The sequence below is a fragment of the Python bivittatus genome, unplaced genomic scaffold (assembly GCF_059951505.1).
Source record: "Python bivittatus isolate LINGU-HERP-01145 unplaced genomic scaffold, Pbiv_v1 ctg000840_np1212, whole genome shotgun sequence".
NCBI lineage: Eukaryota > Metazoa > Chordata > Lepidosauria > Squamata > Pythonidae > Python > Python bivittatus.
Genome location: NW_028277113.1, coordinates 24,814,108 through 24,925,532, shown reverse-complemented (window position 1 = coordinate 24,925,532; position 111,425 = coordinate 24,814,108). Strand labels below are relative to the sequence as shown.

General features: G+C 37.9%; 3 protein-coding genes across 9 annotated transcripts; 2 read left to right on the top strand and 1 right to left on the bottom strand.

Moving 5' to 3' along the window:
- The first annotated feature begins 1,013 nt into the window (after positions 1 to 1,013).
- On the top strand, positions 1,014 to 10,499 carry TIMM21 (translocase of inner mitochondrial membrane 21). The gene is made up of 6 exons (XM_007438668.3): positions 1,014 to 1,582; positions 5,889 to 5,951; positions 6,055 to 6,152; positions 6,842 to 6,915; positions 9,486 to 9,591; positions 9,974 to 10,499. Exons 1-6 carry the CDS (start codon positions 1,285 to 1,287, stop codon positions 10,064 to 10,066), a joined length of 732 nt encoding a protein of 243 aa, XP_007438730.1. The 5' UTR covers positions 1,014 to 1,284; the 3' UTR covers positions 10,067 to 10,499.
- Positions 10,500 to 27,981: 17,482 nt separating this feature from the next.
- Positions 27,982 to 48,869, bottom strand: CYB5A (cytochrome b5 type A). The gene is made up of 5 exons (XM_007440874.4): positions 48,578 to 48,869; positions 37,403 to 37,531; positions 36,455 to 36,484; positions 33,749 to 33,783; positions 27,982 to 32,896 (listed from the first exon to the last, which is right to left on the bottom strand). The coding sequence occupies exons 1-5, from the start codon at positions 48,725 to 48,727 to the stop codon at positions 32,818 to 32,820; spliced, it is 423 nt and encodes a 140-aa protein (XP_007440936.1). The 5' UTR covers positions 48,728 to 48,869; the 3' UTR covers positions 27,982 to 32,817.
- Positions 48,870 to 50,719: 1,850 nt separating this feature from the next.
- On the top strand, positions 50,720 to 86,284 carry CUNH18orf63 (chromosome unknown C18orf63 homolog). Of its 7 annotated transcripts, XM_088130772.1 has the most exons (13): positions 50,720 to 50,888; positions 57,837 to 57,915; positions 60,726 to 60,782; positions 62,830 to 62,941; positions 65,222 to 65,263; positions 66,273 to 66,349; positions 67,970 to 68,079; positions 69,283 to 69,379; positions 69,486 to 69,562; positions 73,662 to 73,845; positions 79,439 to 79,517; positions 79,632 to 80,431; positions 85,782 to 86,284. In XM_088130772.1, the coding sequence occupies exons 2-13, from the start codon at positions 57,910 to 57,912 to the stop codon at positions 85,839 to 85,841; spliced, it is 1,701 nt and encodes a 566-aa protein (XP_087986898.1). In that variant the 5' UTR covers positions 50,720 to 50,888; positions 57,837 to 57,909; the 3' UTR covers positions 85,842 to 86,284. The 7 variants fall into 7 exon arrangements, with proteins under 7 accessions (XP_087986898.1, XP_087986900.1, XP_087986899.1 ...); XM_088130774.1 differs by lacking the exon at positions 57,837 to 57,915; XM_088130773.1 differs by lacking the exon at positions 65,222 to 65,263.
- Positions 86,285 to 111,425: the final 25,141 nt, after the last annotated feature.

Sequence of the window (111,425 nt, the reverse complement as noted above, 5' to 3'; positions counted from 1 at the left end):
TCAAACATCAAAGGCCCTTTCAAGCAAAGGCTTGGAATTATGGTAATTGCATTTATATTTATCCCCAGTATCTAAAGAGAAACTAATAGAGGATTGATTATCCTGCTAACCCCCACAATGTCATCGCATTTCAGACTGTAGGCTGAAAAGTGTGGAACAATCATTTTCTGGTCTTTTGCTTGTCAAGCTTACAAGAAATTTGAATGAAAAGTAGCTGACAACTAAGGTTATACGTGAGAAAATGCTTTGTAAGTAGAACTGTTCAGTGATATCATTTTCCCACCTCATTGCAGTGAGAAGTCATGTAGTCCAATAGAACTGGAAGGGGGGGGGGGTCTTTATAAATGGTTCTGTACTTTGTATAGCAAATGCATCTTTACAGCAATTTAAGAGAATACTATCAAACCCAAGCTCTCCTTCCCAGAATGTGTTAATCAACTGCAGTTGAACTTGTAGGAGAAATACCTCCAATAATGGCTTCCTAATTTATGGGAGAAAGGTAACTGTTCTCATTAGTGACTTGAAAATCTCACAAAAGCCAGAGATATGACCGATAAATATTTCAAATGCCATTCATAGGATAAGATGCATTTTTCCAACGTGGTGCTTTCCAGCTGTGTTGGGCTTAAACGTACGACAATTTCCATTCAGTAAAAACTAGGTTGAATGCTTCGGGGTCCAGTTTGGGGAAAGTTGCGCTATGAAGCTACACCAATATGCCCGACACAGCGCTATTTGATGCTATTCTATGTTTTGAACTAAAAAAAAAAAAAAAAGAACGCACGCAGTTGGGATCTCACATTTTCTTCTTTTGCGTTAGCCGAAATGATCGAGCCCCGCCAAAGGCGCTTTCCCTATCGCTTGAGCCCGCGAACTGAAAGCCGGAGCTCTACTCCTATACTGTAATACGCTTTTAGCTCCATGGAGAAGGATGGCGCCTTGCATTCTGGGAATTGAAGTCCTTCGTTTGTTTCCTCTGAAAAGCAATGAACAGATAGTATCTCCTACAAACTACTGTTCCCACAACCGCTTGCAAACGTAAATGGCGTGGCGAGTGGCAAGTATCTGTGACTGAAAAGGTCGTGGCCGCCTTCGGTTTGTTCGGACTCCTTCAACAAGTGAAAGGTACAAAGGAAAACACGGCAATGTTCCGTTCAACGGCTGCGGGAACTTTGCACCGAGAGTAAACTGCGGGGCGATGCCTCCGGCTGCTTGCAGAGGACGCAAGAGGGCTGGAATAATTCCTGGTCTTTCCTTGGGGGCAAAAGCAGCTAGTAAATCATAATGCTTTCCGCTTTTATGCGAGGAATCTGCTGTAGTGACCAGATACTGAGGTCTCCGGTGAAGCAGGCGCTTGCACGACATAGGAAGGCCTTTCTAAGCACTTGGGCACGCTCCAGAGTAGGGCAAGGGCTGAGCCATGACCATGTCTTGAGCCCTGAGATAGGCTACGAGGGCATAAGGCGAAGCTTTTGGGTCCCGGTGAGTCCCCTGAGAGCCGAAAAATCCGAAAACAAGGGCTCGCAAGTGCCTGTGCAAAGAAGTCAAAAGGGAGACGCTTCTCTGTCAGCTGCTCAGAAAGGTAAGGAGGGAGACACTGCATTCACTGATTAAAACGCTTAGGGCAGTAAAACCGGTTCCCTAAAATGCTGCAGTTCTCCATGTTTCCGCTGTTATGAGAGGAATTTGTTACTCTGCGTGGAGAAAAATGTGGCCCACTGAATGTTTTAAAAGATAGGATCTAGAGTCCCTTGCTATGGACGGTGCTCTTTGGGCCTGGACAGCTTCAACATCTGAAGGGAAAAAAGGTGCCCGCTCCCTTGAAGAAACTCTCTTGCCTAATACTGTCTTAAAATTCTCAGCCTACAGGGCCAAATATGAGAATTACATGAGTGAACCTTCAGCAGTTCTGGAGGGCACTTGGTTGTAGCAAAATGTAGAAGAGGAACAGGGACCCCTTAGCCAGCCAGGCTTTGCAGAAGTACAAATCTTAATATCCTTCATCTTGCTGGCAGTTATAGTTCAGCAATTATGCTGGCTGGAACTAAGGTAAGCAACATCTCAAGGGCCAAAGGTGAAATATCTTGGCAGCCATAAGGCCTTTCTCCACTATTGAGTTGAAACATTTGGCAGAAAGCATAAAATTTACTGTCCCCACTACCTGTCTCTGTTCTATTTCAAGTCACCTTCGGCACCTGATTTACTTTCAGGGCAACAGGAAGCAGCCTTTGAGGTTGCTTTTGGATGGTGTCAGAATTAGGAGAGACACAGTAGTTTAGCCTAGTACAAAGGACAGTTTAAGGTCGATTCATTCTAAGGCTAGAGACAAGCTCTTACCTGTGCTCAGCTGCATTCGTTCTTGGTCATTCCCCAATGGCACTTCTGGTGTTTCATCTCACAGAGCTCCTCTGAAAAGTGAGGAATATTCCAGGTTCAGTGCATAATGAGAGGTCGCATTGGAGCAGTCCAGTCCAAGGCTATTGTCACATACCCATTCCAACCCAAGGCTAAGGCCTCAGTCAAATTGCCCACCAGATCCTCAGGAAAAAACCAAGTTCCATTGGTGTTTGGGGCGGACTGCTAATAGGTCTTGTCTCCCTGGCAGGGATAGGGCAACACCAGCAAGCTGGAAAGCAATCAGACCATGAGGACTGGTGGTAATGTCCTCCACTACCAGAACATGTTACAATTGCCCCGAGACAAAAAACAGATCTAATGTGTGACTCCCAGTGTGTGTTGAGTCCTTCATGGCTTGGGTGAAGTCTGTGGTGGCCCTGATAGCCATGAGTTCCTGACTTGCCCCAGACTTCATTTCATCTGGGACAGGTTGAAGTCACCAAGAACTGTTAGCCTTGGCAGTTCCACTGCTAACCCAGTGACAGAGTCCAGCAGTTCAGACAAGGATGTTACTGCACAGCAGGCAGGCTGGTATAGCAGCACCAAACCCAATTCCAGCCAGAGAGTCTCATATCCACTATCTGCAGAACAGAGCCTCTGATAACCATCAAGGTTTCCCAGTTAGCAATTGCCACCCAAGTTCTCCTTCCCTGGGATTGTGGCTATTGTTAGATTTGAAACCCAGATGGGAACATCCCCACCTGGGTCCACCCTGGTCTCAATAATGCATGCCAAGTCAGCTGTCTCATCCACAACCTAATCAATCTTGCATTCAGTAGCAACAACTAGAATCCAGGGCCACACAGAATCCAGTGACTTGGAATTGGGGTGAATACTGAGAAGTTGTTTCTTCCTCCTATTTAAGACAGCAGTGTTTCTTGGCATAAAGTTAACTATTATACTATGCTATGTATAATACAGTGGTATCCCTAGTTACGAACTTAATCTGTTCCGTGACTCTAGTTGCAACTCGAGTTGGTCTCAAGTCGAGGTAAAGTTTCCCATAAGGTTCAATGTAAATACGGTTAATCCGTTCCGCCCTCCGAATTTGGTCGCACCACGAGGCAAATTTCCCCATAAGGTTCAATGTAAATACGGCTAATCCGCCCTCCGAATTTGGTCGCACCCCAAGGTAAATTTCCCCCATAAGGTTCAATGTAAATACGGCTAAACAGTTCTGAAACATACGCATTTTATTTTTAAACCTCAAAAACCTTCCAAACGCCACAAAAACCTTCCAAACACCACAAAACACACCACAAGCCTCACCGAACGTCTCCTTGCTACCGCGATCTCGCCCACAGGAAGCCGCGACCGCGTGGCAGCAGGGAAAATGGCCGCGGATCCGGTTCGTAAGTAGAGGCGGAGTTCACAAGTAGAGGTAAACTTTTGGGGCCGGAGCTGGTCGTATCTTGAAAAATTCATAAGGAGGTGCGTTCGTAACTAGAGGTACCACTACTACAGTTACTACAGGAGGTGCGTTCGTAACTAGAGGTACCACTACTACAGTTACTACAGGTACCTCTAGTTACGAACGCGCCTCCTTACGAATTTTTCAAGATACGACCAGCTCCGGCCCCAAAAATTTACCTCTACCTGCGAACTCCGCCTCTACTTACGAACCGGATCCGCGGCCATTTTCCCTGCTGCCACGCGGTCGCGGCTTCCTGTGGGCGAGATCGCGGTAGCAAGGAGACATTCGGTGAGGCTTGTGGTGTGTTTTGTGGTGTTTGGAAGGTTTTTGTGGCATTTGGAAGGTTTTTGAGGTTTAAAAATAAAATGCGTATGTTTCAGAACTGTTTAGCCGTATTTACATTGAACCTTATGGGGAAATTTGCCTCGTGGTGCGACCAAATTCGGAGGGCGGAACAGATTAACCGTATTTACATTGAACCTTATGGGAAACTTTACCTCGACTTGAGACCAACTTGAGTTGCAACCAGAGTCACGGAACAGATTAAGTTAGTAACTAGAGGTACCACTGTATGTGTAAAATACAGCGCAATTGACTACCCAGTTTTATATTTATAGGTAGTCCCCAGGTAAGTCCCCGGTTTATGGGCAACCCATAGTTGAGAACGGAGCCTATTGTAGCAAAATTTGAGTTAAATACACAATTTGTGTTAAATACACAATGGTACAAGTTAATTACACAATACAATAATACTGTCCCAGCTTACATACAAATTCAACTTAAGGACAGACCTTGGTGTATTGCATTTTATTGTGGTTTTTACCTGCTGTCAGATACTTTATTTTCTTTTTGTTTTTGAGCTTGTCTATGACTGTAATAAAGTATCTCTCTATATATACAAGAAGCTTTTTGGTAGTCAGGTTTAGCTTAGTGTGTTTACCTCTCTTTTGAAAAAGTGAAGTGAAAAACACAATTGAGGCTTGAGGTTAGACATTCAACCAGTCAAAAAGAATATGGTCAAATATTGGCCAAGCCATGCCAAATTTTTAAAGAATGTAAGCGAAGAATAATGGCAATAATGTTTTATTTATGCTATTTTTAAGACTGCTATTATCTTTGTTCTGGGATAAGCATTTTCTTTTTATTTCTGGTCAAAAAGATTTGACATAGTGAAACCTTGGTCCAACAGAAGAAAAGAAAAGTGTCCATCTTGTCTCTGCCATGTAGTCAGTCATTTTAAGAACTGAAGGAAAGGTAGAAGATAGAAATTGGCAGAGATTCAGTCAAAACTAGTCCAAAAGATTTTGCTGCCCTGAGTGGAACAGTAAAAGTCTTTCTGCAGTACCACCAACTCATTCAAAGGCTGAAAATCTTACAGGTACTCTCATTCTACCTGGTAGAAAGGACATGGTAATACTAAATAACTAAGAATGTGCTTTCCTTTTGTGGTATTTAAAATATGTTGCTGGACTTGAGATGAGTGGTAAAAGAATAAAATAGTCCAGTGACTGTCAACCAGAAGATGGAATCCATCACTGCCACAGCACAATGTACATAGTCATAGTCTGAACTGGAACTTTCTGTATTGATCTCAGAGTAGCACTTCTCAAGGAATTCTGAAATAACCAGTTGTGTTATCTTTGAGCATCTGTTCATTGTTTGATAATGTTCATTAAATAACCATAATAACAAATTAACCTAGAACAGTATCCAGTAATCAAGAATAAACAACCATAGGAAGCTTCTGATCAAAAATCCATCCAAAATAAATATATATTTTTTACATTCTTGTGAACAGAAAGCAAAGAGGAACCTCTTCCTCTCCTCTAGTTTATTAACAAGGCTACACTAAAATCTTAAGACATAAGGAATAAAACAGCTGTAGAAGGTAGCACGTGTGATAGAACTAACATAATAATATTTTAATGTTTTCCTTACTGTTCTCAAGACAAAAGCTGTTACATGTGTTATGATTCTAAGAAGAAGCTGTAAGATGCATTAATTTTAGACATTGCGCTTTTTTATCTGGTATTTTACAGCTGCTATTTTTTTTTCCTCTCTCTTTTTCCTTTTTCAGTGAAAGAGGCTGGAAGAGATTTCACCTATTTAATAGTGGTGGTCATTGGAATCGGTGTGACAGGTGATTGAAACAGGAAAAAAATATTTCTAGCTTACAAGTGCTTTACTATTGGCATTTTTAGAAGATTTTTGATTCATTGGCATCTGGTTTTCTTCTCCTTCAGGTGGGTTATTCTATGTGATTTTTAGGGAGTTATTCTCTTCTTCCAGTCCCAGTAAAATCTATGGAGATGCCTTGGAGAAATGCAGAGCTCACCCTGAGGTTTGTTTCCAAATTTCAATGAAAAAGATGTTCATTAAAGAAAGAACTGTTCTTAATATTGAAAAAATCATTTTCTTCGATAGATCCTCAGAATCAGTGCAATTTGGTTTTGCTCATTATAAAGTGAAATATAGTTTTCTTGAAAAGAGAGCTGATTCTGAGCATCTGAAAGTATAATTGGCCAATCCTTCTTCAGTTATACATGCTGCCAAACCAGGAACATCTTATCATAGCATTATCACAGTTATGTATAATCTATCTAAAATAAGCCACAGGAGGTGGAGAGAGAGTATCTGTACCAACTGCTCCACTGAGTTCTTTTTTTCATGAGTTGATGTTTTCAGTATTCTTCATAAATTCTAGCATGGCTATATATCAGTCAGCATCAAACACAAGGAAACCCAAATTTTATATCAAAAAAATTACAAAGGGAAGACCACAGTATTATTTAATGTAGTGACAGATAATGTCAGACCAGCTGATCCACCACATGAAGCTTTTCCCCATGCCCAAAAGAACCATGCCTCCTCCCCATTTTGCTAAAAATTTGAGATCAGTGTAGAAAGAGGATGTAAATTATGTCTGACAGGGGAGATTATATAGCATTCATAGTTATACTGATAGAACTACTCACTAGTGCTCAATAGAAGACGGACCACTAAGCATACTGTCTTGTTGTAACTAATTAGGTAGTAGGTGTTTTTGGCGAACCCATAAAAGGCTATGGTGAAGCTACACGCCGTGGGAGAAGACAGCTAGTCAGGTACCTGTCAATGCAACCCTGATATTTTTGTAAAGTGTTTTCTTCTATGGTTGTTACTGTCTTCGAACCTTTTACATTATTTAGCTTACTTGATCCTTCTTGTATTTCATTTAAAAAAAAGTAACATAGTCTAACCTAAATTTAAAAGTCCAGCTTTACTCCTAACAAATGGAGAAGTAATTAATAACAATCAAAGCTTTTGGTTGATTCTTAGCATTAGAATTAGTATTAATTCTATTAATTAGAATTAATTAGTATTAATTATTGTCCTCATCAGTTCATGCTGGATATACCTCTTATATCATTATTATATTGGAGGGGGATTCAGTCCTTACAGAATTGTAAGGGAAGTAGCAAATAGAATTCATTACAGTTTTTAAAAAATCAGTATAATGAAGTTGCTTACAAAAGTGCAAATGGATTTCTCATAAATACAGTCCACAGTATCCAAGATACATCTTTCAGATTCTAAATTCACAACCAAATCAGAGCACATTAGTTTGTCTTTACCAAGGAAATACCATATGAAGCAAGCTATTGTGTGAATTATGGTTTGGCAAGCTGGGTATCAGAGATAAAATCAAAATTGTACAAATATCTTAGAGAAAGGACAGTGTGAAAGAACATGGGCCACCAATTCCACTGCTTAAGCTCACACACGCTAATACATATAGCAAAGGGGTATTATGAAATGTGTCCATTTATAGAGCAGAAGAAAGAACATTAATCAGGCCAACCTAAACACCCAACAGTATTTCAGCATGAAATATTGAGTAGTTTAGAGGTAGGAATAAGTCCTTTCTTAGGAAATCCTTCATAGGAACAACTGGGAATCAGTTAAATAAATAATTGATAAATAAATAAATCAAAGTCTTTCTGTAGAACCATGTCTTATATTTATTTAGTGAATCTTTTAGCATTCCTGTACCTGAACAATGAGAGATTCAGAGGAAAAGCTGCAAAAAGCTGCTTCTTCAGTATCATTTTCCATGCAGATTTAAATGTATTAGCCAGGATTAACTGAGCCAAACCTAACAAGAAAAGACAATTTCTTCATTAGTTAAAAGCTGATGAAAAGAAACCATATCCACATGGGTACTGAAAAAGTCCTCACATCTTGGTGTATTGCCATATTAAAGACACATCCTGACCAGTAGCAGGCATTTAGACCTTTATACTGCATCCTGCCACAAGGTGGCATTTCAGAGAAATAGACTAGAAGACAACAGGCACAATGAATTCATGAATTTCCACTGGCTAAAACAAATGAAATAGCTTGTCTTACTTTTCTTGGTAACTTCCTATTACTATTAGAATCTTGCAGGAAACCATTTCAGAACTGTGAAAAGCCAAGCTTTGTTTCTTTTTCCCAGCGTAGAAATCATGTTTTGTTTTTCTTTTCTTTCTCCTTAAGCATATTTTTTTCAAGAATCCAATTTTGTTTTAAAGAAGTAATTTAGAATATAAATCATATTCATAGGATGTATATAATGACTAGGCAAACAATTTTCTAAGTATCTTAAACCTTAAACTTGTGTCATACTTGAAAGGCAGCTCCATGTTTATGACAACAGTGGAATGAAGCATTTTTTTATGCCAGTGTTTCTCAACCTTGGCAACTTTAACATGTGTGGACTTCAAATCTCAGAATTCCCCAACCAGCATGGTGGCTGGGAAATTCTGGGAGTTGAAGTCCACACATCTTAAAGTTGTCAAGGTTGAGAAACACTGGGTTATGCTATAGCTGAAGGGCAGTGAGAGTGTCATTTTCAGTGTGAAGGCATGGAAGATTGCCTGGCAGGACCATTTGTCAGTTTATTTATATCCAAGTCAGAAAGATACCATATACCAATAGCAAGCACGTTTTGTAATCTGTTAACTGTAAAAATGCAGCAATGTGTATGGATCCTCTGTGCCACAGTGATAGCTGCTATTAGATAGAAGCTAGCATTTACTGTAGAAGGAGCTCCATAATACCTTTGGATACTTGAGCTTCTGGCTTTAGTCCAATGTTCACTTGATTGGATTAACTTCCCCTAAATACATTTGATGAAATTTGCTTCTGAATAAACTTGTTGGAATCAGACATCAATGATCTTTTATCCAAATATTTTATCTGATTGTGTGGATGGATTGGGTAATCAAAACCATGACCCTGAGTAGATTAGGTACTGTATAAGCAGATTTAATTACTCTCTGGAAGTAAGATAATGTTTATGGTTGCACAGAGATCCAAAGTTCATATAATAAATGGGTATACTGTATGTAATAAAATAAAATCTAGGAAACTGGCACTATTCAACAAATAGTTCAAAATTTTCCTATCCCTACTTCTTCACAGTACCTCAGAACACACTGATACCTCACTGCTGTAGTATTGCTCACTCCTTATCTTTGAAGGATTTTGTTCACTGTGTTTCCCATCTTCTCCGTTAATTGTTTACCACTGGCTGCATCTTACATTTAATTTTGAAGTATCAGTTGCTTTACCCAAAAATTGCACATGTACAGTTTAAAGAACTGTCTGTTTTCTTAGCTTGCAAAAATATTTCTTTTATGTTTTTCGTCAGCCATATTGAGTATGTAAAAGATGGATTGAAATACATGCGTCTAAAATTCTACATTGAGGGATCTGAAAAAGGAAAACAAGGAACTGTTCATCTTGAAGTCAAAAAGGTACAAAAACTTCATTAAAATATATAGACTATCATTTAATGCAGAGGTGGAAAACCTCCAGCTTGGCATTCCCACACTCTTTCTCAGAGTTGTGTACCATGCAGGCTGGGACATGACAGCATCATTTTGTGCATTAGAGCAAGTTTGCCTGTGGAGAAGAAGCCAGGGAATGTGAGAATTGCTCCTTTTAAAAAAAAAGGGACTGTGAGTGACCAGGATTTTAGAAAGGGACTTTTAGTCCCTGCAGTCCCACATCTCAGATGACCTCACATGTAAGGATTCAGCCTTTGAGTCGAATTTAGTTCCACATCTCTGATTTAATACTTAAATTACCCACCTCTTCCCTTCTCTTTTTCTTTTTTAACCCCTCTTTTTTTAACAGAGTCCTGAAAGTGGAAAATATGAATATCGTTATATATTTGTGGATATTGATGGCTATCCTAGAAGAACAATAATTGTTGAAGACAAAAGATAGTGGATAGTGGATTGAAAGTTTTTCATTGCCGGGATATTTGCTGATAATATGCAGTGGATAACAATAGAATAAACATTGAGGTAGCAAGCCATACAGTATCTTTACAAATTGTCCATGTAATTCAGTGAAACCAGTGGACCTATATATAATGCTGTTACATAAATACTGGAAATAGAGAATTATGGGAATAATAGAAAATGCAACTAATTTTGATACTTTTATGTGGAATTGGCAGGAAGTTCTACTGTAGCAAATGTGTGATTCATCAAAGATTGTTAATGAGTGAATCAGTTTTTATATACATGTATCCACAAGCAAACATGCATCCATAACCTTCTAAATTTTTGGAATGAATATTTCTGTTTAAACTTGGATTTCATACCAATATTATAATAAAAAAGCCTAAAATATATAAAGTAGCGTTGTTACTTTTTTTTAACAGAGTTGGTGTGCATATGAAGATATGTATTTTCCCTGTCAAACATAAATTTAGAATATCAAGTAGCAAAATATATTAGAATATGTAGCTCCACTGAATAACTTCTCATTTGGTTTTGTTTCTTTTCTTGATGAGAGGAGTGGGGTTGAAATTAGCATATTGATTATTGTTTTTGCATATAGATCTCATATAGACTATTGAAATGCAGTCTATATGGGGCTACCCTTAAAGAGTATCTGGAAGCTACAGCTGGTGCAAAATGCAGCCGCATGGGCAATTTTGGGTGCCCCAAGGATGGCACATGTAACATCTTTGCTGCAGGAAAGCGCCAGTTTGCTTCCAGGTCCAATTCAAGGTATTGGTTATCACCTCTAAAGCCCTACATGGCACGGGACCAGGCTACCTGAGGGACCGTCTCATCCCCATTATGTCGACCCATCCCATCTGGTCAGGCAGAGAAGGTATGTTATGGACCCTGTCTATGAAAGAATGTTGTTTAGCAGGGCCCAGAAGGAGAGCCTTCTCTGCCATTGCCCCCACTCTATGGAACACTCTTCCCCCAGAGGTGAGGTGGGCCACCACTCTCCCAGCCTTCCAGAAAGGTGTGAAGACCTGGCTCTGCCAACTTGAGTTGGGCGAGACGGGTTCTAACCAACCCTAGGGGGGTGGGCTGGGACCTTGAACACACTCCCCAAGTCTAATAATTTTTAGTTAACATCAGTTCCTTGGAAGCTATTTATTTTTATATAGGAATCTTCTTGTATTTTAATGTATTTTAATTAATATTTATCCTTTTTACTGTAAACCACCCATAGTCGCTCTACAGTGAGATGGTTGGTGACAAATTTGAAATATAAATAAATAAATATACCAGAAAAGCAGTCAATTGTGAAACAGTGCCTTTTCAAATCATACTCATGGCCATAATCCACATTTGCTGAATCTTCAGCATCAGGAACATGAATGATCTTATGAAATAAACTATCATACAACAGGTTTATATCTACCTAAACAACAGTATTTACCCTATTTAACATCACAATGTTGACTATGTAACAATAATGACAGCATAAAACTAGCTGAGGGTGAGACAGTATCTCTTGGATCAGTCATGTTGGCAGTCCCAATCAGGTGGCACTAAGAGAATAGCATCCTATTGTGACATTTTAGTTAAGCCAGGTTACCTACTAATGTTACTGAGAGCCGACCAATTCAGTTGCTGAAGCATTGCCATTGCTCTGAATACACAAACGTTCCCTCTTTTTCAGATTTTTGTCCCAATTTCCCCTTTTTTACACTGCTGAAAATTTTAGCAAAAGTCATTCCAACCTTCTGTTCAGTTGTAACAAAGTCTCTTATATTCTATGTTTTTCTAAGAGCAGAGGAATACTTAGCAGTAATCAAACAATACTGTAGTTGTTTGGCTTGACTGAAGATGGTGCCATCTGGTGGTTTTACGGGAAATTGCACCAGTTAATTCCTTTCTAATTCATTCTTGTCCATTGTTTATTTACAGGTAGGTCTTGATTAATGCAGTTAATGAATCCCACAAATGGTCACTTTATTTGAATTTGCATTATTTGAAGTGAACTTTCTATGGAAAATATGGTAATAGGTTTCAGCTTGATGGAAATAGGCAATGAAAATTTTTAAACATAAATTTTTATAAGTATATTCATGAAATATTACAGTAAAGGATAAAAATATACTTATAATTTAAAGCTGTGGTTAACAAAGTCACAGAGTAGTTGTAGAAAGTAAAATAAAAACAAAAAAGTTCTAAATATTATTCCTAAAGGTAAGCTTACACTGATGAAAACATCTTTATTGTCTCAAAATATTTTAGCAGCGTAGACTGAACTCTGTGCAGTTTTTTTTAATCTTCATACATATGCTGAGAGACGCAGAGTGCTTTATCTACATCTTGGTGAATTTGCATGCTTTGATTGAGGTTAGGGTCAGCATCCATGGTTTTTTGTTTCATGACTTCTACAGCTCGAAAGATTACTTAAGATCCCACGAGAGTGAGCTTCTTCAGTTGCACATTACTGTTTTCCTCTGATGGAATCCTCCTTTTCTCCGTTTTGCACACACAAAGATTAGCAGTGTCTAAAACCCCAAGCACAACTGCACATGCACTAGCCTCACATTAACTGAATTTTGGATCACATTAAACACGGCCTGGTTATCAATTTACAGTTCACATTAAATTGGGTATCTCATACTTGAACTCGTGCTAATTGTGACCTACCTGTATATGGTACTACAGTACTGCTTGAATTCTAAACTTCCATAGCTACTTAATAACTTTATAATATTCAAATACACATTCTGTGTAGTCATCATCTCCTTGTGTAAAGTTCTTCTTTCTGGATATTCTGTTAAAAGGGAGGATATTCTTTGCTACTTCCTCCTGCCTATAGTTCCAAGTGCTGTATTTTCCAAGTATCCCTCTAGGGCAGTGTTTTGCAATCTTAGCAACTTTAGGATATGTGGACTTCAACTCCCAGAATTCCCCAGCTAGCATGGGGGAGATCAACCATGAACATCACATCCCTTCCCCTATGGAAATTCTCCATTTATAGCTATCCTGGGTTTTACAGCAGTTCCTCTGTTGCTGAAATACGTTTTTTGTTTGCTCTGTTCAGAGAAATAATCAGGTAAGGAGGTTAAAATAGTGGTATTCCACATCACTTCTATTACATAAAAAATTAGTTGGCCAACAAAACTCATAAACTTTTTCTCCACTGTTTTAACTCAGTAGGGACCAATGCAGTAACTGAGGCTGCATCCAGGCAGAGGAATTAAAATATGTTGTTCAGCTTTGCCATCTTTTCCACCTGAACTGATTTTTATTTTATTTACTTGGGGGGGAGGTAGAAAATGACATCTGATCTCCCCATAAAATATAGTCAGTGTGACAGGTAATTAAAAGCTGTGTTCTAGAGGCACATTTTGACTTAGCTTTTTTTTAAAAAGCAATTATAAATGGCATAGTTCTGCAGCTGGCATAAATTAAACTCTTTTTTGAAAAAATAATTGGAATCTGGTTTAAAGTACAGTTATACCCAAGGTGAATCTGGGGTAACATATGGAGGGAAAAATGTGCCTCAATATGAAAGGAAGGAAGGAAGGAAGGAAGGAAGGAAGGAAGGAAGGAAGGAAGGAAGGAAGGAAGGAAGGAAGGAAGGAAGGAAGGAAGGAAGGAAAGGTTTGTCCTTTTAAATTAGATAATTACAAATTTAACACTTGCCATATTTCTCTGATCTGTTCACAATCTTGTTTTGCAATATGGCATTGTTGTCACATTTAGAAGCCTGCGTTTTCCCCCAAGTCTCAGAGCAGCTTGCTAGCTGCAAAGTCAATTTATTAGAATAAAACACAGTCGAGCAGGCTTCACTAGAAGTCTCAGCAATTGTTTTCTTAGGCTGCATTATGCCTTTTCCTTCTTGCCTATTGACTTCATGTACTGGAATAAAGAATATAATTCCACATGCTGAAATTTGTCATATGCACAATTTGGGATATACAGTAAGTTGCTAATTTGCAGGCAAGCTACAGAACCATAGGAAGGCCTTTTAAAAAACAAACTACTTTGCAAAATATAAAATAGCAATACAGAAAGTAACTTTGCCAACTGACCACTTTGGCAAGAATAACTAGAAACTGCTGCTTAAATTTAACCTTCCACAAAGGAGATCATACTCAATCCCCAAGTAAGCTGCAAATGTCTTCATAGATTCCCAAGACTGGCAATTATGAACAGAGCAGCACATGGAACCAATAGAGGATAGAACAAATTTAGTTTGCGGAAACAATCTTTCACTTAAATTGGAGGTGTCTTTTGTTTTAGTCAATTCTTTCTTGTACATCTTTCTTCCTTTGCCTCCTGCAAGACATCTAGATTGGAAAAAGATTATTTGGGGCTGTTTGATAAAGAGAACAATTTCAGAAAGAGGATCACATTAAAGACTGCTGTCTTAAAACTCCCAGCATTTTTGTTTCATATTAGACTCTCTAAAATATGCCATCTACCAATGTTTTGGGATTTAGTTTGGGAAACAAGTAATTCTTCATGTACATCTGTACAGCCAGATGGAAGCCATTTTGGACTGAAGCTGTAATGCCAAGCTATAAAAACAGAATACCATTTCAAGAGATTGGATCTAATGTAGCTTTATTCGTTCATAAAGCAAGAAAACCTGCCACCTCAGCATGTATTCCTAATTCTACTAATATATGATCTAATATGATAATTGCAAAATATGATTTCATTACTAAATCTGCTGCCAGGAAACCCACAATAGAATTAATTAGTTCCATTTTGTTGGCATCTGTTTCATATATATATTATGTTTCTGTATTTTTAAAAAGCAGCAACCATGTTTTGTTGTAAAAGACTGCACAATTCTCAGAACTGTCATTGGGAGAGTAACAGATATCAGTAACTCAGCTACACAGTTTAACATAGCTAATGCATTTGTATCCATTGAACAAATCCATAGGCTAATGCATTTGTACTTTATTTTAAAAATAAAAATCTTAGGACACACAGCATTTACCTAACTTTGAAGAGAAGCAATATTCAGATAAGTTTTGTTATCAATGGAGTTGTCAAAAGGCACTTTGGTGTCACCACGATTTCTATTTCCTTATCCCTCCAAAGCAATTTTTAAATGATTGCTGAACATCTTCACTTACGATAACTCATAGCTTGAAGCTTTGATTGCACCTTAACCCTTGCCAGAAAAAGAGGGGACTACAATATGGAGGAGATGTGAAGCTCTTCAGACAACTGAAACAGGAGCTAGGAGGAGGGGTGAAGCAAGAGTTTCTTCCAACAGGGGAATGGATCACATCCAACTTTGCCCAGTGTTTCCAGCTGAAACTCATTTTTAGGGCAGTTCGTCTTCCACCATAGCTGAGCCAGAAGAAAATCAGCTCATTTTGGAAAGATAGAATGCATAACGTTTCAAGAGAGCTGAGACAAAGTGTGAGTGGTGCAGACCTCATGTGGAAGCGCAATGAGAGGGGCTGGTATCATGCAGCACTGTACTGTACTTTGCAGTGGCCAATGCAGAAAGTAACATGCAGATAGTTGCAGAATTATGAATAAATGCATCTTTGCAAATGACAGTTTGGATTAGTTTTGTTGTGGGAATAGAAGGAAGAGAATCTACTCAAGGGGGGGGGGGGCTCAGTCACACATCATTCCTAGGTAGAAAACAATGTACAGTTAGTTAACTAGCATACTTAAAGTCTACCTGGATAACATTTTCAGTGCCATTCTTCCATCAAATTTCTGTCCCATAGGCTAAAGTATTCTGTTGGAGTAGGGAGCGGTCCCATTTTGTGTTTATTTTTGTTACATTTTTATTTCCTTTAACTTTATGAAACACTGGCTAACCAACGTATTCTTACCCTCTAGCATAAAGATATAGGTTTGTTTGTTTGTTTGTTATATTTATAGAGCCACCCACCTCACAGAGTGTGACTCTGGGCGGTGTACAATAAAAAGCAAATCATAGAAAAACCTAACATTCTGCAATTAAAAAACATTCTACAATTCCGATTCTTGTCTAGACTACCATATGTGTTTGGGTGGGGAACACTTAAGGGTTGTTTCTTCAGACAATTGCTTTGCAAAATTGCAGGCAGAGGCCATACAATAAATATTTCCTTCCATGATCTTGAGCATTGTGGCTTGAGTACATATGAACTAATATCTTTTTCTAGGATTATAGCAATGGGCGTGTTTTGATTTTGTTATCTATTTATTTAGACAGTAAAGCCAAAATCAAAACCTACATCTTTGTTAACTACTGTTTTTGTTTTGTACCTGTGAGACAATAGATATTTGGGTAAGAATAGGAAAGGCTTCATATACAAAACTCTTTAGTTGATTCTAGTATGCTTCTAGATTGAGAGCTACATTGACAGCACTATCAAAGGCAAAGTGATCCCTGGGATCTTGTATTCCATAGCGGGCTCCTCAGGAGTAAAAGTGGCAGGAGCAACTTACAGGGACAACCTGCAATCTTTCCTGCTAGCTTCCCCATTGATTTTGCTTGTGGGAAGCCAGCGGGGAATGTCGCAAATGGTGATCACGTGATGTGGCTCGCTGTGACATCATAGGTGAGCTGGCCACCTAAGCACCCGGATCATGATCACATGACCATGGGGACATTGCAATGACTGGAACTTTGAGGACTGGTTGTAAGTCCATTTTTTTAGCACCACCGTGACTTTGAACTGTCGCTGAATGAATGGATGTAAGCCGAGGACTACCTGTACACAGAAGCAAGAGAGTCACATACATAGATTAGAAAGGAATGTAAGGGCAAATGTTACACTCATGGCAACAGAGATAAGGTATGCCAATTAAAACATGAGAAATTTGGCTATTCCTTGTTAGGAAAGTAAAACTTGAAAATTCTAGAACTAGACATGTACAGACTAGTTGTTTACGCCTGACTATAAAATGGTTTTTCACCCATTGCAAAGGGCTGGCTGCACTCAGTGCCAAATGCTTTGGCCTTGTGTGCTAAATAAAACTTGAATTCTGAATTACGATGTCTGGCATTTTGACCTGAGCGAGGAATGAACAAAAGGGAAGAAATTCTTCTAACAGTCTTTTAAAATGCTTTTTAAGGTAGCCAATAAATAAATAAATAAATAAAAGTATTCACTGCATTATTTTCTGGGTATTTTTTGTTGTCTTATTCTGATTCATTGTATACCATCCAGCAGCTTAACTGATTGGCATGGATCACAAATATAAATAAATAAATTGTTGGAAACATTCAATTACAACTGCACTTGAAATGCATCCAAAACTGTACCTCTCCCATCAATATTACACCCGTAGTTGCACTTTCAGCATCCTTTCACTTTATTCTCATTGTAATCTAGGCCAAATTCTCTCAAGATTCATGACAGCTGTCAGAATGCTGGGGAGAAAAAGATATAAAATAAATCTTAAGCAGTAACAAAAAGCATGGCCTAGTCTGTTTCCCCTCCCGTACCTGCAGCCATCTGATCGATAGAAGCCATTTCGGCAAGAAAACATATTTCACTGTTTCTACTACATTTTAATAGCACCTTTCTTTTGCAAGAAGGGCATGCTGATGGACTGTCAGATCTCCTGATAAGAAAGTCCATCATGCATTTTTGGTGTTCCATTTAGGACAAATTTCAACACTTTGCCTGGAGACCCTTACACATGAGAATTAATCATAACAACTCTTACAGGATATTGTCTACCTTAATTAATTTTATTTATTGTTCAAACAAACATATTGGGAGGAAATGTATTTTGACACTGTCATTAATCTCTAAAGTTGGCTAGCTGGACTCAGATTACTCTTCTGGTATCCATGCATCAGTATTCAGCCAAATTGCAATTAGTTCATCCTTTTAATGATTCTTCCCCATTCAGGAACATTTAGGTTCCATATATGGTACTTCTTTCTATTTATGTAAGACAAAAGAACTAGAAGAACTAACAACTGTATTTATGGGATGTATGTATGTATGATTGTTATTGTGCTAAAGTTTTCCAATTATTACAACAGAATATAAAGCTAGAATTAATATTGAAATAAGTAATTAAATCAATAGTTAAAAACCTATTTAAAAGTGTGTTTTCAGGCCTTTCTAAATGCCAAGAACAGTTCACTCAATTTGACAGGAGGCATATTGTTGGAATAAAATGCTTGCTTATCAGAAACTTGATTCAGGCTTCTGCAGTGTGGCCAGGCCAGTGGCCAGCACACGAACCAGAAACCTAGGATGAGGGAAGGTACCAGATAATAAAAGCACCTAAAAGCACGATAAGGCGATCACTGCTTGAGAAATACCTGATGCCACGTAAGCAAGTAGGGAAACGTATAACCATGACAGGCTATACAGGAAACATAGAATAAACCAATAGTGTTGCTTAAAGCTGTTGCATGACTATAAAAGGCTATATGCCCCCACAACCTGCCCCCACCACCTGCTTCCTGACTTGTAATACCCAATAAAAGAGTAGTTCAGAACACGCTCTGGGCTCACTCACCTCGAGGAAAACCTGCGTGTTTGTCTTCACTCTCGCCTGTCGAGACCCCATGAGTGGCCCACCCTGATGCGGACAGCAAAACCGCATTGTGGTGACCCCGACGTGATCGCGTGATTTCACGAGGTGCGTCTCGGACCGTCCTTACTTATCCGCTCGAGGGGAGCTGTGCACTCGTCCCGTCTGAAACACGGCTGGATATTCGTAAGTATGGGCGGAAAATTCTCTCAACAACAGACAGCGCATCTGAAGGAATTGAGGGAATTAACCGAATCTTCCTCTAAAATTTCTTCAAACGGAGGCAAAACCCTCCACCGTTTGAAAAACAAAGAATTAATTGGCCTTTTGTCTTACATTTGGCAACAATGTCCATCATACCCTGAAAAAGGGTCACTGAAAATATCCACATGGACAAAATTGGGGGAATACTTCCACGCGGCCCCTAGGGCCCCGGTCCAAATTCTGACCTCATGGCGTGTGGTCATGGAATGCTTAATGATTCACCATAAATTCGACAACCAAATGCCGGCAGAACCCATACCACCCCCGTATGATTCTGTTAAAAATTCTCCGGCCACTTTACTTCCCATGTCGGCAGGTTCTGGGTGCCTTGATCCAGCCAATGGTCCCACGGCTCCCATGGCTCCAAGTCCCCCCCTGACTATAAAACCTCAAAGGGGGGGTCACATAATCAGAGCTATGCAGACTGCTCAGCAGTCAGGTCAACTCTCTGCTGAGGATCTTGAAGCGTGTGCAATGTTTCCGGTGACCTGGGTGGTGCCCGCCGGAGCTGCTGCGGGCACTCCCGGCCAGCCGGTGCATACGCACATAGATTACAAACAAATCAAAGAGATTAAAAGTGCTGTTAGAGATTATGGCCTGCAGTCGCGTTATGTTATGGGCTTGCTTACTTCGCTTTCTACTGCTGCTGTGGAAATGCTGCTTGCAGATTGGCAGTCGCTTTTTGGCATGATTTTAACCCCTGCTTAATATGTAATTTGGAATTCGGAGTACGGCAAACAGGCTGCCGTTGCCATAAATGCTGGACTCCCTCAAAATGTTACTGCTGACGATGTCCTGGGGACTGGCACCATCAGCACTATCGCACAACAGCAAAACTCCGATAGAGCTGCTTTTCCTATTATTAAAAATTGTGCCTTAGCAGCCTTACGAAAGGTTGCTGACAATCAGGGCAAACCTTTGCAAACCTTTTCTAAAATAATTCAATCGCCTACAGAAGACTATTCTTCCTTTATTAGTCGCCTTCAAGTTGCATTAGAATGCCAAATTGACAACGTAGATGCTAGAGGTGAACTGTGTATGAAATTGGCTTATGAAAACGCTAATTCGGACTGTCAAAAGGTGCTCCAGCCCATAGCTAACAAACCTGGCATCACCCTGGCTGATTTTCTCCAAGCATGTCGTATTGTCGGAACCACCAGCCACAAAATGGCTGCGCTGGCCTCCGCCATTACCACAACCTTGCTTCCGCCTTCTTCTTCCTCCCTCACGCCACAAGACGCACTTCCTGTGTCACGCCCTGCCGGACCCAAATTATTTCCTCCATTTATCAAGCCTACTTATCCCCCTCTATCGAACCAACTCTTCTATCTTTGTTTCTGTCCTTACAACACCTCATTTCTCAAAGGACTCATTCTTTCCCTGTTGCACACATTCGTAGCCACCAACCGTTCCCTGGTATCCTCCAGGAAGGGAATAGCGTGGCCGACGCTGCGGCTGCGGCTGCATCCTCCTCCCCACTCATTTTTGCCTTTTCCTCTCCCACTCCGTGGGAAAGTCATTCCTATTTCCACCAGAATAAAAAGGCGCTCATCAAGCAGTTCAAAATTTCTGCTACAGAGGCCACTGCAATTTTACAGCAATGCCCCACCTGTAGCAAACAAGCGCACTCTGTGCCCATGGGAGTTAACCCCAGGGGGACAGAGTGCAACCAAATTTGGCAAATGGATGTTACCCAATATGCTTCTTTTTCCCCATGGAAGTACTTACACGTTTCCATTGACACTTACTCGGGGTTCATCATGGCCACCCCTCAAAGGGGCGAAGCCTCTAAACACATTATTAATCATTGTATTCGAACCTTTGCAACGCTGGGACGCCCAAAAGAACTTAAAACAGACAATGGGCCTGGCTATACAGGCAGTGCTTTTGCCGCCTTTTGCCAGAAATGGGGAATCACACACAAATTCGGCATACCATACAACAGCAAAGGTCAAGCCATAATTGAAAGAGCAAATCAGACCTTAAAACATGCTCTTGACAGATATATAGAAACAAAGGGGAAAGGGCCCCTAGCCTCCCAGCGGTGCAAGACATTCTCAACCTTTGCCTCTATACTCTTAACTTTCTCAACTTGACCGGACTACCTGCCACTTCTGCTGCTTGTCGTCACTTTGCCTCACAACCTGCCGCTGACCACCAACAACCACTTGTCTACTATCGTTGCCTGCCAGACCCCGCCTGGAGAGGGCCTGCACAACTCATCACCTGGGGTCGAGGTTACGCGGCCATTCAGCTTCCCGATAAGGTTCTGTGGGTCCCTGGTCGCTGCGTCCGTCCTTGTCATCTCCCGCTTTCGCCGGACGCCCAAGACGCCCCTCCTCCTCCCCACATAAGAGGCCTTACTGGTGTCACTCCGGAAGCTGACCCTCAACGTACGGCCGAGGAAGAGGACAGCAGGGACAACAGAAGGTAGACCAAGGGAAGGGCCTCAGTCAAAATGTCACATCTGCCTCAATTGGGAAGAATACTGTGGTTCCCGGTTGCCCTTCAGCTACTGAGCGTTGCCCTCTGCGCACCTAACTATGCGCAGCACAATCCCCATCAACCCCAGAACCTAACGTGGGCGGTATTGGACGCACACGCAGACATCCTGAACTCCACTTCATCTATGGCGGTGCCGGGGTCCTGGTTTCCTGACCTGTACTTTGACTTTGGTGTGATGATGGACACCACCACTTCTCCCAACAGACCGGGTATGGTTAGCCACAGATGGATCAAGAGATGGCCCCTTTATGTCTGCCCCGGCCATGTCAGGGCAACAACATACCGGAAGAAGTGTGGTGGGGAAAACGATTACTTTTGTGCGGACTGGAGCTGCGTCTCCACGGGAGAAATAACATGGAACCCCCCTTTCAGAGGTGATCTTATTACGCTCAGACGGACTGGTGGGAATGTACGATGTGAGCAAAACCAATTTGGAACATATGTTAATTGTAATCCGGTTAAAATCTCTTTCACCGCTGAGGGAAAACGACACACGGGGTGGCAGTCAGGGGTCACTTGGGGAGGCCGGGTTCATGATAAAACCGGGGAGCCGGGGAATATTTTTACTATACGCCTAACACAAACCCCCATAGAACCCCCGGTACCGGTGGGCCCCAAGACAATACCAGCCAACCGCAGGGAGCCACCCCCACAACCCACAGATGGTTGACCACCCTGATAGGTACCATAGCAGGACCACTGATATTGCTACTCCTTGCATGTACATTTGGCCCCTGCATTCTATCTCGCCTAACAAAATTTGTGGAAACTAAAATAGGTGCCTTGGAAAATATGGTACTGGAACGCCACCATTACCAACCAATACGGTCTGGAGAAAATATGGAAAAAGCATCCCTCCGCATATTAGACTCTGACGAAGAGTTGGAATCCACCAGTTTTACTTTTAAAACAAAAACGGAGGAGATGTTGGAATAAAATGCTTGCTTATCAGAAACTTGATTCAGGCTTCTGCAGTGTGGCCAGGCCAGTGGCCAGCACACGAACCAGAAACCTAGGATGAGGGAAGGTACCAGATAATAAAAGCACCTAAAAGCACGATAAGGCGATCACTGCTTGAGAAATACCTGATGCCACGTAAGCAAGTAGGGAAACGTATAACCATGACAGGCTATACAGGAAACATAGAATAAACCAATAGTGTTGCTTAAAGCTGTTGCATGACTATAAAAGGCTATATGCCCCCACAACCTGCCCCCACCACCTGCTTCCTGACTTGTAATACCCAATAAAAGAGTAGTTCAGAACACGCTCTGGGCTCACTCACCTCGAGGAAAACCTGCGTGTTTGTCTTCACTCTCGCCTGTCGAGACCCCATGAGTGGCCCACCCTGATGCGGACAGCAAAACCGCAGCATATAAATTAGATTTTAATTTAATATAATTTCTACATTTGTCATATCCCTAGCCATTTTGGTCTTGGTTGGAAGGAAAGGCAGGGTGTAAGTCAAATTATCCTAATACTGGGATGAGGACAGGGCATAACAGGATTCAGCTTAATGGCCCTAGAACGTTGATTGGGAAAAATTACAGTTGTGTGTGTAGGCGCACACGTCTTAGTACATGATAGAACATTCTTAAGCTAGAATTAAGAACAGGATGACATCAACATGCAATGTTTTGAAACTGTTGGGATAGAGCGGGATGAACCAAGATTTATATACCAAATTAAATATTAAAAGGGAAAATACTATCCTCAGAACTCCATTTAAAAATCAAAGTCTATTTTAATTACAGCTGATATTAAAATAAGAAAGCACTATAAATATTTAATGATAGACAGAAACATTTGGTTAATTTTTAAAAATTTCAGACTGAAAAATCCCAAGGAGTCTCAGCACTGTTACTTTCATCAAATACATTCTGTATTTCATGAACATTTAATCAGAACTCATTATTTATGTATTTTGATGCACACCTGTTCCCACACAACATATGGTAATACAGATGCTTACACAATATCTTCAGTTAACTGGAAAGTATTTCAAAATTAATGGAAGAAGCAAGTATGCAGCTGAAGTCCTTGGTGCAAATCAGCAGCTAGCACCAACCGTGATACTCTTAGTTCCTTACAAGTAAGGAACCAATCTGCAGCCCTCCAAGGATAAACAGCATTTCCCATCACTCCTTATCATTGGGTCTACTGCCTAAGGCTTCTGGGAGTTTGAGTTCCCCAACTTCCAGTGTGACCTGTTAGCCATCCCTGGGCAAACACAAAAACCTAGCCACAGCAAGAATAAAATATATTATGGATTAAAACTGGGAGCAATAACATTTAAGTATTTTGTATTTTAAAAAATGAAGAAGTATCTCAATTTCTGGCAAATGACACTGTACTTTTCAACTGGGAGAGTGTACCAGTTCTGCCATACTGTCTTAAGAAAAGATCCTGTCTCTTGTGTTCACTGTACAAATGTCCCAAGGTCCATGGCATGTCTATGTTTCTGTATGTCTGTGAAATGTCAAGATGGTGCCTGCAATAACATGATTGCAGCCACACCCTTTTTTATGTATGCCTGCTAAAATTTGCCAATGATTACAACAGAATATAAAGCTAGAAGTAATATTGAAATAAATAAATCAATAATTAAAAACCTGTTTAAAAGTGTGTTTTGAGGCCTTTCTATGCATGTAAAAAGGGGTTGTGGCTTCAGTCACACAGCTGTGGACAACAGCTCAACTTTTTTGACATACATGCTGGCTGGGAAATTCTGGGAGTTTAAGTCCACACATTTTAAACTTGCCAAGATAGGGAAACGCTGTCATAGAGTAACCTGGGTCCTTCCAGGCTGAGAACTGCTATCTCTACCAATCCAGTGTTGTTATGTGGTTTTGTCTCTGTCAGAGGTTTCTGAGAAAACGTGTCTCAGTATAAAAGATGGATATGCTTAGAGGTGGTTGGGGAACACATGAAAATAAGGAGTGGAGATGCGTTTATTTTGGATTATTCTTATTTCACTACTTCTGTATTTCTTGCTTCAAATGAAGAGCCATTTTTCCCTCCCAACAAGTCTGCATCTCTCTCCCATGCCTTTTGTTTTAATCATGTTTGCACAGAAAAGATATAAAGCCCAGGTGGCAGTAAATAAAGTAAAATCAAGCTGGGAAATTGTGGCAGCAGATTGATAAATCATAGAAAAGAATAGGCCAGAATAGTGAAGCCTACAAACCACCTGTTGTTGAGGTGTGGAGACAGCAATGAATTGTTTTTTTATAGCTGCAGATCAGAAAAACAAACCATCATAGAACAAAGCAATGGCAGAGTTTACATTAATGTTTAACAATATATTCCGTTCTAACAAGAAATATAAAGTATGGTATTAAATTACCTGACTAGTATTAGAACAGCCAGTTTAAAATTCTTAGGCCAGATCTGCCTCCTAAAGCAAAATCATACTTCTTTATCTGCATTGTGGCATGATAAAATATGTTGCTAAAAGTTAACTGTGAAGAAAAAAAAGCAAGGAATCTTTACCTATATGTCTGATAGATCCTACTGAGAAGATATCTCATATATGCTCCAAAAAGGGAAAGATGCCTCTTGAGAGGAAAGACACTTTTTCCTCCTGCAAATTCATTAGCATCATAAAGCACCATTATCTCTCAGCCCACCCTACTTCATAAGGTTCGTGTAAGGGTAAAATATTGGTAAATTATGCCAATTTCAGTACATAATTGCACAGTTGAGTATGAGCATGGACGAAAGCAGAGGTTCCCAACTGGGGAACAGGGGCTGCTAGGTACTCTTGAATTTCCAGAAATTGTTGTGGCATGGTGACAGAAGACAGTCACAAAACTGTTTCCCAACCTGTAGCCCTGGATTACTGATTTCTACAGCTTTCCTCACTCAGCTTAATCCCCACACTTTGTCTTCCTCCTCACCCAGGTAGACCTATTTCATCTCATTTTTTCTTCTTGTCTGTATTCTTTAGAACATGATATCCTTATCCATCCCATCAGCCCCATTTCCACCCCCCACTCTCCCTTCTTACTTTTCCTAATAAAAGCCTAGTATAATGAAAGGCATTATTCATATACTTCTAAAATAATATATATAAAAAAAGATCCTTAATGTCAGTGTAGAATAGCAAAGGCCCCACAACAGCCATTTTCTTTAAATTACAGCAACATACTTTCAAAACATCAGATACTCTAGAGGATTTCTGGTATACTGTATCACCAGGTACAATAATCCCAAATTCATTCTCTAAATAAGGACTTAGAGACTGGCTGGCTGCCACGGCAGGACCAAGGGAAGAAAAATATTGTATTCCTTATCTTGGTTTTCTAGACTGAAAATGAAGCCTCTGAAACTGTTGCAACTCCAGCCATCTTCTCAATTCAGATTCTGAAAGCTGATGCTAGGCTAACCTACTGAGAAACTCCCACATTTAATTCCTTTGATCTGATTTCGCTATTGATTGTATAATTGTAATTATGACAAGTATTCTTACAAGTGCTTACCTTCACTGGCACTTAAGCTTGATTATTCATAATTAGACTTTTGGATCGGGCTGTAAATTTTCTCTGACCGTGAGCTCTGATACTGTGTTCTTGGTTATGAGTTTACACGACACAGAGGTCTGTAACAGATATGAACATATTATGAAACTGTTTTGAACTGTGAGTGTATTTTGCTGTGGCGTTTAATCTAATTAATGCAAGGCCATCCTCTGTGTGGTCAAGAAAACCACGTAGCAGCTAAAATGTTTGCTTCTTTGCAGTACAGAAACCACAGATTTAGAACGAACAGAGTTTCTTCTTACAAAGTTAGACAATCTGGTGTTCTCCAGATGCTTTAGCCTTAAATTCTCCACAGCCCCAATTGCTCTAGCATGGCCAACAAGAAGGAATTGTCGATGATGGCACCAGGTTACCTAGTCCTGCCTTATTCTATAAGTATCGTATTCGAGCAAATCTAATCAATTAGGAGCTGGTGTTATTCAATTTTCTTCCTCATGAAATGGCCAAGCATTTAGTCATTTGTAGGACAGAAGTGTTCTTAACAACACAAACAAATGAATAATCTATTATTAATGTAACCTCTTTCTCATTATTTATGATGCTTTTTAAAACTAGTTTCTCAGCCAATAGTATTCTTTTATAAGCAGAATCACTCTTTCAGTATGAGACTTCTATTATCAGGCTATTTTTTCAACGGCGGGGTGATGAATTTTATTCTGCAATTATTGCCAGGAGATACTTGAAAATATTGTTAAAAATCTATCTAGAGTTCAAAAAAATTCTGAAAAAGAACTGGCCTCTTTTGAGATTGTCTGAATTTTTGCATTTTTTTAAATCACTAAATGTTTTCAAAGCTTCATATGGCTTTAATGTGTTGTAGATTAAGTGCTATGTATGCATTTCCATGAGCTCCAAAGTACTTTTCTGGACTGAAAGCAAAGCAGGGCCTAGCTCTACTAACTAAAGTGTCCCATCTTTGTTCTATCATCATTTCAGGATGTCCAAATATTCTGAAGTTCTGGAAAAATGTTTAATAAGAATAAGCATCCAAAAATCAAAGGCCTAAGTTTCAGTAGACCATCTAGAAACACATGGTCACAAAAGACACATATTTTTTTAAAAATGCAAGATTATGCAGAACACCTAAATGAAAAACCAAATTCCAGCCCTTCAACCTCATTTGTAAAAATGGAAGTGATGAACTGTGAGAATATGCATACATCCAGGCTGTCCTATAGCTTAGGCAAGGAATAATTTTATGTATACATGTGAAACAAATATTATAAACATATTTGAAATTTAACCATGACTATAGTAACTATACTGTAGCCTTCTCCAAGCTAATACTTTTGTCTGATTTACCAACTATGACCTTACCTGACAGACAATCTTACAACAGCCATTCATGCTCTGGTAATTTCCTGGTTCAATTATCACAATGTGTCGTATAGGGTTGCCATGAAACAGTCCAGAAACTTTAGTTCAAAACAGAGCAGCTATTCTGGTCACTGGAACCAGCTGATATGAACATACAATGCCAGTTTTCACCATTTATGCTGGCTGTAAGTCCAGCTCTGGATTCAAGTCCAAGGTGCTATTTTTGATCTTTAGAGCCCTAAACAGTTTGGACCAGGTTATCTGAAGGAACATGTTCTCCTAAATGTACCTATCTGGACCTTAAGACCTTCTGATGGGGTCCTCCTCCAGATCTCCTCTACAAGGGAGCGAGTTTTTTTCTGTGGTGGCACCCCATTTATGGAAATCGTTCCTCAGAGAGGCTTGACTGGCATCCACTTTAGCATCATTTTGACACCAGGTGAAGACTTTTCTATTTTCCCAGGCATTGCTGATTGGTTTTTAATTGTATTTTAATTCATATTGTTTTAGTTTTGAATGACCACCATATACAGTAGCTGCTTAATTTATATAATATTTTTATTGTGTACTTCATTTGATTTTATTGTATATGCTTTTTTCAAATTGTATTTTTAATGTCTTTTACTGTAAACAACCCAGATACTGGGTAGTTTAAAATCTGTAAGAAATTTATATATGAATAAATAAATAAAAAGGTTAGACGCCATATAAAAAGTAAATGCTAGAGAAGAAGCCCAAAGCTCATAGTTCAGCAAGGAGGTAAAGCACACCAAAGATGTTTCTGTAAAATTTTATCAAAAAACAGCCTTATATAGTTTTATTATTGTTATAGTTTGCACTTACTATATGCAATTAGAAAACAGATAAACATTTATAGCAAAATACTCCAACTTCATAGACATACCTAATATGGGCTACTGTTTTGGACTAGTTGATATATTTAAATTCTGAGAAATGTGAACCTTTCCAAACAAATAATGTTTGTCTTGATTTCTATGCAGGGCGTAGCAATCAATTTGGCAATAGTTGCTCTAAAAACTTGCTTCTATTATGAAGTTTTGAAAACACTAGATGCAATGTTACAATGCTATTAAACTCAGGAGAACAAAACAGGTTTGGCTAGTAACCATGCCAAAGACATAATCCAAGTAAAAATATTTCCCAGTAAGAATCAAGTGATAGTTTACTCATAAACTGCAGACGTATTGGATATTTACCATGTACACAGAAAAATGTCATTCAGCAACTGATTATTAAACAAGGTAAGATAAACAAAAACAGTTCAATTGCAGATGCTGGAAGCTGTTTCTCAACAACTTTCTTTAAAAAAAAATTGTGTTTACCAACATCTCAGGCTATTCTGTGGATACATTACTTTTAATGGATTTTATAACTGTATTATACAATATGGAAAATATATTGGGAGCAAAAGGCCAAGAATGCCAAAAAAGCCAGTTCCAACAGCCATCTCACACTAAGCATGAGAAACAGGAATCAAGGTGTCCATGAAGGATGGAAAAGGCAGGAGAAAGAAGTGTCAGGTTTAAATAGCAGAGGGCGTGAAGGGCTACACCAGTTACACTTGCCAAAACAACATAATCAAATATTTGTACAAGTTCTCCCAAATTGTTCTCAGAAACAGAAATCTAGAATGATTTGAGTAGAGAAAAAGAGACTCATATTCCATTACAATCTGATGAAGAGAACTATTGCTTAGACTAGCCTCAGTTGCCCCAATGATTCTAGTCTCCTATCATTCTCGCCATACATAGCCAATGGATGGGAAAATGGAAATTGTAGGTTTAGTATCTATGAATTCAGGTTTGGAAAGGTTGGCTTAGCACCATCATGTTGATCTTGCTAAAATGGTAATAATCATTGTTTTGAGGTTCCTCTGTTGCTATATATAAAATAATTTAAAAAGAAAGGCTGAACTTTTCCACTGAAAAATGGGGGGGGGGGGAGGTGGTACCAAGAGTAACAGCTGCATTTTGCTTTAGAAACAGGAATGTTTTCCAGATATATGCATTAAGAGATCAATTCAGTGATAGTATATCAACACTGTCTATTCCTTTTCTGGCAAATTTCACATGTGATTTGGAGACAGTGATATCATATCTATTTTTTTTAATGTAAAATCACATAGTATAGCATGCAGAAAGTGACTTTCTCTCAAATATTTTTCTTAGTCAAAATAACTTTAAAGTTAATTTTACTAATAGATGTGCATACACTTTTGAAAAAACTGTTAGAATTATCTTCAACGAGAAATCTGTTAAAAACATTCAGTGAAGAAAATTTCTAGGAATACAAGATGTTAAAAAGATTGATTTCTCTGAAGACAGCACAGTAGTGTTCATTTTTTTTCATTGCAAGTTCAGCTCTTATTCCCTTTTTAAAGCAATAACTAGAAAGGTTTCCAATCTGATTGCTATTGCTTATTTAATAATAGTGACTAGTTCCTGTGTCTATGTAATATTCTGGATTCAGCAGTCTTGTCTTATTTAAATCAATTAAAATGCTCAATTTCTTTTTATTCTTTTCTTATATAAGAGAAGAGTAATGATCAGAGGGGCAGTGAAGCTGTACAGGTGGCCTACTCTCACAAAGTTATAATCAGCTCCCACAGCCCAAGGGAAAGCCTACAAGTGTACGTTTATTCAGTTCCTGGAATTCTCCATATTTAAAACTCAGTAACTTCTGAATCACTTTTCCTCCAGCAGCACTGAACAAAACTATAAAAACTTAGGTATGGAACCATCAGCACACATCTGGATTTTAATTAAAAACGTTTTCATATTAGAGCATTATGCATCTTTTTCAGAGCACTGTATTGTACTCAACTTAAGGTCAATGGAGTTCATAAAAGTTTCATTTTCACAGAAACGGCCACCTTGAACATTTAAGTCCTATTAGATCACAGGAGACTGAAGGACACACACTATGTCTCTTCTTGTTTCCAAAAACTATTTAACCCTTCTATTAAATTAGCTAAAGCCTTCACCTCTTCTTAAAATTGGCAATTAATAGATAATATACATTCTTGCTCCAAAGAGTAATGATCTTAATAGAATGCACGTTTTAATTTTTTTTCCAGCAAATCTTTCATAATTCTTAAGTTAATATGTTGACTGGTAACTGAAACAGTATTTAAGGTACTAAATTTCCAAAATATCCTTTGAATAGTCAACTTGACACTTGCTGTGGCAGTGGTACAAGTGTCATCAAAAGATAACCCAGAGGCTTTGGCCCTCCATTTAGGAAGTTTTATTGCATCTGTATGTGGAAATGATCTAACATAGTTCTTTCCCCAGGTATATTCTCCTACCTTCTACACCAATTTTAAACCCACCTGCATTACGTTCAGTACAGCCTGATATTGATTAACCTACCACATTTAGATAATACACAAAAAACAAGTTTTATTTGCTCTACTATCTGAGGTAGAGATTAAACAAATAATTTTAAAAATGGCAAGTGGCAGAACACCAGGATTGGATGAATTCCCTATATAGTATAAAACATATATAGATTTTTTGGTCCCAAAACTTATATGAATTGTATGATGAGATATTTGATAAGGGAATTTTATTAGTGGCATTTAATCAGGCTTATATTACAGTTATACCAAAAGCAGGTAAAGATCACACTCAGTGTGCTAATTATTGTTCAGTCTCATTAATTAATGTTGATACAAAGATCTTAACAGCAGCGTTAGCAAACTGATTACAGCAAGTGATACTGCTCATTATTAAGAATGATCTAGCAGGGTTTATAAAAACTAGGCAAGCAGCAGATAACATTAGGTTGTAGATTTAATAGACTTGAATAAAAACACAATGTTATTAATTACTTTATAAACAGAGATAAAACTGGCAAATGGTCCTATGATAAGTATCAATATTTTTATATTTTCTTCCATTTCACCAAGGGAGCATAAATAAGCACTGGAAATCACATACCGTATTTTTCCGTCAATAAGATCCCCCATGTACAAGACAACCCCCACTTTTCTAACCCAAAATTAAGAAATCAATATTTTAAAGATAGTGCAGAACACATTTTTATTTAGTAATTAGTTAACATTTGCCTGATACACTCGGTGGGAGGAGGTCCAAACCATCTCTCTGCAGCTCTATTTCCATGCTCTTTTGCATAACTGATTCCATTCAATCACGAGTGAAACTGCCGATAGCTTGTCTCTGCAAACAGCCTTCCTCTAATTGGTTTGTCAGCATCAGCTGATGTCAGTTACATCAGGCTCGTGATTGGAGGAAGTCTGTTTGCAGACTCAAGCTATTTCACTTGTGATTGGAGGCTAGCAATAGGAGGAAGCCTTTTTGCAGAGACAAAGGATGGGCAGTTTTGCAACCGCATGGTTCTCTCCTCGGCTGACTTCCTTGAATAAGACGCCCTTCAATTTCTAGCGTAAAGATTTTAGAAAAAAGTATTGTCTTATAGTCGGAAAAATATGGTATTTGGTTTCAGTGCTAAATTCTGCAAGCAGGCAGACCTTATAGGAATCCTATGTACCATGAGTTACATAGATATATAAACTCTAATTAACGTAGTCCTACCATCCTTCTCTTGGGTTTATATTTAAATAGGTAACTGAAATCCATACCCAGGTTAACTTAGAACAGATTTTCCAACCTTCTGGCTGACAACACAATTAAGATAGAACGGTACTTCTATTTTTTCATGTTATAGAGATAGAAGAAAATGTTTTATTTCTTACTTACGTATAAATGTTAAAGGGAGAATATCCTGTTAGTTTATACTTGTACAACAATTTAATAAATCAGTGATCCATAATACAGCCAAGAACCATACAGCACAGCTGATAAGCATTTCAAGATGAAGTTATTTAGATTTAGATTTGACCTTGATTTTTGTTACCTATGACTTTTAAGATATATATTATTCTCTATCAGCCAAATGTTATTTTCTCTTTTTTTCTTGTGAAGTTCAATAGATCTTATAAAATAAAGCAATGGAGACCATTGCAAATTTTGTGCCTATTATAGATCCTCCATATCTCAAATCAGTTTGAAGGATAATTAATATTTTATTTTACGCAATGAGATATTTGGACCCATAGCAATATCCTTATTAACAAAAATGAAATTTATTTTTAGTGTTTCTCATTCTCATACTGAAAATTCTTTGTAAAAAGATACAATTATAAAAGAAAGAAAATGTATCAGAATATAAGTGATGGCAAAGACAAGAAAATTTGTACAGACGCAAATTTCCACCTGCTTGTTTTTGTAAAAGAAGTCTAAAGAACTCATTAAAAAAAATCAGGCAAGTTTTAAATATTAAGAAATGGCAGACTATATAAGTGTGAGCAGCATTGTAGCATCATGTGGTTATCTGACAGACATGAAGAAATAAAAGCAAAAAAATATTAGCATTTGAAAAAAAAATAGAAAAAGGCAACATTATGTAGGACGCTACTAAAACAATTTTATTCTGGATTTCTGATAAAAAGACGATTGCTTTTTTTTAAAGTTGGTTTTAAGATACTGTCCTGATGTGGAGCCATTAGGTATATATTTCATTTTCTTGCCCAAAACAGCATGTCCCATTTTGTTTCTTAACACTGTGTTTACTCAGACATGTAGAAACGGTACATAAGGGCCACAATGATTGCTGCTATTGCTGGAATCACCCAGTTGGTCCATGAGCTGGAAAAAAACAACAACATTATTTTCATACAGTAGCCACTAGCTACTAAATGTTTCAGAAGATAAATTCATTTACTGTATTTTCAATAAAGCAACTCTGGCTTGATATCACGCTCCTAGGTAAGCACTGAGACAATCTGTTTAGTAATAAGATAAATGCCTTATGCAATGATTAGTGAGTAAGTACAAGACTTTGTATGTGTGCCCCAAGACAGACCTACACTGATCCTATCTTCAGCTGAACTCTATCACTGGTGGAAATGAAATCCAAAATAATAGTTTTGTTTTTTAAGTTAAAAGTGATCACAAAAATATTATTCTTGCTTATAGCCAGACTTAGAGATGTCTTCTGCTTAACAGTCTCTGAGCTGTCCAGGCACAAATTCAATAAATTCCTCCATACTCCTACAACTGTATATCTCTCAAAACATATCCCACATATCTAGAAGATTCCAAAGGAATTAGTAAAAGCTTCAGGAGGAATAATCAATATTCATCCCTGGATTGCAGCCATAAAGGATACTTAAAGCATAAGTACCGGCTAGCTTACTATGAGTATGATGATACTATCACTTGTCTGAAGATGTTCTAAAGTAATCAAAGAACCATATTCTATAGGAACTAACTTGCTTTTATAACATAATAAAAGTATTCATAATTAAGCTAAGAATTTTTTTTAAGATAAATTATTACAAGCAATTATTATAGGTAATTTTGCTATTGTTACTGTTAGCAAAAAGCAATTCTGCACACCCATTATTACCCCAATCTAGTCTTAGCAGAACTCATGCTGGATTATAAAAAGTATTAAAACACAGTACTATCAAATTGCAAGTTGAATAAAAATTGTACCTGGAACTAGATTCAACAGTGGTAATGTAAGGGCCCTGAAAGACAAAGACATTTAATTGCAGACTTTGAATGATTTTTGAGCTTCCCCTTCTTACTAGAAAAATAGCTCATGTAACGACTGACTTGTTCTGCTTGGCTTCTTCAAATTATCACAGATTTACTACTGTACCTTGCTCCTACCTATTTTAAGTTATCATTAATTATTGGTGCTCCCTTGCTAGTTCATTCTGATTCACTGAATTCTAGAGCATATTAAATGGGATCCAAACTCCACACAAACAAACTAATCTTATAAATTATACTGTGTTTTTAGGAGTTCCATTTGAAGCATTTTCACCTATAAAATTGGTCACACAATTCTCTATACATTTAATTTGGTTGCTAAAAACATGAAATTGTCTCTTGGTTTAAAAATCAAACTCTAGAATAAGAAGACAGAGCAGATAAATGACAAACATTAGGTACTTCATGTACATTCAGAAGACAAAATAGTACTCTAATAATCTCTCATTGTCTTTCAGAATGGAAAAAGTTGGAAGAGGCACTGCAAAGAATGCTTGCCAATAAATATTACTTATCCAACTTTGAATACAAAGCTTTCATGTTCACTAGGAGCAAACCAACCAAAACAGCTACCCACTTTTGCTCATAAAATGTAGATAATGAAACAGAATCTTTTTTTCTGTATACATGAATATTTCAGAAACTATTCAGTATTGATTGGTGATGACCATCTTGCTGCTGGAAATTGAGGAATGTGTACATTAATTCAAATAGTTTGGGCTTGCCCACTATAACCATATTTTGGTTTGAGATCCCAGTTTTCAACTGATGCATATGTTTTTCTTGGTTGTATTCCCAATATTTGGATTTTATTAAGGCATCAGGAATTATGGATCTTCATGCAAACCTGTTAGCCAAATAAATCATCCAACATTGGAAATATCAATTTATACCTGACTGCAAGAGTGAACTGCTGATATATGCTGTTTGCTGACAGATGAATTACTAGTATTTTTTTTTTTATCAGAGACATGGAAGAAGACTTTTGAAGAAGTGGTCCATGATAGAAATTCAGGATTTTCCCCCTTATCCTTTAGTTTTACATTATAATGGACTACTTATATCATTAATTGTTAATTCAGATTATACAGTTTGTATTTTGTATATTATTAAAAAGTTAATTTGATAATGCTGCAAATAAAATGCAGTTATTGCCTTGATATCACTATTATTTTTGGTTAGTTGGCTTAATAACACCCCCCCTCGAAAAAACTATTGCCAATTCAGCTCACATTTTTTTGACATATGCCCAAGCACCTTTTTCTGTGATAAAACTGAAGTTCTGTTGTTACTTTAAGCTTACCTTAACAACAAGACTTTAGTAAAATGCATCTTAATATGCACAATAATTTTTCTACACTTTGCATAATATTGCTTACTCCAAAAGGGTATAGTCCAATGAGCAGCTGACTCTACGTGCACTCATTTTTACTGAAACACATTAGCTATTCTAATACAGGCAATCCCCAGTTTAAGAACAAGTTCCGTTCCCAAGGTTTGTCCTTAAGTCGAATTTGTATGTAAACTGGAACAGTATTATTGTATAATATTGTATAAGTAGTATTGTGCAATGAACTTGAACCAATTATACCAATGACAACATGGTATAGTATGTCATGTGTTGTTCATCTGAGGTTGTATTTACCTACTTTTGAGAACTGCTAAGGACCAGATGATTTTTATTATGTCCGGATACGTAAAACCATAGAACTCAAAGAGGGTGTACTTCCTTTTTCACACAACTGTATATCTAACTTGAATCACTGTGTATTTAACTCAAATTTTGCTACAATAGGTTCCATTCTTAACTATGGGTCATCCTTAAACTGGGCATTGTTAACCTGGGAATTACCTGTACTTATCTACCTGGTGTAATTTAGGGGGAAATAGCTTTGACTATATCACCACTCCAAGATTTAGAAGAGGACAGAAACAGGGAGACCGTGAATTCCAGTCCCACCTTAAGCACAAAGCCACTCCAGTGACCTTGGGCCAGTCACTTTCTCTCAGCCCTAGAAAGCAGGCAATGGCAAGCCACTTCTGAAAAACATTGCCAAGAAAATTTCAGGGACCAGTCCAAGCAGTTACCAGAAGTCAAAAAATGTTCTGGATTCAGAAACTTTAGGGTTCTATCTATAGTATCTCCAAATAAAATGTGGTATAGTCTCTGAGGGTACCCTGCTCAAGGTTCTATAAGGCTAATAGACCAATTGTGATTAATCATACATCATCAGATAATACAAGACTGACTAACTGACTGAGACATGTATTATTTTGGAAGGTATAAAGCCATTCATACTGTTTAGCAATCTGGTAACTATCCTACAGAATTTATTAAATTTTTTTTAGAAACTAATTCCACCAGTATAATGAATAGCCAATCCCCCCTCCCCAACATACAGGATACTCCTGCTAAAAATTTTATGCATTCCGCCATCCCCCCCAGCAAAAAAACCCAGATAAACAGATATTGCAGTAGAAAATCTTTTGACTGGGCTGGAGATAAATCAAAAGTACAGTTCTGTCACCCTCCCAAAAACCTGGGGTTCCCATAAGAGAACATAGCTATAATTATATTTGATTAAATTTTATTTTAAAATGTTATGATGAATGGAATTTGAAATTTGAAAGAGAAATACTTACTGTTGGTTTTTGAACTTTTTCCCAATCATCCTGAAAGATACAAAACATTTTATTTTGTTACAAATTAATATTTAATCCATTCATGAATCACTTTTGGTTAACTCTTCAAGAGATAAATCATTATCTGTTCCTCAGACATATAAGCAATTAGACAAGTGTTTACAACATAGCAATGAACACGGTACAGCACAGTTCGAATTACAGCAATAGCAGAATGATTTGGGAGGTGGGATTAAAAGAATCAACAAAAGCAGCAAGAACAGATGTATTATTTTGGAAGGTATAAAGTCCCATTATATTACTGAGATATCATTACAGGTAGTCCTCATTTAACTACCACAATAGGGACTGGAAATTCTTCATTAAGCGGGGTAGTCACTAAGAGAGGCATCACGTGACTGCACCCAATTTTATGACATTTTTTGCAGTGGTCATTAAGCGAATCACGTGGTTGTTAAGGAAATCATGCAGTTGTTAAGCGAATCACACAGTTCCCCATTGTTGGAAGCTGGCTGGGAAGGTCACAAATAGCAAGCACGTGACCCCAGGAGGCTGCAACCACTGTAAGTGCAAGCTGGTTGCCAAGCACCCGGATCGCGATCATGTGACCATGGAGACACTGCGATGGTCATAACTGTGAAGATCGGTTGTAAGTAGCTTTTTTTCAGCACCACTGTAACTTTGAATGGTTGCTAAATGAATGGTTAAGTGAGGACTACCTGCATAATCAAGGCTGTCAACATTAATTCTTGAACAGAATCATATACCAAAGCTGTATTTTATCCAAGTGAACCATTAATTACGAGGAGGGCCCATTTACAAAGAATACAGAATGGGAAAATTAAAATATACATCAGGTTTACATACGTTAATAATTTTATTTACAATTTCATTTTATTAAAATATGAAAACTATAGGAACGTGAATGTCCATGCTTTTTGTACTTACTGGATGAAGTTCCCCTATAATAAATGATTCTGACAACGTCCTGGCATCTGTAGAATGCCCAACATCTTCAAAACTTTCTGTTGCATCTCCACCTGCTTGTTCCCTTAGGACTTCTTCACCACCAGGATGCTGTTAGTAGAAGAAAGTATGGGGATGTCTGCGTATATACTTTAATATCATTAAGAATTGCTGTAACTTGCAATTTGCAAACTCAAATATTGTGAACATACATTTAGCATTCTAGTATTTTTAATGTACAATCTGAAAATAAAGTTCATTTTTTCCTGTTCGCTAATCAACTTTTATCTTTTTCATAGTTCAATAACATAGTATTATAACTCCTATAATTAAATAAAGTAAAATGCCCATCTAACCAAGCCATTATTTAGTCTCCAGACTTATTTATTTGATTTATGTCCACTGCAGTCAAGAAGACTCTTGGTGGTTTACAATGTATCTATAAACAGTACAATAAAATCTCCACAGTACAATAAATAAAAATACCAATAAAAGCAACTAAAGCAACACAATAAAACATCCATAATACACAAATAAAACAAAATGAAGATAAGCAGACAGCAGTTAATATATAAGCAATTACAGAACAAATAAAATCAATCACAATGCTTCATACTCCTAATGCTCTATGGAATAATTCTGTTTTTAATAGCTTGTAGAAAACCAACAATTGGAAGCTGATAACATTTTCAGGGTGAAGTTACTCTAGAGCACAGGCAAAACAACAGAAGAAAAGCAGTTCCTGCATGCTTCTGTCCCCTTTACATCAGAGAAATGAGAAACCATTAACTAATATGCTTTAGGAAAATCTGCTAAATCCAAACTGGTTGTTGAAGATGGTCCTGCAAGAACCTCAGTACCAAGCCAAGTAGGGCTTTAAATGTTAAAACTAACACTTTGAACTGCACTTGAAAGCATATGAAGATGTGAGACTCAGAGCACAGATGTCACATACTCATGTTGACCTGTACCAGCAAACAAATGGATGCTGCATTGTGGACCAACAGAAATGTCCAGGTGATTTTCAAAGGCAGCCCCATATAAAGTGCAAATAAAATAATAAATAAAACAAAACAAAATGTAGCTGAAATATTCACAAAGAAACCATTAAGCAACTACTACGGTACGATCCACTGTCTATTTCCAGAATTTATCAAAAACACATTTGCTCATAACAATATTCCTGGGAGGAAATCAAAATTGCATGTTCACAACAGCTCAACAGAAAAAAAAAAGTCTTGCCTTTGCAGATATAGATCTGCATAAAAGTGGGCAGCCATAACCTCAGGTTTGGAATTACCGTATTTTTCCGACTATAAGACGATACTTTTTTCTAAAATCCTTACCCTAAAAATTGAAGGGCGTCTTATTCAAGGAAGTCAGCCGAGGAGAGAACCGCGCAAAACTGCCCATACTTTGTTTCTGCAGAGAGGCTTCCTCCTATTGCTAGCCTCCAATCACGAGTGAAATAGCTTGTCTCCCAAACAGACTTCCTCCAATCACGAGCCTGATGTAACTGATGTCAGCTGATGCTGACAAACCAATTAGAGGAAGGCTGTTTGCAGAGACAAGCTGTCGACAGTTTCACTCGTGATTGAATGGAATCAGTTATGCAAAAGAGCATGGAAATAGAGCTGCAGAGAGACGGTTTGGACCTCCTCCCACCGAGTGTATCAGGTAAATGTTAACTAATTACTAAATAAAAATGTGTTCTGCACTATCTTTAAAATATTGATTTCTTAATTTTGGGTTGGAAAAGTGGGGGTCATCTTGTACATTGTCGGAAAAATACGGTATGTTCCTATTTTGTATGAAGACTATTTAAGTGCAAATATATTTGAGTTGCTATGTAAGACTTAGAAACCAGTTTCTTAGGGCAGAAATTTTAACAACCAACACTAATCCAGCTGCACAGTCAAAAAGAGCAAGGCAAAAAAGTGTATTAAACTGTGCAAAGAGTAAGAAAAAGCTTCACTGAAATTAAGCCAATGGGTGAAAGGCAGCCCAACATTATAACCAATACAAGTATCTCTACATTCCACCATAGTCTAATATCACCAGCTGGCTTGGTTGTTTTCTTGAATATCAGCAAAGTGAAATCAAAATGTCGTACCCTGATATCACAAAATTGATCATTCATGAGCTTTTAGCCAAATCATTACAGAAACCTTTGGAGACAAAGTCCCATTTCCTTATGCAAAAACCAGCCAACTGCATGCCCTAGATTTTCACCTACAGGCAGTCCTCAGTTAACGACAGTAATTTGGACCATAATTTCCATCACTAAGTGATGCAGTCGTAAAGCGCAATGTCACGTGACTGCATTGCTTACTGATGGAAATCCTGGCAGTCCCCATTGCCATTGTTAACCAAATCCCACCTGTCATTAGGTGAGGCCCACCCCGATCCAAGCCATTCCCAGCTTGGTCCCTCCTAGCCCTGAGCCTAGGTAAACCCAAGGCTTCTGTTCAGATGCCAGCCAGGGCCTCCATCTGCGCCCCATGCAGGGCCTCCATTCATGCGCTGCCCAGAGCCTTCTTTCGCAAAAGAAGCCCAGTGCACAAAAGAAGACCCCAACTAGAAGGGTCCTTTTTTCATGCTAGCGCAGCCAGGGCCTTCTTTCACGCACAGGCTTTTTCGTGAAAGAAAGCCCTCGGCAAGGCATGAACAGAGGCTGTGGTTGGCGTGTGAATGGAGGCTCTGGGTGGGGCATGAGAGAAGCCCTGGATGCACTGGCATGAAAGAAGGCAGTGCAAAAGGCCTCAGCTGGTACAGTAGTAGTACAAGGTGCGGTGGGCATGGGCAGGGACAGGCAATGGGGGCAGCAGGCAGCCAAAAGATAGTCGTAAATGCAGGTGGGTCCAAGTGGGCCTGAATTTTGTTCACGTGGGTGCTGCAATGGCCGGAACTTTGAGGACTGGTAGTAAGTCCCTTCGTTCAGCACTGTCGTAACTTCAGTTACTGAACAAATGAATGTTAAGCAAGGACTACCTGTATTTACTTTAATAAACCAGAATTTACTGAAAATTGGTTTGGGGGAGAGTGATGAAACCTGGGAGAGAGCCATATTCTTTTCTAACAAAGTTTCCCCAAGTACCTATAAACTAGCAATAGGGCACTCATGTAAATGATCCAGTCTGGAAATAAAAATGAATTTTATTTAATGAGCCAAAAAAGACAGATGCAATAGTTAATCTAGAAGCTTATAAATGCTTTGCAATGGTATTTATGCTTTTTTTTTAAGTCTTGAATTTCACACACCTCAACTTTATGCAGAACTTGTTCACTGAAATCTTATTTTGTATCAATTTCATGCAAAATGTATACTCTGATTAGGGTTACATTTATATTTTAAATACTAGAAAAACAAGAAGACAACAAATTTTAAATCTGTTTTTAAAAAGAAAGAAGTCTTACCAGGATAACCGGAATGCCCCCAGGGTTCAATAACAGAATAAGGGTGCTTTATGAACAGCAAATGGGCACTGCAGGGCTGTAACGTGGCCCATGGGCTGCTGAACAATTCTGTAAGTTACATAGGTATTTTTTCTTATGGTCACTGACCAGCCAACATAATGGTATAGATAATAGAGCAATAACACATACTCTGACATTAATTTATTAACCTTCACCGAATTTATTACTATAAAAAATGGATCCCTTCCAGTCAAGGTTCAGGCCAGGATATGGGACCAATACAGCACTGATCGCACTCTTGGATGATCTCTGGCGGGAGTAGGACAGGGATGGTACTTGCCCCAATCCTGCTGGCCTTTCGCAAAGCATTAAAAACCTGGCTTTGCCATCTAGCCTGGGGCCCTGAGAGTATGAGTGAGCCCATTTCATGGTTAATTTGAGTGTGGGGTGTTATGAGTGTTCTCAGCTGCTATTTTATGCTATTTATGTTGTTTTTTAATTTTGGTTGTTTTTACTCTGTTTTTAATTGTTAGCCACCCAGAATCATATATAGGAGATGGACAGCCATAAAAATGTATTAAATAAAGTAACATTTAGTGAAATGGATGCATTCCTGTCAAAGAATAAATGATTCAGATCTGAATGCCCTAAGAATTTTGTTATTAAAGGAGTTAAGAGGTGAAAGCAGATATCCCTGTAAAATTGACAATATAAAATAACATGAACTGTGGTTTCAATACCTTCATCACCACAAGGACAAAGTCTCCCCTCCATTACCTTTATGGGGAAACCATTAAAGTGGGCTAAGGATAAGGACCTTCTGAATTATATCAAACTACAATTTGATACAAATATTGGGCTATTTTCTGGCATTGTTTTTTCTAGATCATAACAGGCAACTGGAGGACAACCTAGAATATATTCAAAGTTTGTTTGTTTGTTCATCTGAATTATAGCCTTCCTTTTGCTCCAATAATTCTAAGCCTGCATGACCAATGGCCATAATGATTCTTAGTTCTGGAAAATGTAGTATAACATATGAAAACTGTAGAGTAAAACCTTAATATAGGCATGTATCACAGTTTAAAAACTATCCTTATTCATCTCTCATGGAATCCCACCTGCACTGCACATCTCAGCTCCCTCCCCTTGCCCATCAAAAAAACTATTCAGTTCTGAATATTGCTCTAATCCAACTTTCAAATATAGATAATCTGCCAGCATAAAACAAAAATGAAGCTTTCAAACTTTACTGTTCAAAGAATTAACAGTACATGAAACCCACAGCAACATTCTATAAAATCCAAAAAGTTATTTTTGTTGCTTAACGGTAATTAAAATATGTGAATTTTCCAAGGTTATTTCCAAGGTTAATACTTGGGTTGAGAAAGCATACAATGCTTATGCACAATGACTAAGCAAAAGTGTACAGATTAAAGATTATGCCTGGTCATCAATTCAAAAAAGGTTAAGGGAGTGCATCCAAAGAAATTACACAAGACTGACATGCAAATACAACTGACATTCTGCCCTTGAATCACTTCTGATAATTACACAGTCAAGAGAATGGGGCAACAGTGTTAAAGGTAAAAAACAATTCAACGTTTTAAGATTTACTCTTACAACTGAATCCAGAAAAAAGGTTAGATAGTAAAGTTTATTTAAACATTTCAGAGCCCAGAGTCATGAATGCCAAACATTCAATATTTTAACATAGTTTCGTAGCAGCTACTGCATTAATAAACGCAGGCTTTTATTTTAAATTTTTATTTTATTTAATAAAAGCCTGAAAAACAAACTGGGAACATTTTTGCTCCATATCATAGATGTAATTTTCCTACACAGAGAATTTTTAGAAAAAATCCACTCATTAATGGATCTAAAATTAATTCAATTATGTAATCTCTTGGTCAGTCTACACATAAAAGGTGAAACGTGTACTGTGCTGTCAGATTGAACTTGCAGACAATATCAAAGGTTAGTAGGGTTAGCTTAGGCATTCAGTAGGCTTTAGAGAGAAATGACTGGGGCTGAATTTAGAAACACACAAGTAGAAAAAGTGTAGACTTTTGCCCTCCTTTAGGACTATATGCCAGCTTTCCCAAACTGTACGCCTTCCAAATGTATTGGTTGCAGTATGGCAAAGCAAGATCTATGGCATAACTGTATTTTCCATGGGAAAAAAAATTAAGCCATTAAAAACAGCCACATGTGTAAATTATCATGCAAAATGAAAAAGCAACATTTATTTTCTTTATTCTGCTCAAAATATTTTCTACATGTTATGCTCTGGAGTTCAAAGCACTCACTACATATACTTAGAGATAAGCAAGTATTTCTCTTCATAAGGTAAATTCTATTTTCAAAATTAATACAAACTTGAGCTTATCCATTCATTCCGTACCACACTAGAGAATTGTACCACTAATGGTAGTGATAAGAATAACAATTCCATGGTTTTTAAGAGCAATAAGAAACTGGAATCTGTTCTCACTCAGCCAGACAGATTGCACTTCCTTGTAGTGCCATCAAGATATGTAGGACAATAACTGCCAGAACTCCCCTGCCACCTTGGAAGGCACCAGATTAGAAAACCAAGTCTAACACATTGTTCAGAAAGAAATTGATACCGGGTACAAAAGCTGCCTTTTGGGAGCAGCCCCCCCCCACTCCTTAAGCAGTTCCAAAGATTTTGCCAACTTGTTGTTTTTAACTAGACAGAATGGGAAAACTGATTAAATATATGAGAAGTAAATGAATCAACTGTACTTAATTAAAGATTAAATTTCCCCAAGCCCACCCTCACTTTGGAATGCAACTGCTAACTGAAGAACCAAATGCAACCCTTGGCCTAAAAACACTTGCACATTCCAGCTTCAAGGCATGGTTTGCAAGGCAGTACATGCTTTGGAAATTATTTAGAAGAAATGTGTTAGCCCTCATACTGGAGCAGAATCTCTTAGCTGTTTATTAAAAACAAAGACAAAAAAATCCTGACTTTCACACTTCTACATCAGCCTGAAAAAAGGAGGCCATTGTTTTAGGAGTTGTATTAATTTTGAAGAGTGGATTCCTTAAAGTACCAATACCTTTCTCTCAGGCTCTTGGAAAAGCCAGAAAAAGGTTGACCCACTTTAATAAACAGCAGAGATGTGCTGTGCTCATCTAAGATTTGAAGCATTTTCTCTTAGTCGGTTTCAAAATGTTCATAGTCCTAATGATTTGCTTAAATTATTAAAGTAACTACAAAGGCTGAGTTCAGATAATATACTAAATAAAAACCAAACAAAAATGTAGATTACAGCCAATCGACAAATGTATTACCATAGTTTTTTTCTTTACAGCATTTATATACTGCCAATTTCAGTGACTCCTGGCAGTTTCCCAAAAAAGGTAACATAACATCCATTAATACATACATACATACATACATACATAAACAAACCGTACTGCCAACCCAATCCTAGTGTCCAATAAAGGATTTCATATTGCTTCTCAAGTTAATATGTTTTGAAATACAGTCCAAAGGAGAAAAGAGGACTTATAAACGAGAACAAAAATCCTGGATTTAAATGCAGAAATGACTTTTTTTGAGAGGCCTGCTAATATATATATATATAAGCCATAAGTAAGAGGATGCAGCCTTGTAAATTTTAATATGACAAAAGGAGCAAATGACTAAAGATACTGGGGATTAAACATATTTAAATGTATTTAACATAATTTAATTTTAATTGCATTTACTGTAAATTAAAATTAAACTAAGTTTTTGTCCTTGATCTTTTTGGAACATGATTATTGACATTTTTCAAAGGCCAAATGTACTCTTATATTGTATGACAGAATCTGAAAGCCAGCAACATGGCATCTAGTTCATTCCAATTCTGCATACCTTTTCCTCAAATTCAGCCTGCTTGTCCCAACTTTTTCCCCACATATATTTATTTCCTTATGCTGAATAACAGAGATTTCAAAGGTAAATATTTCTCTTTGGCAACTATGTTTCTTAAAAAAAAAAAAATCCAAAGCACTGAGTTAATACTGTATCATCTAAAATCTGCATGTAAATTAAACAGGAATGCCAATAGTTTCCAAAGATGCTGTTCTCTGAAAATTCTATTCTACCTAGATTTGTCTGGATAAATTTCAGTATATTAGCTGTACTCATAGGTCTGGAATAATAGACTGGCTATTGCTCCACACAACTTGATATACCCAAAAATGTACTTGTGCATTTACAATTGGATCTGGGGGAGATGGCGGCATACTAAATCAATCAATCAATCAATCAATCAATCAATCAATCAATCAATCTGCAGTCTTTAAAACAAGTTTATTATTCCAATCTTTCTTAACAATACCATTAAACTGATCAATCCCAGAATGTTATATTCTATGTTATATTCTATTTAGCCTGGCCCAAACATACCCTAACATATCCTAACCATATGCTTCTTCCCCCAGCCCAGATAAACTGAACAGAATTTTAAATGTCCAGAATAGGGTCCTTGAGTAGCGGCACCATAAGTATGCAGCAGGCTAACCTAATCTTGTAACTAACCCTACTAATATTATCCCTCAGCCCAGAAGATAAGGGACTGAGAACCATTATTCATCATGGCTTCAATTTACATGAATGAAAATACAGTACTTCACACCTCTCATTATTATACAAGCTAACCTGGCAACATCCTTATATTATTCTCATAATTGGAAAAGTATTTTTTACTTATTTTTATGAATAATTGTTTCTGCTTTTGTATCAAGACTATATTTCACATTTTCCAGAGAATTCAATGTGTTTTTAGAAAAATATCTAATAGATATAATACACTCAACTACTGAAAAGTTGAACAATTTAATTTAAAAAAACCTTACCTACAAGAATTCAAAATTTAATGTCCTGGGTTGAATACCTCTCAGTCCAAGATTAAAGCAAATGGGATTAGTTTCAACATAATATTTTCACTACTGTGAAACCTATCTTGATTAGATTCTGAAATACGATAGGAATTGTGTAAATTGTTATGTATAAGTATTAGGTAAGCAACATGTACAGTGCCATTGGCTTATTGATCTTACATATCTTAAGTCTCTACTTTTATTGCAATTTGATAGGTGAAAGGGTACACAAACAAGTTTTAGTAGCTCTAATGCATTTGCTCATACCTGGTAAACAGAAGAACAAGTCTATATTCATTTGCTGTTTAGAATCTACTATTTGTCAAGAAATACAAATAGCAATATTTCCAGAAGTCAGGTGTCTGTCAAATATACTCCTTCTACTTCACAAACTCTAATAGTTTGGGTATTAAGAATACTTAATATGGTTTTTCTATGGAGAGGTAAGAAAGCCAGTTTGGTCTAGTAGTTAAAGCACTGGATTAGATATAACTAGATTCTAGCCATGGAAGCTAGTTGGGTGACCTTGAGCCAGTCACTTTCTCTCACTCCTAGGAAGAAGGTAATGGCAAACAATTTCCAAAAATGTTGTCAAGAAAACTGCATGGACTTGTAGTCACCCATGTAGCCACCATGAATCAAAACTGACTTGAAAGATTTTTTTTTTTTTAATGCAGAAGTAAAGAGCGTATGATAACACCAGCAGTTTCTGCAAAAAGATCTTGTGCTATCTTTGGAAGCATTTCATCAATTTAGTGAATATCTGACTCAATAGAATAGTTAAGACTTTTCACAAAATTGCTAACCTAAGTAAAGAATGAAATCTGTTAATGTTCAACAACTATTTGTATAGTAGTTTGTCACTTAGCTGTACTTTTTTCTAGAACCATAGTTCTTAGTGTGCAAGACCTCAAATATTTGTACAGGTAATGCGTTACCAAGGATTAACCATAATTGTTAAAGTACAGTGTAAGCCTTATTAAAAATGTGTTTAAATGGAATGCACAAGATCAGCACTACCATGCATTTTTTTTTTAATCCATTCAATTGTGTCCAATTCCCAGAGACTGCCTTGGCAAGGTTTTTCAGAAGTGGTTTGCCACTGCCTCTTCCTAGGGCTGAGAGAAAGTGACTGGCCCAAGGTCTCCCAGGTGGCTTTGTGCCTAGGTGGGACTAGAACCCACAGTCTCCCAGTTTCTAGCCTGATGCCTTAACCACTACACCAAACTGGCTCTCTACCATGTGTATTAAGGCTATATAATATTTCAGATTCAGCTCCAAATAAGCACTTCAGAATACATGGGATGCACAAAACCGTGTGCAACTTTTAAAGCAGCCATGTCTGTTCTCAGAACCACACAACAGCTTCAGTTTTAAGCAAATAACACTACTTAAAAATATGATCACTGAAGGACCTATCTTTTCAAAAAAATATATATTTCATATTACAAAAACAGAATATCTAGATTTATTAAGCTAACATCACAATTACCAGTCATTAACTATCAGACACATTACTTTTATACACTTAAAGTGAATAATATATTGATATATATATTGTATTTATTTATTTAAAAGACTTATATGGCTGCCCATGTTAACATATGACTCTGGGCAACTATCAATAATTTAAAGTAACAAAATAACAAATAAGCAAAGTAGCTATAACAACCATCAAGATATCTATATTTACATATAGATATTTATGACTAAGTTTTCTTATTTGGCACATTCAAACAAGATGGTTTAGTGGCAAGCATACCCATTCATGACTGATGGTTTCTCCCTTACAGTGATACTGCAAACCATCTATGATTTGTTTTTATATGTTTATATTGTCTGATTGTAAAACAGATGGGCAAAACAGATGTAAAACCATATTTTAACCATGATTTACTGATAAGCATAATGGATTGTGTTCATTCAACACAGTGAGCTATGAGACATGATTTGCAAATCCCAAGGAGTGGGCGCATGCAACATGGTAAACTAAATCACATTTTTGCTTACTTTGATGTATGAACCACTCAGACCACAACAAACCAGAGAGGGAAAACATGGTTTCAGAATTCCTTCCCTGGTTTAAAACAAGCCATAATGCCATATGCAGATGTTGAAGCAACCTAAAAAAGGTTGATTATTTGTATTCACTATGCTTGGGTTGAGGAATCCTAAAACTGGTTAATGGATAAACCAAAATTAGCTGAGGCTACACTGTCTGAATATATGACTTTAATGCCTGGGTGTCAGATGGCTTTTAAAACATATAAGAAAACTACCAGTGGTCTGATATGTGCTGACACTTGCTGCTAAAATAATGGTTGTAAAAAAAAAACCAAAAAAAAAACCTCTCATGCATTTTGACCTCTGCATGCTTTGTTTATGCTTTAAGGAAAATATCAGATAGCTCACATTTGCCTTACCCCAACATATGTAGCTTATCTCATTATTAGGCAGTAGGTAGCACAATGATAATCAAAGTATTTACAGATTATATCTGCAGATATTACTGCAAAATGATGACTAACTCGTTAATCTTTCATCATTACAAGGAACACAGCAGAAAGCACATTGATACATTATTTTAAGCAGCCACCACTAAACTGATGTAAGTTTCCTAATTGAAGTTAAAGGTAACGGCTTGATCTTTGGACCCTGGCATAAGCACAGACAAAGCACGCCAGCTCTTAGCGAACGCCACTTTTCAGTAAGCATGCAGAATCCTGAAAACCTCCCGAACTTAATCAGTTCCAACGTTAATTATCTCCTGCAACTTTAGCAGCACATAATAGCAGCCAGCAATCCCCCTCCCCTGATCTTCCAGCTCTATGCACTCACTTCCTCTAAAAACTTTGTGAGATCGTATATACGGCGGTGTATAATAATCCAAGTACTCTGGCTATGATTTTGCTTCTGGACTTCCTCGAGCTTGTAATAGCGACCCCGCCACGTTTCTTTCTCGGACTTGTCGCCGCTGGACTTCGTCATCGCCGCTTCGTTCGGTCCTTTTTCGCCTTTGCAAGACTGCAAGCAGATTTCCACGTGAAGCAGCAGCAGCAGCAGCAGCAGCAGCAGCAGCAGCAGAAGCGAGAGTGGCGGAACTGAAACGCACAACTCTGACCTAAGTGTCTCTCACCTTCTAACGCAAGCGCAGATAAAGTCTTTACGTAAACAACCCCTAATCTGAACGCACCACCCTCTGCTTGACGGCGGAGGGGGGGAAGAGAAATCGCCTTTGCCGGCCTCTTATTGGTTGGCTGAGTGTTGCTGGGTTGGCTTTCTGAAGCAATTCCGAGATTCCAAGAAGCTCTGCTTTCTTACGACAGAACGTGAGGTGTGGGGGGGAATCAACAAAAGTAACATAGAGATAAAACCGTAAAGACCTACACAACAGGCAGACTGATACAGGAAACGGAAAATGGTCCCACGGTGATGCGTAATATAAAGTGTACCATCAGATGTTACTTCAACTTTCGGCTTATTTCTTATTAAATGACATTGTTAGGTTGTTTCCTATAGTTGCAAAATGTTTTTCACGTTTGATATCATAATATTTATGGAAAGTTGTTCAATGAATATTTATGGTAAACTGGGGATTAAAGTACTGAACTGTAAATGCAACTGCATCAAAGGAACTAGCATTGCCCGCAAAAGCTCATCGCTAATAAAGTAATTTTTACTGAGATGTGGGATCCTTTGTATTATTTCTGTCCGGGGTCTAATTTAGCTGTTCAAAGTTAGTGCACAGTTTAGTGGTTTAAACTGGCAAATCCTTTCTCATAAATCACTGTAACTTTTGTGCCTAAGTTGAATACCTATATAGCAAACTCATACAAATATTGTATAAACACCTAAAGAATTTACTGTTATCTCTGTATGATGCTTTCCAACACATACATTTATATGACAAATATTTCACTATGGTCAGAGTCTCCATGGATAAGCAATAATTTTTTAAAATCAATTATTCGCCTGCAGTTTCCTGATACATTTACTGCAGTGTAAATTGTGATTTTGATATGTGGATGAACTGTCACAGCACAAAGACAAGTAATGACTTGGGCTTAATATCCTCTCAAATAAAAAACTTTTTAAAGCAGCAAATTCCCAGATAACAGACTTCATTTTCAAAAATAATAATAAATCAGACAAAACATTCTGGCATAAAAAATAAAACACAAAAAGGAGCAATATCTGGCTTCACTGGGTATTTTTAATGTATTCAGTTTCAATTCCACTTTTTACTGATAAAGCTATCCAAAGTGGGCTAGGTGAATGAAATGGGATGAGTGTGATTTAAAACCTGAAGTGTAGCTTCATTGTGGTATAGCAGAATCGTCTTTACAGTTTCAAACTGGGGACAAATTTGTGACAACTTACCACAATTAATAAAAGTGTTGAAAGTGTTTGCTCAACTTGTAGGTAGGTATTTGCTTTGTTTAGCCATGCATTTGAACTGTATAGGACACACACATACAATTTTGAACTAGTATAATCCCACTTTTTATGTACCTACAGAGAAACGATGAGATTTTTCTGAAATCCTGATAATGCAGTTACTATGAACAAGCTGAAAAATTAGTGGACTGCAAAGAAAAAAAATACAAAAATCAAAAATAGCCGCACTGATCTATTAGGAAAACAAAATTTGTTACAGTTGGGCAGTGTGTTAGGGAATAAAGTTCAAAATAAATCTTTGAATAATATCTGCCATATCAGTCAGGAATTCATAAATCAGAGATTGCAGAAGTAAAAATTCTAGAGTTTTAGGGAGGTGTTTTATATCTCCACGTGGCACCAAAGCCGCCTCTCCAGCAGTTCAAAAACGGTCCGTGATCTACGCCTGGATGAGAATTAAAATCTTTTTAAACGCTCAGTCATTTTTTTCCCCCTACAAATGTGAAAGAAAAAACTCGCGTGACCCCGCCTTCTGCCCTTCGTTCCAGTGCGCCTTATCACGTGCTGTCGAATTTTGGACGGGCGAAATCCGGGGCTGCGTTGCAAGCGAGCTCTGACCTCTTACCCACCTTCCCGCGGCCACGGAATTGCACCATAGATACTTTTCTAAATCACCTCTCGCTTTGCTAAATCAGCCGTGCGTACTTTTCCTCTCTACGCTATCGAGCGCTTTAGGCATTCACTGAAAACGGCAAGTGCAGGGAAACAAAAGGACGGTGTGCGCAAAAAGGGGGAAAGGGTTAAGATTTGTAACTGGGAGAAGCCCACCTTTTTCTGTCAGCAAGTCAGATTGACGACTTGCCCCGCGAGGTTTGCTCTTTCTCTCGCTGCCCCCTTCTCTTTTCACTCCTACCGCTGCTTTTCTGCCTTTACTGTGCACCTTCATTGTGTGCCATTCCAAGCATAGGCCTTCCTGCCCCCTCACTAGATTTTCCCGCGCTTTTTAGATAACCTGCTTCGCGTTCACAAATTTTAAACAAGGATTTTGGAGCTGGAGATATCCTACAAGTAATTGCATACTTGCAAAATTCCTAATTGAGATTATTCTTCAGTGGCAGTTTTCCTACCATAAGGTGGTTTTCAGACAGTTATGACTCATCCATCAAAGTGAGATGGATTACACAAGTTTCATACAGAACATGTCCCTCTAGTCAAACTAGGCTAGTTAGGCAAATGATGTCATATTTAGTGGAAAATATTTATGAGATTACAGTGCCAAGTTCCCAAAAGTACATCATTTGCTTTTTCTGCACTAAAGATTGAGTGTGATGATACAAAGCAGAAGGAGCGTTTTGTTGCTGTTGTATCTGTGGTGACTCGGCCACATTAAAATGGGACGTTACTGAATTTTCCTCTAGTCAACAAATATAATTTAAAGAAAAAATGTTCCCAGCCTATCTTGCAGGAAGAGAAACGAGCTGTGGTTTAATTCCTGTTTTTCAGGTTTCTCCCAAGCTTTCTGTCAGTCTTAGGCCTGAAGACAAAAAGAGTTAACTGTAAAACAGCAGTTCTAAGGTTACCATATTTTGTAATAATCATTGTTGATTGTAAAAAAAAGAATGAGTGCTTTTCATCAAGTTTTTCTCTCACACCCTTGAGAAAAAAGATTATTTCTGGCATTCTAAGAGTTCTGCCATTTTGGCTTTTTTAGGGGAAAACATCTGTGTAATAACCTCTGCAAATACAGGTGGTCCTTGAGTTATGATCGCAATTGGGACTGGGATTGCTATCACTAAGTGATACAGTTGTAAAGTGCAATGTCATGTGACCGCATCCCAATTGTTGTTGTAACCTAAGATGTGTGAGTCCTTAAGCAGGAAGTGGAGGGAGTCCCAGGTTAGTGAGGGAGGCCCTGGGAGGCCGGGTGCAGGCCATGCAGGAGTTGGAGGAGGGGGTCCTCAGTATGGCATGAGCTCAGAAAGACCTGTGATTGAAGGTGCTGGGTGCATGTGATTGCAGGGAGGCTGGGGAAAGAGGGTGTGGGGTGCATGTGTGCAAGTGCAAGGAAGCTAAGGAAAGAGGGCACAGGGTGCATGAGATTTCAGGGAAGCCGTGAAAAGAGGTTGCGAGGTACGTGCATGTGTGTGCGATTGCAGGGAGGTCAGAGAAAACAGGCATGGACTATATGTATGCATGTGTGCCATTGCAGAGAGGTCATAGAAAGAAGGCGTAGGGTGCATGCAATCGCAGGGAGGCCTTAGAGGGCACGGGTGTGTGCATGTGTGTGTGCGAGTGCGGGGAGGCGGGGAGGGGAAGAGGGCGCAGGGTATGTGCATGTGTGTGTGTGATCACAGGGAGGCCTGGAAAAGAGGGAGTGGGGTACGTGTGAGTGAAGAAAGGCCAGTGGGGAGACAACCCAGCAACTTGCAACCTTCCTTGATGGCTTCCCATTGACTTTGCTTGGGGGGAGCTGGCAGGGAAGAGTGCAAATGGCGATCACATTACTGCGGAACTCTGCAACTGGTCATAAGCGCAAGCTGGTTGCCAGGCACCTGAATTTTGTTCACGTGACCGCGGGGGCACTGCAATGGCCAAAACTTCTAGGACAGATCATAAGTCCCTTTATTAAGCACCATCATAACTTTGAATAGTCGCTGAACAAATGGTCATAACTTGAGGACTACCTGTAGAAGTTATTATTGTTAATCTGTAACTCAAAGTGTAGTAACATTGACAACAGAAGTATTTAATCATTTTTATTTATTTATTACTTTAGCTTATGTTTTAGTTCACTTCCTATAGGATTACCAGACATCAAGCAAAAGGAGGACATGTTCTTTTTGTCTCCATGTCCTCCATCCAGCAGGCATAGCTTTAAAATCAAATATTGTCCAGTTTTTTAAATATCTAACAATATATTTTCTCCTTGGTTCGGTGCTTCCCTAATAAGTGCTACTGGCAAGTTAACAAGATCAGATTTGTGACCTTAATTAGTTGATTAGTGCCTTCCAGCCATTGGCATTGCTGCCTGAAATTTGCAAGACCTTAATCAATTACATGCTGAAGGCTTTTGTTTCCTAAGAGGTTCAAGCTCATTTCTGTGATTGCAAAACCAGTCTTTCTGCTGCTGGACAAAAGTACAGGTAGTCCCTTGGCTTATGTCCATTCGTTCAGTGACCATTCAGAGTTGCAGCAGTGCTGAAAAATTGGATGTATGACTGGTTCCCGAAGTTTATTTATTTATTTATCAAATTTATATCTATATTTATATAATTCTGGCCATCGCAGCACTGCCTTTGGTCACATGATCGCAATCTGGGTGCTCAGGTGCCTGGCTCGCAATTACAACATTGTGGGAAGCCACGGTCACGTGACTGCCATTTGCAACCTTTCCTGCTGGCTTCCCACAAGCAAGTCAATGGGGAAGCTGGCGGGGAAGGTGCAAGTCACTCCAGCAAGTCGCTCCCACCTATAGCACCCCCCCATCTGCCTGCAGCCTCCACCGGCATTCCCAGGTCCTCTCCGGCCTCCATCACGTGATCGAAATTTGGGCGCTTCTTAACCCATGGGCATTTACCACCATCACAGTGATCACCATTTGTGTGCTTCACAACTGGCTTCCAACAAGTAGAGTCAATGGAAAAGCTGGCAGTAAAATCACAAGTTGAGGTCATGTGATGTCTTGCGTAACAACCACAGCGGAACTGACGTAAGTCCGGCACAGTCATGTGATGTCTCACTTAACAACTGTGTCACTTAGCAATGGAGTTGCTGGTCCCAATTGTGATCATTAAGTGAAGACTACCTGTACCTGCACAGTACAGGTAGCCCTCATTTATGACAGCAATTGGGACCAGAATTTCTGTTGCTAAGTGATATGGTTGTAAAGCATGACTGCATCACTTCGCAACAGCAATCCCTGCAGTCCCAGTTACCATTGTTAATCAAATCCCATGGTTGTTAGGCAAGGCAACTTCCTGCTGGCTTCCCACAACCAGGTCAGTGGAGAAGCCAGCAGGATGTTGCAAGTCCCAGGTGGCTTGCAAACAGGCTGGCAGGCAGGCAACCGGCTGCTGGAGTGGGGAGGGCGTGATGGGGTGCATGAGGGGTGCGAGGGAAGTGTAGCCAATCTTGGGGAAGATGTGCGTGGTTGCATAAGTGGTGGGGGAGGCGCAGCAAGGCTTGGGGAGGGTGCATAGGGGTTTGCAAGTGGCCAGCATAGCGTGAGCAGAGAGGGGCTGTGGAAGAGTGTATGGGTGGGGGAGACTTATCTCAGTGACTTGAGACCTTCCCTGAGGGCTTTCCCACTGACTTTCCAGGGAAGCTGGCAGGGAAGGTCGCAAATGGCGATCACATGATTACGAGCCACTGCAACCAGTCATAAGCGCGAGCCGGTTGTCAAACACCCAGATCATGATCATGTGACCACAGGGGTGGTGGGATGGCTGGTACTCCGAGGACCGGTTATAACCACCATTCGTTCAGCACTGTTATAACTTTGAACAGTTGCTGAACGAATGGTCATAAGTCAAGGACTACCTGTAGATAAATTCTGCATAGGTGCAATGAAAACAAAGCAACAGATTATGCAAATTTGACTGTGATTCTACTGATACATTGTTGTAAATTTATTGATCATTGATTATAAATAGTGATTCTGTCTATACTGGGGCAAAGTGTGAATATCTGCCACTCACAGCAGTTTTATTTATTCTTAAATAACTAATTAATTAGTTTGATTCATGAGAAAGTGTACTGCCATACTGCATAGTTTGAGAAGCCCTGTAGTAAGGAATTCCTAGTGAGCTGTAGCTCACTAGTAATCAGGGAAGGCAGGAAAAAGTGTTAAATTTCATACTGCGTTCCCCACCTATTCACTATGTAATGAAGACAAACTGGTCTGACTGATTATTTAATCTGAACAGAAAATATTCTTGACCCTGTAATCTATGCATAGTTAAACTATAAAATTTTCTGCTATCATGTGTGATTATGAGCAACCATGGAGAGATGCAGCTAGCAGTAGCCACTAGTTTTGATAGCTGAATACTGCCTTCAGAATTAAAAGCAGTACGCATCAACTATCAGGACTCACGTTCTTATAATTCTGGCACTAGTAGATGCCCTGTGTATTTTTCAATTTGCACATAATTAATTAATTAATTAGATCAAATCCAAAGGTTGAGATGCTATATACTGTTATTTATGAATAGCTTTGTGAATTGAAGAATAGGACTTGCTATTCAGTTAAAATGAATGCTGAGCCATTTCCCAAGAATTTCAAAATGTCATATATTGTAGTATAGTTTATTTTCACTAATGGAAGTTATTACAATGATCCAGTTTAGGCACAGAGCAAACTAACAAGAATGTCTTGATTTGATTTTGATTTTGTTTGATTAATTTGAAGATAAAACATGTACATTTACATTCATTAACATTTAGGATACCGTATTAAAATCAAGGTTACAAAATGTTCTTCATAGTTATATTCCATGGTATTCCAAGTACTGTACAAGTCAGACTGCATCAAAATGTCATAGTGTATTTACATTCTTTCTAGGAATACCCTTTCTAGGGCTCAGCCAGTTTGGAAAAATGCCTTGTATAAGAGAGGTGAAGGGAAAAGTAAATTGTGGCTACATTTCATTGTTATATGCCTTCTCATTCTGGAGAGAAGGAAATGAAAATAGCATTTGGGATTTTTCTTTCATTTCACCTGAAATAACCTTCCAAATGGAAAATGGGAAGTTCTTTAATAAAATTATATGTATGCCGCAGATATATGGAAACCTCTATGTGCCTAGATTACTTTCTTTGTTTCAGACTGGTAAGTACTGTACTCAGCCTTCCAACTTCACTGTCAGAGAGAACGACATTAAAAAATAACTTTCTAGTCGGCTTGAATTTGCATCATATCTTTATATCTTTTTGATAATTGCTTTTTTATGTTACAGATTGGGTTACTTTCTCATGGTTAGCAAAATAAAATGAATGATGCTAGGAGTCAGTCTCTGTTTTTCAGCAGTCTGCCTGAGCTACAGAAACTTTATGCTGTGACGGTTACAGTGAGTTCTCAACTGGCAGCAACTGAGATTAGAACAGAACAGTGGAAGATGTGCAAGTAAAATAAATATAATTATCAATTCATAGTAGATGCAGTTTTAAAAAATAAAATACAGGATGATACATTGCTTATGCTTACCATACTTTGATTATAAGCATTGTCAGCACAGAATCTGACTCGATCGCACCCTTCTCCCTGAAATCTGGCAGGCCTCTACTCTCCTAGCCTGCTGGGAAACCTTGTACCTTTTTCCATAAGCATTGGAGTAGAGTGTAGCTGGAGGCCAGTAAAGTTTTTTGTTGATGAGGGGAGGGGGTGGTTTGGAGGGCGCTGAGAGTTTTTGTGATGGCTTTTATGCTTTTACTGTTTTTACTGTTGTATGTTAGCTACCCAGGATTATGATGCATTAGATGGGTGGCTATATAAGTCAAATAAATAAATATATAAAATGTGCTTTGCACTGAAGATGCCTGGTGAGATAGGGAATGACTCCTGTTCTGACTTGAAGCTGCACTGTAAGCATGACACAGTAGCTGTAGCTCAAATTCTAACATTTCTTTCGTTTGCATATAAAATACAGTTCATATTTTAACAATCTACTTGATTGCAAGTAGAATTTGATCCTTTTGTTGTTGAAACAGACTTGCTATCATTATGCTTGAAGTCAGCTTTATAATGATAGATATTAAAAATCCCCCAGGAAAAAAATAGAGATTTTATTTTAAAAACTTGGTCTCTTTATGTCTCATGTGATGGGGAATCTCCAAATTCAGTTTCAGTTTCAATTTAAGTAAATGTTATTGAAATTCTAGTTTCAATAGAATAACTGGCATCTCAGTTTTTGCTATTCTGTTTGCTGGAATAATTTGTTTTGGGACTGAACCAGTAGAATTCACACACAGTGGTATACATTGCAATCCTCTGTTGGAATTTTTGTTTTTTGGGGGATGGGTGAAGGGCTAGTATATTAGAAATCATTTTGGGGAGGTATATATACTGTTAAGTGGCCTGTTATACTGGATAAATATTATTTTAGTGGCAGTACTTTATTTTCTTTTCATTTTTCTGCATTTCTGCTCAGACCTGTTGTAGAGGCTGAATATGGTTGAATATGGTAGAATTAGAACAGCAGAATAATAATTCATTGCAGCAAAGTCCTTTTTTTTTTTTTGCTTATTTTCTATCTCAGACTGTTTGCCTTCATTATTAGAAAACTTTTAAGCTATTAAAGTTATTCTAACTTTAGTAGGGGTTTTTTTCTCTTCAGACTGGGGTAAAACTTTGTGGGTTGGAACACTATCAGTTGAATTATTAATTTTTTGGGCCAAGGGCTTTTGATTATAATGCTTGTGGAAGAATTCCAAAAATTGAGTAGGGTCAAAACAAAGAGGTGGACTGGATTAGGACAAAACAAAGTTTAATAGTAAATTTAAGTTAATATATTTAATTAAATACTGTTGATATGATTACTTATGTTATATTTAGTATCTTCCCCTGTTGTCAAAGAAAAAAAAATATTTAGCAGCAAGTTTTAAAGGAACTCTTTTGGGCGCTCCATGCCTTGTATACAAGTCTTAATTAAAAAGTATAAAATTATTAAGATTAGTGACAAGCTTTTAATATTTTACCTAGGCAACTCCTGCTGCTGTGTCAAGGTATCATTTCTTCGCCTGTTCCTGGAACAGTGAATCAAATTTCAGTGATTATGACGGTCAGAAATATTTCATTTTCATTAATTAAAAATAATAAAAATAATTTCAATTTATAACAGCTTCAAAATTTATAGTTAATCAATAGGAAGTTCCCACTTATGTCTCACACAGTGCTTTCTCTCAAAAAGCATTTTCTTTTTTTTATTGTGCTACTGAAGGTAAGCAGATATGTATTTCACACAAACAATTTATACTAAATTGATGAAAAGGTCTAAGAATTTAAGGATATTGATCATGATGTATTATATTCACTATAAAAATGTATACCTAATCAGCCTTCTTGTTTCTTTGTTCATCAACAGAAAGCAGTACTTTTTTTTTTGTTCTTCATCTGCTCTATCAGTCTTCAATTCTCTATCAGGTCACATGTCTCCTGAATTCCATCTTGTCCTCCATAAGTGGGCAAAATGAGTGGGTGGATTGCTTTTATGTTGGTTTTGTTTATTCTTCCTGGGTCCTGATTACAAGAAAGTTTTGCTCAACTTCTGCTGCAGTTTAAGATGTTAAGGAAGGAATATAGCTAACTTTGTCATGAAGTCCAATCTTTAATGCACCTCAGTGGTTTCCTAATCCCTGGTAATGTTTGGTTTGATTTTATTTGAAACATACAACAATATTTTGTAGTGATTTTATTAAAGATTATAAATACAACAGTAAAAACTAATACAAACTAAAAAAGATAGATAGAAAAATAAAAAAGAGTAGAAGGTGCAGAAAAGTAAGGGGAAAAAAGGAAAAATGAGAAAGAAATAGAAAAGAAAGAAAAGTAACAATATAATAAAGAAAAGGAAAAATATATAAAGAAGTGACTTCCCACTTTCATCACAAGTATAAACAATTTCAGTAACTTATCACCTCCTCTTAAAATACCACAAAAGAACTCTTCTTTCATATCCCATCTCTTATCTAAAAACAAATCCGTAAAGTATCGTCATTTCAGTTTTGGTGTCAGCAAAAGTCCATTAAGGGTTGCCAGAAATAACACATATCTATTTTAACTTTGATCAAATAAACCAGTGTTATGTTTCTTCCTTTTACTTCTGACAATCTTAATCTTAGTCCATTCAAATAATATCATAGAACTTGATTTCTTTTCATTTTTTCTTTGTTCCTTCTCATGAGATTCTTCAAAACTTTCACAAGCCTCCTTTGTAAATCCAGTGTAGGAAAATTATCCAGATCATTCTCTTGGTTTATTCTTTGTATATACCTTTTAATTATTAAGACATCAGCTGGTTTCTTTTGTATGTCCAGTATAACATCTTTTTCCATATCACTCTTGTAGCCTTTCATTTGTAAATCCATTCTCAACTGAGTCTTGATCTTGTCAGGTAAAACTTGCTTCTCTTCCATAACATTTTTAGACACAATCTCTCCATAGAGGTAGATGTTTCTGTTGACACTATTAATAATAACTTCTGAGGCCATTTTTCAAAAATATCATTCAATATGTTCTATGTTAGAATATTTTGCTTCATTCTGTAATTGTAAGTGGAGTTTGTGTTCTTCTTTAATTGTAATCTTTAGTTTCCTCTAGTATCCAATTTTTTAAATCTTATGTTTTTTTTAAAAAAAATTCAAAACAAAAGCATTTTCCCACGGGAAGGATTATTTATAATTAATTCCAAAATCTTATTTCAAATTTATCTGGACCCTTAGTCCATTTGTAACTTTCTAAAATCAAAGTTTTAATCACCCCTTTGCTGTTTATTCCAAAAAAATTTTTAAATGCTTAAACTTGTAGTTAAAACTTTCTTTTGCTAAGGATTGAAGTTAACTCACCTGGTGCTATTAAACTTGTCAATCCAAAGGTTTCTCATAGCTGAAAAGCAGTTAACAAGCAATTTCCAAAAGTGATTAGAAAAGGAAGTATGCGAACTTAGTGTCCTTTCAAAGGTGCTGACTGCAGTTTGAGCAAGATGGCTATTCCCTTGCCTTCCAGAGCTCTAAACCCTCCAGAGACCACTATCTTGTGGTCCCCTCACAAGGAGAGCTGTCTGGAGCACTTGCAGAGTGACTTCTCCCCTTACCTAATTGCTGTCTGTCTGTCTGTCTATCTATTTTCTATCCATCTATTTATGCAAACAGCCAGATAAATATATACAGTGCGTATGAAAACATGGGGTGAAGGCAAGCAATTTATTTTCTTCACTGTTTATGTGACATGGGCATGAGAGCTCTTTTGTTATTTCCAAGGCTGTGGCAGTCAACGGGGTGGAGTATGGTTTGAATTCCATTTTTCAAATTGTCCTATTGGTCAGGCTGTTCTGATGCAAGCAAAAATTAAAATTGTATAAGGTTGGCTTCTGAGGCTGGTTTACGACAGACAGATAGTGGGAAAAAAGTGAAACCTCTACTATGTGAATGTGCCCATAATATTATTGCAACTTTGCCTCTTTGCCAGGAACTCTGCAACACTCAAGCTGTTTACTCAGTTGCACCTCCCTGTTTTCCTTTTCTTAAAGGCTGCATTTCCTTAATTGCAAACTTTATATCTCAGAAGCTCTAATCTGTTTCTGTTGCTTTCTTATGTATTTTATAGAAAGTCTCCTCTCTCAAACTAAACAGTCAGTGATTTGCATTTGGCTTCAATGTTTAACATGTTACGATAGTATTAACAGCCTGATGTCTAAATGAAAAAGTGCCAAGGGCCTGTCTTCCAATAGAAATGCTACTCTCTAAGGTACCTTTCACCTGTATTTCTGAAAGCATTCATGTTTCAGAAGGACTTACTATTTGAACAGATAGAAGATAGGAAAGAATTTAAAGAGGAAATATGTACAGTAATTTATTTTTTTGCTTGTTTTAGATACCCTTTTACAAATCAGGAACATTTCAAGCTTATATAGAGAAACATGGAGCTACAGTAAGTGATGAAAATTATTTTTCTGGTTGTTTATTTATGCATATAAAAACATCCCAAACTTTCCTATACAGTTTAGCTTAACTACTGCAGGGACTTTGTTATACAAGGAGTGTGCTGTATATTAGTTATGTGTGTGGTTTGCAATGAAGTTAGCTTTTTCTAATATAGATGTGTCAGTTTGGGGGGAAGGATAACAATAAAAAAAGGAGTGGGGAACCTCTGGAAAGCAAACATTACCATTCTCATCCTTAAATCCATTCCCAAGTTCTTAAAAATGGCCTGAAATCATGCTGCTGAAAATTGTCCATTATGCTGGTAATTTTGGCACTGCAATCTTGGGGGATGGGGGGGGGTTGCAAATGAAGTGCTAGAGATACTGCATGTGGCCCACAACCATGGATTATCCAGTCCTGAACTATAGGATTAAAATGCACCTTTCTTTTCAAGCCATGTTAATAAGCTATTTTAGATATTTTCAGAGAGACAAAGTAGTAAGAATATTGTTGAGCAGCTATAGCTGAGTCAAACTTTGCAGAGAACTTTTACTATTCTATGCAGTCAAGTTGATCTATGCACAAGAATATCCACAATAAACTAAAAAACAGTTCTTACTCCATACAGTCCATAGATTGGTTGACCATGATGGTTTTACTGGAAATTTGGTGACATAGTCAATTCAGTGGAAATTTTATGCTTCCAAACTAAAATAATTGTTAATGAGCAGGATGTCAAGGCCTAATGGACAAATCAGAAAATAATAATGTATATCAATAGAAGAGAATATATGTAGCTCAGTGTTGAACTGTGGAGTCCTTGGTGCTCTCTGAGCTTGGTTGTTTGTTCGCAGATGTTTCATTACCCAACTAGGTAAGTAGTGCTAGTGAGTGTGGGGTTTTCTCCCTGTTTATATACAGTAGTTTGCCCTGCCAATGTTGGTGGAGGTGTGGTTTTCTCCTTGGTAGTTCCTTGATTAGAGTACTGTTTTCTGCTTGATTGTTTGTCCGGTATTAATCCCTGCTTATCTGGGTGTAGGCTGCTGGAGAGGGTTTGTTCTGGTCTTTTTATCTCTAAACTGCATTTACACATCATTCAAAAGAGACAATAAAAAAGCTAAGAAAGAAACAAAAGACCAGGTATATATGCAAACATGCAAGATGTAGTTCATTTGTTTATTTAGTTATTCGTTATCATTTAGGCACTCAGGATGGCATAATTATTATTATTATTTTCTGAAATTTGTACGCTGCCCAACTCCCAGTAACTCTGGGCAGTTCACAAGTAGATAGTACTCTCTGTGAGGGAGGGAGGTTGGACTGAGAGAGAATGACTGACATAAAGTCACCACTAAGCTCCTGTGGTTGAGGGTGGACTAGAACCTGAGTTTCCCCTTTTCTAGTCCAATACCATAAACGTAACCGCCATTCTGCTATGGTGGTCATATATTTGTGGATCTGTTTTCTAATAAATATTGTATCAGCTGTATTATGTTGGACCTAAATAAGTAACTTATCATATGCTTTACTGTACAGTAGGTAACTGCAAATGCCTTTTTCAGAAAGAAACCATATATTAACATCAGTGAAGCAGGTTGTAAGACTGGAATGATCTCTGCTTGAAGGTCAGACTAGATGCCTTTTTGCTTAGTATATAACAGTTATGACAGGAGAATAATATTGATTGAGACCAGTGGAGTGGAAGAGAGGATTTAACCTTTGCTCCCAACGCAGCCCTAATTTAAGTTGTGGTCTGTTCTTCCCTTGTTGACCATGAATGCAAATTATAGTCTCAGTGGAACAGCCAGCATGCTCCCAGGCCGAATCATCCCATAAGTGTGATTCACTAAACAAAAAGCAATAATGAAAACATGGGTTACGTGGTTATTGTGTTTGACTCTTAACCATTGGAGAATGCTTTGTGCTGTGCTAGATGGACCAATAATTTGATTAAAAGTAGGGTGTTCCATAATAACAATATTCAATTTCATCCAGAGGCAATGTTTGCAAAGAGAAAGTATAACTCTGTTTTTGTTTATTTTTATATTTATTAGGTAGGAATGCCAGAAAGAGTTACCCCAGCTATCTTTCAGATCTGCCTTTCATATACTCTTAGAGCCAAACTTGCTCCTAACTGGAACCAAGCTGGTCACTTGTTGATACAAGGTAATTATTTGGAACTTTGATAGTCAAAATGTTGCTCTAGTGTTATATACAGTGGTACCTCTAGTTACAAACTTAATCCGTTCCATGACTCTGGTTGCAACTCGAGTTGGTCTCAAGTCGAGGTAAAGTTTCCCATAAGGTTCAATGTAAATACGGTTAATCCGTTCCGCCTTCCGAATTTGGTCGCACCACGAGGCAAATTTCCCCATAAGGTTCAATGTAAATACGGCTAATCCGCCCTCCGAATTTGGTCGCACCCCGAGGTAAATTTCCCCCATAAGGTTCAATGTAAATACGGCTAAACAGTTCTGAAACATGCATTTTATTTTTAAACCTCGAAAACCTTCCAAATGCCACAAAAACCTTCCAAACACCATAAAACACACCACAAGCCTCACCGAAGGTCTCCTTGCTACCGCGATCTCGCCCACAGGAAGCCACGACCGCGTGGCAGCAGGGAAAATGGCCACGGATCCGGTTCGTAAGTAGAGGCAGAGTTCGCAAGTAGAGGTAAATTTTTGGGGCTGGAGCTGGTCGTATCTTGAAAAATTCGTAAGGAGGGGCGTTCGTAACTAGAGGTACCGCTGTATTTTCTGCGTAGTGCATATATTTAATTTTTTTAGCCAGGCATGTTGGCTTTCTTTAAAGAAGGCACAAAATAAATTGTTGAATTACAAATACTCATGGTTGGCCTCATATAAAAAGCAACACTATGAGTCATGAAGCCTTAGAGGTCTACCTTCGGTGCTGCTTGATTATTAAGTAGTGGCAAAGAATAAAGTGACGCAGGATCTAAAAGAGTCTGTCCAAAGACCAGCAAGTGCATGAATGTCTCACTGACCTTGGTTCTATAAGCTGCCCTTTAGATAACGTTATGTGTGCAGGTACTATAGATCTGTGGAATCTTCCTCTCAGTTCTCAATCTTCCTGCAGAATATTATCCTGTGCTGGACATGTTTTTGAGTGTGAAGGATAAAACAACACCATTACCTGAGTCCTGACATACAGAATGATCCAATTAGCATTCTATCTAACCCTCTCAGGGATGGAGTCATAAACAGTATAAAGAAAAACTCAATTTTTCTCTGTGATTATGGTTACAATCTAAGATACTGGTAGGAAAGATCAATTCAGGTGGTTGACGAACTATGTATCTACTGATAGAATTATATTATAAGAATTAAAAGCTACATATGTCCACAGCCTTAGTCCTGTTTGAAAAAGTAGAAACTTCTTGAGTCTTGAATAAAGCAGCTTCTCCTTTTTATGGTGTGCCATCAACCCTGATGTCAAATAGGGACAAATAAGGAGTTGTATGCAGGTAAAGCCCTATGGGACCTAGACAGACTTCTCAAATGGTTTCCCTGCAAAAGTGAGATTGCTCAGCATTAAACCACCTTTCATGCTCTGGAAATTGAAGATGGGTAGAAGAAGTGGTGGAGGAAGTCATATAGCTGCTGCTTCCCTGTTGCCACCATAGCAAGGATCCTAAGGTGTTCTCCTTTCCTGCTTGAAGAAAGGAGGAAGAGGCGACTGATGAAGCAACAACTAACTTGGAAGTGGCATTGGAGAAGTAGATGGTGTAACAGCAATACCTCTTTCACCTTTTGCTCCCTCCTTTTGCACTGCTCCACCATTGTGGTAAGTATAGCATATATAGGCTACAAAAATCCAATCACTAGATCAGTGTTTCTCAAGCTGCCACAGTTGAGAAACACTGCACTAGATAGTTTCAAAGAGAGAGCTTCCTGTACCACTTTGGTGCCATCTGGAATTACTGCAATTCTTGCAGCCTAGATATGTTATGCCTTGTTATGGCTCCTCTGAGGACCCCATGTTATCAGTTTTTTTTAATTAAAAAAAAAAAGGTACAAAGCAAGGAGTGAGGCAAGTGGGTGCTCATTTACTGATCCTTGCCTATATTCTCTGATTGGTCAGCTGACAAGAGCACTGATTGGCATATGATATTCTCAGTGTTTTATGGTAGGCAGAAGTGAAGACGATCATAAGTTGACATCAGAAAATGAGGACTGGGGAGTAGATATGGCAGAATAAAACGCTGATGCAGAAGTGCTCATATTGTTTGTAGAAGTCTTAATTGTAATGCCCCTTTATCAAATATTACATTCCTCTTTTTCTTCTTTATTACATAAGGAATATGTTGTAATGCAGAAGTTACATAAGCAAGCTCTTATCTTTTCCCCAAATGCTAATTTGTAAAGACATTGTTTTGATATAGTTGTAATTGTGAGTTATAACACAGCACTTTCATTTTTTAAGGGAGAGATTTTTTGTCACAAATGGGAAAACTAAATGCAGTTGGTGAGTACAATATGAATAGATATTGTATCACTCTTAAGGATCTGGAATTACCTTAGTTATATCTTGTACATGTCCTTGGTAAAAAAATGGAGAAATCAATTGTATACCAAATATAACCTACAAAGATTGTCAGTCAAGCATCTACTAGGCGTATAATCTTGTCTATAAAAAAATTCCATGATTGAAATTAAGACTGTCAGTCACCATGCAAGTAAATCATGCAGACCTACATCACTGTTTTATTTTCCCGTTAGTCCTATTCCTGTTCAGCAATATTTAACAGTGTAGGCAACCACAAGCAATTATTTCTGTGTGGGATTCAGATGTGACAAAACCAAGTTGTACTTTTTCAGTCAGACATCCTTCACTTTAGTTGCTATTCATCATTAATCATCACTGAATACTTTACTTGTGTTAAATAGTTAACTACTGTACCATGCTTTCTACCTAGATAATATCAAGCAGATACCTTTAATGTTTTCATCATCAAGACGTACACAGTTCCAGTGGTAAAAGCAATGTAGCAGCAATGACAAACCACTCCAATAGAGTCTTTAACAAGTATACTACTTACCTTCAGTCACAACTTCTAAATATCACCCCACTTTTACAATTTTAACATGAATGACACCGTGCAACAATAATAGAGGCAGAAGTCCTGTTATATTGCCAAGTGTACTACTATATGTATCACCACTCTAGGTCAGCCACTGATACCTGTAGCCCAGAGCACTAGGGCTTTCTTCACAGATTTAGATTTCTTAATAGCTAAAATTGTAGTTTATGCAAACTACATATTCTTTTCCAAGGGTAAGGTTTAGGGCCACAAGGAGAAATAAATTTGTAGTAAAGATGATATAAATCTGTTAGCTTTGCTAAATTTTCAAACTGAACATTGATGGGCAGCAACTTCATTTAGAATTCAGCTCATTTTTACCCTTATGTACTTATGGTGAGAAAAGAGACATATGTAAATACTATATGTTGGATATTATGGATTTTATTTCAGTTATGGACATCAGTGTATCAGAAACTCAACTTTGCATCAGTGTGGAAGTATGCAGGATACATTTACCACCACCTGAGGTACAAAAATAATATAACTTTTTACATTTACATTTTATGAGGCTTTGTTGAATTTCAAACTTGTGATTGTACATCTAGGGCTACTTAAGATTCTTTTACAAAATGGAACAATCAATAGTTGTTAAACAATTCATCTCTCTGTTCTCTCTCTCTCTTTCTCCCCTTTTCTCCAAACCATATTTTTTCTTGTGTTCTAAACAATGTATGTAGATATTTACAAATTTTGTCTAAATAATGTATGTAGATATTTACAAATTTTGTTTCTTTATTATTCTCGTTGGGTGAACATTTGCCAAGAAAACAAAGTGTTTTTATATTTTTTTATATATAGTTTATTCATACCTCTCAGGTGCATACAAAGATTTATCAGGTGCAATTTTCATCTTACTTGAAGGAATATATTGGGGATTTCTGATATATCACTGAAATTTTAAAATACTGGTATTCAGGTATTGAGAGAGCCAGTTAGGTGTAGTGGTTAAGGCACCAGGCCAGAAATCAGGAGACCATGAGTTCTAGTTCCGCCTTAGGCACACAGCCAGCTGGGTGACTTTAGGCCAGTTACTCTCTCTCAGCCCTAGGAAGCAGGCAATGGCAAATCACTTCTGGAAACATTGCCAAGAACATTGCAGGGACTAGTCCAGGCAGTCACCAGGAGTCAACACTGATTCAAAGACACCGCCCCCCAAAAATAATCTATTGGGTCATGATGACCTACAGTCTGGATTTACTGGTCATTTTTAATTCATTAGAGTTTTTTTTAAAAAAGAAGGAAAGTTGGGTACATAAATTAAAAAATACATTTTTCTTTTAGTGCTGTAATTTATTTTAAATATGTATTTTGTTGCAGTAAATTTTAAGTCACACATTCTTATTAACGTTAAGGATAATTTCGAACTCTGGAAAGATTTAAGATGACTGCTTTATATTAAACATTTTTTTTTTTTTGTCTGCGCTCAGTCATTGCTGACCCTGCAGTGACTGCTTGGACGAGTCCTTGCAGTTTTCAAGGCAATTGTTTTTTCGGAAGTGGTTTGCCAAAGCCTCCTTCCTAGAGCAGAGCCCAGCTGGTGAGTGCAGGAGGTGGGGTTTCCGTTGCTTCGCACCCTTTTCGGGCGTGCACGTTTTTTCGCGTTTACCAGCAACTGCTCCCAACTCCTTTTTGCAAGGCGCCACCAGCATTTTTCCTCCCACCAGAGTGAGAGTACCCATTTATCTACTCACGTGAGTTTTCGACCTGTTGGGTTGACAGGAACTGGGGAGGAAACAGGAGCTCACCCTGTTTAACGCGAAGGCTGGACTCGAACCGCTGAAGCGTCGACCATTTCTGGCCGACCATTTCTGGCCGGCAACTTTCAGCGTCATTAAGCCGCTGCGCCACCGCGTCCCCTATATTAAACAATTAGGGATCCCTTAATTTCAAAGCATGGTTTTGAGAAATCTTTATAAAATGCTTTATGAAGTTATTTAGTTATTAAAATGACTGATTTTGAATGTATTTTAATAACTAAAGCTTTTAATGAAAGCTTTTATGCAATATTGATTATTTTAATGCACATTACTTTCTGTTTTATACTTATATTTCAAAAATTGCTGTATAGATTTTTTTTTTAATTTTAGCTAGAAGATTTTGATATTTCAACAAACATCATAAAGAGCTTTGACGGTGATATTAAGGCAGTCATTTCAAAATGTTCTATTTTAAGTAATTGGTGTTATGTTTTGCCAAGGTATGTTTTTTATGTGTTACAAGAAATTGTATTAAGATGAATGAAACTTCTCCAGCAGTATATACTAGTACAGTAGAGATATTATGAGTGATAGGAGCCTCCAAGAAAAGTTTTCCATCCTTAGAGTTTAATTAATATTTACACTGAATTTGTTAATACAAATTCAAAAACAAACTATTTTGAGTAGCAGTGTAACAAAGCAAATATCTTTTTTTTTAATTTGAAAAGGTATTTGTGAAACTTCAGTGTTATCTTTAATTCTTTACACTTAATTCTAAATGACAAGTTCACATCTATGAGGAAGAGTACCCTATAGAAAAAAATATTCCAATTGTACGGTTTCTTTCTTTGGATGTTAAAAATGCCAAAAGAACAGTCAAGCAACATATTTGGGAATTGCAAAAGGTTTCCAGTCATCTGTGTGCAGGTTTGGTTTTTAACAGCCTTGCCTCTACTAACTACATTTCCAATATCACATTACTGTAGGCTTTCTCATTAGTTCTATGTGTAATACTAATGAGGACCAGACATTAGAGTATATCACTTGAGCCACATTTCTGCTTTAGTGGATTGGTGAAGTGGGAACAGTGACTTGCTCTTTTATACTGTCTCTTTATAGAGATATTTGAATAACATAGATCATTCCTCTTTTATGGAATTTTCCAGGCAGAGAGTCTCAGTCATAACTATTATCAGCCTGAACATTTGCAGTAGTATGGTAATGTTTTGCACAATCCCTTACATCACCTGCTGGTTATCACAGATTAAGATGCCCAGCTGTTCATAGAAGCTTGTGTCCCTTTTTAACTTCTGCATTAGGCTTTGAAATATATATAGATTGTTAAATCCAGGTTTATGTCTATTCTTTTCATATTCATAATAATAAACTAAACAAATTCAGTGTTATATGTTTTTCTCTAATATTATTTTAAACTTTACAGCTTTCTAGATATATTTTTTATTCTGTGTCTACTTTTCCTCTTTATGACTATATTGCACTAGATAAGATATAGAACAATAGGTTTGCTTCATTATAAAAATAAATCCAATGTGGCAAATTCAATGTCTATTTACCTTATTTTAGGATAATAGAAGTGCATGTATTTCAAACCTAGTTTAACACGTCTAATTATAGATGTTTATAATTACAGTTTCTACCACATAGTACTAATTTTCTAATATTCTTTTTATACCTTTGCACAGCATGAAAATGGGTCAGATTATGAGTATCAGTCATTTAATTCCACCTGATTCTCCATTTCATTCATACAGTGATTTACAGTTACATTGGGAAAACCTGGTAAGGGTATACTTACCAATATATTTTTTACTGTTTGTTGATAAATAATAAATTAATTGACAAAGTTATTACCATATGTTATCTTATGTATGTATTTTGTCTTTAGTATGGCTACCTTCTGCCAGAGGATTCTCAGACATATTTCAGCATTTATTTCAAACTAATAGGGGAACAACTCTTTATGTATCTTTTATATGTTTTCTTTGTTTTCTTCATGTGGTGCCTACTTATGAACATGAGCCAAGATCATGATATGAAAATATACCATTAAAATCTGCCTTTCTTATTAAGTATTTGTTATAAAGTATAATAAACATTCTGTCTCTCACCACATGAAAAATAAACATACATAGTTATATTTTTCTCTCATTTGGTGAGATAAGCATAAAACAGATCAGTGTATATTCCAGGTTTTTCAGATATAAACTGAGTATCCTGAAGCAGAATTCTGTGCTCTACCAGTAGATTCTCTGCATTTTTTGTTTACATATACAGAATCCTGAAACCTACCTGCAACCTTTTTTTTTTTTTTTTGGAAGATAGTAAAATACAAATGCAAACCATTTATTTATTTCTTCCAACTTTCTGCATCATGGTCAGTTTTAAACTAATTGGACAGATCTGCAAAGGGCTTCAAAATTTATCTAGACTGTACATGTCTAGATAGGGAAGAATCAACTTTTACTCAACGCTGACAAGACTGTGTGGCTTTGGGTTTCATGCCACCCACCCACCTACCCACCTGAATCTAGTGAATTGCCATTATTATTATGGTTGATTGCACAGTCATCCAGATGTTTAGACTGGATTTGGCATTTTTGTCCACCTATCAAGTCCTTTCCAAGGACCTGGGATAGGCAGATGTTGCTGCTGCTGCTGCTGCTGCTGTTGTTATTTAATTCTGCCTAGTGTAACATTCATAATTGATGCCCAATCAGGGGGTCCTCCTGGACTCATAGTTCCTGCTCAAAAGGCAGCCATGGCCAGAAGAACTTTTGCACAAATACATCTTGTGTGTCAGTTGTACCCTTTCCTAGATTTGGAGGCATTGCTCACAATCATCTTCTGATTTGACTATTGCAACATGCTACACATGGGGCTACCCTTAAACAGCATATGGAAGCTTCAGCTGGTCCAGAATGCAGTAGTGGGCAGACCACGGTATACAAGATGTTAATGGAACTGGCAATGGATGTGAGTTTCATTGGGGCCTGAACACTGTTATGTTTTAATGTTTTTTTTAAAAAATAGCTGCATTGTGCTTTTTTTATTTTTATTCATGACCCAGAGTTCCTTTTGGTAGATGGGTGGGTGGGTGGGGATATAAACATTTAAAAATCCATAGACAGACAGACACATATACATATATGCACATAAACCAGAAAATTAAGGGGGGAAAAGGCAGAAAAATAGGCCCAAGTGGAATCAAGATTCAAGAGAATCCGAATGACATTACCACAAAATGTACTAATGTTCACAATGGCTAGGGGGAAGCTCTTGCAACTGGCTCCTTCCCATAAGGGAATTAGCCTCCCTGAATAAGGCTGCTGGGCAACAGCCTGCCTATGCAATAAGGGATGAGAAGTAGGAACGTTTCGCCTCTCTTATTGCCACAGAGTGGTCCAAATTTGGACACATATACATGTTCTTTGTCCTCTTACCCTATCAGTAGACATTGCTTCTGCTTTATCTCCTGGGGATCCTCCAAAAATCAAGAGGCCACCAGGAATAAGCCAACACAGAGTGGATATTCAGGACAATTTAATCAAGGGCCTGAGAGGCCTCCTGTTGCCAGCAGTGAACAAAGCACTCTGTGAAGTTGCCCATTGGGTTGTTGGGAAAATCCCCAAGTGCCTGCGAGAAACCAGCTTGATTCATGAGACACCGGGGCTAGACTATCCAAATGGTTCCAACCCATGGGCTGCTGTCAATCATTGCTGAACCAGGAAATGACCTCACCATGACAAAGGGGGTGGTGGTAATACCCTCCACATCCAGATCACAAAACAACTTTCCTGAAGTGAAAATGAGGTTATCACCAGCAAGACCCAGCTGGTTATCACAGGAGGTCCCCAGGAAACTATACCCCAGCACCCAAAGCCCCCCAACACTGAACCACTGGTAGGTGTGGTCCCTTGGCCTCCTGCCCAACTCCCAGCAACACAAATGCCCCACACTCTCTGCTGTCAGACCGTCTCTCTGTAGCTGACCAGACAGGAACCTAAAAATTTGACTTCCCCTTCATTCACCATCACAATCCAATCACTGTTGCCACCTCTGCGGGGGGCAGGAGCGATCTGCTTCCTAGAAGATCTTAAATCCAGACTAAGTCCTACCAAACTGGGTGACTTTGGGCCAGTCACTCTCTCTCAGCCCAACCCTCACACAATTATTGTTGTGAGGAGAATAGGAGGCAGGAGTATTGGGTATGTTCACTGCCTTGAGTTATATATTAAAAAGGCGGGAAAGGAGGAGGAGGAGGAGGAGGAGGAGAAAGCAGCAGCACCAGCAAGGCAAAGTATTACATGGCCAGTAACAAAAAAACTATCAGGCAAAGCAGATAACAACAAGAACTGGGAATGGCTAAAAGCAGGAAAGTTGAAGAAAGAGACAGAGGGGCTAATTCTGGCTTAAGACCAAGCCTTAAGAACAAGTGCATACAAAGCCAAAATTGAGAAGACAGCAACAGACAGCAGTGCTTCCTCTGCAAAGAAGCTGAAGAAATTGTGGATCACCTAGTTAGTTGCTGCAAGAAGATCACACAGACTGACTACAAACAACAGCATGACAAAGTAGCAACAATGGTGCACTGGAATATCTTCAAGAAATACGATTTGCCTGCAAGCAAGAACTGGTGGGACCACAAAACATACAAAGTAATAGAAAGTGAAGAAGCTAAAGTGCTCTGGGACTTTAGAATTCAAACACACAAGCACCTGCCACATAACACCCCAGACTTAACAATTCTTGATAAGAAAGGCAAAAAAGTCTGGATAGTGGATGTTGCAATACCTGGAAACAGCAGAATAGAAGAGAAACAACTGGAGAAAATCACAAAATATAAAGACCTGCAAATAGAAATAGAATGACTGTGGCAAAAGAAAGCAAAGATATTACCAACAGTAATAGGTGCCATGGGTGCAATTCCAAAACATCTGGAACACCACTAGAACACCATTGGCATTGACAAAATCACCATCAGTCAATAACAAAAGGCAGCTTTACTTGGACCAGCTTATAACCTGCGATGATACCTTTAAAACCATCAAACAACATCTGCCTATCTCAGGTCCTCGGGAAGGACTCGATGGGTGGATAAAAATGCCAAATCCAGTCTAAGCATCTGGCTGACTGCGACCAATCATCATCATCATCCTAAACATCTGCCTATCCCAGGTCCTTGGGAAGAACTCAGTAGGTGGATAAAAATGCCAAATCCAGTCTAAATATCTGACTGGCTATGCGATCAACCATCATCATCATCATCATCATCATCATCATCCACTGCTCTCCTTGGCTCCATTACTCCCATCCTTGTTGTATACCTGGGAGATGGAAAATATCACACACATCCCACCACTGTCACTGCTGCCATTCCAGCTCCAGACCACAGTCTCTGGATGCAGTGCGTGCTTCACTCTGATGTTCTGCTGGTTCCATTGCTACTACCAGAGCTATCATCAGTCCATCAGGGCTCTGCTCCCCACCAGTGTTCAGTGAGTAAGTCCAGTAGTGACAGAAATAACATCTGCTGTATTTACTTACTAAAATGTTGCTACCACTGTTGCTGAGGCCTTTTTGGCTCCAGCCAGCTAAACTGACTGCACACCTCATCCCCACCACAATACACTATTACCACTGCCACCACTGTTCAACTCTACTTCTAATTCTTGTTCTTCTCCTGTTGATCCAGCCTCTGAACTATGCATAGACCACACATCTTCCTCTATTGACCTAGTAAGTCTTGCTGTACCAGTGGGTCTATAGAGCTTCCAAATCCTGTAAACTATATTTCCCTCCCTCCAACACCCACATTTAAACTAAACTATCAAACACTGAGCTTATCCCTTGGATAGACTCTGCTGAAACAAATGAAACTTGGGCAAGTTTTTCTGAAGCTCCCATTCATTTCACTGACCTTATGTAGAAAATACCTACAGTAGATTTTTCTCTCTGTCTTTAATAAATCCATATTGTTCAAGAAATTGTGTGTATGGTAAACCTAGTGCTTTTTTATATAGATTTATCAGATAATTTATTTCAGCCCTTAACACCAATTCAGATATCCTTCCAGTTGCATAAGAAGTCAGCCCATGCAGTACTTTCCTACAGCAGATTTAGAAGCTATTTTAGATTCTTTTGTTACTGATCTGAAGACTGTCATTCCTCATATATGTGGATTTCCTGTTTTCTTGACACAGAAAGCAATGTGCACTACAAACAATTTTACACCAGTGTCTGTTCAGGTAATAGAAGTGTGTGTGTATGTATGTATGTTTTTGTGATTGTGTGTGCGCGTGTGATATATATCCTGTTTATTAGTATATAGTTGATTAAACATTGAAATAGTCAATTATCTTCATTTTTATCAATATATCTTTTCTATTGCTTTATTATCATAATTTAATAAGGCAGCTAAAGTGTGATAGTGAACAATTAGAGCAGACACAGTTTTTTGCTGTGACACCAAAACACTGATGGTTTTTCTTGTAACTGGCATATCCATAAATGGCTAAAATGATTCCTTAAGGACTAGCTAAATGGAAGTTCTGACTACTATGATACTTGTTTTTCTGTGGAAACCTCATGTATAATAGAAAATAAAATAACAAAATGGTTTATTTGACTGCAGAATCATGGACTAATTATTGCCATACAGAGTTTTGAATCAATATTTTTCTTTGATGTTGAGAAATGCTAGCAATCAACCACAAGTTTAAGCTGTCTTGAGTAATAAAAATAAGGGAGAGAGATGAAAAAACTGCTTATTGGTATTTTGAGACCTTCCATAGCAGTGCTAGATACTCAGTCATTTTTAAAACTACAGTTGAATTACATCTGATCTGGTCTTAAATCAGTTAGGTTTGCATTTTCCTATTAGCTGTTGATCACATTGCAGCTTAGCTCTGCCTGATCCCTATAGATATGGCTTTGAAATTTTACATATGGGTTTTGTCTGAAAATCTGTGCTTACAAAACAAGAGACAATTTTGTATCCTTATACTTTATTTTCCATCCACTTTTAAAATTCATATTGTATAATTATGAAATATAATAAACCAATATGGTTCTTGCTATTGATTTTATTATTTAGTATGTATACATTGCATAACATTTTCTTCAGTGCTGCTCAAACATTAAAAAGTAAAACAGTCTACTCACCATTTTGTAGGAATGGAAAAGAAAGGAAAAGGAAAGTAGTAAGGATGCATGAAAGGAAGCATTTAAGCATCTGTACTTTCTTTGGTTTGTAACAGAAGGCACGTTATGCCTTTCTTCAGTTCAAGGGCAATACAGTGGGAATGAGTACTCTTTCTGGCAGAAAAGTAAAAACAGGCTCCCTACAGCTGACACTTTTCTGGGTGAAAGATAGAATTTGATTACATGATTTTTACATGATGATCTTCCAAGGAAGAAGGAAGTATAGCTAGCTCCCCAGCTGCCCTTAGTTAACAAAGAATTCCAGTTATTTCTGGAAGAGATCCATCTTAGCAAGCAGTGATGAACAATGGAATTGACACTGAAGGTGCTGTCAGTATGTAGGTGGCATCTAGTCTTATCTCTCCCTCTAATCTGAACCCAGATGCTGTATCATGCCCTGTCAGGGACTAGCTATAAATCTGAGCTGCACTAAAATCTGAACTGAAATGCACTGAATCTGATCAAGGCTAAAGGGCTTTAATTTGCTGTGTTATCTTATTCAGAAATTCTAACAGTAGTATTTTTTATCGTGCGGTGAAAATAATGTAACTCACATTAGAAAATTTTATCTATTATATAATTGCAGAGTATTGTGTATATATCTTTCTTTGCCTAATATATTTCTGTAGTGAAAAGTGCTGACACCAGCAAATGCAGTGACACTAGAATGAATTATATAATATAATGAGTATAAGGATTAGAAGAGAACTTGGAGTTCATGTAGTTCAACCCCTGCTCAGCACAAGAATCCACTACTGCACTACACGAATCCCAACAAATGGCTATCCAGCCTCTGCTTAAACCCCTCTGATGAAAGAGAATACAGCTACTTAAGTCTATTGTTGAACAGCTTTTACCGTTAAGAATGTTTTCATGATGTCCAACAAAAATCTATTTCTGTGTAATTTAAACTCATTGTTTCTTGACCTAACTTCTGGAATTATATCTTCTACAGGGAAACCCTTCAGATACTTCAACTATTACGTTTCCCTGCAATCTTCTCCATACTAAACATACCCAGCAGCTTCATAAATTCCTCATATGTTTTTCTTTCTAGACTCCTTGTCATTTTCATTGCTGTTGTTTGGACACGCTCCAGGTGTCAGTGTCTTTCCTAAAATGCAGTGCCCAGAACTAAAGGCAATATTTTACGTATCTTCTAACCAGTGCAGAATATAGAAGAACACTTACTTTTTTTAATCTTGACACTATTTTTCTGCTGATGGAGCCTAGGATTGCCTTTTCCCCTTTTTTTCTTTGCAGTTGCATCACACTTTTGGTTCATATTCACATTGTGATCCATGAAGACACCCAGATCCTTTTCACCTGTATCGCTGTCCATTAGGGTCCCTCTAACTGTCTACGTCTGTAGGACTTCAGATTTGTCTCTTTTGAAATTATTTCGTTCTTGTTCCAGCTTGTCAATATTCTCCTGAATCTTGATGCTGTCTTCTAATGTGTTTGCTATTGTTCCCATCTTAGTGTAGTCCATAAAATTGATAGTCATATTTTATAACCTCTCGTTCGGGTCATGGATAAAGATGTTGAACAGTACAGGGCCTAGAGTATAGCTCAGTGGTATGCCATACCTCACTTCCCTCCATCTTAACAAAGAACCACTAACATACACTTTATTGGGTACTATTGTTCAGACTGCTTTGTATCCATCTAATGGTAGAATAGTCCATCCCACATTTTCTCATCTTCTTTACTAAGATCTCATGGAAGACTTTGTTGAATGAATTCCTGAGGTCAATTAAATTGGTCGTCCTATCAAAAAAGGAAATCAGGTTGATTTGGCATAACTTGTTCTTGATCAAACCATCCTGACTCCTACCATTCACAAACTGACTGCTTAATAATCTGTTTCAGTGATTTGCCAATCAATTTGATCTGTGGATACTCAGGTTTTATTTTTTTCCCTCCTTTTTGAAGACAGGAACATTTGCTTTTATACAATCCTCCTAGCACTATTCCTGTTGTCTGTGATTTTTCAGTATCACAGAAAGGGGATCCAAAATGACATCCACAAGCTCATTCAATATTCTCAGATGCAATTGAATTCCAAGAAGTGGTATATGAGATAAGCTACTAACTAACTCCTTTCCCATTTGTTGGTTGTTCACATCCAGAGTTCCTCCAGTTTCTCAGCCTTCTCATAATCTCTCATACCTTCTTTTCTTTTCCTTTTACTAGGCAAAAAATCCTTTTTGTTGCTTTTAGCTTTCCTTATGAATCTAAGTTCCTTATGAAGTTGTAGCCTTTCCAACTTTCTTTTTACAAATATTAGCTACATGTAGTCCTCTTTAGTGACCATAATTGGGACTGGCAACTCAGTTGTCAAGTGAAGTGGTTGCTAAGTGAAACCATGACTGTGCTTATGATCTTACTTCAGCTTTCCTTTGCTTTATACACCTGCGAAAGTTGTAAATGCAAGGATTGGTCATAAAGTTACTTTTTCATCACCATCATAACTGAAAATGGTTGCTAAACAAGGCAGTTGCTAAACGAGGACTAATATGCCCCTCTTGATGATTATTGCCCCTTCCATTTTTTTATAAAGGCTTAGTGTAAAGTTCCCTATGGATCAGTGGCTTTCCTAAGTTTCTCTCCCACCCCTTTTATTTTCTCATTGGAAGGGGCACTATTGTATTTTCAGTCTTTTATTTTTGTACTTTGTTTGACCTTAGGATTTCTGTCCACAGAATCCTGCCTAATAATTCTCTAATCAGTTGAAACTGGCTCTCCTGAAATCTAATGTGTGTGTACAACTATGCTCCAATTTCTCTTCCTATAGTATCTTGAACCCCAAGATGATATGGTCACTTCCTCCCAAAATTTCCATTGCTTTTACCTCTTCAACTAGCTCTTCTCTATTTGTTAGGATCACATCTAGGAGAACTGATTCCTAGTCTCTTCCTCAAACTTCTAGAAAATAAAACAGTTAGTGAAATCACTGAAGAATTTTTAGGACCTTGCAGTCTTGGATGAATTGGATTTCTAACAGATGTCTAGATAGTTGAAGTCTTCCATTATAACTATGTATCTTCTCTCTGAAAGTTTGTAATTTGATCCAGATCCAGTTCTTACACCTGGTTACTGTAGACCCTCACAATAATATCTTTGTTGTTTTCCTCTTCGTAATCTGCCCCAAATACCTTTGACTGGACCATTGTGCTCAAATTCTTGGATCTCAATACATGTGTGCACTTCTTTCATATATAATGTCACTCCTGTGGAGTCTTTGGGGTTCCTTCTAGCACTGACGAGATTACCTAGCTGGGTAATGAAATGTTTACCTGCAAGAAAACCAAGCTCAGAGAACCCCAAGAACTCCACAGTTCAACCCTGAGCTACATATATTCTCTTCTATTAATGCCACTCCTCTGTCCATTTTGTCTGGGCCATTACATCACCTTCCTGCTTTAAGCCTTCTAGTTCTTCTTGTTTGCTCCCCATACTTTTCATTTGTGTGGAGACATTGGAATCCTTGGCTCATTTAATTTGACCTATTGTTTACTGTATGTTCAGTTTCTTACTGGGTGCTTCCAAATCCTACATACTATATATACTCGCAGATAAGCCCATCTACGGATTAGCCAACTCTCACATTTTTAACCAAAATAGCATGAAAAATGTGCCACTTGTGGATAAGCCAACCCTCAAAATTTTTGTATGTTTTAATTTTCACAATTGGCTTATCCATAGGTGGTGCATTTCTCATGGTATTTTGGTTAAGAAAATTGAGGGTCAGATAATCCGTGGATGGGCTTATAACGAGTATATGCAGGATATATAGGTACTGTTTGTGGATAAGCCCATTTGCAGATAAGCCAATCCCAATTTTTTGGGTGTATTTTGGCACCTAAAATTCTGGCTTATCTTCAAGAATATACGATACTGCTCCAAATTCCTTTTCCTAGCACTTGTAGTCACACTTTTTCTTGGGGACAGGGGTGTCTACAGGGAGTCAAAAAAGTCAAAATGGCACCCACAACAATGCAGTCAAAGCCCAACACCTAAAAAAAGATGGGGCTTTGATTGCATCCTTCCCTGCCGGCTTCCCCATTGACTTTTCTTGTGGGAAGCCGACGGAGAAAGTCGCAAATGGTGATCACATGACCATGGGATGCTGCAACTGGTCATAAGTGCAAGCTGGTTGCCAAACACCTGAATTTTGTTCACATGACTGCGGGGGCACTGCAACAGCCAGAATTTTGAGGACCTGTCGTAAGTCCCTTCTTTCAGTGCTGTTGTAACTTTGAACAGTCGCTGAACAAATGGTCATAACTCGAGGACTACCTGTAAGTTCATTCCAACACAGCTGATATGGAATGGAAATGTCCATTATTGTTCACTTTCAATCTCCTAATAAAAAGTACAAGTCCTTTTGAATGGATCCATAACTGCATCCAAATCATTCATTTTTCTCCAATGTCATCATTCATGAGAAGATTATATTATTTTAAGTTACTGAGATCTAGAAAATACATTTGCTATTAATTTTCTGGTATTGTATTACTCAGATATAATTGTTAATTACAAAATACTGACAATGTCATAGTGCATACAATATATAAAATTAATTAGTGATGTGTAATATAATTCAAATTTTTCTATTTGGTTCCTGTATTTTAGAAAATAAACTCTAAACCAGCCAACCTTACTGCAAGAAGGAACTGCAAGGTACCTTTGACTCAAGTAGTTCCAAAAAAAGGTACTGTATTTCAAACTTTTAGCACGTACTATAAAAACTAGCCACAAGGTGGAGCTTAAAGTCAACCAGCTGAAAACTGATGTATTTTTTTTAAAATACTGTACACTTTTTCAGATGATGAACATGCTGGAGTAGTGGGAGACGAAGACAATAATGGACAACAGTGGAAAACATCAGAAAATTCTGTTTTGACACTGAAATCAAATAAAGCTACAAGGATCATACCCATTTTCAAAGGAAAGTTACTGCAAATGGATAGGCAGTTCACTAAAAGAATTGATGAAAAGAAAACAAAAAATGTTTCAAAAGATTTACCAAAAATAGTAATAGCTAATACAACTGCTAAATTGGCTGTATTCAGACCCAGTGCAGATCAGGTTAACAAATCACTACATGATACATCATTTCAAAATATTACAAATGGAAGTATTTCTCAGATACAGGTGGGAAAAAATGTTAGATCTAACAAATTTGCATTAAAAGAAGAAAATAAAGATGTTGGGTACCTGTTAAACTTCCCTTTACCTAATAGAACAGTTTTAGGTAAACATTCCAGTAAAATCAAATCTAGAAAGCTACAATGTTCTTTGATATCTGCTGATAACCAATCAAAGCATCATACATCAAGCATCCACCAGCTTTTGAATAAATCTGCAAATCTCAGTGAAAGCCAGAATCTCCTGAGGTTGAAGAAAACCAATGCAGTAGCTGAAGGAACTCCCAGAATATTTCAGAATAACATACAGAATCCAATGAAGGAAACAAAAAGAAATGCTTACAGATTAACCAATTCAGTGTCTGAAGGTCTGACAGTATCCAATAAATCCAACAGAAAAGGAGATTGGAAAGAATCAGTGTCATATCAAGACATCGCTAAGACATCAAGCCCTTATCTGCCTTTTAACTATCTACAGGTATAGTAAATAATACAGATTTGCATAACACGGCAGTTCAGGAGATTCTCATGATGCTGATTTACACAAAATGTAAGAATAAAAAGCAGGGAGCAAGCATTTTACTGTGCTGAGTTCCATACATATACCTTAAGTATGTTACTCCTCATGCTTAACCAGAAATTTCTCATGATGCCTATTGCTTTTTCATATGAATTGTCTTAGGCTCTGCATTGCTTCTATGTGTTCTACATGTATCAAGTCTGCTTATTAAATTAGAATTGAGTTATACAGAAAAGTTCTGTATTGATATGTCTTTAAAGAGTGGTCTGAACATAGATGCTGATATTGCACTGGCAATGTTACACATGTTTCACTCTGATCAGCACCAGGATGGAAAACCTCCTGGCCTGTACATCATGAGAATCTCCGAGCTTCTTAAAATAGAAGTATCAATTTGTGAAATAGCAAGATATAAAGTATACCCCTTTATTCCCTTTCATGTAGAACCTTTTCTAGGATGCAAATGAATACATCTTTAAAACTGATTTCAGTAAGAATATTTAATAGTATATGGCATTAGATGGCAGAAAATATAAGCTGGTATAACTTTTGAATTTTGCATAATTCTCATAAAGGCTAATTAAATGTATTATAACATGTAGTACACTTTTATTTAATTCTGGGATACATTAAATTCCATTATCAAAGTTTCACTGAAGAAGAGTTCTGTGCAACTTAAAACCCTTTAACAGTCAAAATCAATTACAGACATGGGAACCAACTTGGAAAGATCATGACCTTCTCCAATTTCCTCTTAATTTCTATTGTCTGTGACACACACATAGACACACACACACATAGACACATACATACATTCAGGTAGTCCTTGCTTAACAACCATTTGTTTAGTGACCATTCGAAGTTACGGCAGTGTTGAAAAAACTGACTTACAACCGGTCCTTGCACTTACAATTGTTGCAGCATCTCTGTAGTCGCATCATCACACTCCAGGTGCTTGGCAACCAGGTCACACTTATGATGGTTGCAGTGTCTTGGAGTCACGTGATCACCATTTACGACCTTCCCAGCCAGCTTCGAAAAGCAAAATCAATGGGGAACCGAGTGATTCACTTAACAACTGCGTGATTTGCTTAACAACTGTGGTGATTCACTTAACGATCGCTGCAAGAAATGTTGCAAAATTGGGTGAGGTCACCACACTGATTAACAACTAATTTTCCGGTCTCTATTGTGGTTGTTAAGCAAAGAGTACCTGTATAGAGAGAGAGAGAGAGAAAAGAGAAAGAGAAAGTGGTAGTTGAGGAATATCTTTTGTAAGAAAATCAACAGAATCAACAGAATCTGAATATGCAATCCAATTGCTGTTCTAAAAATGGTTGGGTCGTAGAATTGAATATTATAAGCTAGGAATAGGCAACCTGGTACATTCTAGGTATTTCAACTCCGATCAGCATCAACCAAGATGACAAACAGCAAAGAACTGCAGGATTGTTCAAAACATTAGTCCACCCCAGTTATAGGCATTTGAGGGATGGCACTTCAAATAGTGCCAAGAAATTCCTGCCGCTATTCCTAAGGAATTCCATGTTGCATCAGAATGAATTACCACAATACTGCATCTAACTGTATAATGGTTAACATTATATATATAATTTTGAATTACTATATAATATCTTAATATATTCAAAATCATATGTAACCATTTTGGATCTATTCTGTTTTTTAAATGTCCTCATTAAGTTACTGATATTCCATATTCTGTTTATAAAACTATTTGGGGAATAATATTAATATTATGCTGTTTTATACTGAACTGAAGTCTCTTTTGCTTTTAAAAATTGTAGCTATGTAAGAGCTTAATAATAAAGACAGAGAGAGAGAGAGGTGTAATACTAAAATGTAACAGTAGGCAGCAATGGTCCATTCCTAGTCTTTCCATTCAAAAGAAATTGCAATTTTTCCCTTTTTCTAAGCTTAAAAGTCTGAGCTTTAAAAGAAATTGTTTACCACTTATAAAGTAAAACATTTTATATCAAATTCCTAGGTAGAACATTTTCACATTAATTGCAGCTAATTCTTTTTTGAAAATTTTATCTTCAATAACAGCACACTTTATTATTAAATGCATACTCTGCTTCTCTGTTTATTCCAACAGTTAAAGCAATTTACAATAACTAAATAAATAAATAAATAGCTTGAAGAAAGAGGTATGTGTTTTTAACATCTTTCAAAAAAACTGGGAGAGTAGGAGCCCTAAGAACATTCTATAGCCTGAGACCCACACAGGAGAAGGCCTTTTCCTTAATATCCTATAGTTAAGCTTCTGCCAGTGATGGCATCTTCATGAGGATCTTTCCTGCTGCTCTGAGTAACTGGGCAGGTGTTCAGCAGGAAAGGTAGTCCTGCATATACAGTAATCAAATTTTAAGCCTTTAAGGCCATTAAAAATCAACATTGGCACCTTAAATCATAGAGAACATCTTTTTGTTGTTGTTGTTTAGTCGTTAAGTCGTGTCCGACTCTTCGTGACCCCATGAACCATATTGTGCCAGGCCTTCCTGTCCTTCACTGCCTCCCTGAGTTTGCTCAGTTTCATGCTCATTGCTTCAGTGATGCTATCTAACCATCTCATCCTCTGCCGTCCTCTTCTCCTTTTGCCTTCAATCTTTCCCAGCATCAGGGTCTTCTCCAAAGAGATCTCTCTTCGCATTAGGTGGCCAAAATATCTGAGCTTGAGCTTCATTATCGATCCTTCCAATGAGCAATCAGGGTTGATTTCCTTTAAGATTGACTGGTTTGACCTCCTAGCAGTCCAGGGAACTCTTAAGAGTCTTCTCCAGCACCACAGTTCAAAGGCATCAATTCTTCGGCGCTCGGCCTTTTTTATGGTCCAGCTCTCACAGCCATACATTACTACTGGAAAAACCATAGCTTTGACTATGCGGATCTTTGTCGGCAAGGTGACGTCTCTGCTTTTTAATATGCTATCTAGGCTTGCCATAGCTTTCCTCCCAAGGAGCAAGCGTCTTTTAATTTCATGGCTGCAGTCTCCGTCTGCGGTGATCTTGGAGCCCAAATAAATGAAGTCTGTTACTGCTTCCATTTCTACCCCTTCTATTTGCCAGGAATTGATGGGTCCAGATGCCATGATCTTAGTTTTTTTAATGTTGAGTTTCAAGCCAGCTTTTGCACTCTCCTCTTTCACCCTCATCAAGAGGCTCTTTAGTTCTTCTTCACTTTCTGCCATTAGGGTGGTATCGTCCGCATATCTGAGGTTGTTGATGATTCTCCCTGCAATCTTAATTCCGGCTTGTGATTCTTCCAGCCTGTACATCTTTTAGTACTGGTATAATTTGACTTGTGTCTTGCACAGTTCAACTGTCTAGCCACAGCATTTTGTCCCATTTGTACATTTTGGCCAGTGTTTGGGGGTGGCCACACATAAAGCAATTGCATTCATCAAGACAGGTTGCAAACAAGCCATAGTTAACTGTCACTTACTCTATCTGGCTCAGGAGGCATACTTGCACAAGACATGCCCAACACCACAATTGCCACCCACAATCTAGCAGTGCAGTAGGTGAGACTCAAAAAATAAACTGCAAACCTGTTCTTTTTGGGGGAGGCAATTCATTCAGGACAGGTTTCACCTCAATCTGGAAATTCAGTTTTCTCTTTACCCAGAGACCCTCTGTCTTGTATGGATTTAATTTTAACTTGTTTTCTGTGATTTAGCCCCATTACTGAGATTAAATAGTGTTCAAGGGTACTGATTGGTCCCTTGAAATTAGAGACTATGGAATGGTAGAGCTAGGTCTTATTGGTGTATTGATGGCATCCCATTCTAAAACTCTGGGTGATCATCCCTGGAAGTTCCATGTAAATGCTAAATGACATAGCAGACAAGAATCCTGTGAAACAGCATTGATTACCAACCTAGGTATTGAATCATTGTCCCCCAGCACCACCTTCTTGTCAGGTCCCAACAAGAAAGACCACTAAAAAACAATACCCCCAAGGTCCAACTTAACCAGACAGCTCAGAAGACTATCATGATCAAAAGGTGTCAAGGTGTCCAACAGAACTAGCAGAATCACATTCCTCCATCTAGATTCTGACATAGGTCATCTATCAAGATAACCAAAGCAGTCTCAGACTGCTCTGACTACTCTGAGAGAAACCCTGATTGAAATAGGTCCAGAAAACAATTCTGCAGAGTATAAGTCTCAAAACTGTTCTCCCAGCAAAAGTAACCACAGTCATTTTGGGTCAACCTACGCAAATGTGAATGTGAATACTATTATGCATAGTAACAAGTGAAATAAAATAGTTTAAAAACAAGACTAATCTAAAAATAGCTGTACAACTTTTATAATTATTTGCTCACAAATATTCATATTCACATTCCCTGTTCCATATTCTGATTCCGTGTTTATTTTTTGTTTATATACAGAAAAAGAGGAAAATGATACACAAACAACAGAAAGAAATGACAAAAAGGACAAAAAAAAAAGCTCAGTTTTCAGATATAGCTTTAAGCCTTGATCACACAAAATAATGTTGATCAGACTTTCCATTACATGAATAAAGAGCCAGTTTATAGGAAGGAAGTGAAAATATGTTGTCAATCCAGTTTTGTAAATCTGGGTTAGCAATGTCTTCCACTCTCTTTTCTTTTTTGCTAAATCCTATGCTCAGTAAGTCCACAGATTTATATAAGGATAAATTCCAAATTTTAGGTTTATAATTCAAAATGACATCCATATCTTTAAATCATATTACTCTTCCCAAAACTATTTTGACAAACTTACAAATATTAAAATGTGATGACAGCTCATTTCACATGTGTAAATGTGCCTCACTCTCAGCATAATGTTCACAGCCATCTCCTTCTAAACTTTCTTTGAAGTGCCCATTGAATATTATAAAATATTTTGTTGAATAAATCTCATCTTAAGATAGTAAGAAATATACTTATTATTCTTTAAGACTATTAAGCATTGATTTGTTGATATAGGGTATCCACCTGTATAGATTTCGAAATGCCCAAAACACATTTCACTGCTTATTCATCTTTTATTTAAACTGCAATTTTGAGAGAAATGCTTGTTTTGTTTATAGTAAAATGCTTATGTTTTAGGGCCTAAGATGTACTGGATATTTTGATTATTTTTTTAATCACAGCTTTTGATATACAAATGAATAGTAATCGGCAATTATTGGTAAATCATATGTACATTTTAACATAAAATTATGTAATAGGTAGAGATGACATTTGTTATAGCAGCTTCGATTTTCTTAAATGTAAATATAATTTGTTTTAATGCTTAATATACTGTACTGACAGGAAGAAGAAAGAAGTTATGCAAAACCTAAGAAACCAAGAACCAATAACCCATCAAACTAGAAAAAGATGCAAATGAGAAAATAAACAGCAGGTTTGTAGAAGCTAAACCATAGAACAGTGGTGGTGGTGGTGGTTTCATTTAAGACTTGAAGTATTTAATTCATATTGAGTTTTTCCTGTTTCATGAATGAATAATTTATGTTTAAAAAATGGCCAAGTTCCTTTTTTTTTTCCACAGCATCTACATTCAAACAGACAAATAAGTCTCCAATTCGTGCATAGAATTCCATTAGCTCATACAACATAGTTATTCCATGTATATAAAATAAATTATTATAACTACTGATTAAATTTCTAAGCTGTCCAATAACTGATATTCTCTGGGCAAATAATACATATGCTTATGAGTTATCTGCATTGAAATGAGTGATGGAAACATTACAGGCAATAACCTCCATTAAAGCTCGTATGTTCTGAATGTATAATTAGTATGACCAAACTGATATGTGTTCACAATGCAATGCTAAACTGTAGTTTAGTACATCCCAGCAGAAAGAAGACCATGAAATGCTAGGTTCAGATTCAATTCTAATTCTCTGCATGAAGAGGAAGAATGAAGTAAGATTCAGGTTTACTTTATTTGCATCCTGGCTTATCATTGAATTTAAACCAGGAATTATGGTTAAAATAAAACTGTAAACTCATTGATGGTCTGCCAAACTCTGCCTAAGGGGGCAATGACAGGAAAATATCAAGAGCTAAATGTGTAACAAGAGTTTCCCACTTTCACTCTAAAACCTGGTTTAAAATTATGTTTGATCTTCCTTACATGTCATGAATTGTGGTTTATTTCCTATTGAATGGGATAAATAAACATTAATATTTGCTGACGCAATGCAAGTGTTTTGAAATGGTGTTTTTGTTGTTGCTGTTGTTTAAAACAGAAACTTCTGTTTAAAACAGAAACTTCATTCTTTGACACTTCCCTTAAAAGTTGTCATTTCGATTGTTTTTATCAATTTTTTCAGATTTCTTCTTTTCTATTTTCTCTGTCCTGTAGTACTAAGACACCATACTTATACTGCTTCTTTTCTATAGCTGAAAGCATATATTTATGTGATTGTAAATCAAAATACACACTTTTCTTCAGAAGTTGTGAAATAATTAATGTAGTTGATTTGTTCCTCTGAAAAGTAATAAAAGAACATTCTTGCATATTTTCCTTCCTTTCTGTATCAAATATAACTCCTAATTTTGATTGATACATATGATCATAAATGCTCCAATGCACATCTATAATGTATCAAGAGGTTATTCAGAAAAGTCATAGATGTATAACAGTTATAAGAATATAACAATATACAGGTGGTCCTCATTTAACAACCACTCATTTGGCAACCGTTCAAACTTACAAAGGCGCTGAACAAGTGGTACTTATGACCGGTCCTTGAAGTTCTGGCCTTGCAGCATCCCGCAGTCACTGGATTGCTATTTGTGACCTTCTTTGCCAGCTTCCTACAAGCAAAGTCAATGGGGAAGCCAGCAGAAGGTCGCAAATGGCGACCACATAACATCCTTGCTTAACAGTGGTGTGGGATTCACTTAACAACAGCAACTGTTGATAGATTAAGGAAAAATACAGCTTTTAAAGTAGGAATAATAGCCTGGATTAAATAGTTGCCTGGTACATGCTTTGGCATGTACCTGGAAGGAGGTGATATTCCTTTTCACTGAAATACTCAAGATGCTCACCTTGAAGGAAAAGAGTATTTCAAGATGTTGTTGCTAAAACAAAATTCTGAAAAGTTTGTATGGGAAAGGCATTTATAATGCAGACACAAACTAAGGTACATTAAAAATTACACTAAATAATCATATTGATGTAAAGTCTAACTTGTGTTGATTGGCTTAAAGAGTAGCCATCTTGATTCTTTGGCATATGAAAAGAGGAATTGCAATCATGCTTTATTGTAAATCATATTTAACTAAATTCTAATATGCATAAGTAGTCTAATTTAAAAGACTCATAATAGGTAAAGTGGGAATAATTTGTCAGAATATTTTGTGTAAAACTGAAAATATAGCCTTATACACGTGTACTTTAAACAAGTATCACTGAATTGAAAAGGATTTATATCCCAAGTTTGGTATACAGTACAGGATTGCAACTCTTACAGCTACATAGAAAATTGTGTTTGGGGGGAAAGGCTGGGTTAGAGCTCTGCCCAAACATGTTAGTTTTCCCCTAAAGATGGATTTTAATATGATGTAACATCTACACATATGACTCTACCTTATGTTATAATTTTGAGGTAACTTCATTGTACTATGTCAGGGATATTGACCTAAGCCTGTTTTCTCCATCCTAGCATTTTCTAGAGGCATTAGGACTGCAACTTCCAGAACTCTCGCTCAGCATGTCAATTAGCTAGCTAGCTAATTTATTTCTTTATTCTCATTTATATCCTGTCTTTTAGCTCATAGGGCACTCTTTTCCTGATTTCTCCCTGCCTCCTCTCTCTCTCTGGGGGTGTGTATGCATATACAGTACACTACAGCAGATTTACTGTATTACATATATATATATACCAGATTTCAAAAATTTTATATATATGTCCTAAGTTTTAATTTGTGGGTTATGCAATTTACAAAGTCTTAAAATAAATAAGATGCTAAGATGTGAATGAATTGTGAAATCATAGGAAAGCAAAAGGCAGAAAGAACAGTGATAATGTCAAAAAGGCAGTGTCAGCGATAACAGAAACATTTTGACATGAGTCCCTTGGAAGTATGAAATATACTACAGTACAGAAATGTAGTAAATAAATACTGGCTAAATTAATATCTTCAATGTGATTAAAAAGATCCATAAATGAATGTCAGGCCCAGAGTTTTGACATTCTATAGTTCAATGATGGCTATCTTGAAGTAGATGGTGGACATTCAATTATTATTATTGAAATTATTTAGTTTAAGAATAGACACCTTCTGATCAGATACAGCAGATAATTTCAACTATGTGATTTTAAGTCAGCTATATACTGAGTGCTATATACTAAACTGACCTGAAAAAGTCCATTCTTAAACTAAATAGTTTCAATAATAATAGCTGAATGATCCAAACCATTTACATTTATGGGAAGAAGCTCCAAAATTTAGTTTTAACTGTGCTGCTGTAATTAGTGGGTAAATAAGCATCTGCCTTCTGTTTCAGGAGAATTGCAGTCCTGTTTTGTACACATTTATTGCAGTTTAAAGTTATAAATCAAAAGATTCCATGCAGTATAAAATCATATTATATTATTTTAATCTGTCCCTATGATTAAACACATGTAAATAACATGAGTGACTAGAGCATAAATAAGAGACAAAATGCAAAGAGTTTTTACAGTTGGGCCCATGAATAATGATAATTGGGAACCCCTTTAGCCTGTGTTCACACATCATATTAAACCATAATGTGGTGTATTTGATTTTGGCTGCATTCAGTGGGAATTTAGCCATCATGGTTTTAAACTGTAATGCGTAGCATAGCATAATCAGATGAGAACCAGCCCATCAAAGCATGTTTTAATACAGTAGTGAAGTAGTCCCAAAAAGCGGGGGAGTAGAGTAGTCCCAAAAAGTGGGGGACTGTTCAAACCCTGATGGTCCAAAGGTTTGTCTTTAACAGATCCTCAGGGATATCTGTTTCTTCCTTTGGAAAAGAATAATCCAGGGAAGATATAACCCTTGAGAGTTGGCCCAAGGAGTAATTTGGCCATGTGAGTCTCCCCTGTGGTGGGGCTCATCTAGCTGCCTTTGTATGTTCCTCTAAATCTTCTGGTAGAATTGTTTTCCGCAGAATCTCCTTCTAAAAGTTATGAATCCTAATACAAAAACACAAATGAGTTATAAGGGCACTTTGTCTCCTATATTGTTGATCTCTCGTCATGGAAATGTGGTACTGCCAGTGATTCCAGAAGTAATATGTAGCCATCCTGAGTAATACTAAATGATAACCTGATTCTACATGCTTTACACAGATGAACAGAAATCATCATAGCTTAATAAATATCACTGCCCAACATATCCCATGCTTTATATTTGAAACATTTTAAAACAAGCTCATGGAATTGAAAAGCTGACAGAGCAAACAAAGAGAAATTGATTCTCTTTAAGATAGGAGTGATATTGCACCTCTCCTCTTCTTCTAGCCTTCATCGTATGCACAGAAATGCTCCCCACTGTGTTAAATGAATGAAAGGCTGTTGGTTTATATAACTGCTATTTAAGGTCATGTCTCAAAATCCCCCTCTCTAGGGATTCACTTCTCCACTATTCCAAATCAGCAATGAAATATCCTTTCCTAGACTCAGAAGAAATATTAAGAGCCTGAATTTTTAAAAACCCCAGACACTTTACCACTTCTTAGTAGCTTAATAAACTACAGCTGATTCACAACTATTTTCCCTTATTTTGAAATAGATCTAGGAAGTTCATGTTTCTAATACAATACGTTCAAAAATGTTTAAAAATATATGAAATGCTATATAAAGATAGATTTCTGGAGATACAGCTTTCTTTTCTTACTTGTATAGACTGCAGTGGAATCTTAGTATAATCGTGTTTCAAGTTGAATTTGGTAATTAAAGCTTCAGGTCTATACATTTATTTATGAGAACCCCATTTAGTCGAGTTGCACTTTCTTTTGAGTAGGATTACGCTGGAGGGCATGTGTTACCTTTACTGTGCTGTGCTTTGCTATACTCTGTCTAGACACCCTTTGCCCTATTGATAAAATCTTATCTGATTAAATGTGGAGTTTATTGGACTAATGTCAATATCTGCCACTAAGGTATTTAAAAATAAGATAACCAATAAATTTCAGAATGTATAGGAGTTTGGAGAGGGAGGAAGTCAGTGCACTACAATAATTGAAAACATGTGGGCACATCTCCAAACAATGTTAGATGAAAAGCATTTGTCCCCATTAATCCTAGAAATACAGACCTTCAACACTGTATCAAATATCTTTAAAAAGGCAAGGATGTGGTAGATTTGAGTACTATATTCAATTATTTAATAAAACAGAACTCGTCCTAATCTTTCTGCCTTGGTAATTAGAAACAGTGTTTGACTTCGGGAAAGACAGAGAAATTCGTTCCTTAATCATTAGCCATATATTTTCAGCATAATAAAAAAGGCTATCAAGAAACACAGTATCTGAAGACCTGGAAAACGGTACTATACTTTATCTTTTCCGGATTACCCTATTAAGGCCTACATGCTGGTTAAGAAAACAGTACAATCATCACTACTTTATCTTTCTTGGAAGAAGAATGATATTTAGAGAAGACTGCTTATTTGGTAGGTAGGCAGGCTTATTTTACATAGCAGAGGACTGTTCAGGTTTCTCTATACTTATTTCAGCGATGCACTGTCATTCACTCTATTGGACTACCCATCGATCTATTCCACAATGAGAACTCTTGAAAAGATCTCTGAATTTTGGAACTTGAACCAAAATATCAAATATTGTATTTGACCTGCAGCTATTACAGTGGATATTGCAGATAAATTCACAGTGTACATTCTCATACATTGCCCAAGATAAATCCTATTTCATTCAGAGCAGTAAAAGGACAAGTTCATTTATACTTTAATGCAGATAAACTGTAACTATATAAGAAATTTAGTAAACATACCCCATGTATAACAATATGCTACACCATCGGGGGAGGGCGCAAAGGGGCAGACTGAGGAAAGACACCAGAGCAACTCCAAAATGAAGAGAGAGCAGAAACAGAGCAATGCAATATGTAGCAGGAGAAAATGTATTTCTGGTAAAATAGTTGAAGAAAATTCCAGAAGTCATGCTTTGCATGCTTTTTTAAATTTCTTTGTATTGACCTTATATTGTCTAAAATATACAGTACATATTACATGCCTTACGTATTACACACTTTATGCAAATTCTTGGCTAAAGGGCAGTTTTTAGTAATTTAACTCACATGAAATTGTACAACAGAGATAGGAACCACAATGGGAGAACAGGCAGTTGAAATATCATTTAGCAACTAACTAAGAATGGTATGGTTTTCGTGTTAGACAAAAAATACATTCACTATCGAGAACAGCTCTGTTTTTCCATGAAATGATTGTGTCTCCTTCTATACTCTATAATACTTTAGGGCAGGGATTCTGAAATGTGCAGGGGTTGTAAGCAAATTTTAGGGTGTCACAACTGCCAGAGCAGGATTCAAACATACTTCATTCTTCACCTCTCCACTTGCACCTGCAGAGATCATGCCTCAACAATGATCCCCAGAAAAAATTTGGTGGGGAGGCTAAGCCACATTCAGTCCAAGGACAAGACTATGCACAGTCACACCTTACAAACCCAGGTTGCTGCATGCATTCATGCACCATCTGCCCTGCTTGGAGGGGCAAATTCCGATGGCACCCTGATGGCCAGGTGATGAAAGCGGAGTCTAAGAGCAAGAGGTGCTGGGTTTATGCTTGCTTGGTTTTTCTTTGATAGGGTGATCTCTGCCACTCATTCCAGCTAATTTCCAGTAAGAAGGAGGAAAATGCACAGAAGACAAAGATGACAGCAAGGGAACTTTAGGGGAGTGGGGAGTGGTGGAAGTGATTATGCGGATCAGGCAAAATGTCTTCCTTCCACAAGTTCTGAAGAATATTTATGCACCAGAAATAATTACAGTTGTGATCACCATCATCATACCTTCCATTATAAAGGTATTAATATGTTTTCATGTCTGTGTAAACATTTTAGCCCACTCCTGCCTTGGTGGCTCTGTCATGTTACTGTCCCTAATGGACAGTCAAGCTGATTTTCTTCCAACTGTGTTGCCCCTCTTGATAGCAAAACTCTGTTTTGTAATTTTGAGCTACTTGAATTCCACAGAGGTGGAGGAGTGGGATTGCAGTTCTGGTCTTGCCCTTTGTAGGAGCATGGATCCTGTTAAGTATGTCACATGTACACTGTTACTGGGAAGGACAACTGGTTTCAGCTGGAGTCGGGAACCTAAATTAACACAATATGGAAGATTGAAATTGCACAGGATTTTTCTCTGTATATATTATCTTCCCTATCAATTATTCCTTTCAGGAAGGAATTTTCGTAAATTTACTAGGGCTGTGCCAGCTGATGACTTCCAATGTGGCAACTAGTATTTCTATAATGTGGGGGGGGGTTATCATGCAAATTAATGTATAATTTTATTAGATTAGATACTACAAATTTTGAGAACCCATGCTTTAAATGTTCCCTTCTCAAGCTTAGCTAATGGATATTTACCCACTAATTGTTATTTATCTTCTACTAGAAATAAACTGATTTTGGAAATATCTACCATTAATTGTTAAGTCAAACAACATTAGAAGGGGGGGGGAGCTGAACTTTAGTATGGCCAAGCATACTTTTAAAATGTACTTTTTTAACATCACATGTTTATTCTGAAGCCTCTAAAAATAGATGACATTTTAAAATACAGAAGTGTTTCCCTGTTGCATAGTTCTTAATGATGCTCAAGGGAAAGCTAAGCTAAAGTTTATGTCATTTGAAACTATTATGAATGCTTAATACAACATATTAAAGAAGTGAATTCTCAGCACAATAGAAAGGCTTCCTTTTTAATAATGTGTGTAGCCTTCTTCCCCCTCATACTGAAGACAAAGACAGAGCTCATCAATCATTATTTCTTATTGCATAAAGAAAGAGTAAAATATTTATAACACTTTTAATTATTAACATTGTTTATTTTCTTAATTAAATAGTTTAAGCTAGTTTGGCAGCTCAGTGAAAGCAGAAAAGTCAGATGCTGTATCACACAATATTTGATGGATATTGCTGTAGATCCTATATAGATGAGATTGAACTCTCTAAAAAATAAATTATGTGGACTAGGAGTTTTTCCGGATTCATAATTTTTGAAAAACATCATCTAGTTCAGCATGTATGGCTGTATGTGTAAAAAGTAAATCCTGCCACTATTACTTATCATCCATTAGTATCCACTCTAAATTATTGCACTGTTCTATGCAAGTTCTGTTCTGAAGATAGTTCAAGAATTTCAACTTGCTGCTAATGAATGTGGAAGTCATTGGTTTGGAACATTATGCCAATGTTTTATCTGGAATACACTTCTTTTCTAGCCCCACCATTGAAAAGTGGTGGAGCAGCAAAAGCAGCACTCCCACAGCTCTTGTAGACAGTCATGCAATTGGCACTGCATGGTAGACTGCACCCTCTAGTGACTTTGTAGTTCCTGATATGATGTCTGGACACACAACATTCTCCATCATCCTCCCAAACTCACAGCTGCTTCCCTCTGTTGCTCTGATGAACCAGAAATGGCTGCCTTTAGAGCTCTAAAAGACCTGAATCATAAGAGACTGTATATATTTCTAGATCCACTTGAATTCATGCAATCATCCGAGCAATGTGGCTTATCAGGTTGGCTCTTACTATGCATTTGGTTTTTCTTTGATGATATAGACACTTTCCCACATTTAACTGTAAATTGATTCTACAGATGTTTTTGTTTCAGTATCTGCTACTTGTCAAAGACTAGGATTCAATTCCCAGTCTTTACAAATGGCATTGCTTTAATTTTGTGAGTTGTTTCGGGAGGACTCTGTCTTGAAAAGCAGAGTAATATTTCAGAATATAAATAAAATAAATAATGCATGTTTTTCAGGATTCATCTTCATTTAAATAATTCTCAAAATGGGTTGTTATTTGGGAAGGATTGCAGCTTCCCCATCCACATTTTTTTAAAAAAAACAGGACATTCAGGGATGAGTAAACTTGTGCATATTCCAAATGAAATTATACATCCTCTTCAATTAATCCAAGCAATAATGGAAGCCAATAGAATTTACCAAACTTCTCCATAAGTATATTGATTCTCTAAAATCAATTTTTCTGTTAATTGTTCAGGGCCTTTACTGAATCTGAGAGGACATGCTACCAGCTATTCTTGGTGTAGTTTGAATAAGCATGATATTAGACTCTTTCACTTGGAACTTTTATTGGAGATTCTTGAAGTTTAATTCAGAAAGTCATTTAGTAGACTTAAAAATCAAATATCTGTAAATAGCTTGTGAGCTGAGCTATGGAACAACTATACTTTCTTGTTGCAGTTTTCTTGACCAATGTATCTTTCCTCTTTCTTCCATCAACCATCATCTGTTTCACCTCTTTTTATATCCTCTGTGAGTTAGGGTGAGTTACACCCAGAAATAATGAATGCATATGGTTTTCTGTGAAAGGGAGGAAAATTAGGGTCAGTATGCATTATGCATAGAACTATATTATTCAGAATAATCATGCCAATGAGCAACTACATTCTCAAGAAGCCCAGTACTTAAATAAGCATACAAATTGTTCTCATTCTCCCTGGAATATTTAATTTCCCCTCTTTATATATACCACAGGGTTACCACATGTGGGTTGCAAAACTTCGGAAGACCAATAAATGGCAGCCAGGAGTTTTCTGTATCTCTTTACTACCATCTCATAGTCATCCAGAGACTTGCAGTCCAAATCTGGTAAACCTAATATACTTTGCCACTGTGATTTAGAGGAAGTGCCTGCCTTATGCCATGCTGTGAGACACCAACATAAGGTACAGCTACCAAAATATCTACTGTATTTATTTTCCGTCGTTTGATTTTTCTGCTCCCATTTGCTGTGGCTATATTAGGGACAGGAGAAAAGCAAGAGGTGTGTTTTCCCTCTGTCCTGCACTTCCCATCAAATTCCAGTCCTTGTCCAAGATCAGAGCTCCAATGAGTGATTATGTACCATGAAGTTGGTGATGATTCTTAGTGACCACATAGATGGACTTTCTGCAGGATGATCTGTCCCCGGATCTTGCAAGAATCTGTTCAATGTGACCTTGCAATAAAGATGGTGCTGATACTCCTTGTTGTACTTCTTGTCTGGACTACATCGAAGGGCTAATATCAGTGTCGCAAGACTGAAAGGATTTCTCCCCCCCCCCTTTTGGGTCTGTGCAAAACTAGGGAGGGTCTCTTCTGAAATGCTTGCTATACTTTTCCCCACCTGCAGACTGAGCTGCCTCATATCAGACTGTTGCCCTGGCTGTGGATCTTCCTTTTGTCTTCCAAAGTCGTTCCCACATAACATCACAGGTGCATTCATCATTGCTGAAATTGAGTCCATCCACTTCACTGCAACCACAAGGACTGGCCTTCTGCAAGCTTCTCCTTCAGCATCTTAGGCTGTTAAGATTCAGCATCTTAGTTCATTGGTCTGCTTTAGCACATTGAATCCAAAAGTAACCAATAGTTAAGGCATTGCTAAATATTAATTTTTAATCATGCTTAGAGTATGAGATAGAATATTTATGATGTCATGGCTAGCTTAGACCCAGCAAGCCCTTTCCCAGCCTTGATTAGCCCTGATGTAGGCTCCACTTAAGAGCCATTGTTAGTTCATGAGACACTTACTCTGGACTGTACACCTGAAAACATGAACCTCTTGCCTCCCAAAACTCTCACTCTGAATCTGGACCAGCTGAAAATCAATCTATGATCCCTAGACCTTTGGACCAACAGTTCCCCCAATAATTTGGCTCTCACTGCTTGGAACTTGTTTTCAGGCAAGCTCACATAGGATTGGGACTTTGCTGAAATGTGGGTGCATTTAGATACACCCCCTGCCTGCTGCTGTCTGTAATTGCTTGAATCCGAAGTACAGGCCTAGCAACATAACTTCACTCTGTGTCAGCACGATTGGTTTGGAAAAGGACATATGAAGAGTGTGTCAGTTTTTGAGTACTGCTTCAGCAGTGATGAGTGCCAGAGGAGCTTAAAATGAAAAATGAATTCAGGTTTGCTAGTAATGAGTTCACTCAGTTGCTGAAGCCTCTGTTGCAATAGCCAAAAGTGATTATGAGGGAGGAAAACAAGATACATAGCCAGGAAGAAAAAAGAGAACAAAAACTCAAACTGTTGTGAAAAGGTCAGATGGTAATGAATATAAATACTTCTAACATTAGCAAGCGTTAATATTTATCAGTGGGAAATTTAATTCCATTTGTCTGAACTGATAACCCTTAAACTAATGCAAATGTGATTTAAGGCATATCCACATTTCCTGTTTAAGCTAATCCTATCTTATGCAGGGAGGATAGGATGAGTCCGCTTAAGATAATCCTGTCCAGACCAAGACATTTTGGCAAGTATTTCACTCCACACAGCAATCTATTATGTCCTCCCATAGGGATAAGATATGTATATATGTGTGTGCACATGTGCATGTAAATATGTATGCACACACACATGTTAAATTGTATTTATATGTACAGAGTTAAGGCACCAAAATGCATATACATATAGGCACAGTAAGCAGTATAAACATGTTCTTACTGCTCTGTTTCTTTCTAATATCTTTTGGAATATTAGAAAGAAACAGAATACAACTCTTATTGTAAACGCTGTAATAGTACAATGGGGGTAATTCTTGCCTTACAAACAAATTTTCTGGCTCAAAATACCCTCTATTTTTTTTCTTTTTTATTTCCCTGAGTTCCTGAATTTTCCTTCTGCCTTTTTTCTTTTTAACTTCTTTAGTGTACCATTTCATCATTTTTCTGGCAACCTAAGGTAAAAGAGTTTCACACCCAGCTCCCAAATAGATTATAGGCTATTCAAGTTATTTGGGACCTAAAGGTGAAACCCTTCTGCCTCAGGTAAATGAAAAATAATGAAAGCATACACTGCTAGAATTATTTACAAAAAAGGACAGAGGAGGGGAAAAAAAAAGATCAGGGAAAAATAGTAAGCATTTTTTGCCAGAATTTGAACCAGCAACCTTCTATTTACAAGCCAACAGTTATAGCCATAGTGCTTTTACAGAACTCGTAATACTGTTCCTCCTCCCAAAGTAGCCCCAGGGTGATATATAAAAATAATATCTTCCATAAAAACATTTCAATAATATAATCACCAATAAAAGAATATACCTTAAACAAGATTATAAAAAAACTTTAGAAGATCAAAGTTAAAACATAATTTATTTAAAAAGCAGTCCGATTCTGGAGTAGTTATTTAACCACAAATACCAGGTAAAAAGGAAGTCTTGTTCAACACCAGAGATCTAGAGTTCCAGCCATGCTTCCTCCCAAGGAAGTTCTATAATTGCCCTTATTCTTTGCCATCATGCTATAAGCCATATCCCCACAAGCAGGGTGCCCCAACTGATTTTTCTGCATTGGTTGGGTGGTATTTGGAGAAGTAATATTTTAAACACTTGAGCATTTACTAGCCTGGCATATCATTTGGGCTGAAGGATGGAAAAAGAAGAAAGAGGAAAAAGGAAAGAAAAAGAGAGAAGAAAGAAATTAGGCTGACTACAAGGAAAGAAAAAAATAAAAATAGAGATAGAGATAGAGACAAAGAATCTTACACTGGATGGCCAGAGATCTACAAATTGGGATAGTTAGGTTAATTATGTAGAAGCTAAAATGACTTAGGCCAAGCGAGAACATGCTCAGTCTTAGGGGTCTATGTGGAACTGTGAACTGTTGGATGTAACCAAGAAGACTAAGTGGAAGAGAAGAGCTAGAGGAAAGAATGGTTCTTGCTGTTGGAATGAGTCTGAGAGCTGAGAAGAATGGCCCTCTCCCTGGAGTGAGAGAATAGGGAGGAGATGTTCCTGTGCCATGACCAATTGGGAGGGAATCAGGTGAAGAATTGGGACAAAGTAGATGAAGACAGTGGGTGGAAAGAAATGGTTATTTCTGCTATCTGGTGTGGGAGAGATGGAATATGTGTGACGAGTTGAATAAATTGTAAGTTAGAATTCCCCTTTAAGTTATCTTAAATTTGCAGGAATACAGTCATGAATGCATCTATCTTAAATTGTCTTCCTTTCAGGTAATTAAGGCTTCTATTTTGACATATGTATCTCTCTTGCAGATCAGCCTTGATGGCTTGAATAAAGAAGGAAGAGAGTCAATGTACAAAGGTACTGTATTTAGGCTTCTACATTGACTTCACTGTTGGTCTATGCCACCCTTTCTACGTGCAACATGACATTATTAGTCAGAATTAGAACAAATCATTAAATAATTAATTATAAATTATTATTATTATTATTATTATTAAATAATAAGTAATAAATAATTCCACCTCACTATCATCCTGGCAATAGTCATGTTTGCCACTGCAATTCTATATAATTTTACTAAGACAGATGCTTTAATAACGAGACTCCTGTAAGTGACACAGTATAAACATGTAATTTTCTGTTCCTTTAATTCAGTTCCCTCCATTCCATCCCAAACTAGTTCAACGGTGCTAACAAAAATAAAATACAGAATTGTAACTTAAGAATAAAATTTAATCAATTCAAATGCAAAAATTAATCATATTAATGTAAACAAAAATGACATTCATGAGACTGGGAGCCATTTCAGCAAACAGTTCAGTTAAAATGCCAGAAGAATGCTTAAATAAAAATTACATTGTTAAACCGAGATGAGCTAATATGGCTTCCTTGGCAATGGATTCCAGAGGTTAGAAGCATCCATTAGAAGACCCTGTGGGCATCCATAGGGGAAGGTCAACATCTGCAAGATAATAGGCATGGCATTATGGTTGAAGCTCCAACCCTTTTGTATGTGCATACAATGGCACCTCTTGCACAAAGGAGGAAGATCTCGATCACAATGCTATGCCTGCCATCTTGCAAATGTTGACCCCACCCCAACCTGTGGATGCTGCTGGAATGACCTCGCCTATATTTTCACCACATATTCCTCCAATAGTCATGGGTCAGAGAAAAATGCTTATTTCAGATAACTTAAAGCAGTGTTAGCTGATCCTTTTAATGAAGCAGAATATATTAGCAATTTATTTACCTAATGATTATAACCTCAGAGACAAGGTGGTGCTCCTGGTCATATGATCCAAAATGTCAAAGGATACATTTATAGTATAAAATGCTCTTTTATCAAGTAATTTTTAATTCTTCTGAGATATGTCTTTCCTGTGAACATTCATGATTCCCAAGAATTGCTTTTCAGTCTTTAAAAGCAATATCACAAACATGATGCAGCAACATTGAATCATGATTCAATTGAAATTGATTTACTAGAATATTTTTCAATACAGTATTCTGAGAAGACAGCAAGGAAATGTAATAAATTTCTTAAAGAAAGAAGATTGAAACAGGGCCAAATCTATCATATATGGTTAGTTATCAAGGCTGTCAGCCAATAAAGAAATTGGAATGGATTCAGATTTAATCATACTTAGGGTAAACCCACTGAAATCAATGAAACGTAACTTAACAATGGCACACTAGAAGTTGAACACTGCTGTACGCATGATACCTGCAAAGAGAGAACATACTTGGCCACGATAATCAGCTCAAGGTGAGTGAATTTGTAGTAGGATAACCAGGCCAGGCCATTTGGACAAGAAGATTTTAAAAAGTTCTTTCATCTGTGCTTTGCTTGTTGATAAAAGCTTAAGTGGTTTCAAGTGGACAAAGGTGTGTCTTCTTTAACTGACAATTAAAGCTTATTGTTTCCTTGCTGTACACAATTTGTATCATCTGAATCCTGTCCACATAATATACTTAACTGAGTCAATGGTGGGGGAAGGAAATTACTGTTTTTTTAAAAAAGTACTTTTATTTGTTTAAAAAAGAGAAACAAAAACAAAGAGAAAAAGAGAAGAATTTAAATAACAAGGGAAAGAACCATATTATGGTTCATATACAAAACAAGCTCAGTTTTTAAAGATAGCAGTAAAACCTGATTATATAGAATAATATTAATCAGTCTTTCCATTACATTGAAAGAGAGCTTGTTCAGCAAAGTACAAGATAATCAATCTGCAGCTGTAAATTGGGAGTGAAGCTGCTGCTCCATCATTGCAAAATAGTCTTCTTTACTTCCCCCACATCCTTGATAAATCTAAAATTCTTCATAAACTGAAGAAGTTCCAAATTTTCAATACATATTTCAACATCTCATTAACATTTTTAAATCTTATTACTCTTCTCAGAATTAACAGATGTGTGGATATTTGAGCAAACTGGGAAACAATGGGACAAGCCCATAAATGTCCATGCTATTATTTTACATTTCTGGCCTAATAAGTTGATAGCCAACTTCTAAACATTCTCTTAGGTGTCCACTAAATATGGAAACTACAATCTTTTGTGAATTAAATCTCATTTTAAGTTTATAAAAACATAGTTAATATTCTTTCAAATTCTTAAGCATTGTTATTTATTTATTTATTTATTTATTTATTTGTCTAATTTATATAGCTGCCCATCTCACTAATCAAATGATTCCGGGCAGCATATAACAAGCTGAAATAATTAATAAATACATAAAACCATTATCATTAATAATTATTAAGAACATTAAAAGCTATAAAAACAGAATTAAAACAAAATAGTACAGGTTGTCAATTAGTCCTCAATTAACGACCACAATTGGGACTGGAATTTTGGTCGCTAAGTGATGCAGCCATAAAGTGAGATGTCATATGACCACATTGTTTAGTGACTGCAATCCCGACAATTCCCCTTGCCATCGTTAAGCAAATTTTACCAGTTGTTAGCCAAGGACCCACCCCAATTCCCGGCTTGGTTCCTCCCAGCCCTGAGCCTCAGTAAGGTAAGTGACTGCCTCCAACTTCCCCCACCTGCCTATCTCCCCACCATCTCTGCCTTTTTGGCCGCCCTGTATCCTGCCCCAGGCCTGCTGGCATAACCAAGTCTTGAGGGATCTTTGGAAGCTCAGAAGTGATGAGGCCAACCTCATTTCAGGGAGGAGAAGATTCCACAATGTGGGCACCACAGCAGAAAAGGCCCACTGCCTAGGGCCCACCAAATGTAGCTCCCTAGGTGACAGAACGTGTAATATGCCCTCTCTGCTGGATCTGGTAGGACGGGCAGATGAAATTGGGGAGAGGCAGTCCTTCAAATAGCCCAGTCCCATGCCATGAAGAGCTTTAAAGGTTAACATCAACACGTTGAATTGGTCATGGAAACAAACTGGTAACCAGTGCAGCTCCCAAAGCAGAGGTACATGTGTTCTACCAGAAACACACATAAATGCTTGTGCTGCTGCATTTTATACCAGCTGAAGTTTCCAGATATTCTTCAAGGGCAGCCCCATGTAGAGTACATTGCAGTAGTCCAACTAGGAGGTGACCAGGGCATGAGTGACCATGAGTAGGAATGGGTGCAACTGGAGCACATTACGAAGCTGTGCAAAGGCCCTCCTAGCCACGACTGCCACCTGCTCATTGAGCATGAGTTGTGAGTCCAGGAGGACCCCCAGATTGCACACAGGATCTGTTTGGGTCAGTGCAACCCCATCCAGCACCAAAGATGGTATAGTCGTAGAGGAGGGTCTCAAAACCCAAAGCCATTCAGTCTTGCCAGAGTTCAGTTGAAGCCTATTGTTCCCCATCCAAACCCTCATAGCCTCCAGGCACTGGAATAAGACATCTACAGCATCACTTAATTCACCAGGACAGAGATGTGTAATTGGATATCATCAACATACTGATAATACCTCATCCTATAGTGATGGATGAACTCGCCCAGAGGCCTCATGTAGATGTTGAAGAGGAGCAGAGTCAGCACCAATCCCTGTGGCACCCCACACAGTAAGGGCTAAGGGTGGGATCTCTTTCCCCCAATTACCACTGACTGGAATCGACCCCGGAGAAAGGAGGTGAACCAGTACAACACTGTGCTGCCCACCCCCAATCCTCTGAGTCAATCTAGAAGGATACTATGGTTGATGGTATTGAAAGCTGCCAAGAGGTCAAGTAAGGCAAGGATGGACGCACAGCCACCATCCTGTCTACATCAGAGATCATCTAAAAGTATGACCAATGCCATTTCCATTCCTTACCCAGGTCCGAATCCTGACTGAAAAGGATCCAGATAATCCACTTCATCCAAGGACCTCTGAAGCTGTTGCGCAACCACCTTCTCAATCACCTTCCCCAAAAAGGGGAGGTTGGATACTGGATGAAAATTGTCCAGTATCATGAGGTCCAGTGATAGTTTCTTGAGGAGGGTGGTGAGCCAAAGAGGTAAAGGAACAACCACCTCACTTAAAGAAGAATTCACTAACACTAGAACCACTCACATGACACCCCCCAAGCTGCTTTCACAATCCAGAAAGGCCATGGATCTAAGGAGCAAGTGGCTAAGCTTAGTCCTAAGGACCATATCCACATCCTCAGGTCCAACAAATTCAAACCATTCCCAGATAACCAGGCAAAACTCCACCCTAGGTATCTCCTCCAGACCTCAGCAATGCCAGCATCCAACTGCAAGCAAATCCGAGCAATTTTATCTGACAGATGCTGAGCTAATTCTTCTGCATGTCCCTGCAAAAGGTTCCCTGGGCCCCCTTTACCCAAGAGGGCTTGTGTCACCCAAAACAGGACTGCAGGGTGGCAATCTACAGACACAATAAGAGTGGAGAACTGCCGCTTTGCCACCCTTACTGCCACAAGGTAGGCCTTAATAGTGGCTCTAACCTGTGTTCAGTCACGTTCATCCTTAGTTGAATGCCAGTGGCACTCTAGATGTCTCTTCTCTCATTTCATCTCTCTCAGCTCCTCTGTAAACCACAGGAAGTGACAGGATCACTGAGAGGGGAGAGGTTGCATAGGCACAATCTGATCCAACGCCTCAGCTGCCCCTTTATTCCAAGCAGTGACCAAGGCTTTGGATGGACCACGCAGCAGACCAGCAGGAACAACCCCCAGCTCCCTCTGAAACCCCTCTGGGTCCATCAGTCTCCAGGAGCAGACCAATCCAATGGGTCCAGCCTCCCTGCAGTGGATAGTGGTGCCAGAGAATCCCATGGAAATCAGGGTGTGATCTGACCATGACAAGGGGGACATCAAAAGCTCCCCCAATTGCAGATTACACAGCCACTGTTCTGACAAGAATACCAGATCCAGTGTGTGACCACTGCCCTGTGTTAGGCTCTGGATGATCTGGGATAGGCCATGGCCACCATGATGGCCATGAACTCCTGAGCTGCCTCAGTCCCCACTCCCAGGGAAGGCAGATTGAAGTCCCCTGAGACCATAAGACCATCAACCCGGAGATGCAGTCAAGGAGCTCAGGCAGGAAGGTTGCTATGCAGTAGGGAGGCTGGTACAAAGCAACAATCCCAGCTGATCCCTAGAGCCCAACTTAATGAACAGGGTCTCACACCTGGCGATCTATGGGGCAGCACCCCTGAAAGCTGTAAGTGATTCTCAGATGACAATTGCCACTACCCCTGCCCTGGGTTCTTGGCTGGTACCACACTCAAAACCCAGCTGGGCATATCTCCGAAAAGGCCACCCCCTCCTTCCAGACCCAGCCAGGTCTCAGTAATGCATGCCAAGTTGGCCCTCTCATCTGCAATTAAATTGCAGATATGATGGAATGTGAGGGTGACCTTGGAAGATGGGGGTGGGGGGGAGAAATGCCACCTAGGGAACAATCAGATAAAAAAGGAAAAGGAGCCCGCAACAGAGTAACAGCCGGAGAAAGAAACTTAGGAAGGGGCCGCCCTAACTACTCAAGCAGTAAATAGGGAGGGTGGGAAATTTGTACTTTCAGACTTGCAAGATTCTTTTAATGTAGCCATACAATAAAGTAGAATTAGTTCATCTAATGTGTTTCCTGTCTGGTTTACCTGGGAGGGCTGACAACAATCTTGCAAGTCTGAAAGCACATCAGAACAGCCCAAGTTCATTTTGGGCTAAAATACCCTCAACAAATCACCTCTCTTGTGCAAATACCTTAACTCAGTCAAATGTGGGGCAATAGTCAAACCTTATCCAACCTACGGCTACTGCAGCTGGATTCAAAACTCCAAACGACCACTAGAAGGTGACAAAGAGTTAGAAATGTCTGTGTTGCTTGCTCCCATCTAGTGAGTGTCCATATGTTTGTATCCCAAACTGGTAGCCCTAGCCCAATCTGCCCTCCAAGAAAAAGAGAGGTGATAGAGTGGCTAAAAAAAATCCACTAAGGTCTGGTACCTTAGAACACACTTCCCAAACACTGACTGACTGTGCACTCAAGCCATGCCTGCTGCCGCCTGGCCAGTCAGAAAGGAGCATTGATGCCATCAAGCCTTGTCAGTGCTTCAGTGCACAGGCTCCCTAAGAAAGTAGGTGGGGACTCTGGATTCTCAAAAGCAGTGGCCTTTGACTCACTTGATTTGATGTACTGGCAGAGCCACTAATAAAGAAGATCATTGACTAGGGTAGTGTTTCTCAATCTCAGCAACTTTAAGTTGTGGGGATGTCAACTCCATGCTGGGGAATTCTGGGAGTTGACGTCCACACAGCTTAAAGTTGCTGAGGTTGAGAAACGCTGGACTAGGGTGAGCTTATTATTCAAATTGTGCTTTAGAGTTGCTCACTCAGTAAGTGGATTTTTATGAGCTTTTTTTTGTTTTTTGTTTACCTGCAAGAGACTTCAAGCCATCCAACTCCTAATTTGCTGATTTTTTTCCTGATTTTTCTTTAGAAAATGAGGTTACATTCATCAGTCCTTGGGTACGTAGCAAACCTTAGATATATTATATCTTTTGTTAATAGAATTTCACATTCGCTTTCTTTAAGCTCAAATACATGCCATCTAGATGCAGTGATTTCTTAACCTGTTAATTTTCAGTTGATCCCTTTCCCTAATTTAGTTTTCTCCAGATGGTTTGGAACACAGAATAATTCTGGAGATACTGATGGAAGTATATCTTACTGGGCCAAATAAAGACTAAAGAACAAGAGTAGCAGACCACCTACAGTAGCCAAAAACACGTTTCCCTCTCTTTTTATTTATACATTTACAGCAAGAAGCTCTATATTGATTCTGTTAAGGCGTATGGTACCTGAAAGACGCTGTGCGAGAGATTTGAAGCTTATTAGAGGAAAAAAACTTTAAAGATGGCCAGCATGGGAGCTGTCAGAGTAGATGATTCAAAGACATGGAAAGGAGCCAGGGAAAACAATGGAAAGAAACTAGAGCAGGTTTCTTGAGATTTATTGCTCAGAAAGTTCTGCATTTCTTTTATGTTGGTATTTAAAGTTATCTTTGGGCTTTATGGCACAGTAATCACATTGCCATTGAAAATGGCTGGTTTCAACTCAAGTAACAAACTTCGTTAACATTTAACAGCAAAATCCTTGTTATTATTTTTTCCTAATAAACAGTAATGGTGCAGCAAGAACTTTATGGACAAAAATGCCACAATAAAATCAATATCTGTTTTATATTGGATTTTAAGGATCAGGACAAGGCAGTTCGCCTGGCTAGAGGCCTTAACGCAGTAAGGCTTCATCAGTCCGTGCGGGGATTGTAGCGGCATAGCTTTTCAGCACAGCACATAGGCCCAAACAAAGGGTTTGCGGTGTCTTGGCAACCACACTTGGGGATGATTTACTGATCTTTTCTTTGTTTAAAGGTGTGAGTTAGAGAAATCCAGAGAAACAATTGGCTCCTGCTGTGTTTCAGACCACATGATGATTCCTCCTTTCCCTCTGGTTATTGTTGGGTAAAAAACAACCACAGTAAGTACTCAGGAAAGATAATTTTGGCCACGTAATTTGGAATGTATCTAAAGGAATTAGCAGAATCATGGTAAAAAGGGGAAGTGGAATGTGTTTGTGCTGGGGGGAGGGGGGGGGATTGAAAGAAATGCAGCAATATGTGTGTCTGTACAAGTCTACATACATGGATTTCTTCTCCATCAATAGTAGGGTTAATTTTGGTAGAACATTAGGAAAAATGTCCCTAATTTTAAGAGCAGTCCACTATTGGTACCAGTGCAGGATTTCAGCCAGAAGCTGAACAGACATCTTCTGAAGATGTTCTTTCCCTGAATTCCCTACACTGGGGGTTGGATTAGATAGTCTGCAAGATTACTTTTACACGTAATTTACATTACGTACATTAAGAAGTACATTTACACGTCTATGATTCTTAATTAACTAAATCATTCTTTAGTGTGTGGCATGGTGTAAAAGGACAAAGAGTGCAGAATAGAGTGAAAATGGAAGGATGCCATTTTCATTTAACTTAGGGTAGGGTGTATAATCTTTTCTAGGTCAAGGGCTTTGAGTGAAATGCTGAAGGATGCATTCCAGAAATGAGTGGAATTTGGATATGGAAAAGATAATGTAGAAATATAAATATAATTTAAATTAAATTAAATGTAGCTAATATTATTATTCTACTTGTACTTTTTTATCTTTCTGTCATATTAAAAGTTATAATTCAGGAGCCACTTTTGAAGGAGTTATGGGGCTATCCAAGACTTTCAAGGGGCCCCTGTGACCTGAGGCTGCAAGTTGAATACCCCTAGCTCACTTGCTATTTTCCTTGGAGATTATTCAATACATAGGAAAGAATCCTGTCTTTATAAAGTTGGCAAATGTATGTGGATGTCCAAGTGTTTTGCCATGCCTAGCATTAAAGTGTTAATTGGGTTATGCAGATATATTCAAATATCTGCTGTTTTTTCTAATAAGTAGTTTGGATCTTCACACCAGGATGAATTCACGTATCCCGTGGACTTTGGCCTTGAGATCCTTTTGAAGCCTGAGATTAAATGCATGGAGTTCACCTTGTAACTCTGATAAGAATGCAGACATGCACACACATACACACACACACAAGGAGATCATCTTGAAATTCTTGTGGTTTCCTATGAGAAGAAATTCCATTACAACCAAATCCCTGGTAAGCCATGAAGTAAACTTGGGTGGCCTTGGGCTCCTTCTTGGTTTGCCGCAAGTCACAGATCTGCTGAGAGAATAGAGGCTATGAGTGTTACAAAAGTTCTTTCTACACTACAAAGTGCTATTTTAAAATATATATATATAATTTTCAAAGAAACATCATTGATTTCTTCTGAAGAGAGAATAAAAGCCCTTTGGAGTCCTTTTCAAGTCCAACATGATCTGATTATTTCTTTCAAACACTTTTTAGAGAAGCTGGAGGCAGGGAGAGGGGAGGGGTAGAAAACTTTTGAAAACCATATAAATTAATATGGCTTAAGGATGTCATCCACATACTGTTCGATCGAATGGCATTGCTTCAGTTGATGTTAAGACTTCTGGATTGCACATTGAACTACACTTCAATGCTAAGCTGATTTGTTTGTGCAAGTCAAAGGCCAATTAACTTCAGCAAGATTAATGGAAGTTAATCATTCTGATTTAAGAAAGCATATCCATGCATGGAAACAGTCCAGTGTGCTGGTATAGGTACAAATGTTGAAGTGTAGTTTAAGGATTAAAGCTGCAAACCTAACCCACTTAACCCGAGGGTTCACACTGTTGTACTCAGTGGCATTTATCTGAGGATTACCCTGTTGGAATCTGAGCTATAGAACAGGAATTTGCTCACTGAAATTTCAGTTCTGACATTAACTATTAATAGTAGTAGCAGCAGTATTATCTCACTGAACAGCACAGATCCCTCTTTTGACAGAAAAGTTGGCAAACAACATTTTTATGTAGGCATGCCACTGAAATCTCAGTAGGTGTTAATGGCTGATGTAGAGGAGATGCTCAATGTTTATGTAGTTTCACTGAGTTTTTCATTTTGTGTCAAATGCATTCTAATTACATTGTTCTTATTTTCATTAGCAGCAGTGAGTCCTATGGCATAAAATGCAGAAATAAATAAATTGTAGGTGCACATCTGCTTGCACAGACACAAATCCCATTCATGGCCAACACAATTAGAGAGGTGACAAAACATTGGGGATCCTTAGCCCTTCACAGAACATCTGTAGGAAGAGTTTGGCTAGAGGTTAGTTAAACAGAAGTATATGACAGTGGGATCAGGCTTGATCCTGCTACAAGAGCAAACAGGTACTTTGACTAACCTACATTGGACAGGACATCCTATTTGGTGTCCTAGACAAGGTTTTGAATCTTATCTAGATAATGCTTAAACCTAAACATGATGGACCTATGTAGAACCATTTTTAAACAGCTTAAGCTAGAGAACTATGGATAAATGTAAGACTACTTAGTTCACAACAAATTTTGCAGATCCTTTCCAAGGACCCATAAATTTATGCTATATTGGTTTTCTTAAGTAATTGCTGCTTTTAGGCTTGTCAAAGCTATGCATTTTTCTTTTGCTTAGGGATTTGGCCCAGAAACTAGGAACTATTTCAGTCAATGGGAGGAAGATATGAAGAAAACACAGTATGTAACAAAAATTATTGTTATATTTAGAATGCAGATACTGAATAATATAATATCTGAACCATCAATTTTAGGAGACTCCTGAGGAAGTGTTATGATGAACCACCAAAGTTGGGAGAAGTATATAAGTTGATTTCACTCAGAGAAAAGGGGTGGGTTGCTAACACTATTGCTGTTAATCTTGCAGCATGTGGAGTGGAAAACCCACATACCACATTTCATGCCAAAAGATCTCTAAGATGCCATTGGAAGGTGACACCAGCACACCTAGATGTATGAAATGCACCACGATTTGAGCATTTGATCCTGAGGCCACCAACCAGATTTGCACACTGATATTTGATACTGCCCTTTTGAGGGCACCATTTTCACTAGCCTTTTTTGGGAACTTCAGGGTGGACAAACTGATAGCACTATCAAAAGGTGGGGATTTAGGCAGGTCCTGGAAATATATGATATATGTATAAGCAAGCACGGTTGGTACTGCTAGACATTTTTGCGGTGTCAGCCCAACCAGCCCAGACCCCCTTGTGATCCACCAATATGGTTCCCCCTTGCAAGAAGAGAGAAACTAGGACTTATATCTCTCTGGATCTTAATCTTTCAGGGAACTCCAGTTAGGGTCCTGCATTAGAATGTATGCTGTACTGGAGTTCTAGTTCCCCTATCTTTCATAATCTTACTTCATGGAAAATCAAATTATATTCTGAGTACAAAGTATGAGCCTTTCCACTGAAGTACAATTTCTCTTCCAGATGTCTCTTCTAATTCCATATATTAGGACAGTGTTTCTCAAACTTGGCAACTTTAAGATGTGTGGAGTTCATCATCCAATTATCTTCCCCTATTGCCACATTCAATGAGCCATGTTTCCATTATAGCTTTTCTGGATAGAGCTGACCCCCTTTTTCTCTTTTCTCCTTTTCCTAATTAATGTATCTTACCTTGGATCAGGCTATAAATCTGAGAACAAGATTTGGGTTTTGCTTTTTAAAACCACAGAATAATTTTAGAAGTTTGTTTAATTTTATATTTCACAATACGGCCATTTTGCTGTACCCTTCACTTACAAAGATGCTTCCCAAATATCAAAACACATCAGCATTAATTGCATGTGAGTTCTGTTTTCTGGCTGGACTTTAAATACTGCTGGTGATATGCCACGACTGGCTACAGAATTAGTTGGAATCTGTTTTCTGTTTTGACAGAAGCTGTGGAGTTTTCCTGGGGCTTTCCCTGAACTCAGCAGAAGTGTTTAACTCTGATGCCAATACGGGAACAAATGAGATCCATTACAGGGACCAATTTAGATATAAAGCAGGCAGATCCATGTATTTAAAAACTGATCCTTGCAGGTTATATAGGTTAGTGGGGCTCAGTTTTAAATAGCAAAATAAGAAGCATGCAGAAAAGTGGAAATCAATTCCTGCAGGAAGCTATTTCTTCCCTGTAGCATTTTCCCACCAGCTAAAAACAATTCTGGAATCTAAACCTGATTGAGAATAAAAGTACTTGGAAGGAACAAATTGCAGAGCCCTTCAAGTGGGGGTGAAGTAGAACATCTCATCTGGTGCCAGCCCCCGGTTGGAAAATGTTTGAGAGAATGCCATTTAATATCTTTCCACATCAGCAGCCTTCATTTCCCATTACACCCTGATATAGCATCACTTGGGTTATTGTGGGAAATTTAACGTGACAGGGGAATTCCTCATCCAAGGATCTAGCTGCCAAAGCTATAGGCAAGCAGAAGAGGCATAACTGTCATCACCAGAAAGTGTTACTGTGGAGATCAGCCTACAGCAGTGTTTCTCAACCTTTGTGATTTTAAGATGTGTGAACTTCAACTCCCAGAATTCCCCAGCTAGCCATGCTGGCTGGGGAATTCTGGGAGTTGAAGTCCACATGTCTTAAAGTTGCAAAGGTTGAGAAACACTGCCCTACAGTAACAATCCAAAGTTGGCAGATGCTGATACAGCCATACACATCCACCTGCACATCCTTTAGCTGTGTATAGACTCCCATATTTCTTACATGACTGGGGAAGCTCTGGATTGAATATTCTTGCAATCGTTCGGGTTTGTTTTTTTTAATGTTTCAGAGCTGGGGAGAGAAACCATTTAACTCTTACGACTGGCAACTAACACTTAGTCTTCCTGTTTCAGTGCATAACTTTCCATTTGGGACCAACTTTGAATTTGAAATCTCACAGTTTAAACATCTGACCTAAACACCTGTTTCTGTAACACTGTTCATGATAAAAAGTGCTGAAGAACTTTATTTTCATTGGTCCTAATAAAAAATACCACCCAATTACATATACTGGAGAATAAAAGAACAAAAGGCTATGTATGAAGCAGTATATGGATAGGATAGAAGAGTGTAGGGAAATAA

Coding starts and splice junctions, on each gene's coding strand:
- TIMM21 (XM_007438668.3), top strand. CDS start 1,285: ATGCTTTCCGCTTTTATGCGAGGAATCTGCTGTAGTGACCAGATACTG. Junction 5,952..6,054: donor CATTGGAATCGGTGTGACAG/GTGATTGAAACA, acceptor CTTCTCCTTCAG/GTGGGTTATTCTATGTGATT. Junction 9,592..9,973: donor TTCATCTTGAAGTCAAAAAG/GTACAAAAACTT, acceptor TTTTTTTAACAG/AGTCCTGAAAGTGGAAAATA.
- CYB5A (XM_007440874.4), bottom strand. CDS start 48,727: ATGACGAAGTCCAGCGGCGACAAGTCCGAGAAAGAAACGTGGCGGGGT. Junction 36,485..37,402: donor TTATAGGGGAACTTCATCCA/GTAAGTACAAAA, acceptor TGTATCTTTCAG/GATGATTGGGAAAAAGTTCA. Junction 32,897..33,748: donor ACTGTTGAATCTAGTTCCAG/GTACAATTTTTA, acceptor GTTTTTTTCCAG/CTCATGGACCAACTGGGTGA.
- CUNH18orf63 (XM_088130772.1), top strand. Junction 62,942..65,221: donor TGGTCACTTGTTGATACAAG/GTAATTATTTGG, acceptor TCATTTTTTAAG/GGAGAGATTTTTTGTCACAA. Junction 66,350..67,969: donor TACATTTACCACCACCTGAG/GTACAAAAATAA, acceptor TTTTAATTTTAG/CTAGAAGATTTTGATATTTC.